Below are 139556 nucleotides of genomic sequence, written 5' to 3'. Positions count from 1 at the left end.
ACTGCAGGACATCTAGAGAGGGCAGCTGTCTTGTAACGTTTTCTGATGACACTGTATTATTGTCTCTTCTCCAGGGTTCAGTCAGATCATGGTTGTGCTCTTCCTGCCTTTGTTACGTGGTGTGATGAGAACTTTCTTGACCTTAATGTGTCAAAAACTAAGGAATTAATCATCGATTTCAGGCGAAATAAAAAGGAACCAAAAGCTAGTGTCATACATGGAAAAGACATGTGGACACACAAGTACTTAGGAACAGTATTTCTGCGAATTCAGAGCTGGTTGTTAAGAAGGGTCAACAAAGAGCTCATTTACTGTGTAGGCTGTACTCTTCATGTTTGTCATACGGTGTTGTATAGTTTTTATAAGACATATATTGAAAGTGTTATAACTTTTTTTGTTTATTTGTTGGTTCAGTGGGCTGTCAGTGAGGGACAAGAATAGCCTGAATGGCGTTGTAAAAATCTGTTCAAAGATAATTGGAGTCCAACAGGGAGACCTGGGCTCCCTGTGGGAGAAACAAGTGGCTCAGAAAGCAAAAGGAATTATCAATCTGATCATATTTTGTCCAGTGAATTCACTGTAATGTCGTCAGGTCGGCGTTATATGGCCCCCCCCCCCTCAGTAGAACAAATCACTATTCCAAGTCTTTTATTCCTTCTGCTATCAAGCTACTAAATGCAGGTAATAGTCTTTTTAAATGATTGTTATATTCGTTGTCAGTGCATTGACTCCTCATTTATTTATTTATTTACCTATGTATGTGGATTTGGTGTCTCTGACATATCTAAGGGGTTTTTTTTTATGTATGTATGTATGTATGTATGTATGTATAGTTGCGCGTATGGATGGGGAAAGCTGCAAATGAATTGCCCTTTTTGGGACTAATAAAGTACTCTGAACTGAACTGAACTGAAATCCTCTTCATCACCTCGGTAAGATATCTTGGTTAAACTGTCCCAGTTTGGTGCTATCAGTAATGAATTGTTAATCGATAGAACGAGTCCTCTCAAATTCTCCACTTGTAGTCCTGACGTTACTTTTTAAAGAACCTGTTTCACTCAATAGCAGCCGACATACGTCGGATAGTAAACACGTCAATCATGCCGGATGTTTTCCTAAGAAATTAAAAACTGCAGTTGTGACGCCGCTTTTAAAAAAGAAGAATATAGAAGCAACTCTGGTGAGTAATTACAGACCGATTTCAAATCTACCTTTCATTGGAAAAATTATTGAAAAAATTGTCTTGAAGCAACTTTATTGTTCTCTGTCCTAAAATCACTGTTTAGACAAATTTCAGTCAGGTTTTCGGCCTAATCATAGTACTGAGATGACTCTAACTAAAGTTATTAATGACATTTGTTTAAATACAAGCTCTGGAAAAAACATCTGTTCTACTACTGCTTGATCTCTGTCTTTGATACCATTGACCATAAAATTCTCAAATTTTAAGATCATAATAAAATAGATAGAATTGAACTGGGTTGGGCTCACAGGAACTCTCCTAAAATGGTTCAGTTCACACATGCAAGGAAGGGACTACTTTGTGGAAATAGAAAATAATGTTTCTTTAGTGAGTGCCAGTGACCTGTGACCTGTGGTGTCCCCCAGGGTTTAATTCTCGGGCCACTCTTTTATTTAAATTATATTTGGTACCTCTTCTTGGCCAAATACTACAAGACTATGGGATATCTTACCACAGCTATGTAGAGGATACTCAGATCTACCTGGCCCTCACCCCAAACAACTATGGTCCCCTTGACTCACTTAAAGAGAAACAGAGAAATCTAAGGAAATAGTACATAACAGTGTTTAATGGACACCGTTTTATCAGTTGTGTCAGTGCAGTCTCTAAATCAGCTTTTTCATTAACCTTAAGAATATCAAGAAGATCAGAGATGTTCTTACTAAAGCAGACCTGGAGAAACTCATCCACACCTTTATTTCTAGCAGGACTGATCACTGTAATGGTCTCCTAACTGGGCTCCCAAAAAAGACAATCAAACAGGTTCAGATGATTTCAGCTGCCAGAGTCTCACTAAGAATAAAAGAAGGAACACATCACCCCCCCCCCAAGTTCCTATTCCAGAGTGGTAGCCAGTTTATAGACCTATTACTGGTCTATAAATCACTCAATGGTGCACAACCAGCATATTTATTTCATATGTTCCAGCGATATAAGCCAAACTTAACTCTCAGATCATTAGGAACTGGTCAGTTAGTCCTGCCGAAAGTGAGGTCTAAACATGGTGAAGCAGCGTTTAGCTACTGTGCTGCTTTTAAATGGAACCAGTTAACAGAGAGCATTCGAAGAGGCCCGACACTGGACACTTTAAATCCAGAATCAAAACGTTACTATTTAAACAGCTTTCAGCTCAGTTCAAAACACTGTTAGCGGTTCTAGCCGTTCTTCTCTGTAACAGCATTTTCTTATTTATTTTTTTATTTTTAATGATTTTTCTTTTTTTAAAATCTATTGTTTTAATCGTGTTTTAATCAATCATATTTTTAATTTCTATTCTCCTTTACTTCTCTGTTTAAAATGCCTTTGTATTTTCTCAGTCATAAAGCAGTTTGAATGCCTGCAGTGTATGAAAGGTGCTATATAAATACAATTGCCTTGCCTTGCCTTGCCTTGCCTTGCCTAGTGAAAGGGAGTGTACACTCCCACTGTGCCACTGTGGTGATTCTTGAAAGGTGAGTCTTCTTTCTGATTAAAACATGCCTACAGACTTCACTGGTGTGTTTTGTCGTTGTTCCCTGAAATTGCTTTGACTGTAAACCGCAGCAACATCTGGCACTAAAAATAGCCACACATGTCTGCTCCCCTTTTTGTCTATCATAATTCTTTTAGTATATTTGACATAATTTCGTTAATGATGCAAAGGCTTTATGGTGAACTGATCACATAGCCAGGGTTGGGGCTTAAATCTGTTTTTGAACAGGAGCTGTGGCCTACACGTGGCCCGCTGAAAAAAAACCTACAATCAAGAGTGCGTTGTGGACCTGATGTGGCTCCACCTATAAAATTCATAGAATCAGCACTGAAACCGGGAACTTGACATAACAGCAACATTTAAATTCTTTCCTCTCACTGTAACTGTTGACGCCCTGCAACGCTGGCTTTGTCAAAGCAACAACATACACAAACAGCAACGACAGTGCCAATGCCTCTGTTTTGGTAATGACGAGTACACACGAAACCTGCCAGTTTATTAGGTAGCTTGCAGCTACACTCAGTGGTCATTTTATCAGATACAGGTGAAAAATCGATGATTCAGCCAGAACGTCAGAATTGAAATGATTAGAATTGTTGTACCAGCAAAGTATATACGAGGTTGCTTTTATAAACATTAGTTCTACCGTGACCAAGCAATTTTGAATGGAAAACGCTGTGGACCGTGATATTCTTAATTCTTTTTCTACTAACTTAATTTAAGATGAGGCACAACCACAAGGCTCCAGACCAGAGAGTGAGAGAGAGCATGCTGAGCATTAGGGGACGCAGACAGGTACATGTGAGGGTGGTACCGGCCGAGTGTGAGAGTTACTATAAAAAGGCCATGCCAGTAAGAGTGGGATAAAGAGAAAGATAAATGCTGTGGACAGTGGTATTCTTAAAAGGTACTAGATGGCAGAGGTGGAACAAGTCACTAAGTTGCAAGTAAGTCTCATGTTTTGACACTCAAGTCCCTGCTGCGCTCCCTTCATTGGCTTCCTGTAGCTGCACGCATCGGATTTAAAACCCTTATGCTTGCCTACAAAGCCAAAAATGGACCAGCTCCTCAGGCTTGATGGCAATGGTAAAATCTCGAACTGTACCACGAGCCTTTCGAGCTTCGAGTACAGCTCGGCTTGACCCGCCATCCTTCAAGGCGGGCGGAAGGCAAGCATCGACTGTTCTCTGTGCTGGCACTCAGGTGGTGGAACAAACCCATTGGCTGTCCGAACAGCAGAGTCTCCCGCTGTCTTCAAACGCAAACTGAAGACCGTCTCTTTATACAGCACTTAAATGAGCACTGAGTTAAGTTTTGATTGTAATGTATTGTACTGCACTTATTGTATTGTATTGTATTGTATTGTATTGTATTGTATTGCACTGCGCTGTGTTTAACTCTGTTCCTTTTTCTCTAGGTGTCAACAGTGACTTCCTGATTCTAGCAGTATCTGAGCTCAGGACTGGCTTTCTCTCTAACCTATTGGTAACTAGCGAAGATACTTTCTCTAGATAGACAAAGCACTTTTTGTAAGTCGGTCTGTATAAAAGCGTCTGCTAAATGCTGTAAATGTAAATGTAAGTCCCAAGTCAAGAGGGTCAAGTCTTGATTCAAGTCCCAAGTCAGTACAGGCGATTCTCAAGTTGAGTCCCAAGTCAATAGTCCTAATCTTTGAGTCCTCATCAAGTCAGTCTGCATTCTTCAGCTAATTTAAGGCCACAACACTGAATAATAGTAAAAGTACTACAGCCCTGTAATGAGAGCATGTTGGCTGTGTATGTCTGAATATTCTTTTACCTTTCCGACTAAAATACAAAATCCATAGATAACCACAATCATAACAAGGATGGTTCTTCAAGGGTTATTTAGTAAAGACAATGGTTCTTTCCATTATTAAAGGGTTCTTTGCATCATGAAGGGGTTCTTAAAAATGTGCTGTAGATGGTTCAGTGTTATATAGAACTTGTAGATGGTTTACTGCTATATAGAACCTTTGCTATATAGAACCTATATAACCAGTGCTATATAGAACCTTTTTTTTAAAAAAAAAAAAGGTTCTATGTAGCACTCAAAAGCGTTCTTCTATTGTAACAATAGGTGCTATATAGAACCCCTATTCAAAAAGGTTCTATATAGAACCATCTACAGCACATTCTCCATCAATCTGAAGAACCATTTAATGATGCAAAGAACCATGAACGCTTTGCATGGTTAAAGGGTTCTTTTGAGTGTTTGTGGTTCTTTTATAGAACCATTTTCTTTACTAAAGAACCCTTGAAGAAACATCCTTTTTAAGAACGTGTGACAGACATACTGGTAAACACAAACAGTAGTGCGCTACACGTGAAAATAATTTTAAAAGTACTATTGAACTTCTTCTTAAAAAAACCCTGATATTTAAAGATAAATTTTTCATGTTTTTTGGAAACATTGGGCACATAGGATTAAAATAAAAACTAGCTTGGCACTAAAATCAGCTCAGCCAACTAAAACAACTATTTTGAATTGAATTCAGATGAAAAAGAAACCAAAACGACCGAGCTGAACAATCTTTACAGAAAAGACAGCAAAGTGAAGGTGAATGTACGAAGCTGAAGTTGAGCTTTTCTCTGCAGCAGCTTTTTATTCAAATTTTCCGTTCCACCTTAAATGGTGCAGCAGTTGCGTTCCAGCCATTTAAGGCGGAACGACAAATTCCAATACGAAGTCAACTTCAGCTTCATGGTCCTAAGGCTGTAGTCACAGTCCAAGTCTTTGGTCTTAAAGTCAAAGTTGAGTCACAAGTCTTTCTCGATTCTCTCGAGTTTAAAATTGATTCATGGTCAGTTAAGTGACCATATTTTACACCATTCAGGTACCTGCTGATGGGCGACATCTAAAACTGGGGTGGGAGTGCCCTTTCTCAGGTTAAAGCAACAGCCCCTCAAAGTGCTTGTGCACACCAGGGTCCTAACATATGCATGAATGCATTAGGATGGTCACCATCAATCAATTAAACTTGACTACACATTTAAGTAATCAGGTTTAATTGATTGATGATGAAACACCTATTACATTTGTTTTTCACTTACTTCTTACATACAGTAAGAAACAGAGCCTGATGGACCCATTTATATGCATTTTTGCCACATTTTCATATATGTTTAATTAAATTTCCTAGTTTAGCTTTTTCCAAATAAAGTATTTTGAAATGCTTGAAAGGCCATGCATGGTTTGGTAATGTTGTGTACTTTTAATTGGCCTATTTTAAATACTCTGGTTACTCAATTAATCATTAAAACACTCAATAGCTTTATACTACACTCTCAGAAAAAAAGGTACTAAACTGTCACTGGGGCAGTCCCCCTCCTGTCACTGGGGTGGTCCCCTTAAGGGTACATCTCAGTACCTTTAGTCAGGGAACATAACTGAACCATAATCCACTGAAATGATATGTTCTAAGCTGTACTGACTCCACACACCCCGTCTCGTCTCCAGGCTTTTATTTTACTGTTCTGTTTTAAAACATTCGGTTATGAAAAGGTACAAATACGAACTTTTCACCTGGAAAAACTTCTTTAAGGTTCACAATCAGACCTTAAAACCACTGTTGTACCTTTAGTCAGGGAACATTTACACTGTTTGTACCTTGATGAACACAAACTGTACCTGCACAGAACCTTTATTTCGAACAGTGTAATAGTGATAGTGAGAGCTCTAAAATGCATCCATGTATACTTACCCAAGGCATCTGGCATCCCTGGTAACACACACTCACTGTATGCTTTGCATTTAAAGTAATCACAGCTGATTTGAAAAGCAAACTACTGACATTACTGAGTTCAGTAATTATCCATGTTCTCAAAACCCCTTTAAGTGAGAAGAAATTAAAATGAACACAGAGGCCGTATTTGAATTTCAAATACAGTTTTAAGGTTTTGGGAGAAACTGCCAGGTACCAACTTCATCACCCTGACTCACATTACTAACCACACCTTTTTTCAACAAGGCCTGTGTTTAAATTCCTACCCTGAAATAGACTCTGTTTACTATTAAGTGGAATTGTACACTCAAACAGTAAGTAAAGCATGATTTGTCGTTTGCTACATTTGATACTGCCAAAGTTAAAATCTAGTCCAAATGCATATATTTGAATGATATAAGGAAGTAACAGAACTTGTTGCTACTAGTGTTGCACAGATGGGACGGATTAATTAGTTAATTTTCGTTTTTCTTTGTATTTTACAGAAGGTCAAAGTTTAACGCAGTTGGATGTGATGATCTTCACTGGATCTGCGATTATTAATTTTTTTTTTTAATTTCTACCCAATTTTCTCCCCAATTTAATCGTCTCCAATTCCACCCGCTAGTTAGGACTCCCCCAATCACACGATGCTATCAGCGCTAGGAGGGTGAAGGCTAACACAGGCTTCCTCCGAGACCTGTGAAGCCAACCACCGCCTCTTTTCGAACTGCCGCTCACGCAACGTCACTGGACAGCCGAACGCGCTCGGAGGAAAGCGCCAACCGCCAGATTACGTCAGCTAACAGACGCCTGCGCTGACTAGCATCGCGTTGGGTGATGGGGGGAGAAGGAGGGGCCATCCTACCCACCCAGAGAGAGCGAGGCCAATTGTGCTCTCTTGGACTCCCGGCTACGGACGGCTGTAGCATCACCAGGGATCGAACTCGCGAATTAATTTTTAATGTGGTCATCTGTAAAGCTTGAGTGTTTTGCTTGGTTTCATTGCCAATGTGCCAGGCTGCATGCCAGCTGGTAAAAAATGGGTCTGTTTCCATAACGACTTCGTGAATGATGGACACTTCTTTGCATGGCTCTGTGCAGATCTCTCCTAGAATATGAGGGTGTTTTTCCGCTGGACAAAGCACCAAAGGTTTTGGCACCAGAAAACAGGAATGGTGCTTTTTCCATTGGTCATCAGTCCAGTACTGAAGGTTCCAGTTTTATGGTTTTTGGTACCTCTCAAGATTTACACCAACAGAACCTAACAGTAGTCAGGGGCGCCCTCTTATGTCCTTGTTAACACTTGCAGCTGAAGCCAAAAACACTGCAGTAACACTGATGTGGTGGTGGTGTGTTAGTGTGTGTTGCGCTGGTCTGAGTTGATCAGACACAGCAGTGCTGCTGGAGTTTTTAAACACCTCAGTGTCACTGCTGGACTGAGAATAGTCCAGCAACCAAAAATATCCAGCCAACAGCGCCCTGTGACCACTGATGAAGGACTAGAGGAAGACCAACACAAACTGTGCAGCAGCAGATGAGCTAGCGTGGGCTAGGTGGACTGACAAGGTAGGAGTGTCTAATAGAGTGGACAGTGAGTGGACACAGTGAGTGGACACAGTATTTAAAAATCTCCAGCAGCCCTGCTGTGTCTAATCCACTCGTACCAGCACAACACACCACCACCATGTCAGTGTTAGTGCATTGCTGAGAATGATCCACCACCCAAATAGTACCATATTCTGGAGTCTCTCATTAATCTTGGCCAAGCATTTCATCACGTTATCAGAGAAGGGTCTGACTGCAGAGCCTCAGATTTACACCCGCAGTTTCACTCCAGCGGTTTCAGGCCAGTGGAGATCATGCGCAGTAGGACCTGTGAGGGTCCATGGGGGTCCTGACCACTGAAGAACAGAGTAAAAGGGGGCTAACAAAGTATGCAGAGAAACAGATGGACTACAGTCTGTCTTTTAACACGCTCACAATCATCAGAGTCCAAACACAACCCATATTAAAGAATGTTCTTCTGTATGTTGTGTGCAGTTACACTTTTCCACCAGAGAGGTCTCCAAATCCCAAAAACTTACATAGCGCAGCTTCAATTATATGATGCAATCCAAAAATAATGGAAACTAATCACGTTACAATAAAATCATAATCTTTTGGATTAGGTTACATATTTTGAACCAGAAATCCCTACAACCCTGAGAGTATGTAAAATTCAGCTGCTGCAAATTTGCATGCATGCCTCCTGTACAGTGCTGTGATAAAGTATTTTCAGTTTCTTCTGTTTTTGCATAATTGTCACATTGAATGTTTCAGATCATCAAAATCACTTTTAATATTAGATTAGCTGCTCAATCAACCAGTTAACCAGGTTCAATTGAATACTGGGTTCAATTTCACTGGCCACACCCAGGCATGAATACTGCCAGACCTGTTGAATTTAAACATCACTTAACCAGGACCTGTCTGGCAATGTGAAGCAGCCTAGAAGGTTCCAAAAAGCAGCACGTGATTTACACGTTCTAAAGAGATTCAAATACAGATGTGAAACAAAGTCATTGAAATCTACCGTCTGGAAAGAGTTACAAAGCCATTGCTAAGGCTCAGCGAACCACAGTGAGAGCCATTAGCCAAAAATAGAAAAAAAAAACTTTAAACAGTGGAGTGGCCAGCCTACCAAAATTTCACCTAGAGTGCATCAACGACTCATCCAGAAGGTCACAAAAGAACCCAGACGAACATCCAAAGAATTGCAGGCCTCACTTGGCTCAGTTATGGTCAACGTATACAATTCCACAATAAGAGTCGCTGGGCAAAAATGGCACAAACAAAAAGACAAAGAACACAAAGGCTCGTCTTGCATTTGCCAAAAACATTTAGAAGACCCCCAAGATTTTTGGGATAATATTCTGTGGACTGATGAGTCAAAGGTGGAACTTTTTGGAAGACATGGGTCTCGTTACATCTGGCGTATTCCACCATAAAAACATCAAACCAACAGTGAAACATGGTGGTGGTAGTGTGATGGTCTGGGGCTGCTTTGCTTCCGCAGGACCTGGACGGCTTGTCATAATTGATGAAACCATGAATCCTGTTGTCTATTAAAGTCCTGGAGGAGAATGTCTGCCTGTCAGTTTGTGACCTAAAGCTCAAGCATAGTTGGGTTGTGCAGCAGGACAATGTTTCAAAGCACACAAGCAAGTTCACCTCTGAATGGCTCAAAAGAAACAAAATTAAGGTTTTGTTGTGGCCGAGTCAAAGTCCTGACCACTGAGATGCTGTGGCGAGACCTTAAATGGGCAGTTTGTGCTTGAAAACCCTCCAATGTAGCCCAATTAAAACAGTTCTGCAAAGAATAGTCGGACAAAATTCCTCCACAGCGATGCAAAAGTTATTGATTGCAGTTGCAGGGTGGCACAACCAGCTTTTAGGTTTAGGGGGCAATTACTGGGGTGATATAAGTTTATTAAGAATAAATCTTTATCTTTAATGATCATTTAAAACAGGCATGTCAAACCAGAGGCCTTCCGACCAAAATGCTGCGGAGATCAGCGTTTACCCTCATCTAACATTCTGAATTCAGTTCATGAAGGCCTTGCTAATTAGCTGATGAGCTGAATCAGGTGTGTTTAATGGGGCAGTGTGCTGAAGTTTGCAGTGTTTTGGTTTGACACATGATTTAAAAGCTACATTTTGTGTTTACACATCATTTTTATCTTATATTAAAATTAGTTGGATGATCCGACACATTTAAATATGACCAATTAGCGAAACTTGAAGAAATCGCATGGGGGCAAATACTTTTTCACAGCACTGTAGTGTCGTTTATGTGGAGGCTCCTCAGAGCACTGTAACTCACTTCTATGATGACATACAGTAATATGGCAAAACTGGTAAATTTCTGTCAATAGTTCAAAAAAAGAACCAGAAAATCTACATTAAGTTTGTTAGCGCTTTAATTAGTCTGCTGACTCTAAATACGACAAAATGCCAAAACCATTTTAAGCACCAGGTAACAGCAAACATTTCCATAACGTAGTTGTGTGTGCATAAACACTGTTTAAACAGGGTTTGCTTAAGCAAAACAGCTGATTTGATATTCTGAAAAGCTCATCAAGCACTTATGGAAATACTGAAGAAAACCCATGTGGCTTCGAATTCAAATCTACCTGATTTTCTTACTCACAGAGTCAGTCAGGCCAGCGTTATTAAAAGCAAGTACACAAGCTGTAAAAGAACTTGTGGTATGAGGAACAGAGCATGTATTACAAGGAAAACAAGAAGAATCTACTGTTGCTTAAAATTCCCCTGTAAGTGGAAAGTTTATTACTGCTGACCAGTTTCAGTGGGTAGTTCATACAGTTTTTCATATATTCTGGAGTCTCTCATTGATCTTGGCCAAGCATTTCATCACATTGTCAGAGAAGGGTCTGACTGCAGAGCCTCAGAGCCTCAGATTTACACCCACAGTTTCACTCCAGCGGTTTCTCATGCGCAGTAGGACAGCGCGGCTGTGCCATGTAAACAAAGTCCACATGGGAAAGTCGAGCATTACGAGGATCCCATTCATATTCAACCAGTGGCCGGTCTCCTCATTTATAGCGTGTCTGATGTAAACAGTGACTGGTTGTGCTGGTTGTATGTGTCTCCATGCATATTACCATTCAGGAAGGGAGACTGTTACCAATATATAAATCAACCATGGGTAACCGGTTAAACCATAAACCAAAACACATGACAAAACCATCAGAAACCAAAAACACTTAATGGTTTCTATGGATTTTTTCAGCTGGGATACACTCAAAAACAAAAGTTTGTTTAAGCCTGAAGCTTAATATCATACTCAGTTTAAACCTGATTAAAGCTAAGTTTTATTCCTGCACATGTAATGTAAGTGTACACATTAAAGCCCCTGTGTTAAAGGTAATGTAACTGATCTATATGTCTACATAACCCATTTGTTTACCCAGGCCACATCAGCTATAGACTGTGTTATATTTACTCTGTGAATGTCTATATGCATTCAAACTAAAGTTTGTTTTAGCCTAAAGCTTGAAATATAATGTTAGCCCAACGCAAATGTATCACAAATTTATTGGAAACCCACATAAAACGACTGGAATGTTGAGCCTAAAACTGGCTAAAACCAAAACAAGTGTCGGCGCATGTGCCGAATGCCACTGGCTCGAACCTGCTGGAGTGATCTCGTTGCATTATCACATGCACAGCAGATGTCTTTGGCAAAACATGCATGCACTATACAAATGCAGTAACCTGACACATGAAGTGGTCACAAGCATGTAGCAGTCAGTACTCACACGGTCAGTGAGATGTGAACAAGCCATGCAAACTGTTACTCCTCAGTGGCATTGCTGTCCCATCAGTTTACAAAACGAATGATTCATTGTATGTAATTATCCACCTCTTAAAGACTCAGATGGTTAGATGGTTCAGAGGTGGAAACTAATTTATTACATCTACAATTGTATGCAAAACTTTGGACAACCTTGATCAAATGATATATTTTGTTGGCCTTTGAGCTGAAAAGCAATGTTAAAGCACAGGTACTTCTTAAAAAAAAAGGAAAAAAACCCTCGAAATTTGGGCGTGTGCAAATGTCGGTACTTAGTAACACTCCTTTTAACAGATATCACTGCCTGCAAATGCCAGGAGTCTTTCTGTTCTTATTTTAGGAAGAGTTTCCTCTCTTTCCTTTCAGAACACTTCTAGTTCTGAGACTCCCTGATTCAGTGTCAGATCGTGAATTACTGAGAAAACTAGTTCAACCAGAAACCAACTTCAGCCTCAGGTTGCCACAGTGGAAGGTTTGTTTGCAACTATCTTAAGTATGAATTCAGGCAGTTAACCAGAAAAGCTTTGGTCAAACTTGAATATAAACTTGAATATAAGAAGTTAAAATTTAGTTCATCGTCTTGGTATCAGTATCACATGCACGCCACTGTTTAGGACATGCTAACCCCACTTAGCAGCTAACTAGCGTTAATTGACTGATGGACAAAAAAGTTCTCAGTTTCAACATTCAAAATGTTTTCCTTGTGCTATTTTTAATTGAATGTAAGTATTAAATGATTTGCACATCATTACGTTTCTGTTTTCTTTTACATTTTGCACAGCGTCCCAACTTTTTGGAAATAGTGCTGTACAAGTGAAGCGCTAGACATCCTAAATAAATACATAGATCATAAATCTCTTTACATGGTGTTCACGCCCACGGTTCTTTATTTTCTTCAGCTCTTTTATCACTTCAGACTTTTGTTTGCCTTGGGATACAGGCATTTATTTGCCAAGCTGAAGCCTGATTCATTGGTATCCATGTCATTTTTTTAACAAGACAAAGGAGCCTAGCCGCAGTGATTGAATGTGACGGTGGGTGTTCTTGTGTAACAGCCACTCAAATGTCAAAAAAATATATTATGTGTGGCTGAATATAATACACTCTTTAAAATAAAGGTGACAAATTGAACCACACAGCATTCTTTGGAGTGATAACATAAAAGAACCACTGTTGGTTCCATGAAGAACCCTTTAATGGGTGGTTGTTTAAAACATTCTTTATTTTCATTGCTCTCATTATGAGTAACGGGAGATGGCAGGATTAAACAAGCAAACATTGAAAAACTCTCTCTAAGCTTTAACCCTCTGGGGTCTAAGGACATTTTCTCAATTTGTGCATGACTTCTTAAATTCTCCTTTAAAGGCTCTTTAAAGGCATATAACACAATACCCATAAGAATCATATCAAAATGCTCCATCGTCTTTGTCACTACTTTCTAAAACCGCTTTAGCAATTTTAGCAACTGTAAATTCTTTGCACATCATTTCACGTTTCCACTGTGGACTGAATGAAGAACGATGGTCAGTCCTTAGTGATTTCCTTAGTGTCCGTTGGTCAGTTTCACACAAAATGTAGACGGACACATCCACCAGTTCCACACAGTGGGAGACAGATGACGTGTATCTCAGCCCCTCTTCATAGGCTCATAACTCCGATGTGAGTCACATACGTTCTCGTGATAGATGGAATGGAAACGGCGACTCTTTGAACCATATTTCTGGGCTGTATTAGCACAAAGAGAGAGAAACATATCCAGAAACATCGAATTTCACACACAGGCATGTTTGTGGACCCCAGAGGGTTAAAAAAAACTCAAGCATTAAATAATACAGTCAGTATTTACTTGCAGTCTTGATAAATCAGAGAAGGTGTGTATGTACTTTGTGGTTTGAGAAATAACTTTAATAAATGCATATATTAAATATTTTTATTCAAAAGAGTCAAACTGTATTCAAATATTGCACTTGTTAAGTTTTGAATTGAAAACTGGAAAACTGGCCAGTCAGGACTTGTTAGTCTCTGTGGTATCTGGGTAGGAAGAGCAAAGCAATCTCTGCTATTGCTTAGGACTTCAGGAGCTGAAGAGAAAGCCAAAGGCATTAGATTAACCCTCAGCATAGTTACATTGTGGCGAAGGAACCGACCAATTCCGCTTTCATTTCCAAGTGGCGGAGCTGATTTCATGAGACAAAACATCACTCTAAGCCTTATGGATACGTCACTAACTGTGAATACGAGCAGCGGCCTAATCAGTGGGTTGTTAGAAATAATAAACAGTGGCGGCAGCTCTAAACCAGAGCTCTCCACTAAATAAAGTCACTGTAAAACTACTACCAGGTAAAATATGAGCTAGTATGTCTGTCACAAGCTTCAAGTAAAACACTGAATGTCTTTTTAGAAGCTTTAAATGCAAGTGTTTAATCGAGAATGACCAAAAAATGTTCATGTGAAACAGCTTTAGTTTAGCGCTAACAAACTGCTATAATCCCTTATGGACACCACCAACGTTAGCATTGTTGCAGAGGTGAGATTTTTGCTTGTGTATTGATGGAGTTTTGACGTTTATGGCCCAATTTAAAGGCCTAGCTCTAATAGTCACGACTCATCGCTGCGTAAATGAAGGATGGTTATACAGAAAATAACCTCATCCTCGCTGGTGGAGGATCTGTGATGTTTTAAATCTGGCCTCCTCCAGCCGAAAAGCTAAAATGAGGTCATAGTTGGATCTTCCAGAAAGACAGTGATCCAAATCTACACAAAAATGGTTTAATGACCCCAGAATAAAGCTTTTGACTTGACCAGGTCAGTCCCCTAACCTCAAACTAATCAGGAGGATGTGGAGAGTCTGTCTTCAGAAGGGGTTTCAGATTCTATGCTCTGTATTCTCAAACCTTATCAAGCAATATAGGAGAAGACTGCTGTCGTGTTGGCAAAGGGAGGTTGTACTTAAGTACTTAATGTTGGGGTGGCAATAATTATGATATTTTAGAATTATATGATTTATAATATTTATAATTTTTTTTCTTAAAATTAGTCTTAGACCAAACTCACTTCAACTAAAGATTAGATTTAGATTTAAAGGTTAGAATTTTTCATATTTTCAGTCTGATGCTGGGCTAATTAACCGCTAACAAAATCTTTGTCAATAATCCTGAAGAAATGACTTTAAATGGAACTCACACCTCTAATACATACCGGATACAGTTGATTCAATCCAAACAGTTTGCACTGCATGTACTGTGTTTATTTTATTTTTGTCATCTAGAGCATGTCTGGTCAGACCGGTCTGTAGTATCTAAGATCTCTCAAACAACACTGAGGCCTTGACTGTTTTTTTCCTTCTTCAATTCTACAGCAAAAACATATTTGTTGTTTCATCCTTCATAATAGAACAAGCTGACATAAATAAGGAGACAGAAACATGATGGTTCACTGACTGCAAGAAAGGTTGGACAATATTTGCCCAATGAATGAAAGCCTCTTTTAAGGCAAAATGCTCCGTATCTTCTTTCCTAATACTGTATAAAGCAGTTCTTACTCTGCCACTTTTATCCTTTTCACTCTTAAAATAGTTTTTGATAAACAGAACACTGCCCTGGTTTCTGTAGTCTAGTCAAGTTGAAATAGAAATATGCTAAAATGATGTTTTATGTGTAAAAAATATGTAAAAAACATAATTAAAATTATATTTTAGCCTGTTCTTGACCAACTTAACCCTTGTGTGGTGTTGATGTGTGTGTTACTCAGTGGTCTGGTGGACCCACCACATTATTGTTTTTTAAATCAATACAGCCATAACAATTTATGTAAAAATACCAGATGTTTAAAATATCACAAGTGGCCTCCTTTAGAGAGTTTTATATTCCTTTATAGTTTTATATTGTTTGTATGTTTGTTTTGATGTTTGCCTTAGAAGTTTGCCATCATATCCTCCGAGATAGTGGCCGAGAGTGACTTTCCAGCTGTGGCTCAGGGGCTTATTGGACTGGCTGTTTGGGTGACACTACATCTCAGCTATTATGCAGCCTGGAAAAGCCGCTTGAGTGATGCTGCATCGCGGCTACGGGGCTTTCTGGACTGGGGACCTGATCGACGTGACAGCGCAGCTTGGGCTGGCTGCTTGGTTGACGTTGCACTGCAGCTATGAGGCTGCCTGGACTGGTGGTGTTCGGCTGCAGGAAAATGCTACCCCTTGGTGGCGAAGGACTTTTCCCTGCCACTAAGGACTCTTTCCGGGCTAGCTACGTGACTCTATACTGTGGTCAGTGAAATTCCCCTCACTAGCTGTGGGAATCGTGGAGTGTGTGTGTGTGTGTGTGTGTGTGTGTGTGTGTGTGTGTGTGTGTGTGTGTGTGTGTGTCCTGTGTTATGTATTGTTGATTATGTATTCATTGTAAAGCGTCCTTGAGCATGAGAAAGGCGCTATATAAATAAAAGTGATGATGATGATGATGATGATGCGCTCACAAGTGGACCTGCAAAGCAGCATAATAGAGCCACAAGATGCCCTCACTGTAGGGGTCAGGCATTCACATATGTGCTGTTCTTTTGTTGTAGCCGGGCCAACTCTGGCCTTTTAGCAATGTTTTTTTTGGGGGGACCCCATCTTGCTAACTGATGTACATAAAATTAGAGGCTAACTAATAATGACTGTCCTAACCTGTCTGAATCATATACATTTATAACTGGTCAATTTGTGTATTTCTGATGTTTAGATGCTCTGTAAGCTTAGTTTAATCTAACCCTGGTATCAGTGGTGACAGCACTGCTTTTTTACTGATATTAATGCTTTCTACATTTTTAGATATTATGATTTCTATTTCCTTCTTTGCCGACTTCTTCATGTGTTTCATGTTGGCTGTTTGTCATAAACATTACGCTTTCATATGCACACGCATGAGGATTAGTCACCACTGGAGTAGTTAAACTTGTTGTAAAAAGAGAAACCATGTCTGTGTTTGTCAGGTTTTGTGAAGCTGAAACAGTCAAAACGTTGGGTCTAAGTTTAATCTGTTTTGTTAGACAGACCCCAGACTGACTATGTCTTCTTGTCCAACTACAAGCCAAAAGAATGGCATGAAAAAAACAAACTTTTATCGTTAAGATTTTTCTCCTCATCTTCTTTTTTCTTTTGTTTTTCAGCTCCAGATGTGTACATTCTTTTTGAGGGCCAATTCTTTTTATTCAGGTTTTTCCTATTATTTATCATCCGTCTTTATGCCAGTCACCCTTCAGTAGAAATACAAAAGTTACCTTTTATCTGTTATCTGTAATCTGTTTGACTTTAGGATACTGTAGCAGGCATTATCACTGTTTTCTGATTGGTGGATTCACTATTCTGCTTTGTGGAACGGTTTTTGGCGATGTCTGGACGAGCTGAGTTACATCTATTTCCTACATTTCTGCTCTCGACAGAATCAGCTCAGTTCTCCGACACAAAAAGCAGGTGGTGGCGATTGATTCAGGGATGAGTTCTAGGGTCCATGTGGCCTGGCTGGACGACTCGCTCCCTGAATTTGCCCATTCTTTTGTTCAGTCTTGTAGTTCTGCCTTGCCACATTATCTTCGCTTTCTTATTCAGGTAACTGTGACGTAAACATAATGTAAAAGTCAAACTTCATGTCTTACCTTCCCTGCAACAAAAAGTCAACAAAAGTTAATGTCTGAAGTATGCAAAACAACATCTAGATAAACCAGAGGAAATTTGTAAATGAAATGTGAACTGATGAAGAAAAATTGAACTTTTTGGCCACAGTTACCAAAGGTATATTAGCAGAGAAAAAGCAGCAGCATTTGATGAAAAGAACACCTTGCCAACTGTTAAGCATTGGGATGTATCTAGTGTGCTTTGGGGTTGTGTGGCAGACAGTGGCACAAGAAACACTACAATAAATACCAGCAAATTCTGGCAAGAAATGTGACTCAGTCTGTCAGGATACAGAAGCGGAAAAAAGCTGGGACAATGATCCAAAACATCCTCAAAATCCAGCATAAACAACTCCACGAAACACAGGCTGAAGCTTTTGGTTGGTATTAAGAGTCCCCTGACTTCATCTTTGGAAATATAAACATGCTGGTCATTCAAGACGGCCCAAGAATGTTGCAGAACTAGAAGAGTCACTTAAGGACATGCATGAAAATGTGCTAGAAAACGGGACAATAGAAAAACTCTTAGCTGGCTACAAAAAGTGTTTGCAAGCTGTGATATCGGCCAAAGTATCTTAGTAGGGTAAGTAAGGTGACTTAGTACATTCCACACCATCAAGTAAAGATGAACAGACACAACCCCTCCCCAACACTACCCCCACCATGTTTCAATGTTGGTATGATGTTATGTTGAGCTGGACTGTCCATAGAACATTATCCTAAAAAGGTTTCTGCTGCTCTTTTATGAAAGCCTCATTTGCCCAGTCGATTTCTTACTGTGGAGTTGTGAACACTGACCTTAGCTGAGGCTAGACAGACCTGCAGTTTGCAGACTTTGCAAGTTCTTTTGGAACTTATTCTTTGTTTATTTTGCTCTTATGAAAAGGATGGGTTCCCTTTTTGAGTCTTAGTTCCTCTCAAGGTTTCTTCCTCTTGCTCTTAGGGAGTTTTTCCTTGCCACTGTCGCTCACGGGGGCTCGGACCAAGATCTTTTCTGTAAAGCTGCTTTGTGACGACACCTGTTGAAAAAGCGCTAAATAAATAAACTTGACTTTCTGAATAATTGGCCTCGGCTAAAGCTAAATTTGGTTAATTACCATGGGCGAAAAAGCTCTTTGAGTAAATTAAATAACAATAAAAATATCATTTTGTTTTTTTTTTTAACAAAACCTCAAAAACCCAAAGCCACTGATGTTTTAAGCTGGTGTTATCCCAGGTGCCTGTTCTGTCCACTGAATGTCCATATAATGTCCATGTTCTCGCACCGTGATTCGTGATCCGTGACACCTTCCACACGTTTAGTTTTCTTTTTTTTTAAGTTAATAAAATATAAAATATTTGTATACAGAGGTTGGATTTACTACTTTTCCCCTCAAAAATGAACAAAACGTCATTTGGAATGCAAATTTTTGCATACAATTGTAATAGTAAAATATCTTCACTGTATCTCTGATACAGTTGACTTATTAGCAGGATATAAGCTATTAATTTTTGTATTTGTGTTCTTGAGTATATTAATATGCTTGTAATGCCATATTTATAAAGTCCTGAATCTGTCTATAAGCTGTTTTGGAGTATTGCATGATAAATCAGTGAGAGTGAAACAGATCCAGAAATTAGCAGCTTTTAGCAGATGACTCAGAAAACGTGCCTTGACAAGTGAGGAAAGCTGTAAAACACATGAATATTGTTGAGGGAAGTTTTAGAGGTACAGCAAAGACACACACTTTTAAAGTGCAATGCTGCCCTCTGCTGTTTATGCACAGAAACTGTTTGAGTTATTTATAAAGAGCGTAACTGAAGCGATTCCATCTGTGGAAAAAAAAACCCAAAAACACCTGAATTATTGCATGAATGTGTTTAATTATGTTGTATCACACTGACCAGCCTTTGTGTACATAAAGTAATGACCACTGAAGGTCTGTCCATGGAAAGGATTGCAAGTTGAGCACATGTCCAGTTCTCCTATGGAGGGAATGACTGTAAGGTCTGTAGATAAAGTGGTGCAGCATCTCCTGGGCCCACAGTTTGCTGGAGAAGGAAGATGCGAGTCACATAACACAATCCAAAAAGAAAGAACCTCTGGAGCTCATTAGGGCCCGACTGATATATCAGTTGGCCAGTAATATTGGCCGATATTGATGTCCTGTGAAATTATCAGTACTGTTCAGAACTTGGCTGATGATGCACCAATATTTAGTGACCTGTTTTATACTGGTGCGTACAAACACCTCCGATGTGGAGGAAACCATTTACAATTATATCATATGACTATAGGGCTGTGAAAAAGTATTCGCACCCTTTCTGATTTTATCTGTTACTGCATCTGTCACAACGAATGCTTTTAGAGCTTTAAACAAGATGCAATATTAGACTAAGAGAATCTTATCAAGGACAAAAGATTTTAAATTATTTCATTTTTTACAGTTAGCCAACATGCAAATCACTCATGTGAAACAGATCCAGATGTTCGCAGCTGTTAGCGGATGTTGTTTCATGTAAATAAGCCCCCTTAAAACTTGTTTCCTGACCTTTAGCAGTAGTAACTGCAGTCATCGTTTCCTATACTTTGATATCAGCCTTGTACATTTGTTGTGGAGGAATTTGAGCCCACTCTTCTTTGCAGAACTGCCTTAATTCAGATATACTGGTAGGTTTTTGAGTATGAAGTGCTTGTTTGAAGCCCTGCTACAGCATCTCTGTTGGGTTCAAGCCATGGATCGTTGTCTTGCTGCAGAACCTGAGTACATTTCAGCTTCAGCTCAAGTAAAGATGAACAGACACAATCCCTCCCCAACACTACCACCACCATGTTTCGATGTTGGTATGATGTTACGTTGAGCTGGTCTGTCCATAGAACATTATCCTAAAAAGGTTTCTGCTGCTCTTTTATGAAAGCCTCATTTGCCCAGTCGATTTCTTACTGTGGAGTTGTGAACACTGACCTTACCTGAGGCTAGACAGACCTGCACTTTTGGAACTTATTCTTTGTTTATTTTGCTCTTATGTTATTCTTTGCTATCTGCTGTCAACCAGAGGAGGATGGGCTCCCCTTTTGAGTCTTAGTTCCTCTCAAGGTTTCTTCCTCTTGCTCTTAGGGAGTCTTGCCACTGTCGCTCACGGGGGGCTCGGACCAAGATTTTTTCTGTAAAGCTGCTTTGTGACAACACCTGTTGTAAAAAGCGCTAATAAACTTTGACTTGACTTTCTGAATAATTGGCCTCTGCTAAAGCTAAATTTGGTTAATTACCATGGGCGAAAAAACTCTTTGAGTAAATTAAATAACAGTAAAAATGTGTTTTGTGTTTGATGATGTTCTTTTTGGCTGATATTATATTTTATTTAAAGATCTAAAAAGCATTCACTGTGAGAAACACGCAGTATTAGGAGAAAATTAGTCTTAAATCAGTCACTATCGATCATTATTGGTCACAAACATTTCATATCAGTCAGGCACTGGTGCTCATCCCAAGGCCCAAAGAGGCTACTGCCACTGCTTTCTTGTGGCCCAAAGTCCAAAGCAGCAGCCAATTACATTCAAACAAAATAAGCATTATTGCAATATCATTTTGTTTTTTCTTAACAAAACCTCAAAAACCCAAAGCCACTGATGTTTTAAGCTGGTGATATCCCAAGTGCCTGTTCTGTCTACTGAATGTCCATATAATGTCCATGTTCTCGCACCATGATTCGGCAAACTAGATGGACAAGTGCTGTCTTTTTATCCCTTTGACATCTATGACACCCTCTGACATGGACAAACCCCCATCTGCAGACACATATATACAAAAAAATAAACAAAACATAGGGCCCCTTCATTAAGTGGCCAATAATCTGTGTATTTTACAGATATTCACACAAGTGTGCAACAGTTTGGTCAAACGCATTAGGTCCTATTTCTGGCTCTGCTTAACTGGAATGGATGTATGATATATAAGTTTTATAATGAATCCCATCTAGTACTTGCCTGTCTGACTCATTATCACCAGAAGTCTTTCTTTTCTGGCATAAAGGAATGATGTGAAAGATATGTTGACATTTCAGAAGTACTTTAATGGATCTACTTATTTAATGCAGAGCCACAATTATTATAGTTAACGTAATATAGGTCCCAACTAGACTTAATAGCTAGTTCATTTGTGCACTTTTTGCACATTAGTAAATGCATTTTGTAATGCAAACTAAATGTAATAACACACCTGTGCATCTTATATCGTCCATTCTATATCTTCTTCCATCTTCCAACCTACTGAGAATTTGTAGCTCGTAACGTAAAACACAAAAATTCTATTCATTTTGAATGTGTGAGGTCACACTATCAGAAGTAGTGCAGTATTTTAGACTGAAACCTCAATGTTATGTAGCTCCTTTAACAAAAGAGTGCTACAATTTTTCATTAGGTTGAATCTGATTTTTGCAGACATTCTGTAAAGCTTGTCCAACCCGGCAACAGTTGCTATGAAAGAACGCATTCGTGATCGAAGCCTGGATAGGTCAACTGAGCGCACTCCAGAGTCATATGCTCTATATTCTTTTGCCTCCAGAGAGGAGTAGCTACTAATTATGTTGATTGTTCAGCTCCCTGCCGAGAGGAAGCACAGTGTCTGTGAATCCAACAGCACGTGGTGTCCGTGGACAACACACCCGTGTACACTGGAACAGCCCAATCCCTTCATCTGCCAGCCTGTATGTCTGTAGCTATGTTTCCAGGCTCCGGACCAGAATCTCCATGCTGCAGAAAGAGATGACTGATAAAGTGCGTTAGCCACTAGGTGGCGCCAAAGTCAACGCCCACGATGCTGATATGCTCCTGTGAACTCCTATCAATGTGCTTCATGTTCAGATTGCTCCAAGAACACAGGGGAACAGTGTGGTCCATGGGCTGAATCCAGCAAGGTCAAGAAATGTTCAATGCTCATCAAGACTCCTCCGGAAATGGCACCTTCATCCTGTTCATAAGGAATCTCAAACACCTTTATTCTGCTCCTGTCCTAGACTCAAATAATGCAGTGAGCCTTAATGCCACTAGGGCACTGCTACTCCAGTTAAACAATTCTGCAGGTGTGAGTTTTCATCTGAAGTGTTTTAGAATGGCACGTAGTTTGGGTAATTAACATCGCTGATTACTGGGCCTGTTCAATTTGTAACTGTAGATCATGAAATGAGGTGTGGGTGCTACAGGGCTGATGCCAATAGATGATGAAAGCAGTTTGAGGGCAGGGCAGCGGGCTCGGGCAGGCATCACTGCTGGGCCAGCAGTGCACTCCGATTGGCCTTCATCTTCTCCAGTCTCTTGGACAGGTGGCTGTTGCTGGCCTCCAGTTCATCGATGCGGTCTAGAGCAGACCTCAGCTAGAAATGAAAAGAGGAAAAAGACTAGGGTTAGTTCCAACAACACAATCTGACTGAGTGAGAAGTGCCCTACTCACAGTTACACTATATGGACAAAGGTATTGGGACACCTACACATTACACTTACAAGAGCTTTTATAAATCCCATTCTAAATCCATGGGAATTAATATGGAGTTGGTCCCCCTTTGCAGCTCTAACAGCTTCCACTCTTCTGGGAAGCTTTTTACAAGATGTTGGAGAGAGTCTGTGGGAATTTCTGATCCTTCATCCAGAAGAGCATTTGTAAGGTCAGACACTGATGTTGGACGAGAGGGCCTGGCTCACAATCTCTGTTCTAGTTCATCCCAAAGGTGAATGATGGGGTTGAGGTCAGGACTCTGTGAGGGCCAGTCAAGCTCTTCCACACCAAACTCTCCCAGTCAGGCCTTTATGGACCTTGCTTTGTGCACTGGCAGTTCTTTTGCTGATGTTGCTTGCAGAGGCAATTTGGAACTCTCTATTGAGTGATTCAACAGAGAACAGACACTGTGTGCTTCAGCTCTGTGACCACTCTGTGAGTTTGCATGGTCTACTGCTTCATGGCTGAGCTGCTGTTGCTCATAGATGCTTCCATTTCACAATAATAGCACTTACAGTTGTCTGGGGCAGATCTAGCAGGAAAGACATTTCACAGACTGACTTGTGGCAGAGGTGGCTATGACAGTCCATGTTTAAAGCCACTGAGCTCGTCAGTATGACCCATTCTACTGCCAGTGTTTGTCAATCGAGACTGCAATGCTATGTGCTTAATTTTATCCACCTGTCAGCAATGGGTGTGGCAGAAACACCTCAACTCAATAATTACGAGGGGTGTCCAAATACTTTTGTCCACATAGTGTATTTGTGATAGTGGCATGTATTTTCACAAAAATGGCTGAACACCAGTTGCAAAGAAAGCTTTATGCTGTGTACTACGGTTCTCCTTTAGCACATACAAAAACAGAAAATAACTTCTATAAGATTATATTTGATCTGCAGCCCATTTGGTCTGATTTTGAAGAAGAGTGCAACAGCAGGACTGCATCAAATTCCAAACGGTCATTGCCTCTAAGCATGCTTTTCGGTGGGCAGCTATGACGGTGGCACAATTTAAGAAACTGGAATTAGCCAAAGACGAACAGACTACAGTTTGGCTAACAAGAAGGGAGGTGAAATGCTTTATGGAACAAAACGACGTTCAGGGTAATCTGAGCAGAACCTGATATTGCAATAGATTCATGGCTCTTTCTATAACACAAAAGGCTTCTACTTTTTGTGACAGAAGGAGCTACGAATATTTAAGCATGTTTGGTACAACGTGCTCTAACCTGTGACCCAATCACAGCCATGTTGTTCACAATAACACTCGTGTTCTATTGCTTAAATGTTTTTTTTCTTGTAATTATTTATCAGGGGTTGAGGAGAATGTTAATTTCAATTCTCTACACTTGCGCTCACAATATTTCTATCATATTAAATTGATTTTAATTGTGGTTATTTATTTATTTTTTTGGCCATTCCATCCTGTAATCTACAAGACTGAGATTAGGCAATTTCATAAATACTAAGCAAAGTAGCGAACCAATTATCAGACGTTTTGAAGCACTGTGGACATCACAAATCTGCCTACTCCAGTTCTGGTTAGTACTAAACTCCCTCTCTGTAGCAAAGCTGAATTAAAGTTATTTCAGGCCTGCTGTGATGCCAAACACATAGCATGCAGTTTATACGGTCCCCAGTGGGCCACTGTGTCTTCTCCACTTGATGAATAACGACTGAATGTGGACACCAGCGAAATACATCAAGCGAGGTCCAAGTACTTTAATTACAAGCCCAAAATGGATCTATAGATTGTTACCTCTCTCTGCAGTTTACGCTTCTCCACTTTCAACTCATCCTCCACTTTCTCTGCTGCTTCAGAGGCAGTTTTATAGCGGGTCACCTGACCCTCCAGCCGAATGATCTGGAAAACATTAAACATTAACAAAGTCATTAAAAAGAAATTAAGAGATCATTCTGCATTCCTGATTGCGGTTCTAAAATACCTTGAAACCACTTTTAAACCAAGTACACGATTGGCTGTACTTAGCAGTGAAGGATGAGATTCTCTTCTACTACCCATTTGATCACTGCTGTTACCCCACTTACGTTCTGCTCAAGAGCTGCGACCTCCTGCTCAGACTTCACCAGCTTAAATTTCAAGTCGCTGATTTGCCTGTTAGCATCTCCTGCATTGACAAAGACACAACAAGAAACAATACTGAGGAATCTCGACTGGCACTTCAGAAGTGTCATCGCATCTTTTGGATTCCAACATTGTATATTATATGGAAAGTCATAGCAATAATGGAAGTTTTTTGCAGTATCTGTTTACTCTAAATTGAAAAAGTTGATAGGTTTTATATGCACTCAATGTCCACTGTCCACTTAATCAGAAACTCCTACCTTGTACTCCCACTCACTGGCCACCTTATGCAGTTCCAACTATATTCAGCCCAAAATATGTGTATTGGTACTGTATGCACTTTGTTGTCATGCACAGAAGCTACTCTCTACCCAATTCATCTGTCAGTTTCTGACCCCAGGGCTGCTGCTGACTAGACATTATTTGTGTGTTGGCCCATTTTCAACAGAGCAGTAGCCACGTTTACATGCAGTGTAATAAACCGTTAATAATCAGACTAATAGCTCAATCAGAATATAATACGTTCATGTATGCTAGTCTAGTCTAAATGAGGCCATTCGAAATACAAGTTCTATTGAACTGAACGAGGTGGGTAATCCTGTAAATAATCCGTTAAATAGAAGAATAATATCCGTGTAAACGCCTGTATCTGATTACATTCCCTATCGGAAAGTTTAAGTCCGTTCTGATCATGTTCGTCGCGTCATAGTGAAAGTTTATACCGTTCAACATGGCGGAGCAGAAACTGGTCTGCAGAGGAGACGAAGTTTATGCTCTGATCTTTAAAAGACGGTGGTGGGACGGACGTCCAGCTTATGTGTCTCAGAACACGACGTCTTTCTCTCGGGCTTCTTTAATAAGGACATGTGAAGGACGTTTTCCTGAGTCTGACATCATTTTAAAGTGATTAAAAACACAAGCACTGCTCACTGCTGCTCATCTCACTCTGACTGGACTCACGTGATTCTGGTTGTCATGGTAACGTCTACACTAAGTGGTTCTTCACGCGTGTGTAATTTTGGATCTGATTGTTTGCGGTGAGCATGTAAACGAAGATTTACCATCAGATTGATGAGTAGAGTCAGAATAAACACCTCAGTCTTAATCTATAATCGGAATGTATTCAATCAGATTGGCAAGAAGAAACACAGCCAGTGACACTGACGTGGTAGTGCCATACCCAGGTACCCAGCAATCTTTGATTTTGTTCAATCGACATACATCTCTGATTATGGTCTTCTGCCCAATGAGGGCTGGGATAGCCCCTCAGCCCAGGAGGATAAGCCTGAGTAGATGATTGAACAGCAGTCGCTGATGGTTGAATAACTGTTGATCTAATGTCAGCACTCATGTTGATTCAATGTTGAAACAAGTGTCTACACAATTACTGGGCAGTGTTGATTCAACGTTGAATCAGTTCAGTATTAAAAGCATGCTTACATTTTCAGGCTTTTAGCAGAAACTCTAATCCAGAGAAACCTACAGTGGTAGGAGAGGGCAGCTTTGGGGGCCTACCTGAAGACTTTTTTCCCCTGGATGGGGATCAAATCTCCAATCTTCTACATGCAGTGCAATTGTTTACTCACAGTGCCGTTCTTCACACCTCTTCCACATGCTTACAAACTGGATGACATAAGTTGGTAGAACATGTGGCATGTAGCCATGTGAAAGCGGCGTAAAGAACAGTGCACTGGGTAATGCAATAGCCTGGAATACAGTAAATTCGGGATTGAATCCCCATCCAGGCAGCACTGCCATGCAGGAATGAATCCACTATAACTGTAACAGCTAAAAATGTGAGTAAGGTTTGTTACGTTTTGTAAATACCAAACTGAATTTTGTTTGCTTTTAATGCTAAATCAACACTGCATAAAGGATAAAGCACAGCATCAACAGTAAATCAACAAAATTAGATCAACTGCTACTCAACTATCAGTGGCTGATTTCCCAACACCGAATCAATGGTCAATACAATGAGAAATGGTATCAACAAAGTTGCCCAATATCAAAATTTCAATCAAAGTTTGTTGTCTGGGATAGTCGTGCGGTGCTGGTAAGAGTTGTGTTACTGGGATTATATACACGTCAGCATCACTGCTAAATTAACAGCAGTACAACATCCAACCATACCCAGCCAGAACTGGTCAGAAACTGACCACTAGTGAAGGAACAGAGGATTACTAACACACACTGAGCATCAACATATGAGCTACAGTCTGTAATTGTACACCAGCAAGGTGGAGCAACACGGTAGATGTTTCTAAGAGTTGTACTGAGCTTAGCACAAAACTATCTGCAGGGTCCGAAATGCATGTCTTACTCTGTAAATCCAGGATATGAGGGTCCAGGCCATTCTGGAGGTCATCTTCATCTGGGCTGACCGCCTCCTCTGTGCCATTCCTCTGCTTTTGCTCCACAACAGCTTTCAGCTTCCTGACCTACACACATAGGCACCATGTAAATCAGCAGTATGGCCTATGATGGACAAACAACAGCATGAGGTGAGGTGAGGTGAGGTGAGGTGATGAGATCTACCTGTTCAAGCAAACCCTCCCTCTCCTCAACCAGCTTCCTCAACCGGATCTCTAAAAGATACAACACACACAGACAAGCCTTAGTAAACCTGATGCACTATTAGAGGCATTAATGCATTGAATGTGCTGGATTAATTTCTGAGGATGGTATTTATTTAATTGTTTTTAGCAGCAGATATCGTATGTTGATGTAAAATTTCTGCACAGAAAAATCCCTCAGTAAAAAACATCTGAAGCTTATCTGAACTGGCACTTAGGGCTTAATGGTCTGGGGAAAACGTCTAAATGCAATTTTTCTGATCAATACTGCAAATGTGATTATCTTTATTATTTAAATTAAGGCCTTTCCACACAAGTTATCCACCAAAAACATAATACATAAATTATCATTACCATCATAAACAAAGCCCATGTGAGAGAACCTGTCGAGTCAATACTAGGAAAAAATACCTAACTGCGATTTTTCTGACTGATCTTGTGATTTAAATGCAATTCTTTTCTATGAAATTAAGCTCCCGTCCTTTTTTTCACCAAGAAGATTAGGCTCAAACGCTGAATGTAGTGTGCCAGACTCACAGTTCACCTGCTCTGCACTATTAGGTTAATTTTTTTTTTAAAAAATAAAGGCCATCTTGAATTATGATAATTAAAATTGCATTCTTTCAAACTGTGATTTCAATATAAAAGCGATTAATCGTTCAGCCTTATTTAGACCCCTTTCAATTCACATCAAATCTGATATGTTGTTATGACAGAAAGAATAATATTAAAAATAACCCATTCTGGTGTATTTCCTGCACTTGATTTGCACTGCTTTAGGCTATTTAATTAAAGTTTGAAAAAACTTTCCTGTAAAATATAATGAGCTTTATAACGAATCATATTAAAGGTCTTGTGGACTCAACCAAAACGATTCATACACTAATGTTCAAAGGTTTGGGATCACTTGTTATATTAATAATTTGTGTTATTTTGTATACAAAAATAACTTTTAACAATGTAGATTTAAATAAATAAACAAGATGCCAGAAAGCATTTTTAGATGTTTTATTATGTATGCCCTGCAATATACTTTGCACTATTGCAGTATAGTTTTGGACAAGTTATCTACCTCAAGATTTGACCACTTTTCATATGTATTTGAGTGTTAAATTTATTAAAACTTCATTTCCAAATGTACCATGACTTTGTCTGTCATTTTAGAATCATCTACAGTTATGTTCCTCATTCTGAAGCCATCTAAAATTTCTTTTTTTTTCCTTTATCTGAGCTTCCAGCTAATTATTTGAAAACTGTGAAGGTGCACAGGACTAACAGACTGAATTCATTTTACACATTTATCTGAAACCAAATTAGTTTTATATATAGCTGAAAACGCTGATTGTAAACTTTTGAACAGTAGTTTATATGCATAGTTTCCACATATACAGAGAACTGCAATTCTGGATGAGTTACATCTCGTGAGTGTACAATACTGTGCAAAAGTCAGAGACCACCCTTCATCCACATATTTAACAGAAAATTACACAGAAGCCTCAACAACCAAATACAATATCCCACTCCTCAGCATTTAGTATGTACACCCTTTGCTTTTATTATAGCCTCCATTTTTTCAGGACACTTGCTTTTCGTTTTTCAAAGAAATCTGCTGGGATATTTTTCCACACCTCCAAAGTTCAGTCTTAGAACTTAGTTGGTTGGATTTTCTGCATCTCACTATCCAAGTAATCCAAAACACATTCAGTGTTGCTGAGGTCTGGACTCTGGGGTGGTCAGTCATTGTTCACCAGCAGCTTCTGTGCTTGATTTGCAAATTTTGTTTTTTGTCTGTCTCCTTTTCTCAGAGAGGTTCTTCTTGACAGCTACACATCCTTTCAGACCCACAGCGCTGAGTCGTCTTCTCACAGTGGAAGGATGGACAGAAACACCTGTGGATGTTTTCAGATCTGAAGCAGCTTGATTTTCTCCTCTCTCTCAAAGATGAAAGCTTTAAGTGCTGTTTATCAGATGGGGACAGTTTCGGTGGTCTACCATGTCTTGCACGGTTAGGAGTTCCATTTTGTTTGCATCTTATTTTTATCTAATTTCTTTTGACGTCCCCCTTCCTCATGCAGGTGGATGATCTTCTGTCTAATCTCCTCAGAAATCAGGCCTGAAAAAATAACTTTCACACTGGAAATTAAATAAATGAAGAGTGGTCTTTTTTGCACAGTATTATACATATGTAGGTTCATCATTCTTTAAAGACAATGCGAAAACAAGTTCTTCCAGATATTTTGAAGACTATAGTAAAAAATATACAAGATGAGGAATAAATGAAAGAGCTGAAAGCCTGAACTAAACAGCCTCTTTCAGGCAGATGCATTTATGCATTTTAAATCATCTACATATCTAAAATTTTGCACTTTTAGAGGGAAGAGATTCACATCCACCTCAGGCTTCTGTTATACGTTTTGTAAGAATAAACCTTTTTAAACCCCTAAATTTAATGGATCCACCACTGGGTTCCATTCCTCACTCTTACTTTGTAATTTTGCAGTGTTTTCCATGCAGTATCTTTTATAATGATCCTTAAGATGTGGTCATACAAAGGGGCTAAGACAAATACATACACAGCCTTGAATATAGAATAAAGAGATCAAAGAATAGAGCTGATATAGAGAATGTCAGTGTTCAGAAGAAGCAAGCTGTTTGTTCATGTCACCCTGTTTAGAGTGTACTGAATAGAGCACACTCAGAAAGATCACGACTTTAATGATTCTGGTGTCAAATTCTCCACTGAGGTGTGTGTCTCACACAGAGCTACACAAACTGGACCACACATTTGATCCACTGGATGCAGTCGCAATATAAAAGTCAAGTTTTCCAGACTCTTTAAAACACTTACAATGTCATTTGATGCTTTCACAGTAAAATCTCCCAAATGAGGCAGTATAAGAACAATACAAGGGTCTGGACACAAGATTGGTATTACACATCTAAACATAACTACAATACTATTCTATAAAGAAATCAGTACTAAACAATCACTATTTTAAAAATTATGATAAGCTGCATTCATTTCTCTTCTTGGTCTTCTGCCTCATCTTCCTCGTTTGATCCCCAGCAGCAGTTTCCTCTTTCAGATGCTCAGTGCTGGATGTATATGATGGGTCTAATCTTAGAACTTCAAAGTCCAATAGTCCAGCTTCTTGGCAGCTGTCTAAAAACATGGCTATGCCTTTCTCCTCCACTGGCATGGGAAGTATGCAATCCTCTGTTTCAAGCTGAGACTCTGTCTCAGACTGTTCCTGCTCGCTGTTCAGTGAGTGGACTTCTCTTGAGGTGCTCATCATCTCCAAATCACCATGGTTCTGGGGCTTTGTGAGATCTTGACAGCTTTTGCTGGTTTCTGGCGTCTCTATGTTCCTCACGGTTTCATCATCACTTTGCCTTTTCTTTTGAATGGCTGCAGAATGACTCTGAGTATAAATACTCTGGGAATTGTTTTGTTGTGCTGAAAGTGCTTCTACATCTTTATTCAGCAGATCTGTGGTGTTCTCCGTTTGGTTTTCTGGAGGTTTGGTGGCATCTGCAGCTTCTTGCTCATTCGCTGGTTTGATTACATTGTCTGATGCTTTGCTCAATGCTTCGTCTTGACTTGGTCCTTCACCTGCACTTTCTTGGAGGGTTGCTGCCTGACTACAGTCTGCAACATGATGGCTCGCATGGCCATCTGCAGAAGCTGATTTGGGATACTGTGCTGTCAGTTGCTTAGTGATCTTCTCATCGTGATACTCTAACCTTTCACTGAAATCTTCACCTCTAATGGACTGCTCCACTGTTGCATATGCTTTAGGAACCTGAATGTCCTCCTGCATCTGCATTCTTGACATATCACTTGAGCTTCTGAACTTCAGTGCCCCCTTTGCAACCCTGCGAGGTGTCCCCAAGGTTCCTCTGAGCTTATCTTCAGATGCAGACCTCTTTTCTTCTTCTAGGTTGGTTGCACTTTCTGAACTAATTGTTCTCTTAAGGATCGGTAAATGGGATCGGGATCCCAAGCGTGGCCTTGAATGCCTCCTTGAAGTCCTGTCCTTTTTAGGGGCTTGATCTTCTGGAGCGCTCTCTGGAACATCATTGAGAAAATATGAAGGATCATATGAAACAACTTGCTTTTTTTAGACAAGTCAGACTGATTTGGTGCAGAGAAGGAATGAAGATAATGATCAGGAGGAGATCAACGAAGAAGGAAAAGCAGGAAACGTTCTTCATAAAATCAGTTTGGAAAAGTGAAAACAAGGCAATTTGAAAAGATGGAAGATTTCGAGGTAAGAAAAGCTGCAAGAGACACTGATCTGATTAATGAATTCCATTGGACAGACGTGGAGTAATTGGTTACACCCACTGCAAGATTTGGACACAACTGTAGACAAAAAAATCAGTTGACACAGAACCAAAAGACAATTAAATACAATCATATTACATTTAAGACTTGATTTATATAATAGGTGATTCCAGACAATATACTGTACAATCACTTATTAACTGAAATACCATAGTCTTACCCAAAATATTGTCACCACTCGTATTAGGCGTGTGGAGATCTTGAGCCAGTCTAGAGGCCGATTCCTCATCTTCTCGTGCGTCTAATGGGTTTCCTCCCACTTCCCCATTTGTTGTCACCTCAGATCCAAGAACTATGCCATGTTTCTGCGCAAGAAGGAAGATTTAAGTTTATTCATCCTTTATTTATACAGCCACGGATGCTGATCGAGAAAGTTCTGACTGCAGTCCCTGTATTCTGAATCGCTCTACCTTTAGAGCATCCCTGAGCCGGAAAACCTCATCCCTCAGTGCATCCCGCTCATCTCGGATAATATCCGAATATTCCTTCTGCCTCTCTAAGGCCTTCGCAAGACCAAAGGCAGCAGGGAGTAAGCAGGAAGAGAAAAAGAAAAGAGGGAAAAGTTGAAGCAGAAAGAGAAAATACTGAAGACACAGAATGTACACTCTTAAAAATAAAGGTATGTTTCGTAGTTTGAACGAGGGATGTGCAAACTTAGTTCTTGGTTAACCAATCAAGATGCAAGCATTCGAATACTGAAATCACTATCACGGTATTGCTTAGGTTTCATATTGGGAAGACAATGAAATTATACAGTCCAACAATTGAATGTTGATCTTCTGTTTTAACAGGACAGTGAAATGTTGGAATTTTAACGAGTGCACTGCCAAGGTCGTGTTGTCAGAAGTAGCACGGCTATGCTACTAACTAGATTAACTACTCTAGCTGATGTTAGTTTGGTCCAAGTACAGCTAAAGTATAATCCTCTGACAAACAAATAGGTTTGGATACATCGTCCACTGAAGACTAAACACCTGTGAAGGACAATGAGTCTCCATTAGCATCCAACATTGTACCAGTTTGCTGTTTGTTCATTAGCTCATCTGAAAAAGCAGCATCTGTTATTCAGCTGACACAAAAACCTACCAATCTTCCTGAGTTATTTTTGGATATGTTTTTTAATGTATCTCTCTATGTGCTGCTACACGTTTGTGCAACACCAGCGCTGTCACCTAAACAGGTGAACCTTCAGCCCTATACTAAGCTTAGTCCAAGTCTTTTTTTTGCCATTTTCCTTCCCTGCATTTACACAAACATTGACTCATTGACTCTTAAAACTATATTCGAATATCAAAATTTGTTGCCATGGTTCTTTAAATGTTCTTCACACTCACAAGTCTGACATACACAATGGTTCTTTAACCTTATTGCATTATTTTGGTTCCTTTAGCTCATTTAAATTTGTTGCCAGAGAAGTCACAGGCATAGAAAAAAAAGTATCAGCATGTAGAATCTGAGCTTTCTGCATGCTACTGTGTTTTCTATCACTATAAAAACATGAGGCTTCCTTTATTGTTGGATGTACGGAGATGAGGGCACGAACTCATTCAGGGCTCAAGGTGGATTGGTTAGAAATCAGAACCATATTAAAAAGGCATTATTTCACTTGTCTTGATTTTATTGTTGTTGTCAGGACAAAATCTTGTATCTCCATTTTTCAGTTTTTATTTATTTATTTATTTTTTACTGAATTTGAAAATGCTCGCCGCCCTTTATAATGTGGTCAAATTCCATGATGAATAGTGCAACAGAAATGTTCCAAAATTACTTTAAACAAAAAATCGGACAATGTCACATTTGTAAGCAGCTATAAATACATTCATAACATGTTATAATGCATTCATACAGCATTATAAACATGGTTATAAATATTTATAAAAATTAATTATACTGAATTACACTTTTTAACCATGTTTATTATTATACGTTATGAATTGCATTATACGTTATAATGCATTATAAATAGTGTTAATAACATGTTATACTGTCAGTGCCAAAGAAGTCAGCCTCTCCCCTGAACCCCCTCTGTCATCACACTGAGCGTGAAGTCACTGTGGAGTGAAGGCCTGGAGGGGAGAGGCGAAATAGTAGAGTGCTGTCATTGTAATTTGTTCCCTCACTGGTTCTAACGTCAAACGCTAGAACCCTTCACTCTAACATCCCTACACTACACTGCACTAGAGTACAGTAATGCTAATTCCTGCTAGAATTCTATTGGATATGCAGTGTTAAGTTAGTGCCAAGCTAACGGTGGTGTACATTACCTTTCCCACATTGGGTAAAACACTGATGGCAGCTCTAGTTTAAACTCTGACATTTGAAGCCTGTAATGTGCTTTACTGTGAATGTTTTAGTGTTTCAGTAAATCCTTCAGTAAATACTTCAACTTGAAGCCTCACTCTGAACACTGGAGGAGGCTTTAGTACAGTACGCTTCACTTTACTTAGAGCGGACAAATACAACTTATGAGCTCTTATAATTTGTTATGATCAGTACTTATAATGCATTATGTCAACAATTCATAATGCATAATAAGCATGGCTATAACATGTAATGCCTTTTTTTAAATATTTATAGCGATGTTTATAATGCCTTAATGTCTTTACATATTCAGAAACAGCCATTTTTAGCATCTACCATCCACTGAAACATTCATTAGGGAACCCAAAGTGGTTATTTTGCAGCATCGGGCCAAAGAACCCTTTTGCTACCTTTATTTTTAAGAGTGTACAAAGACTATTTCTACAGTGAGCTTAAAAAAAAGACAAACAACATACAATTCTACAAAGACCACTGGCTAGAAAGAAACACTCAAAGCTGCCCAGGTGGATTTCTGCCCACCAGCAGAGGAAGTTCTTCACTGAGCACTTGTGGGTGTAAATGGTTTCTCATCCAGCCTTAAGTACAGCTTTTAAAAATACATGAGACTCACTCAGTCTATGCTCACTTACACTAGCAGCTTAACAGAATCCCCGCTGGGCAGCTTTAATGTCAAAGGAAAGCTCTGTGGTCGTAAATTTTATGAGGGTGGGAGTACCCCGATTTTTTTCTCCTTCCATTCCAGCGTTTCCTGCAGGTCTGAAATCTCGCTAACATAGCTCTCCTGCTTCGCACGCAATTGTTGTGCGTCCTGAGCAGCGGCCAGGAAGGCAAGTACAGGAAAAGAGGAAAAAGAGAAAGACAAAAGAGACATAAAGGTGACCAAGAACAGAGCTGGAATAACAACTGTACATGCCAGTACTAATAAACAGATTTCTGACACTCTGGCAAAGAGCAGTCACAATAAAGGGAAGTGCTCCTCACCATGTGTGCAGGACAGCAAGTCAAATTCAGTCAAGATGAAAAAAAAGATACTTTAAGCGACTCATATGTGGGTCCGAACTTCAATGCCTTACTCTCTGAACTACAGATCTCATCAATTTCACTTTTAGTAAAAGGCCTGTGTGAGCAACAAAGTCATCTGGGTAATCATGTGAAAAATAACCATGGAAAATAGTAAAGTCAGGTTTGAGGGTACACTTTCTATTCCCTCCATGATTATTTTACACAAATAACAATGATAATATTGATAACATCAAGAACAGTTAAGGCACAACTTTTCCGTGTTGTACTTTTAAAGCAGTTCCTAAAACTAAAGCAGACAAGAGAGCAAACATAGTGATAACGTAAAGTTTAGCCTTCGTCAAATTGTTGCAGTCTTGGCTGGAGATTCCCCTCCCCGCCTGCAGAGGTCGCTCACACCTGCGTTTTAATGGCCAACTGCTCACCTGAAACTTGTTCTCTCATTACTGTCTCTTACAGATAGCTTGTGTTTGGCTTGGGGCTTTTGCAGATTTACTCTCTGCAATTCTAAGCCTTATTACTCTTGGTGTTTTTCATGTTCTATGACCTTTTGCTCGTCTCCTGGCTCATTCTGATTTTTGGATCTCGTCTTTGGTTTTTGGTCGCCTCCGATTTATTTTGTAATTTACTTGCTGCAATAAAGTCAGCTCGCGATTGGATCCTCTAGTCTTATTCTTGAAGAACATGATGAAAGAACATCATAAATCGCAGTTCATTACAAGCTGTAGTTGAAGTATAATGTCAAGGAAAAACAAATATAATATATTGTTAATTTTGCCACAAAACTGTAATTAATCTGGTACAAGGAACGACTTTCACATGTGTCATATGAACATTACAGTCTGAGCTGTCTAAAAACACATTACCCAACATACCTCCATCTCAGCTGACACAGAAGCCTCCATACGTGAAATAAAGGTAATTGCAATAAAAAATAAAATACTTGTTGCTGTCATATCTCCAAAATGGTAAGAAGGGAAAAAAATGATGCACAACTTAATTTATTTAGAAATATTAAAAAAATATATATATGTTGAAAAACTTGAAGAACCAAAGCCTGTGGTGTTCGTTTCTGAAGTTAAGGTCAGGCTAACTTTACACAGTGAAACTTTCACGCAACTTTTGTTGCTTGAAACTTACATGAAACTAAATTGTACTGCAGTAGCATAATGTAAATCATACTGCAACTCATTTGAAACTCAGTTGCAACAGTTGCAAGTGTCTCATTAAGTTTAATGGAACAGCCAATCAGAATTGCAATAACGAATCATATGATCACGTCAAACTTACTTTCAGATGACTGATGTCATCAGAACAACTGGCAAATCAATAAACCAGAAGATGTTTCACTGTGGAGTTAGAAAAGGAGTCACTTCGCTTTCCAAAGGAAAAATACCTTTTGATGAAGATGTTGTAAAATTGAATACCTAGTCTCTTGTTTGCCTACATGTTTAAAAGTCCAGTTATGATAATACCAGTGTCGAATAAATGAATTATATTTTTAACTGGCGATAAATGTGTTTTTACTCTCACTGGGGGCTGTTACTGTGGTAACACACAGGCCGATATAGTTAATAGTACTTTATAGCAGTACAGTTAAAAAATAACGTTAAAGCTGCACTATGTAAGATTAAGGGATTTGGAGACCTCTCTGGTGTAAATGTGTCATTGCATGCGACATGCAAAAGAGTATTTTGCAACATTAGTTGTGCTTTGAATCTGACGTTTGAAAGAGTATGCAAAGAAAACTAAGTAAAATTCGGTGAGAATTCAGTCTTCTGAGGAGCGAATTATGTATTATTGTCATTATTGACAGTTACGTTAATATAAAAGACATAAGGCACTGTCTGAAAAACTCCTGAAAAATCCTCCCCGACGCCTCTGACTTTTAAATTAATATTTCAGGCTTTACAGAGTCACTCACTAAAGACATATTTTAGTGTGTTTCCCCTCCTGACTCAGTAATGGTTCTTCTTTTAATTTTAGCATAGCACAGATTTAGTAACTGAATAATAAGTCTATGGTATGTTTTTTAAACCCTAAAGGAGTGGGGGTTTAAAAAACACTCAGATTTACCCCTTAGAGCCACAACAGAACAGCTCATGAGAACAGTCCACTGGCCAGAAGTCTACTCAGAATGCAAGATGACCAGGACAGGAAATCCTTACCGTTAGTAACTCCTCGCTCTGTTTTAACGTCTCCTTCATCTCACTGAACTGAAACTGTAGGATGCTGTGAGCATGTCGCTCTCGTTCATACTCCTAACAAAGAGATGCAGAGTAGAAAATCCATATATGTGTTAAATGTATTAAGGGAATACTCGTTTAGCGTTTTGAAGCCATTTATAATAATATAATATAATAATGATACAATATCATGCACTCAAAACAAGACGGGCTCCTGGCATCAGTTTAACAAGCACAGGTTTGTACTTGCTGTCAGACTTTTCTCACTCACCTTGGTTCTCTCCTCACACTCTCTGCGTGTCTCATACAGCAGCTCCTCCAGCTCCATCAGAGTGTCTCGCAGCGTGTCTACCTGGTACATCAGGTTGGACTTCTCATTGTCCAGCTGAGCGTTGGACACCATGGCCTTGCGATACTTCTCCTCTACCTCTGCCAGAGAATCCTGCAAGATTACCATATGAAGATAATTTTCTTCATTTATCCTTATGAATACATGCGAACACTAACATTTTTAGTCATTTTTGGTGGACAAACAAGAGACTAGGTATCCAATTTTACAACATCCCTATCAAAAGGTATTTTTCTTTGGAAAGAGAAGTGACTCCCTTTCTAACTTCACAATAAAGCATGTTCTGGTTTACTAATTCGCCGATTTGTTCTGATGAAATCAGTCATCTGAAAGTATGTCGTTTGACGTGATCACATAATCCGTTATCGCCATTTTGAGTGGCTGTTCCATTAAAATGGCTTCATGAGACACTTGCAACTGTTGCAACTGAGTTTCAAATGAGTTGCAGTACGCTTTACATTATGCTACTGAAGTACAATTTAGTTTCATGTAGGTTTCGAGCAACAAAAGTTGCATAAAAGTTCCACTGTGTAAAGTTAGCCTGACCTTAACTTCTGAACCTAAAACATCAGGCTTTGGTTCTTCAAGTTTTTCAACATATTTTTTTTTTTTTAATATTTCAAAATAAACTAAGTTTATTTTCCTTCTCACCATTTTGGAGATATGACAGCAACGAATATTTTATTTTTGATTGCACTTACCTTTATCTCACGTATGGAGGCTTCCGTGTCAGCTGAGATTGAGGTATCACAGCTGCCTCTCCGAGATAAGCCCCCACCCAGTGAGGCCAGAGTGGCAGCAGAGAGAGTGGAAGCTGTTCTGGACCCCTAAACAAAGATCCCAAAGACACATAGTCAGTCAGTGTAGAGACTTATTTCAACAAATCTGTTTCAAAATGTATCTATGTATTTACATACAGAATAGAATAGAATAGAATAGAATAGAATAGAATAGGTTACTGCATGATTGCACAGTATTTCCAGGTTTGGATGAACTATACACACTGAAAACAGCTCATAACAACAACTGACCTTTTCCAGGAAGTCTGACCGCTCTTCCACCTAAAGGGAAAATCAGAGTGTAAGACTATGGGTTTCTATGCTGTTTTGCTGTTGGTCCGCAACAGAAAATGCCCACACACTTTAATTACTCATGCATTTGATAACCTCATGGAGGTGTCAAGCTCAGGGCCCAGTTTCAGCTTCATATATAACCACAGGACTCCAGTGGAATGGGATCTGACCACTAGAGGGTGCAAGGTTGCTGTGGCTGCTCTGCTTGTTTTTAGGCCAGGCCACATACAGAAGTCAGCGTTCAGGTCTGTGACTGCAGAAGCTGAGTCACTAACCAAAGTACTGGCATGGTATGTCTTGTATTATCCAATGAGAGAAAGCCTAAAGGCTACCGCACACTGGACGATAAAGCAATATTTCAAATTCACACAATTTCTCCTCATGTTTGGTGTCTGAAGTTGACCCCTTTAATTTTGCACTAGAGCTTTAAGATTCATGTAATTTAACAAAATAAGAAAATCAAACAAAGAAGCTGCTGGTGTTCTCAGAACAGTGGACAGAGACTGTAGAGTTCAGACCTCAACATCATTGAATACGTTTGGGATAACCTGAATTTTGAGAATCAGAAAATGTCTGAACTTTGTAGGTTTGTAAAAAATATCCCTGCAAAGTCTCCTGAAAAGAAAGGAAGCTGTAATAAAGGCAGAGTGGACACACTAAATACTGAATACTGTGTTATTATATTTAGTTGTTGAGACATTTGTGTTGTTTTCCGTAAAATATTTGTTTTCTTCTTTTATTTAGGCAAGCCATTTCCATTCTGCTAATTGGTGGCTATAAGCTTCTGTGACTTGTTAGCTACGTTATCCTCACAGCTCCAGTGTAAAACAATAGAAGCAAACTACAGACATCAAACACATCTTGACTGATCATTTAGGGCAAGGAGAATTTTTTTGTTTTTGTTTTTTTTGCCAAATTATCTGTTTAAGAAGGGACAGTGCTTTGGGCCTGAAGCCTCAGCTGCAGAGTGACCATAAAGGGGCGCTCACCACTGGGCTGGCACGGGCTGAGCTGGCCCTAGACGAGGCCCTGGAACTGGACCCCAGAAAACCACTGTAGTCCGAGGGCTGGACAGAACATGCAAGCAGAGAAGAGAAAACAGACAGAAACAGAAAGTAGATGTTACCAGAAAGGAAGTGAGAAATGTTAGAACTGAGATTTACAGAGAAAGGAAGATTTACATAAAATGTTGGAAATATACCATATATACCATAACGAAACACACAAAATATACATACATTTCATGCCAAGGGCAGAACCTAACGCAGACCATAACTGCTGGACCACCACCAATATGACCAAAACACCACAGTTTACAAAAAGAAAATACATCCATCGAAAATGACTCACAATTAGACACATGCCTAAACATTCTGTACACCATCTGCACTTTTCCACAGTGATCATCGCCACTCAGACTCCTTATAAAGGAGGGAGAGGGTAAAACAGGCTCACTATCAAAAATGTTTCTGCCTCAAACTTTTCAGGCAAACAGAGTGGACGTAAAAAAAATGGTTTAAAATCTAATTTAGACAATATTCCACTTACCCCAGATGTCACTGACCAGCCAAGATGTGTTTAGAGTCCAAATGTTCCTTCTTTACTTTAGAACTGGAGCGGCTAAGCTAACACTGCTAACTCAATAGTCACCCAAATAACCAACATTGTCTCGGTAATAATACATCACCAAACTGCTCAAACCACATCCAAGTCACACAGACTTGTTAATGTAAGTAAAGAAAACTGCCAGCAGCCACTTTTAGACTTTAGAGTCTGTATTCACAAACCACCTCAGGAGTAGGAGTGCTGATCTAGAACCAGTATTTGTGGCAATGACTGTAAAAGGTATAGAATCTGATCAAAGATCAGTCCTGCCTTGTGAATACCGGCTCAGGTGCTGTCTGAAACAGTGCTGTTTGGTTTATTCTTATAGCTCACAGTAAGTTATACTTTGTCCAAAAACACATCAGCAAATCTGTGCACCATTATTAAAGACTGAGAATGAATGTGGTTTGAACAGCTAGATACGATGCCCTGCTGGTGACATCCGGTATAAATAAAAATAATGCCTGGTCACGCTGTATTAACGTGTGGGAATGAGATCCTAATGCGTGGCCACAAATTAGGAAGGAGTGGGGATGAGATAATTAAGTCGTGGCCACAACTTAGTAAAGCTTGGGAACAAGATCATGCCTTATTAAGCTGTGGCCACGTATATGGGATGTCACCAGCAGGGCTAAGATTTTTACAGAAAAGATTTGGGCTATTTGGGTGACCACTGAGCTCCATGTTTTGTTAGCAATGTTAGCCTTATAGTTCCAGTTCTACTGAGATCTATTCAGATCGATTACTGTTTTGGTAAAGGGAAAATTGGGCAAATTAGATTTTTCGCCAAACTCTTCTCTAAGAGGAGTAATTCACTGAAAAATCCAAGCTACACAATTTTCCACTTACTCTGTTTAGTGTTTAAATGTGTTTCTTTAGTTTCTACTCAAGATACAAGGCTAATGTAGCTAACAAGAACTGGAAACCTAAGTCATCTCCAACAAACTAGCTCATGTGCTTTCTGTATGACACAGTTTAATCTCTAAAAATGGACAAAAGCATGTTGCATAGCTAAAAAGCTAAAAGGTATTAGCAGCTATCCTTAAGCTAAGTTTTATGTCTGTTTGTCCATTTTATCGATAACGGTGTCAAACAGTGTCAGAAAACCACTTAAGCATGTCTATTTGATATTAGTGAGAACTCAACACAGTTTGAGCCAAGTGTGTGTTGATTTAGACAGGCAATTAGCACAACGCTAACTGCTGAGGTAAAAGCTTGGCTCCACTAGCCTTGTATCTCCAGTGCTAACTTAAAGAAGTGAACTTCAGGCTGAAAGGACGAGGGGAAAACTCTGAATTCATTTTTTTTTTTGCATAGGTTTCCTTCAAAACATGAAGACAGACAACATAAACAGCAAGTCAAGCTGGTCAACAGGAACTCGAAGTGGTCTGACAGCAGGTCCATGCAGAAAGAGACCACGAGGGGGTGCTAGTGCTAGTCAGAGTCAGGCCATGCTCCTGAGAAGAGGAATTATAAGGGCCTTACGCCACGGGTGCTGGAGCCACTGAACCGCCTAGCACCGGACGCATTCTCCTCATACAACGAGCCCTGCGGATAGAACACAACCATTCGCTGTGCACCTACTGCTTCACCTCAGAGGTCCCCCATACATACACACACACACACACACACACACACACACACACACTGTCGCTATCTGTCAGCCACCGACACTCACAGCACACAGCTGAACCAACTGCACCACCAATAATGACTCTCAAGACCCACTGACCACAACAGGAATTCCACCGAATTTTCAAAATTTCTTCATAATTCAATGGTTGAGATGTAAACAAAATCATTCAGAGTGGTTTAATGTGAATTATACAACAGTTAGTTCCGGCCACGCAAGCTGATTGGTTGAGAAGCGTCTCTAACTGTGCTGTTATTTCACCATAACATTACAGGTTTTTCACAAACACTGTATCACTCCGCTGAGATGCTGTTGCTAAGCAACGACTTTGACAGCTGTATGAGATGCTCAAGCCATTTGAACGTTCTTACTTCTTACTTTGCCACAAACTGAAAATGGATACCTTTAACATTTGACCGACAGCCGATTTGGTCAGACTCTGAAGATGAGACGACACTAAATTCCCAAACTGTCAGTCGGTCTGTGTGGAGCTGGAGAACGAACTGCTGGCTGTTCAGCGAGTGGGCGGAGCTCGTTACTCTGACGTAGCAACAAGCTGCTTGTTAAGGAACTATAATTTGGTGAAGGAACTGCGAACATTAAAACATATTAAACGCCGCGTTCACGGCCCAGTTTATTAATTTATTACTGTATTTATTTAACTGTTGTATAAAAGCAATAGAACGCTGGGGGAGTGTGTTATCGCCAATATGATCTACGGCGACCAAATCACAGCCATGATGTTGTTTCGCGATAACACACTTGAGTGTTCTATGGCTTAAATGGTGCATTGTGGATATACTTCAAAGGTGGTGATGGAAACCAGGGGTTTTCTACAAAGCTGCTTTATTTACAGATCTGGGCAAATATAGCCACATTTTTGCTAACAAAATGACCACTGAACCGACTCACATCTTCTGAGTTTTCATATCCAATGTTGACAATGATAAAACAGAGGTAAAGCTAAAACCTGCATGTACCTCTCCACCATGAATGGATGTAAAAATACAGATTTCCAGCCAAAATCTACCGTAAAACAAAGTCACAGGCATCAGTGACTTTCATATAGTAGCTTTCTGTGATGTCCCTTTTAGGGGCATTAAACACTTTGGATGTCTGGTTTTTATCACCACCACTGAGAGCAACTGTGACTTGGTAAGTTTCCCCAGAACACTGCACTTCACACTACACCACTCAGACTCTGTGTACATCTTAACCATTTAATTATATAGAATTTCTGAAAAATCGATAAAATCCCACTGTAATGATATTCCAGGCTCAGTTTCCCAAAAGTGTTGAGATAAAATCATGTCTACTATAAGAGAGCTTTGACTTTCAGTCATCTTTCTTTGTTGTGCTTTTGGAAAACTAACCCCTTAAATGAACTATATCACTCCAACAGGCAAAGACAAGGGAGTTAAACTACTCTGCATTGCTTATATATCTGTACATGCAATACAGAAAGCCAGTCTTTTCTTCTATTTCTTCATTTTTCTTATTGGTGAAATGACAATGATGAAATAAGGGAACAGTTCAGGTGACGTGAGCAGCCACGGCTCAAACGCTGCATCCGGTTAATGGACAAACGCTGACCAGTCTCCTGGGTGCCAGACTTTGCAGTGGAGTATCTGATGGGTCACACGCTGGACGCATGCAAATACGGACACACCAAAAAAAAACAAAGGAAAAAGCTTTCAAACAAGATGCATGCAGATAATGCTGCCCAGGTCATGGGACACTGTTAGGAGCGTTAGAAACGAACCCTGTGACTTCTCGAGCGGGGTGCATCGCTAAAGAGAGCAGAGGGCTATGGACAGAGAGAGAGAGGAAGGGGAACATATGTACACACTGAGTTTCCAGTTCATTAGGCACCCTTCACCCTTTCAACATTCACTGGTCATTTTATCAGGTTCATTTATCAAGCAGTAGCTCATCCTTTGCAGCACAGTTTGTCAGCCACCCTTTACTCTGTCCATCAGTAGAAATGGACCACCCTAAGACCACCGCTCACAAGTGGGTGGACCAATTTCAGCACCGAAGGCAGTGATAAGGTTTTTACTGGTTGTATCACATGGTAACTTGGTAACACTTTCCTTGAGTGCTACAAAAATAACATTGACATTACTGTGCCATAAACATGTCATAGCAGATGTTATATGCTGTCATGAGTTAATATAACAGTGTTATGTCCCCATTACCAATGATTATCATGATAGATGCTAGTGTTTGAAGTCATGACAGTTTATGTCACATGCTAATATGAAGTCATAACATAGTGACCGGTAATGGTAACATGACACTGTTATATTAAAGGACGAATGTACCAAGACACGTTTATGACATGGTTATTTCAGTGTTATGTAGAAGTTAAAATATTCATTTATTAATTTTTTTTAACACCTTTAATGCATTTTCCTACTTTGACCCTTCTACTCATCCTCAGTTCCAGGCTGAAGCCCAGCTGCTCACACATTGTTACTATGACTCTGCAACTTTAGCCGTCTCATTCGGCTTTTGAATGGCACTTTTTATATATCAAGTGGCTGCCTTGATAAAAGCCATTTCCAGCTACTGCAATGCCTTGAATTAGTTTATAACCAAATATATCAAGTCTGAAGTATCATTTACAAGCAAAGCACAGTGATAATGAAAAAGAGTCAAAAGAGTGATGTTAGCAATGTAGGGCGTTTTCATAACAGTGGATAAATGAACAAGCAGCTAACAAATGCAGTTTACTTTGAAACGAGACACAAAAATCGCTGTGTAACCCTACGTTCACACCGGCAGCGACTTTCATCGTCCAAGTCGCCGATCGCTCATCACCTATGGGCATTTCTGAACTTGAGCGGACCGTTGGTTGCCATGGTTTCACTGACGCCAAGCACAAATCTGATGCATTCCCGCTAGAAATAAAAATCCTGGTGAGAAATCGCTTGTGTGCTTATTTTTATTTAATCCCCGTATCTGTGCAGTCAGTTTGTGAGGAAAACGCTATTTGGTCTTTGTGATTACTGTCTATATATATACCACCGCCATTATTCCACCTGTAGCAGAAACAAATTATCTAGGAACCAAAAACTCCACACAGGTGGAGATAGAGTGCGTACTACGCTGCTGAATGCTCAGTTCCTATTGGTAATTGCCATGTCGCTTCGCTCCTTATTTGCACTAAGTTAAACTCCGCTGAACTTTGTCGCGTTACTGACTCCGCGCACTTCACGTCGCCAACGTTCACGCCGCCTCCTGAAATCGCCAACTCTCATTGAAAATGAATGACCTTGGGGTGCTTTGTCGCATCGCGTCACTGCTGGTGTGAACGCAGGGTAAGAGCGAGAGGCTACAGTCACAAAGGAATTGGAACATGCAGCCACTGTTGCTCTCACTGCACGTTTGTGATGAAAATAAGGTAAATGCAGTTTCCTATGATTGCGCTCACATGATTGAAGGTAATAAATACATTCTGCTGAAGCTTATTTTACCCTCTCATATAGCACTGAGAACATCTTTCTTCACTGTCAAATTACAGCAATGAAGACACGTGAATAATCGTGATAAACTACACCAAATAATGCAATTAATCACAATCGCGCACAAATTGTTCAGGACTGGAAAACATGAGCTACATTCTGTACACCTGATATATTCATACCAGTGCAAAGCACACTAACATGCTACTACAATGTTGGTGTGTGTCACCACCCAAAAAACATCATCACATGGTCAGTGGTGGTATATGCTGGTACCTTTCTATTGATGAATGGGGTGGAGGGGGGCTGAAAAAAGTGTGCAGTAAAAGATGTGCTTCAATCGCTAACTGTGTATCTGTAAAGCACATGTATGTGGTAAGTATCTGATTAAATGGCCAACGAGTGCAGCTACAATGTAGATGTACCTAATAAGCTGGTAACTGGTATATACACTCACCCAGCACTTTATTAGGAACACATCTTTGTTTCTACGCTCATTGTCCATTTTATCAGCTCCACTTACTATATAGGTGCACTTTGTAGTTCTACAGTTACAGACTGTAGTCCATCTGTTTCTCTGATACTTTGTTAGCCCCCTTTTACCCTGTTCTTCAGTGGTCAGGACCCCCATGGACCCTCACAGAGCAGGTACTATTTGGGTGGTGGATCATTCTCAGCACTGCAGTAACACTGACGTGGTGGTGGTGTGTTAGTGTGTGTTGCGCTGGTCTGAGTGGATCAGACACAGCAGTGCTGCTGGAGTTTTCAAACACTTCAGTGTCACTGCTGGACTGAGAATAGTCCACTAACCAAAAATATCCAGCCAACAGCGTCCTGGGACCACTGATGAAGGACTAGAGGATGACCAACACAAACTGTGCAGCAACACATGAGCTACTGCCTCTGAATTATACCTACAAAGCGGATTAACAGCGTAGGAGTGTCTAATAGAGTGGACAGTGAGTGGGCACAGTGTTTAAAATCTCCAGCAGCACTGCTGTGCCTGATCCACTCATACCAGCGCAACACACACTAACACACCACCACCACGTCAGTGTTCCTGCAGTGCTGAGAATGATCCACCACCCAAATAGTACCTGCTCTGTAGTGGTCCTGTGGGATCCTGGCCGTGTTCCTAATAAGGTGCTTAGTGAGTGTTTACACATAAACAAATGTGCTGAAATACGAGTGCTTTGGCTGAAATCACATTTCTCCTCAAATCCTATGAATTCAATGAATATTATGGAAGATTTGATAGTGAAACAGTTGAAAATATAACATTAAACACACAAGCCTGCAGTTTGTCTTCCTGAACCAAGCGTTGTGAGATGACTCAAGCAAGATGTAAGTAATCAAACGAAAGAGAGAGCAATATAATTAGGATGATCGCTGAGGGCAGAAAGGAAGGAAGGGACAAAGCGGAAGGGACAGAGAGAGAGAGAGAGAGACAGATAAAGCGTGTGTGGTAAAGAGATATTAAATACAACGAGAGAGACAGACCCGGCCATTTTGAAGTCTGGATGAAGGCAGGCTGCCGGTGCTGCTACACAGGTCCGAGTAGTTTCCCTACGGCGAGCAACAGGGGACAAGATAAGACGGCGCGGAAAAGAGAAACAGGTGGAAAAAGTGGGCAAGATACAACTGTGTATAATGATGCTATAGGAGAGGTCGAACATGAGTGTGAGTTACTGTGATGGAGGCAGTAGCAGCTTTGCAAAAAATTCAGTGAAATATACGCACACACACTCGTCTACACGCAAACGTTTGATTTTACATAATAATAAAATTAATACAAGTTATGAGGTCACACGCGTCCCATGTATTAGATGTAATTACTATATATAATAAGCAATTTCTATGTACAACCATAATCCTAACCCTCAGCAAAACAAATGTTTTTATGCTTTCAGTAAAAACAGAAAATATATCTTTTGTTGAAAAATAGTTTTTCCTCTGGTTTTTTAGGATGTCTGTCCTGAAAATGTTTGGGAACAAGCATAAATCTACACAGTCAAGAACAGAAGCATAACATACACTCACTGAGCACTTTATTAGGAACACCTGTACACCTACTCATTCATGAAATAATCTAATCAGCCTATCACGTGCCGGCAGTGCAGTGCATGAAATTATGCAGATACGGGCCAGCAGCTTTGGCAGTGTTCAAACATCAGAATGGGGAAAAGTGCTATCTCAGTGATTTTGACCGTGGCATGGTTGTTGGTGCCAGATGGGCTGGTTTGAGTATTTCTATAACTGTTGATGTCCTGGGATTTTCCCTCAAAACAATTTCTAGAGTTTACTCAGAATGGTTCAACAAAGAAAAAAGGTCCAGTGAGTGGTAGCTCAGCAAACGGAAATGCCTTGTTGATAAAAGGGGTCAATAAAGAATGACCAGACTGTTTTTAGCTGACAGAAAGGCTGTAGTAACACAGATAACCACTCTGTTGAGCTGAAGAGCACCTCAGAATGCACAACACGTCAAACCTTGAGGTGGATGGGCTACAACAGCAGAAGATGACAGCAGGTTCCACTTCTGTCAGCCAACAACAGAGAGTTAAAGCTGCAGTAGGCAAAGGTTCCCCAAAACTGGACAGCTGAAGACTGCAAAAATGTGGCCTGGTCTGATAAATCTGGATTTCTGCTGAGGCCCACAGATGGTACAGTCAGAATTTGGTACTAACCTTGGACCCAACCTGCCTTATGTCAACAGTCCAGGCTGGTGGAGGTGGTGTAACAATGTGGGGAGTATTTTCTTTGCACACTTAAGTCTGTTTATACCAGTCAGTCATCACTTGAATGCCACAGCCTATTTGAGTGTTGCTGATCATGCGCATCCCTTCATGGCCACAATTAGCCATCTTTTAATGGCTACTTCCAGCATGGTAATGTCCCATGCCACAAGGCAAAAGTCATGTCAAACTCGGTGAGTTCAGTGTTTTTCAGTGGCCTTACAAGTCGCGTGATCTGAATTTGCAGCATGAAAGTGCCTGAAAAATGTGCAGGAACTGCATGATGTACTCATGTGAACACGGACCAGAACCTCAAAGGAATGTTTCCAATATCTTGTGGAATCCATGCCACGAAGAATTAAGGCTGTTTTGAGAGCAAAGGGAGGCCCTACCAGTGTTAGAATGATGTTTCTAACAGTGCTCAGTGAGTGTTTGTCTAACGTACACTACTGTTCATATTTCTGGAGTCACTGTTTTTAGCAATTTAAAGCCAATTTGGCTGCAGACAAGTGTATAAAATGATTCTAATATGCTAGACCTGTGCAGCTTTGCAGGTTCTGTTTAAAAATGTTGGACAAGGTCACATTTCTCAAAAATATCTTAGCACAAAGATGAATCATAAACAGCAGAGCGAGCATCACCCTGAACACTCTCTCTACCAGGCAAGATGATCTGAACACTAAGATGCTTTGGGGAAACTGGGCTATGATTCTAAAATGACTGAGAAAGTGGAATACAGGGTCGTGATGTAACGGCATATGGAAGTATTGGGAATATGTATTCAGAATACAGAAATTAAGTATCTATATACATTGTTACATTTTGTAAAAGGTAGTATTCAGAATACGGTTACTGAGCTCTTTTGAAGAATGATCAAACTAATAATCCACTCAGTAATGTATGAGTTTTAAGCTTAGTATTGGAGTTTTGCTGGATTCCAGTTCAGGGGATTACAGGAGCGGCAGTGGACTGAGGTAGGTGATGAGAGAGAAAAAAAAATGTTGAGAATTTTTTTTCTTTTAAATGACAAGTGAATGTTTCATAAAACATATTAACAAAAGGATTACATTAAAAACTGCCCTCTATTAACAGTGAGGAACAATGTGAATTAAGTAAAAAATGTCTTTCCTTGCCTTTTTAATATATATTCAAAATGTATTATTAATGTATTTTGAAAATCTTTTTTTATGCATAGTGCTACACATTACTGAACACACATTTAAATATTTAAATATATTCTGCCCATTCTGGCTGTATAGCAGGGGTTCCCAACCTTTTGCAACTTGCGGTCCACACAAACGACCACAAAAACAAAAGCTAAGCAAATATAACACAATAATTAATGTAGCCTAACACATTTTAAACAGTAAATCCTACACTGTTCTGTTTGTAGACATTTATCAATAATACAATAGATGAAATCCATATGACCAAAAACATGTTACACATAACAATAACTGAGTGCAACCTAAATATTTAGGCATTATAGTTTTGCAAATAATAATCACAACAATATCTGTCATATTCAGAATTATTGGTTTGGTTAAACATCAATACATTGTTATAAACTTCTGCATTTATATAAAAAAACCCTAATAGAACAACCATGGCCCACTAGGGGCCCGTGACCCACAGGCTGGAAACCACTGCTGTACAGCATCCAGAAATAAGTTATAATAAATTTAATACTCCGAATAACATAATAATATGATATACTAGCACATGGCTACACTGCATATGTTATTGTATATAAGATATTACTGTACATAAAACAATAAAGGTTGTTAACATGGCAAGTGACTCCACACTTTCATGAATGGTAGTGTAGTTGTTCTAAAGGGTGGAGCGACAGCCTTTTCTCGATTACCCCATTCTACAGGCTACAGTGAGAGCCACTGTCACCAAAGCCAGCTCCCTCACTTTAACACACTGACATTGACTGGACTGACCTTCCAATGGAGGCCAGTCTTAAAAAAGTTTGTTTTTGTTTACTAACAAATGAGAAGCCAGCCAATAAAAACTGAAGATTGTTTTTGATTAGACTGAAGTATTCTTTCCTAAAAAAATACTTACACCACCATACGAAGAATTCTGTTCAGAACTGAAGCGTAAAACAAGCCTTAAGAATATATATTGAACTGAAATCTTTCAAAACATTCACAGCCTCAGTTTATTCCTATATACCAGCTCTTTTTGCACTCTGGTCATGATGCTGATGTTATGACGACCGGTCGGAAGCATTTTAACCCCCTGAACACTAGGCGTGTTGTTCAGTTATTAGTCCTAAGACTCATTATTCCGTAACTACTTCAGAGTCATTCATTCACAGGCATACGGGTGCTGAAGTAAACACTATGGCTCTTATACCTACATGCTGAAAGACAGAATCTAGCAGTGTTTTCTTAAGCAGAAAAATAAATACATTTTCTCCTGTCTCAGCCGAAGTGGTTTCTGCGGACTAACGTCAACAGGCTACATGCTAAGCTTACGTTTTCACAGTCCCTCACATGACCTGAGGTCTTAGACGCTGCCTCAAAGTCTACAAATCCATACGATGGCTTTATCAGTTAGCCCTGAAACTGGCTATAATCATATTGTGAAGATAGGAGATGTTTATACTGATGAACTGCAGACATACTGACCCTCAAACTGCCCCGACTCCCAACAGACATCCGCTCCTCATCATCTGAAATCTAAGAGAGGGAGACAAACACACAAAGCAATGATGGTTCTTTAGTGCGCTGTGTGTTAAACTGTCTAAAAGCAGGACCGAATATGCACCTCTATGGATGTCTATGGAGTTCTGATAGAGTGGGCTAAAAGGGACCCTACAAAGGACACGATGAAAGGCCAAAAAGACCACCAAAATGAAGGCAGATTGGGAAAGAGAGCGCAGGTCGTAAAGGGAGAAAAGAAAAGAATTTGTAGTATCGACTACATTCCTCCTGAGAAACGTACTCTTTAATCTAAAGAAGATACAATCTGTTTCTTACATACTTAAACTTCTGGGAATTTCAAACTGAAGATTTCTGTGCTTCGTTTGAGACATGCAGGAAAATGACCACTTCTGACTGAACGTATTAGTTTATGTTCCTTATTTACAGGTTTGTATAGAGTATCTTCTCTTTATTTCTATGTAACTTTGATATAACAATGAAAGCTTCATAAACATAATCCATATTTGCATAAACTGCAAGCGATAAAACAATCTTTTTTTAATTATTTTTACTGTTTAGCAGACTTTAACAATAAAAATGCTTTACGTGTTGACATTTCCTGCCAAGAGTTTAGGTTTGACATGTTTCCATTTCTCTTTTTCTCTTGATTTATCTCTCTGCAAGAGCCGAAACGTTCCAGCATTCTTTTTAAAAGTGCTCTCGTCTCCTTCTCAGTGCAGCTACATCTCTCTACCATGCTGTTTGAGTTTGTTTGTGTTTGTTCTAAGAGCCTTATGAGGGAAATCTGTCACATGACACTACATTTATGCGTAATTGGGCTCTTTTTCTCAAAAGAAAAAAATTCCAGTGAGATTTTTTTGCAACATTTGAAGTAATGATGAACAATTCTTTTCGCTAAAGTTGAACAAAAAGTAGTTCTGTGGACATTTGTAAAATATTATCATCAATTTCTGTTTCAGTTGCCTACATCTGCAAACTTTTTGAAGCGTTTTCGAAAAAAAAATCTTTGATGTAGGTTTGTGCCCAGTGAATGTAAACTGAGTTACTCAACAGTCCCAGTCATGGTAGAAATCCATTTACTGCTTTTTAAAAAAAATACTGTTCATTTATTGATTTACTTTGTCCAAAACACAGCAAGACACTAGTATTTCAATATATAAATATAACTTTGGATCAATTTGCAAGTATTTTAGGAAATCCTCAGCTCACGTGCTCAGATTTCAGACGGAAAAATGTCATGTGTTGGGAAAACATTGCAAGACCGGACAAAAAATCATGTCTCAGCTCTCGTGCATCAGGTGAACTGAGGCAAATGGCTGAGCAAAGTGACCAGAAACTCTCCGACGGTAAAGTCTGTGAGACATTTGCAGTTCCGTTCTCACTAGATTATTTACAGTTTTGTGACAAAAAAACGACCGTATACTACAAATACAGGTTTTACTGAACTGCGCTTTATTATAATCTTATATTTGACTAAGCTTGTTATCACTGTGCTCCCCCATACGCTTCAGTTACGGGGGCAAAGGTAAAGAAAAAAAAATCCCTCCCCCAACTCGGTTTAACTGTTTACTGCAGTTACTTACGGAGCCCCGGAGGGGACGGAGGTAAAAAAAAAAAAAAAAATTAATTCGAGCGAACGTTTTGCAGTTCGTACGCACATTTTCCTTTATTCGTGGTCATGATTTCTTAAATCGTTCTCTCATTTTCTTTTAAACGTGCGCACATTTTCTTTACTTTGTGAGACCGTCTGTCGGGTTTTGATGAGTTAGATTAATGAGATAATGAACAGAGATGCTCATCAGGTCTGATTCTGATTTGGGGGTTATGAGGAAACTGCAGCTTCTCTTCACAGCAAACGGCCCTCAGATTCATCAGCTGCAGTTTGGTGGAGAAATGAAGAAAGACAATACACTACAACCACAATCTTCACTAAACTGCACTGTCTAATCATATTTAACAGAGATAGAGACACTTAGTGCTGTTTCTGCTCCCGCGACAAGCTGCGGTGTTAGAGATCATCACACAATTACAGGAAGAAATGATCAGCGTCAACGTTTCAACAAACTCAAATTAAACACACACAGAAACATTCATGTAGGATGAGGTCAAATGGCGAGAAAGTTTAATAGATCTATGGATTAGATGTTGATATATTAATGTGAGGATGTTGAAACGCTGATCATTTCGTCCTGTAATTGTGTGATGGTCCCTAACACCGCAGCTTGAACACCGTGGGCTGTTCGCTGTGAAGAGGAGCTGCAGCTTCCTCATAACCCCCAAATCAGAATCAGACCTGATGAGCATCTCTGTCCATGATCTCATCACTCTAACTCATCAAAACCCGTCAGACGGTCTCAGGGAGCTGTTATCAAAACACAAACAACGAGCGTTCAGTTAAAAATAAAACATGACCACGGTTAAAAGAAAACGAGGGAACGAATTAGAAAATCGTGATCATGAATTTAAAAAAAAGAACCCACAAAGTAAAGAAAACGTGCGCACGATTAAAAGAAAACGAGGGAACGATTTAAGAAAACGTGCGTACGAACTACAAAACGTTCGCTCGAATTATTTTTTTTTTATCTCCGTCCCCTCCGGGGCTCCGTAGTTACTTTCCACACAGTTTCCCAAATAAAAGCTCTCTATTACCAGCACTGGCCTATTTGGACAGATATGTGGCTACACTCTAAAGGTTAGTGGCCAAACAAAACAGTCAGAACATCAGTAGTGAGGGGGGGTGTTTGGAATGGGTGGACGAAGCAAAGGACAATAGGACTTAGGGCAGAAATACAGACCGAGGCGTGTCTCCGCGAGTGGCGAGAGTACCGCTCACTGTCCTCCTGAAAAGTGGCAGCAGGAAAAGAGGAAAGAGGACAGGAAGTTACAGGTCAGATGGCAAAAGAGTGAAAGCACTGAAAACCACCACAGCACACAAAGACCACACAGCACTGCCAACAAGCATGCTTTGAGCCATTCCATTATCATATCACTGCCGGTCACATCACGGTTTAGAGCATGTTTAGGTCTGAGAGAGGGCTTAAGTGGAGCCGGAGAGTCTAGCAGGCTATAATGGCTATAAGCTGCGGGTCACGCCACAGCACTATAATCCTGCAGTATGTTATAAGCATCTCTGCTAAAGCCCACGTCAGATGGCCTCCCACCCCCCACTGCTTTACAGAGACCGGGGGAATGGAGATCAGTCTGGGTAGGGCTGCACGATATGGAGAGAAGACCAACATTGTGATTATTCTACTAATATTACATTTGCAATATGCCTTGCAATGCGTTAAAAACACTTTGGTAAATCAATAATGCATTTATTTCATTTAAATAAGGGTGAAATGGGCGGAAAATTTGGCCTCCTTTAAATAGGACGACAATCAAGTGTCAAAATCTAACACTTTAATCATTTGAATGATTATGAAAATGAGATAGTGATTAAATATGCTGTTTCCTTTGCTGTCTTGCACTGGTCAGCACAGACACATTCAAACAGTTTGAGCAGCAGCAGATCAACAGTGGAGTAAAAAGTCAGCTGTGTGGAGCTATTTCACTGTTTCTATTAGGCATGTTAGACAAGCGATTCATAGGAATAATGAATAATTTCTCCACTACAGGTTTGAAAACATGACATTCTGCTTGATACATGCAGAATACAGCAACACTTAAGGACTAAATGCTGAATGTTGTGCATCACACTGCCACTTTATAAGCTCTGCTTATTGGTTAAATTATTAGGTCAACTTTCCACAATTAAAAATTGTAACAATGTAGGATAAAAATAAAATCACAGCTTTTGTAAATTGAAAATTGTACATTTTCAAAGTGTTTTTCGATCTTAAAACATACATCGTTCAGCCCTACTGTAGCCTACATACTGTAATAATTTTACTAAATTTATTTTATGTAATTTTTTTTTAAATATCAGCTCAGTTTTGTCTCATTAAAAGCAGATTTCATCAACAGTAAAAGGGGATTTTCCTTATTTTTGCTTTTTTAAGTGCATTTATTCAGAAGCAGAAATTAAAAAGGCAAATTGAAAATTAAAAATTAAAAGCACTTTCTTTCAGTTTCGGTTTCGGGTCAGGTGTGTCTTGAATTTTGGGTTTGTTTTCGGCCAAGAGCTTTCATTTTGGTGCACCACTAATTAAAGCATCCATAGAAACTCGTGTGGGAGTGTGATTGGTCGGGATGCTGACAGCACACATTGGTTAGAGATACGTTTTTTGCAAAGGCCAATATCGCAATAACAATTAACAAGCAATTTATTGTGCAGCCCTAATCTGGGGCCGTCTCTTCAACACTAAACACAAAGGGGGGGAAAAAAGCATCAGCAAAATAATAAAATAACACATTTCTAGCCTAAATACATCATAATTATGCAGAGTGGTCCACTATTAGTGAAACCTACTGTACACTTCACATTTCTAATATTTCTCTCTCTATTGCCACTGATTCTATCATGACGTTGTGCCACACACTGCATGCAGCTTTGTGGTTTTACATGGCATACCATCCACTGCTCAATATGGCCCCATTTGCTGTCCAGCCCATAATATTTCTGGGGGGGGGGCGGGCACAAAGGAAGAAGGCAAGAAGAGAAAATGGGGAAGAATGAAGACAAGAAGGTGAACGACAGGAAGATAAAGTGACGAACTAAAGGGGAGGCAAAGTTTAGGACACACATACATAAGCATACATAGTATAACAAGCCAAAAAACTTCCTTTGAAAGTGATCATTTTTTTATTATATGTCAAAATGCTACAGTACTGTTTTAAAGTCAGACATCACCCCTTCAGTAATTTAACTCCTAGTCAAAACTGTCATTAAGTACAAGTTATTCATTTTTCAGTGTCAGAAAAAAAGCAGGAATCATATAAACCTCCAACACTAAGTTTCCAAAACTGAAGTTTAAAAAAATGAATAAAAGGTATTTTAAAAAAATTCTCTGCCTGACTCTTAACAACCGTCCAAGACCTGGCAGACCACCAACATCGTCACGTCAGATAATAATACTTGGACAATACCTCAACCTTCACGTTTGAAAGAGAGTAAACAAGCAAATAAATAAAGAAGTGCTGGTGTTCTCTGAACAATGGACTGGCCACCCCTGAGGCCAGACCTCAACATCACTGAATGTGTTTGGGATTAGTTAGATTGTGAGCAAAATATGCAACCAACTTCTAAGACTGAACTTTGGAGGTGTGGAAATTTCCCTAAAAATTTCTTTGAAAAACGTTAAGCAAGTCTCCCAAAAAGAACAGAAGCTTTAATAAAGGAAAACAAATACATGTTTTCTGCTTTTCTTAATTATATTAAAAATGATTTACATGCACTTTATCGCCATTTCAACCAGACATAAACTAAAAAGAGTGTGGCGTCTGACTTTTGCATTGTATGTGCGGTCGTATGCGAAAGTTTGGGCACCCCTGGTCAAATCACGTTTTGTTTGTTTGTTTTTCTATGCTAAAATACGTAAACACAGCCTCTACAGAGAACAAACCTCTGCACATTTTAATGCACAATTCCTGTTTATTTGCTGAATTTATCATATCAGGGGGAAAAATAAATAAATGTGAAAAATCACATAAATGTGACCTGTGCAAAACCTATGGCACAATTTATATTTAATTTTTTCTTTTCTAATATGTTAAACTCCGCAAACAAAATGAAAATTATGCACTAAAACTCACAGACAAAATCTCATGTTTAAGTTTTTTCCCTGTAGAGGATGTGTTAACTTATTTTCAACAACATAAGTTGAGTGGCAGCCTATGTTCATATGGCTGTATGTTCCCCCCGGTTTTGTAGTTCTTTCATTGTCCAGGTGTGTAATCAATTTTCCATTATTTTAGAATGTTAGAATTAATTACACTCAACATATTCAACAATATATGTGCTCTGGCTATATATTAAACATAAAAAACGCTTTTTGTGTTGTCATAGTCTGTATTCCCCTACAGCGTAAACAGTCCCCCCAGTCATTAGTCCAATAGTTCCTCTCTTAAATCATTCCAATAAATAGTAAATAAATCGTTAAAAAAAATTATTAAATAGAATCATGGTGTACCTTAAGATTTTATGATGCACTAAATAGTTTCTTTAAGAATCTTTGTGAGGGCAGAGACTTACACCCCTAACAGATTAACACTTCGAACCCACAATATTTCAAAATGCACCAGTGAATATTACATATTACAGTCATATTACAGTAGACGGTCAACATTTGCAATGGGTACAGGAGGCAGAGAGATAGAGAGGAGAAGAAACTGCAGTTTGTGGGACACAGCTTACCTTCTGAGCCTGATATATCTAAAAGAGCAGCAGGAAGACCAGGATGGAGAAGCAGAAAGGGTCATGGAGAATGAAAGAGAAGATGACATGCAATTGTATTAGGACAGGCCAGTGTAAAGCAGGGTTCATCAGTGGGAAAAAAACAGTACTGCAACCTTTACAGAACGTTTGCCTTCATTCCTTTTATAAACTCACCTCTATTCCTGTATAAAACTGCAAAAATATTGTCTTTTTGTCCATTCAAAAGCTTGTCAACACTATGAAAAGTTTAGGTAAACTCTAAACAGGAGCTGACAAGAGCAGAATTATGTAACCCAGCCTCATGTGTACGTGTAACTATGTACTTTGGGCCAAATTAAAATCCCAAGCTTTGTTCGTGTACTTTACCCAGTTTAAACTAGGTCATTTTCAAAACTGTGGGCCAGTTGCTGAATGCTAAATCCAGACAAACGCTAGGCATTAGCAAGCTCACATCTAAACGACTCTCTTTTCCACTCGACAGTTCAGAGACTTCACAGACTAAACAGAGTTTACACTGTTAAATCCTAAATCTAGAGCCATTCTCCAACTTACCTTCCAAATTAGACGAGGCGTTGCACACATAGCCTACTGTTCAGTTTAGTTTAGCTTTCTTCAACAGCCTGAAACTTTGGAAGGTTACTCCTGTCCCGCATTCAGAGTGCCCTATTCACAGTCCATCTCATCTGAAATGCTAACTCTAGAAAGTTCACGCCAACTTCCCCCCAGTGCTTCGACCCACTAATCCACTTTAGAGCCTTTAAAAGAGCTTTAACCCTTACAAGGCTGTACCTGGATCAGTTCTGAGATGTAATCTGTAATCCTGAGGCTTTTTGTGAGAGCACGCCAGGTCTAAACATGTCTAGCTACGGTTACCAGGTAAGTAAGATGTACATTATATACATTGATCAGGCATAACATTATGACCACCTCCTTGTTTCTACGCTCATTGTCCATTTTATCAGCTCCACTTACTATATAGGAGCACTTTGTAGTTCTACAGTTACAGACTGTAGTCCATCTGTTTCTCTGATCCTTTGTTAGCCCCCTTTTACCCTGTTCTTCAGTGGTCAGGACCCCCCCCCGGACCCTCACAGAGCAGGTACAGCGTCCTGTGACCACTGAAGAAGGACTAGAGGATGACCAACACAAACTGTGCAGCAGCAGATGAGCTATCGTCTCTGACTTTACATCTACAAGGTGGACTGACAAGGTAGGAGTGTCTAAGTGAGTGGACAGTGAGTGGACACAGTGTTTAAAAACTGCTGTGTCTGACCCACTCATACCAGCGCAACACACACTAACACACCACCACCACGTCAGTGTTCCTGCAGTGCTGAGAATGATCCACCACCCAAATAGTACTTGCTCTGTGAGGGTCCATGGGGGTCCTGACCACTGAAGAACAGAGTAAAAGGGGGCTAACAAAGTATGCAGAGAAACAGATGGACTACAGTCTGTAACTGTAGAACTACAAAGTGCACCTATATAGTAAGTGGAGCTGACAAAATGGACAATGAGCGTAGAAACAAGGAGGTGGTCATAATGTTATGCCTGATCGGCGTCTGTATGCCCTACACATATGATGTCCAAACACAGACAAAATACCATATTGGGATTACTGTGCTACATCTTGTGATTTCTCTATTGCTTGTAATATGCTAAAAACACACTGGTGAACCGTCAACATAATCAAAAACTGGCCTGCATTGTTTTAGCCCAAATCTTTGTGTGCTGAATCAGATGAATGCCTTGTTTGATCAAAAACACCCACAGAAACTCATCTGGATCATCTGAAGTTGGTTAAGATGATCACAGCACAATAAAAATGACTAAAATTGACAAATGATACACTGTGCAGCCCAAGCTCTAGTCACGAAATGCATTCTCGAGTGAGCTACTACTATAACTACAGTGTTACGTTCCCTTACAGATAGTGGAAGCCATACTGGTGGTCTCACCTCTTTCTGCTGCCTCTCCAACTCCTTCATGCGGATCTCCCGAGCTTCTGCCCGAGCCGCCCGTTTAGCCGCCAATCTTGCCTCCGCCTAGCAAAGAAACATAAAGAGAAACATGATAAATCAGTCAAATCTCCCAAAATCAGAATACATGGCTTACAAAGTATCCTCAGAGTTATCAAAGCAGACTCCCGTCAAGAACAATACAAAAAACCCTACATTAGGTAAACATTTCAAACGTTTACTATTGACTTGTTACCTAGATAACAGTACCAAACAGATATTTACCATCGTATATGAGAGAGGTAAGGCTGGACAAGACTAGTCTGTAGCTAGTCTGCTCTGATTTGTTACACCTCACAAGTAACCGCTGAATTTCCTTCAAGAAGCTGCTTTTTATACTGTAATGTCATTAGACTATTCACACATCCTCCATGATTAACCATGCCATTAGCTTAATCTCGTCATGAAGCCCATTGTTTCGTATAAATGCCAGTTTCATAGTGATTCAAACTGATAACAGCCATAATGGACTCAGAAACCCTGAACAAACTAGCGCACTCAGACACCACATTGCCTAATCATGCCCAGAAACCTCAGCGAAACTGATACCATGAAAGTTCTGGATTCGTTATAAAAGCCTATCCATGATGAATCCATTCAAGACAGATAGCATTCTCAGCTTTGATTTAGCAATCAAGATGCATTCGCCAAGCTGAAGTCATTTCCTAGCCTCATTAACACACAGATAAAGGTTCCGTCCACTGCTGTCTGCAGGATATGACCGCTGAGTGAGCTAAAGACAAAGGCTGCAAGCTGTTTGCAGATGATATACTGTTCTTCATAACCTACAGATTAAGGATTAGATAAATGCCATATGCAGTAGAAGAAGCACTACGAAGACTTTAAGAACTGTTATTATTGTAGACTTTACTGAAACCTGAACACCGGGTTACTGATAATTATATATATGGGTCATTGACATGACATGCATCTTTTATTTTCCCCAAAATAATATAATAAATACATGACATTTATCAAAATTTTCAAACAAAAATGTACAAATGCAGTGAAACAATTTTCACCGCATTTAAACAAAATTAATTTTAGCTTCTTTTTGCCTCCATACGTTTAAAAATATCAGGTGGTACAATCGTCCAACCATGCATGTTGATTAACTAAACTATCAAAAAAGTTAGTTTTGTTATATAAAATTCTAAATAAAATAGTTTGGCCTGATTTCATGTTTGAAGACTTTAAAATAAAATCCATGTTGCAAAATAAGGCCAATTCAGAAGGACATTTGTCTGCAAGTTCTTATTTTTTTGAATGTCAGGCAGCACAACCAAAAACAAAGAGCTTTTATTTTGATATGCTTTTATGAAAGAGGAGTCAGGGTATTACATTATAAAGAGGTGTCCTTTTTGCGTCATGGTTAGAACGGTCAAATTTACCATGTCAGCTGGTCTGACCACCATGAAAATGTGTAATTATTATTATAATTATTTACTTGCAGGAAATGTGAGTGCAAATTCAAGTTCAAAGACCACATTTTCTACAGGTGTCTAAATAGACATCTGTTTAATCTGAAATTAGTCTGATAAATCAGGTGGCACAACCAGATAGGTCAAATGGTGCAACCAGACCAGCACAGTTTTAATGACTGAAACGGGCAATTTAAGACTTTGATAACACTCTATTTAAGATATAAAATGCACATCATGTCCTTATAAATAAGATTTTTAAAAATTGTAATTTTTGAAAAACCTATTTGACCCATATGTGCTTCTACACATCCTAATGCACAATTACCGTTTATTTGCTGAATTTATTTGACATATAGGTAAAAAATTAAGCATAAAATGTGGCTTGTGTAAAGGTTAAGGCTCATTTTCTAATTATTTTTTTTCAAATATGTTAAACTCAATGCAAATAAATAGTGCACTTTGTAAACTAATATTTACAGAAAAATGCCATATTTCAGTTTGTTCCTCATAGAGGACATATTTTCTCAGAAAAATCAATAAAATATAGAATTTGGCCAGTCTTGTTCAAATTTCTGCATAAGTCTTTATATAAATAATCATTGGTATTGAAAAGAATAGTGAACATTGTTCTTCCAGTCAAATAGATGGAATATTTGTATAGCACTGGCAACAAGTCTGAATACTGTACTGTGAACATTACAACTAAAACAGGACCTATAATTTATATAAATAAAACAAAATAATATATTTTAAATAAAAAAAATACCTAATTCTAAAAATTACCTTGAAATTAAACTTTCATTTTTATTTATTTTCAATTAGATTGGGAATACTTATTGTTTATAATTTCCTCTATTTGATATCGCGCTGTTATATATTATTAGTTGGAAGACTTTTTATATCAAAAAATATATATATTTAAATATTATACTAATCATTACATGCAAAACTGAAAACGCTCATGTTTGTACCACTGTAATTTTCCACTGTCTTTCTCCTTTTAATGAACTGCAGTTACTCTTGTGAAAGTGTTCTTCACTCCAAAATACACCAACACGATATAGTCCCCCCACCACCACCCCCCTCACACACACACACACACACACACACACAGGAAGGAACAGCTCCCTCATTGCTCACATGCTGCCATTTCCTTTGAAGATCTGAAGCTAATAACGCTACACTTTTATGTGTGGTGTTTTGACAGTAGCTGCTATCAAATAAAAACAAGACCATTCCTATAGTTTTCGTGCTTCTTGCCTCAAAGTTTAGGAGTGAAACCCAACACTGTGAGTTAATTTGATATAAATCTGTTACTTTACAGATATCAGGCTCCTCAAACAAATCCATATTATTAACACCTTCAGTGTCACTATCTCTGAGTACACAGAGTCAAGAAGGTATGATTATGCCCACTAACTCTGGTCAACCATCCTCTAGTTTCCAAGACCTTGAGTAAACTCTGAAACATACATGCAAAACTCAGAAACATTCAGCTTACCTTTATGGCTAAGCCCCGAAAACCTACTGAACTATTTATCAGCAGGGGGCAGTGTTTTCCATCTCTTTGTCCACTAGGCAAACATATGAATGACCAAGCAATTCTTCAAACTGGACAAACAACACAATCAGTCTGAATAGCCTTAGCAACACTGAGAATCTAAATGCTGTTCAGTAGCATACTGTATATCTATGGTAGTAATACAGAGTGCTACTTTTTCACATTCTCACCGATAGTTTGAGTAAAGTTGACAAATAACATAGGGGTGGTGTGGGGGGGGGTTACCTAGTGTGTTGTGGTTAACAAAACACATTAATCATATATCAGATTAATCTCATTTTCTCATCTGTTAGTCTGAGTAAACTGGACACATGGGGCTGGGGGGATAACATGGGGCTGGGGGGAATAACATGGGGCTGGGGGAATAACATGGGGCTGGGGGGATAACATGGGGCTGGGGGGGTGGTTACCTAATGAAGTCTCTGCATTCAGCCTTTGCTAAAAGCTCCCTTTGATTGCAAGCAAAAGAAAACCTTGTGCTAAAAGGCTGCCATTGATTCTGTCGTACATAAGGTTCTCCACAGGGGTGGAAAACACTTGAGTGATTGTACTTCATTACTATGTTTAAAAGGGCGCTGTGACCTAAAACTAGAGTTTAATATGTTATTTGCTGTGTTAATAAATGTTCTGCACTGCATCCTTCAGCATTGGGTTTTTTTTCACAGTACCCAGCATGCATTGTGCAAATGCATCATACAACCAAAGCCGGTTTATGAGGAGCCTGGCCACTTCCTATTTCCCCGTTATATCAAAAACAGTACTGCAAAACAGCAGAGGGCGCCCGCGAGCGAGTCCTCAATGAATGGGAGTAAATGGAGCTAAACGGCTAAAAACGAAAAGTTAAAATAGTCTAATAATTTTAGAAAGCAGAAGGATGTATTTACCTAAATAAGCAAAGAAAACTCACCTGTAAGTTTCCTTTTTTCTACAGGAAACGGGTTTTGGGCAGCAGAATGCTGGCATCACTGCTACTGAGTGCTGATTGGTTGGCGAGCGGAGCAGCTCATTGGCTGTTTGCGCTCACTGACGTCATGGCTATACATGAGGCGCCGTTTTAAACTCCTATAACTCGAGTTTAAAAGCTCTTAAAAATATAACAGCAGTGTTAAAATGTTTAATGCTGTTCTGTGTTCAGGAAATTATTGTATTCTTTTACATTTAAACTGTTTAAGCATTTATAAACTATGATTTTGCTCAAACACTCCATCTTAACCCATTCATTTTGAGAGCGCCCTCTAGCGTTTGAGAATCCTAGAAGACATTGCGGAGTGGTAATTATCTCTACAAGTTCTCTGATACAATCATTATGAATCCCAGACATGTCGAACAATCCTGACTGCTGGCCTAGCCACAGAGCTCCTGGCTAATAAATACAAGTGAGCTCTTATCTCAGTCGTCAAACAAAGTCAATAAACAGTGATCTCTCTCTATTCGGCACCAAATGAATGCCAGACACAGCCAGACCCCTTCAGCCAGAGAAAATAAGCCAAATGGAGTGAAGATATCTGGACAGCCAGATAGCTGTCTTTTCTTATCTTAGCTTGTAGCTGTTGTCCTCCACCTGACAGTCATTTCTGTCCTTTGAGTTTTCCATTCTCTCCATGACAATTTGAAGAGAGTTCCTACAGTTATTTAGCTGCAGTATTCGGGTTCCAAGAAGTAACATTAGCTTTGTGCTTCACTTTGCATTTGTCAGCTAACAGGGAAAAAAATACAAACAGCCTGCTCTTAAAAATCCACTCTAAAGAGTCAAAGAAGTTTAAGCTTTTTTTTTTCAATACTTCCATCTTCAAGATACATCAATCATCATTTTCCTATTCTTAAAACCAGAATATCTCTCTTAAGAGACTACAGCAGCACCACTGGAGGACGCAAATAGGCCTGTTTTCAACAGAAGTAGCAACGGTAAAATTTTTCGTTCAATTTTTCAGGGTTCCTGAAAACTTTTTGAAAGTATTTTGAAAATGTGTGCCTTTCCTGAGTATTACTGAAAGTGAATACTTTTCTTTTACAAGAGAAAAAAAATCAGGAGAATTTTCTACTTTTCTTTTGCCAGTCAGTTGAGTTCCAATTCACTTTTGTTTTTAACCAAATTCAACCAAATTAAGACCATTGTAAAGTGAAACTGTCCACGAGTATGCGAATGGGTCTTTATGCGAGAACCAGTACCACCTATCAGTTGCCGTACCACACACCACCAAACAAAGTAAACTCTAAATTTAATCTGTTAACATGTTTGGTTTTTACATTTATATACTTGATTATGTTCAAACACCTTTTTTGCTTCCACTCAAGCACATTTTTGGCTTCATACAACCACTTTTAACTGAGTAGGATTTTGATAAAATAGCAAGCAGCAATCATGGTGAAGGTGCAGGAATGGAAAAAGAATGGAAACAGGTACAGAGCCATAGCAAAGATCTTAAGCCACCCTGTCAGTACAAATATGGAATTGGAAAGTTCACAGAACCACAACTAATCGTACCCAGAGAGATACATAATGCAAGATTTCTCTCAGACCAATGATAAGGAAGGTAAAAGAGGAGGAGTCACTTGAAAAGAGCTGCAGGATGACCTCAAAGCCGCAGTAACAACAACTACACAGAGAACAATAAGCAATTACACGCATTACAGTCTCGTCCTACACCCTACACAAAACTCCCCTGCTACACAAGAAGCACAGAGATGTGGGTCTAAATGTTGCACACGAGCAATTAGACACATCAGAACTGTTTTGGAGCAATGTACTCTGGTCAGATGGAACAGTTTGGCAGTAATTCAGTTCATCATGTATGGAGAAAGGAAGGCTGCGCTTATGATCCCCATAATGTCACATCCACAGTGAAGCACGGAGGATCATGATAGTGGGCTGCTCCTCTGCAAGGAGTGCTGGGGCACTGCACATAATTGAAGGAAATAAGAATGGAGTGGTGTTCTGGGACATCTTAGAGGAGTATTTAATCTCATTGGCCAAGAAAAGAACCTGGATATTTCAACAAGACAATGACCCCAAACATACAAACAAACCAACTCGACAAGTTTTTTTAAAAGGTGACAGTGCTTGCATGGCCTAGTCAATCTCCTGACTTGAATTCCACTGAAATCTTCTGAAGAACTTTGAAATTGCGAGTTCAACAGAAGGATTATCTTAACCTCAAAGAACTGAAGACTGTTTATCAAGACGAAAGCGCCAAAATCGAACCACAATGCCGCAAAAAGCCGATTACTTCTCACTGTAGTCGTCTTGAAGTTGTAACTACCAAAAGTTATGCATTTGCAGTGCCTGAATACTTTTCTTCTATTAATTACGTTTTTAAACATGTCTTTGTTTATGCCTGTGAACGCATACTTTTTTGTTCAGATTTATAAGTACAAAGTCAAAATACACTACGTGTGTAAATTGATGTGGATATATACAATGGAATATACTGAATAACAAAAACAAAAGTGCCTGAAAGCTCATTTTCCTCACTGTATGTGATCGGACTGATTCTTTAAGACTTTTGGTGAGGCTAACAAGCTTGCAGTGTGAAGCACGCACATGCTTTTCGAAGACCACTCCGGCTCTTTTGTCTCGGCCAGTCACAACTCATTCCAGAGAGGGCCAGAGACAGGCCTGTGGCCTAGATTCTGTCAGGCAGGCTCACATCCACTGACCAGCCTGTCAACAGCGTGGCAGCCGAGGGAGCGCTCATTTGCAATCACACAGCACAGGCAGTTTCCCATGCAGCAGGAGCTTTGTGCTTGTAAGGCCAAAAAAGAGAAAAATGACTACAGAAGCAGGAAAGCAGCCTATAAATCATAACACAAAAAGCATGTGAACGCCAGCAGCGCCTATTTATGGCTTAAAGGCACAAACCCATATTTTTACACGGAAAGCCTGCCTGCTTCACTATTTCGGCTCAACACTGCAACAATGCAAAGCCTTGAAATTCAGTTTTATGAACCGTGCTGGTTCATATGTATGTGTTAACCCTTAGAACTATCCTCAGAGTAATTCATTCATTTTTCTATACTATTCAAAATGATATAGGACTTATATACAATTATGTCTGATTTCAATCAAAAAGTTCTGCTGAAAGTTTAGAATCTGCAATTTCAACAGAGTTTCTCTCTTTTCTCCGGTGAGAAATAAGTAATACCGAACTACACCATGTTTTTGTTACCAGCAGCAATAGCAACTTCTAAAGGTTAAAACCCGTATTAGGCCAAAGATGCTTACAGATAACTGGAGCAAAAGGGTAAACAAGGTGAAGACCTAATCACAGGACAGGAAAATGTGATAATCGGCAAGAGTCTCCATGTGGATACGGCTGCTGAAAACCTGCATTAGTGAAGCCCCATTATGGCCTAAACGCAACCACATGAGCGCAGTGTTCCAGCCAGGGGCAAAAGAACCAGATCACAAACATGGGATAAGTCTGGAGCACGGCTTGTATTACAGCTCAAAAATATATAACTCATAACTCAAAAATCTGCCAGACACAATAAATAAGGCTCTCTTAGAAAACACCACGCATTTTCACGAGTGGCCATATGGTTACCTTGATATATGTTTGGTTGGATCATCCATCCCTAAGTGACCTAACATGTGTGACTAAACATGCTTAATAAACCCACCAAAACAAAGGTCACTACTAGATATGGGACTGATCCAAGACCCATTACTGCTGGATCAGATATCAGAGGAAAACAAAGAACAAATCTGATCAGATTCTGTAACAAATCTAGCCTGAAATGTAAAAGAATTCGCTGGTTTTGCATAAATCATGTTTTAGGCTAGCAGAGGGTTTGTTTGAACACTGAGTATTGTACATCTAGATGGCTGTTGTACATGAAGTTCAGTTAAGAGCAGGTCATTAGCTAGGTTTCCAGACATGCTTTTGTGTGTATTTTGTACTTTCATTTTCAAATATTCCATTAAATATTATCTCAAATATTCAAATTTTCCATAAAAATAGAAACAAGATAGAAACACATATAAAATAGATAGAAATAGAAAAAGATATGTTTTATTTTAATATTAATATTGCACTATGGCATGAGTTGTATTTATGTATTTAGCTTTTTAAGAAAACTCGATTCCAAGAACCAAAAAAAAACGTGGACTGCTTATGGACTTTTCTTAATTAACAAAAAACTGCAAATGAAGTGAATGATAAATGATACAAAAATGATAATAGGACATTAGAGTCATAATTAATCTTTTAGTACTTTTACTTTCAATACTTAAGTACATTCGAAGGCAAATACTTTTGTACTTTTACTCAAGTGGAGGTCTAAAGGGAGGAACTTCTACTTTTCCTGGAGTAATATTTTACCTTGGGTGTCTCTACTTTAACTCAAGTACATGGTTTGTGTACTTCGTCCACACAGTACACACAGTGTACACTGTCAGATTGGTATCAGTGTCAGTCGATATTGAATGTTTCTATTTTGAAATCAGAACAAAGTGGTACTGTGCCATCACTAGCCACTGCTCCAACTGAGAGGTTATATATTCACACTAATAACTGGGTTTAGACTACACAGCTGTCAAGCGTCGATCGCTGCTCTGTCCAACGACAGAGCCACGTCAGATATGCTAAAAAAAAGAAGAGAGAGAAAAAAAATTCCAGCATCTGTGTGTTTTCTTCGATGGCTGGTTGCCTTTGCTGGGACAGCTATATTTTGGGCTTTATTGTTGCCTTTCTGGTTTTCTTAAAGACCGCCCTGTAAAAACAGGCCATCGCTCAGTGCCGTTAGAGGGACAGGAGATGTTCAGGGTTTCTGGGAGATGATAGAGAGAGCCTGGCTAAAAGCAGGCATCAGCAGCTTCTGCACATAAAACAGTCCAGGCCAGCCAGCCAGATGTTCCTGCGCTCCTTGGCAAGGGCAGGACACAGAGCTCGTGGGCCTCCCTGTGGAACCAGCGGGAACTCACAGCCTCAGCTAGTGCCAGGAAAGAGATCAGGCTTTTGCGACTTGGATTTAAGAAGCAGGGAGAAGAAGTGGTGCTAAAAGTAGAGTATGTCAGCTCTGTAAGGTCACTGGTAGAGACACAAGGCGCATTTTCCTTAACTGAATGACGTTTAGATTATAGATAGGAATTCTTTACGTATTCTCTATATTTTCTCTACATACACTAAGTTGCCTTTATACAGATGAGTGACAAATGAAAGGAAAACCAATGTAAAGTGATTCAGTGAGGTGCTCGGCCAACACGAGCCATCAGAACAGCTTCAGTGCACCTTGGCATGGATTCTACAAGTCTTTGGAACAGTGCTGGAGGGATGGATCACTGTTCTTCCATTCCCTCAGTTGGTGTTTTAATGATGGTGGTGGAGAGCGCAGTCTAACATGTTCCAAAATCTCCACTAGGTGTTCAACTGGGACCCTGACTGTGAAGGCCACAGTACATAATTGAAAACATTTTCATACTCATCCAACCATTCATTGTCACCCTGGAAGAGACCCCTTCCATCAAGACAGAAATATTTCATCCTAGGATAGAGCTGATCAATCTTAATAACTCTGTACTGATTTGCAGGCAAAGGTCTTCAAAGTGGTCCTCACGGCCTCCCAGATGATGGTCCATGTTTTTGCTCTGAACTAACTCACAATGTAAAGGGATAGAGTGAAAAATCTGGAGCGTCTGGGGGGCCCTGAGGACCAGTTTGAAGACCTTTACTCTAAAGAGACTAGCAGACCCGAATCATGCCAGCAAACGACCCCCTAAAGCATTCATGACTGTACCATTGGTGTACGCCACACACGCACTCGCCCACTTGTGTTATACATGGTGAATGATGACTCAACTGACCGTATCACTTTCTGTGCCTGTGTTTTTTGCAACACTGAACTCACAAAGGTTCATTCTTCTTTGTAATGAGGGATCCGTCCCTACTATAGTATCCCTCTCTGTGTAGCTGTGGATGGACTGTACTTGCTCACAGTCTGGCCACTGACAGTCACAGTGACCTGAGGATCAGCTGCTCTTCTATTGCTTTAATGCAGATGTGACTTCAGTCGCTGTTCCTATTTAAACACTAGCCAGTCAAGGAGTCTTCATGACGGAAGCTCCTCCTATCCATGACCCTCTTTCAAAGTCACTTAGATCTTTTCCTCATGCCAACAAGAAAGGTGTGTCCAGTAAGCGTACACGGTGTTTAAAACATTCCAGCAACGCTGCAGCGTCTAATACACCACACACACTGTCACGCCGCTACCATGATGATGTCGCTGCTGTAGCTGGGAACAGTCTGCAAATAATATCTGGTCAGTGGTGGTCTTAAGGTGGTCTCTTTCCAATGATGGCTGGGGTAGAGGATGACGCATTGTGCCCCCTTTTACCCCCTTTACCCTGTTCTTCAGTGGTTAGGACCCCCATGGACCCTCACAGAGCAGGTACTATTTGGGTGGTGGATCATTCTCAGCACTGCAGTAACACTGACTGGTGGTGTGTTAGTGTGTGTTATGTGTTGTACCTGCTCTGTGAGGGTCCATGGGGGTCCTGACCACTGAAGAACAGGGTAAAAGGGGGCTAACAAAGTATGCAGAGAAACAGATGGACTACAGTCTGTAACTGTAGAACTACAAAGTGCACCTATATAGTAAGTGGAGCTGATAAAATGGACAGTGAGCGTAGAAACAAGGAGGAGGTCATAATGATACGCCTGATCAGTGTATATGGTATGTGTATCTGGAAAAAATGGTCAATGTGTTAGACTACAAGTTATAAACTGGCAGCTCAGTATACACTACAGGGCAAAAGGTGGAAAGCTGAAATAACTCTGCATTTTCCTTTAAAAATAGAAAACAGACAGTAATGTATTTATCAACACAGACCAAAAGGCTTTGACTAAATGCAGCAATAACATTCAAATAATTCTTCATTTGTTTTGTTCCTGATGATTCTCCTTCAGAGTTTTATTGCACCTTTAATCATGTCCAACTCATTCTTACATTCAGAAGCTCCCGAATGCTTGACTAACTCAGTCAGATGTGCAAAATTAGGAGTTTTTAAATATTTAAAAACTGGTCAGTGTAAGAGACTTGGATGAGTAAAGAACATGAAGGAATGTACTGTGCTTCACTACATTCAACTGAACCACTTAAGGTCTCCTGAACTGCTGGCATCGTCCAGATTCAAAATCATTATCTCCTGAAAACAGGGGGAAATCGTAGCACCACAGCGACATACAGTTTGCCCATTATCTGCTGTGAGCTGTGCAAATGTACAGTAGAAAAACAAGCATTCAGAAACTTTTGCTTTGGTTATTTAATATACTTCCAGTGCATATATGCAAACTTCAAATTTACACTTAGAATATTTTTGGATATAATCAAGAAGTCTACGCTAAGAGGTATTCAGCTTTTTGCAGTGTTGTGGTTCAATATTCATTCTTCTTGGCACACTGCCAATTCCACAAGGCTTCGAAGGCCCCTCTGATGGACTCGCAATGTCAGATCCTCCATAACCTTTCAACAATATGAAAGATTGGCTATGTCGTCTATGCACCTTCATCTCCTTTTCTAGAATTACTTCATGAGTTACTCTGTCTGTATTAGGGCTGCCGTCTTGTTGAAATGTCCATATTACATATTACTCTACAATGAGTGTCTTCACTGCATAGACGGTACTGATCTCCTGCTGTCTGAACTGTGCTAAACCACTATATATACTTATATATATATATATATATATATATGTATATATATATATATATATATATATATATCACTATATCACCTCTCCTGTTAATACACGCTGTGCAATATATCATAACCTGCTGCTGTAATGACTCTCACTGCACACTTTACACTGTAATATCGATGCAACTCCTTGTTATGATATGTAATCATTGTGCGTTTACCTCATACCACTCAGTGCATGCTATCATGTAAATACAAACAAATCTGCCTCATATGCTATGTAAATATGCAAATAGATATACTTTATTTCTACTCTTATACTTAACTTATTTCTATTTTTATTTCTATTTTTTATTTTCTGCATAGTATGTGTGAGTTTATGTGAAATTATATGTCCTACTACTGAAACACTGCAATTTCCCTTCGGGATCAATAAAGTTCTATCTATCTACCTATCTGTCTGTCTGTCTGTCTGTCTCTCTATCTATCTATCTATCTATCTATATTATTTTCCGACAAGATATAATTATAGACATGCTTCTGTTTTGTGTAGGACAGGGGTGTTTAGTTCTGGTCCTGGAGATTTTGAGTCCAACTCAAATCTAGCACACCTGATTCAGATAATAATGGCCTTCAGGGGCAGCTAAATATTAGAGCCAGGTGTGCTGGATCTGAACTTTCCAGGGTGGTAGATTTTCAGGACCAGGCTGGGCACGCACCCCTGATGTAAGGGGTTGATGATTGAGGTGCAGTTCATTGCTTATTGTTCCCTGTGTAACTTTTATTATTTATTTACATTATGAATATACTTTTTTCATATTTATAAGTACCCAGAAGGATAAGCGGTTCAGATGATGTATGTATATTTATAAGTACAAAGTAAGAAAAAAAAAAGTGAATTATTTACAAAAACAAAATGAAATAACAAAATTAAAAGTATCTGCAAACTTCTTTTGTCTCCCTGCCAACGCTTTGATTGGCAGACTGAACCACTTAGTTTTTAATCTTCTCAGAACAAGTAGTAATGATTAAACCACTTACGGAAAAACTCTCAACCAGGAGTGCGGGGAGGAATTGGCTTGGGTGTGTCTGTGCGTGTGTGTGTGTGTGTGTGTGTGTGTGTGTGTGTGTGTGTGTGTGTGTGTATGAAAATCTTTCCACCATTAGCCAAAGTCTCAGGAAATATATCAGAGACAACACACTGTTTGGCTTTGGAGCAACATGTGAATGATCTTCATTTCCCAACGTGTTCTTCTCAGGCCTTCGCTGCAGCTTAAAATACTCTCCTCTCAATCAGGGAATTCAATAACCAGGCCACAATTCTGCCTTCGGATAACCCTGCCATCGACTCAGTGAGAGAACTCCTACCATGGAAACATTTGGTAAGCCTCATACTCCTTATTGCACAGGGAGAAATGGAAGTAAGGGCGGTGAGTCAGTTGTGGCTGCAGCCCAGCAAGTGCTCTTTTTTTAGGAGCCCTCAGTGCTCTGGCCGGTTGTGGAGACGGTGAGCTCAAGTTGAGAACGTGCTGAAGGTCCAAAGCAAACAAGGCTGCGGTCCACAGCCACAGTTTAGACTGAGAGTGTGGCTGGGAGCTTGTTTAGATGTTCTCTTTGAAATGCAAGAGGCCTGGGCAATAATAGCAAGATGACGATGATAATAAAAATCAGTCCTTTTTTAAATATCATTGATATGTATATGTATGTATATGATATCATAGATAAAACTGAAAAACAGCTACGTTGGCACACTACAACTACTTTGGTGACAACAGAACCTTCTACTCATTCGATGGGGCAGGAGAAGAAGTCTAGCCATTTACTCACAACTGCACAAAACAGCAGGACAGACAGCAGAGCAAGCTCTGCATTTAAGCAGTAGAACATGAGAGGGAGTGTGTTATTGAGTATAACATCACAGCTGTGATTTCGACACAAATCTTCACACGCGATAACACACGATAACACGACCTCCAGCGTTCTATTGCTTTTATACAACAGTTAAATAAATAAAGTAATAAATTAATAAACTGGGCCGTGAACGCGGCGTTTAATATGTTTTAATGTTCGCAGTTCCTTCACCAAATTATAGTTCCTTAACGAGCAGCTTGTTGCTACGTCAGAGTAACGAGCTCCGCCCACTTGCTGCACAGCCAGCAATTCGTTCTCCAGCTCCACACACTAAATTCCCAAACTGTCATCACCACTGAGCAGCTTTTTGTTTTTTTATTGTGTCAGTTTTATGGCTCAGTCTGATTTGGTCAGACTCTGAAGATCAGACTACACGTTTGGCGAATGGTATTTGGTCATTTCTGGCTGATTCCAGGTTGTTCAGCTGTTCTTCTGTCACAGCTGCCGACTGAAAAGCTGCTCAGTGGTGATGACAGTTTGGGAATTTAGTGTCGTCTCATCTTCAGAGTCTGACCAAATCGGCTGTCGGTCAAATGTGATCTTAAAAGTGTCCATTTTCTGTTTGTGGCAAAGTAAGAAGTAAAAATGTTCAGATGTCTTGAGCGGCTCCTACAGCTGTCAGAGTCGTTGCTTAGCAACGGCATCTCAGCAGAGTGATACAGTGTTTGTGAAAAATCTGTGATGTTATGGTGAAATAACAGCACAGTTAGAACACTTCTCAACCAATCAGCTTGCATAGCCGGAACTAACTGCTGTATAATAAGACATAATGAATATCAAGTGGTAAAAATATCATTTAATATTTCTAATCATACAAAAACATACTGTGAAAGCTTTTGCTGACAAGGACCAACAAGCTCAAGCTCCTACACCATCCCCACTGTGAAGTACAGTGGTGGATCCGTGATACTGTGGGGCTGTTTTTCTTCCAAAGTCCCTGGACAATTTATTTGGATTTTGACTCCATCAAGTACCAGCAGAAATAAAATCACACCCTGACTGCCTCAGCCAGGAAGCTCAACCTGGGCCATAGATTGGATCTTCCAGCAGGACAATGATCCAAACCACACCTCAAAATTATCACATAAAATGGTTCACTGACCACAGTGTCAAGGTTTTGCCATGGCCACTCCAGTCCCCTGACCTATACCCCACAGAAAACCTGTGGGATGAGCTGAAGAGGAGAGTCCACAGTGTGAATCTGAAGGATCTAGAGAGGTTCTTTAAGGAGGAACGGTCTTGCCACGTGTTCTCCAGTCTCATTATGTATTATAGGAAAAGACTCAGAGCTGTCATCTTTGCAAATGGAGGCTGCACAAAGTATTAAATAACAGGGTGCCAACAATTGTGGCACACACAGATTTAAGAAAAATATTTATTTACGATTACATTTTTTGCAATATTACACTTAAAGGTTAGATTTCTGTTGATATTTTGAATGAAAAATCAAAAAGATCAGCCATAAAGAATATTTTTATAGCCTGCTTTTATCATATTTAGTTGCTGATATTTGTGGAGGGCACTGTAGAATGCTTTGAAGAAAAGCCTTCAGAAGCAACAACTCAAGTTCATTTTACATTCTGCTTGAACAGATAATTGAATAAAACTTTCAACATTATTTAGTGAATTTACCTCGTTTCATATCAGACAACTAACTTTTCACAAACTCACTGGTTTTAGGCAAAAACTTACAGAATTACATAAGTTTTGTTATAATTAGGCAAGAAAGTTAACACCAGCTAGTGTTAACAGAAGCTTAGCATTTGTCTATGTTTGTCTTTGTTTATCTTAAAGATTTGGCTGCTGGTATAAATTCGAAGCCACATTACTAACTATGGATCTGTGGGCTGGGTCTGGGTTTAACATAGTATAGGATGATGTTGAGTGACGTTTTTGTTTTTTGGAAGCTGTGTGTTGTCCACCTGATGCAACCAGCACTCAGTAGCTTAAGAGTCCTTTTAGGCCTGTGTTGCTTTGATCAAAATTATTTAAATTTGCTGGATCACAGAAAATATAATTAATCAAAACACTCACAGATTAATTAGTGAATGGTGCAAAGTGGTCAGAATGTTCAGAGCAATAAAACATTTAATAATTAGTTTGAGGGCTTATTTACATTGGAAGTCATGTCGATATCAATACTGTAAATGTTATTACTGCAATAAACATTATATGTCCCAATGAAATGCAAAATTGTTTTGACTGTCATTACAGTCTAAATGCAGCACGCAAAGAGCGCTGAAGGTTTCTGCTGTCTGCTCAGTTGGTGGGGGGGTTGGGGATTAGGAGTACATAGGGAGCATGCATGCACACACACAAACACAAAGCACAAACACACTACCCCCCCACTTGAGAGCTCTAGACTAATCCGCTCTAAACACAGCGAAGCCCCATGATGCATCACTTCCTCCCTCCTCGGCACCTCAGTCTACCCAGCAACTTAATCTCAGTCTTACTGTCACCACCCCCCAAGCCCCTGACCACAAGCGCATGCATACACACTGGTCTATTAACACTGCTGACCCTGCATGTCTAGCAAGAAAGTGACGTTCTGAAATGCTTCCTGGTGCTACTTGAAGGGGTGGGAGGTAAACCAGTGGAATAAGCGAATACCAGTGTGTTGTCGTTCCATGATATAGATTTTTACCACACTCTGGATACAGTTATGCAGGTTAAGTGTGTAGCTAAAGGTAGAAAACACCAGCATTTGCGCAATAAAGGAACGCAAGTAATTCAGTTGTAAACGCTGCCTTGTTTAGTTCTAAGATAAAAAAAAAAACCTTATAACATTTGTTTACTTTGAAAGGCTCATGATATAAATATATTATCCAGATAGTGGAAAATATCACGATATAAATTTCAGTTAGTATCACCCACCCCTATTCTCACTAACAATCTAAACCTGTGATGAGCTTTTGGAAACATTGCATGCGTCCAAGGAGCTAAACTGAGGAATGGGTGGCCTGCCAAAGAGATGTACGTTACGTTGTTTCCTGGACTGGCGATTAGCGCAGGATGTTGTTGACGCTGGCTAGAGGCTTAACAGATGCAGGTCAGTGGGTAGAGGCTGGCCAATCCTCCACAGCAACTGTGGGGCAGGGGCTAAACATGTTCTCTCGCTCTCTCTCTGACAGCTGTTCCCCCTCCCCAGTAGGTCAGTCCGATCCCCTCCCGTTTGCCAGCCGAAACTGCGCCTCTTCCTGTGCGAGCCTCACCCTGTGTAAAACAACACCTATCATACAAGGCCTCGTTCTCACACAAAACCCTAATGGCCGGCTACTTCCTGCCACGGGAGTCACCAGTCGGAAAATTAGGGAGCCAACAGAGCCAAAAAAAAAAAATGTGAATTTAGTCAAATGTTCCACTGAGCTCCACATGTGGTGACTTTAGACCAAGACATGATGCAATTTCTGCTTCTGTATGGCAACAAAGAACAATCCAGTCTTAAGAGAAGGAGTTCCCACAGCTCCCGATTAACGATATTACCACATTGGCAGAGATGGCAAATACTGTGCTGTTATTCACACGCACAGTTTTACTAGCTGTTTCCTATTGGCGATGGCTGTTTTTCTACTACGGCAAGGCATGAGCTAAAAGGGATGATTTCATGTCTTCGTGGTCTGTTGAATTAAAAAGCTATTTCCACTACATAACAATCGTATTTCTGCAAGAAGTTTAGTGCATTATTTTCAAAAACTTGTTAATGTAGTTATTTTTTTCCATTTTCCTGAACATATCAGTAACCGTATTAAATTATCTCACGATATTGGCAAATAATGTTACAATCTGAAGATCACATATATGTTTGAAATGTACAGATGTTTCAGAACAGATTATTCAACATTAGCATGTACAGTGTATCGAATCTGTAATTTCATGGGGCCCTTGGGACACTAGGTGGCTGCTTAACTTTACCTAGTGCAAAGACTGACAGGTTTATATCTATATTTAGTTTATAGTTTATATCTATATTTATATTCTTAACAATTTTCAGAGTGTGCCCCTTTTTCTAGGGTTGTGTATACACACACACGCACACACGCACACACACACACAATATATATATATATATATATATATATATATATATATATATATATATATAATGTGTATCAGTGCTGTCTGAACGGAGAAGGAAAAAATACTTTACTTTTAATGTAAGTCAATGGAAGCAGATGTTTTACCAAGTAATTTTGAGCCATTTCTTTTAACACACAATCTAAATGACAGCAGCGTCTACACATATTGCATGAAATTTAACACTAAACAAATTAATTTTTCATTTTTTGTGTTCTCACATCCTTTTCCACTCAAGGGAATTGGCTTTTTCACCAGGCAGATTTTACACAGGTTCAGACTTGGCTGTAGCCTGTCTTCAGTGGCCTGTAGGTGGAGCTATTCAGCAGAGCTTGCATGCAGTCATCAAAATTATGGGTATGTGTCTTTGTTCACCACACCAGGACCCCCAAGGACCCCAATGATGGCAGACAGACAATGGCAATGTAGATATTTCATGTGGATGAATGGAGTAGCTATGGACAGTTCTGCCAGCGCTAACTGCTAGCAGCACAGCGTACCACTGCTCACAGGTGTGCCCATTCATGTCCACCAAGACTAAACTTCAACAAAAACATACCATTTGAAACATTAGCATGTATTCAAAACACTACACACTTGCAGCTTTGCAATATATTAGTGACCCAGGCTGGACTGGACGATTGATGGTGCAGTTAGCAAGTTAGCTAACTCAGTAACTATAAATAATAGCAACACGAAAGTAAACAAATTTTTTTAGTCAAAAGAGTGTATGCTACACACTGTCTGTGTTTACATGCGAAGATTTTTACCGATCCGATTGAATACATTCCGATTATAGATTATAGATTAAGACTGAGGTGTCTATTCTCACTCTACTCAACAATCTGATGGAAAATCTCTGTTTACATGCTCACTATAAGTAATCAGATCCAAAATGACACGCATGCATAGAGAACCACTTAGTGTAGATGTTACCATGACAGCGAGCATCACATGAGGTCCAGTCAGCGTGAGACAAGTTTTCAGTGAGCAGCGCTTGTGTTGGTAATTGCTTTAAAAATATGTCTGACTCAGAAAAACATACTTCACGTGTCCTTATTAAAGAAGGCCGAGAGGAGGACGTCGTGTTCTGAGACACATAAGCTGGACGTCCGTCCCACCACCGTCTTTTAAAGATCAGAGCATAAACTTCGTCTCCTCTGCAGACCAGTTTCTGCTCCGCCATGTTGAACGGTATAAACTTTCACTGTGACGCGACGAACATGATCAGAACGGACTTAAACTTTCCGATAGGGAATGTAATCAGATACAGGCGTTTACACGGATATTATTCTTCTATTTAACGGATTATTTACAGGATTACCCACCTCGATCAATCGGATAGAAATTGTATTCCGAATGACCTCAATCAGACTAGACTATTCTGACTGAGGTGTTTACATGGACGTGTTCTATTCCAATTGAGCTATTAGTCTGATCATTAACGGATTATTAGGCCGCATGTAAACGTGGCTACTGATCTATAGCAAATAATGTAGGCAAGTTGGTGGCAGTCATGTGCTTGTGTGCAGCTATGGTTAGCCAGGAAGCTAACATAGCAGCTAGCAAGCTGGCTAACTCACCTACCACAAACATTAAAAACACAAAAGTGAACATAATTATTACAGATAAATCTTCTCACCACAGCTTTAAACTGTTATGCAGGAGAAAATGTAGATGACTGGTTGGCAGCAGTGAGGTGCCTTGTGTGCAGCTGCGGTTTGCCAACAAGCTAACATGACAATTAGTAAGCTGGCTGACTCATCCACCACAAACAGTAAAACCTCAACTAAATAAATACAATCATACATCCTTCCAACTGACTGTGTATCATGCAGTCTCTCTTTCATGTGTCAGTGCCAGTGGGGAAGAAAGGCTTGTGCTTAAACTGCAAAAATAGTGTTTCTTCCATTTTGGAGGTTTGGGCTGAATATGAAAGGCCGTCCATTCAGAGGTCAACGCAGCCAAAGCATAAGTGCTACTGGTCTAAGATACAGATTCATGTGTCAAAAATCACACCTGCACTTGACACAAAATTTTGCACACAAAATGTATTCGCCCTGGATTTTTTTGATAATTGTTGGTGGTATCTAAGTCTGACTCATGGGCACCATCACCATTTCAACACCAAAATCTTATCATTGGTCAAGACTGCTGACCATATGATGACAATACTGACAAATCACCCAAGCCTAGCTGTTATGCTTTGAGGAGAAATGGTTACTGGCTCATAATCAGAGAATAAGATTTAACACAGTGTCTGTTTCCAGCATCCAGCATTCCTCACTATTCTGCTGAATTTCTAATATAATTATCATACTAATAAATCATGCGCTCTTCCATTTTGTACGAGACCTAAAACATCTATTGCTTATTAGAAAAGTACTGTGTCTGACAGCTACCAGAATATATTATTACATTGAAGATTAGACTATTTTTTATAAAAAAAACAAAACAAACAGCTTCATACAGTACATCTCAACAGATTCTAAAGAAGTTATTCACATGATGTACATGGAGAGACTCAAGCATCTCATACGGCTTACGCTTTACGACTCTGAAGAACAAATAAAAAGCTGTGTCTTAAACGTTCATCTACAATACAATTTATAGCACAGCACCTTGGATTCATCAGCACACTGAGTACACTTCAATGTGATTTATCATCCCTTTTTCCATCTTTCTGTGACACATCTAAACTTTACACTATATTAACTACATTAGCTGCGTGTCTAACGTTCCTCTGTAAGAACAAGTAAATAGCCAGGCCTAATAGGTCAGTCTGTGTACAATTTATAGCACAAAAGCCTTGGACTCATCAAAATACCGAGCACACTTGAGCGTGATTTGTCATCCCCCTGAGCCTGTTTTCTACCCTTTCGTGACTCATATAAACTTTGGTTCTAAATGAACTTCAGGCTAGCGACGACTGTTGTCAGCCTACCGCTGGAAAACAAGGTTTATTTTTGTTCTTCATAAAGGCAGAACCCATAATAATGATCACTCACACAGACTGTGGATATTCAGACTGTGGCCGCTGAAAGCCTGTTACTTCTTTAAAACATGCATGTAGCTCCTATAAGAGCTACATGTAAACAAATCAATGAATAGTCCTCTGTACATTCACTCCATATCCATATATCAACAACATAAAAGGTTAGGTACATGTAAACTGTTCATTCTCTGCTTTCTCCCCTCTTCTCCTTCATTCTGAGGACAAACATTTGGAAGGAATCCTGCAGGCAGCCCCATCCGTCTGCAATGCAGTAAACATGGCTGAAGGGGGTTATAAACTACAGCAGTCTCTTCGAAACCAACTCCAGCCGTTCTTCACTTCGGCCTCAGCTGCGTAAGCCAAGGACCCAACTTTGGTATAAACACAAGAGAGGGACAGTCTCTGTGTTTATACTTCAGACCATTTCTGAACATTTTGACCACACTGTGGCAAAGCGGCCTCGCCATTCCAAGACAAAAGAACAGGCTATAACGGAGTGAGAGCGCACCACAACGTTGGAGGGGATCAGGACGATTCTCCAACAGTTGCAGGATTCTAAACAAGTTATGTATCTAGGATAAACAAATGGCAATTCTCTCATTTGAAATGAAAATGATGCAGATTTACAGTAACAAAAGAAACAAAAATGACAGAAAACTAAATATTGGCCAAAAGTGTGGAGGTTTTCAGTGGAGGTCCAAAAAACTGCAGGGGTGATTCCCGATATGAACTGTGATTGAACTCATCAGCTGCTAACTAAACACTTTATCAGTTGAATATGTTAGGACTGTGGCTTTTGGGTTGGGATGCACCGATACCACTTATCCCTCCTTGATACCGATATCTGATCCTTAAGTATCAGCCGATACTGAGTCCCAATACTAACTCTATTTAATGTACATATGATTTGTTTACTTATAACATATAATTAGTATTTACTATTATTTAATGTCAGTGAACAGTACCCTACAGTAAAGTGTTAGCCTAGTTTTTAAGGCTCTAAATAATTTAGCACCACTTACCTCACAGAATGTCTGTCTGTTTATGTTCCAATACGTGATCTTAGATCTGCAGATACTGACCTTCTGCACTACCTTATGTAAAATACAGAAAACGTGGAGAGACTCTTTCTGTTATTATACTTCTAAACTGTGGAACTCAGTTCACCTTTTATTAGACAGTCAAGCTCAGTGCTCACTTTTAACAAACACCTGAAAACATCTCTCTTTAACTCAGCATTTAATGAGAGATCTGTGTCTTTTTAATTTGATATGTGTCATTGCCTTATAAGATTTGACTTTAATACTCATTGTTTATTTTTATTACGGTTCAGCTTTAGGGCGGCACAGTGGCGCAGTGGGTAGCACTGTTGCCTCACAGCAAGAATGGCCTGGGTTCGATTCCCGGCCGGACGAGCAGGGCCGTTTCTGTGTGGAGTTTGCCTGTTCTCCCCGTGTCTGCGTGGGTTTCCTCCCACAGTCCAAAGACATGCAGTCAGGCCGATTGGACATGCTGAATTGCCCCTAGGTGTGAATGTATATGTCTGTCTGTCTGTCTGCCCTGCGATGGACTGACAGCTGGGATAGGCTCCAGCACCCCACCGCGACCCAGAAGGATAAGCGGTTTAGATGATGTATGTATGTTCAGCTTTATCATCTGTCTGTAAAGCACTCTGAGTTGCCATCCAGTATAAAAAGTGCTCTATCAAAGGAATTATATCCTTGCTGTTCAAAGAAACACAAGTATCTGCGTAACAGTAACTTTACAGCAGAGGGCAAAAACGGCCTTAACTAATAATGTAAGTTAATGTAGAAAGATTTTACTCTAATTGATTTTGGGGCATTTCTATTGGTCCAATCATCATGACATTGAACTGCTGTGTTCAAATGACATTAAAAAATAATCAACAAAAATGGAAATACATGTTTTTCTTTGGACAGCGACGATACGTGAACTGGCAAGGATATTCCTTTCATGTAATGTAGGGTTGGCAATATGAAGATATCATTATGGTGATTAATTACATTACGATTTGCTTTTTTAGTATTTCGTAGGTATTGTTGATACCTCTCACACTCAACAACTGCATATCATTAAAAAGAGATTATACAACAGTTAGTTCCGGCCACGCAAGCTGATTGGTTGAAAAGCGCTCTAACGAAATATGGCGAAATAACATCACAGTTTTTTTCACAAGCGCTGTATCACTCCGCTGAGACGCCGCTGCTAAGCAACGACTTTGACAGCTGTAGGAGACGCTCAAGCCATCTGAACGTTTTCACTTCTTACTTTGCCACAAACAGAAAATGGACACTTTTAAGATCACATTTGACCGACAGCCGATTTGGTCAGACTCTGAAGATGAGACGACACTAAATTCCCAAACTGTCATCACCACTGAGCAGCTTTTCAGTCGGCAGCTGTGACAGAAGAACAGCTAAACAACCTGGAATCAGCCAGAAATGAACCCAACACCATTCGCCAAACTAAATGGGCTGTAAGATGCTTTACAGACTGGCTGGAACAAAACAACATTAATACTGATCTGGCAAAAACTGACAAAACTGAGCTGAACTTGATATTGATGCAGTTTTATGGCTCAGTCCGATGTGGTCAAACTCTGAAGATCAGACTACACGTTTGGCGAATGTGATCTGCAACTGAATCACAGCCGTGATGTTATTTCACAAAAACACACTCCCTCTCATGTTCTATTGCTTAATTATAGAATGGCTGTAAACAACAACTCTATAACTCTCATAGTAACTGATTCGAGCTCATTATGCCTAATTTTTACCAACTATTTGATTTCTTTTCTCCGGTTACTTCTTAAAACTTTCATTGCTGCAAATGTTGAATTAAACATGTAGTATCTGTAGTCATAGTTCTTTAGCTTTTTTATGAGGCACTGATGTTTTGCTGGTGCATTCTGTCCACTCAGATCAGACTTATTTGCAAAGCTTAGATCCTGATGAAGCACATTGTGCATCATAATAATGTCTTCAAGTATTCATGTTCTACTGTTGCCATATCACTATTCCTAATACTATAACTTTCTATAATATTGCTCAAGTAATCAAAGCCTGGTTTATAAGGTTGGGAAAAGCATTTTAAGGACATTCACATGACTTCCATTGTAAGGACAAGCACCCACCACCCTGTCGTCAGCCTGAAACAAAGTCTAAGACTCACTACCGTTGTAAACAAACTGAGGAAATAAAAGTGGTCATGTTTCAGCAAGGCGAAAAGCACTCCCGGCAAATCAGCTGTGGGCTGGAATTTCCTAAAGCTCGTTCTGGGGCCTCCACGGTTCGGCACATATAGAGTAGCGAGAGTCGCTCTGGTGGGTCATGTCTGTTATTCGAGTTATAGCAAATACTTAAATCTATGGCCTGAAGACAGAAAGATGAAGCAGCGTGACTGGGCTAGCACAGCTTTCTGCACAGCCCTTGCTGAGTCCCTCAAAATGTGACTAGAGTTAGACTGAATGGACTTCGCTGACCTAATAAATCTCAGCGTAATCGCTGGCTCTGTCCATTTCGCTACAGTCCCCCTTTATGACAGGCTTTCAGGGCAGTCCAGGAATCCCAACACCCACTGCATTTTTAACTACATAGTGCTACCAGAGATGGGCCTTCCAGATCCTTCGGCTCAGCCTGATGTAAAGACATTAATGTAGCCACTCTTTTGAGCACTTTTACAGTTAGACTGCTGGTGCAAACCTTTCAAACCACTGAAAGACAGATTGCAGTGTTTACAGTAAGCTTTCTGCCAAGGAACACAAACTTAAAGGTGCTGTGTGTAAGATTTAGGGGGATCTATAAGCAGAATAGCCATTTTGTGAGAAGTTTGAGAACCCAAATTAAGACAAATGGAGGACCATACTTATTAATTAGCACAAGAAAAAGCAAATGAGAGTGAATCCTCATCCCAACAGAAGTAAAAACATGAAGAAGCAAAACGAAATCGGGACAGGCGATGGCAGAAGTCTTGATGGCCACTGTAGGTTTACTACATGCTTGGAAAGGGAGGGGTGAGGGAGGGTATTCAGTTAGTTGCAATCTACAACTTCAACTAGATGCCAATAAATATTACATACTGCACATTTAATACGAACCTTTTTATTCCCTTTTTATTCAGCAATCACACTTGTCCTATCTTGTCAAAGCCCTTAAGGACTACCAGAACATTAGAAGCTATCATTTTCGGTCATTCAGTATTTACTATGTTCTTTTCTTGAAGTTTCTTTCATTTTATTCAGGTCAGTTCTTGTCTTTTATTTAATTAACACAAAGTATGTCTTTGTACCAGCAGGTCTTATGAGTTTGGCCTGCAAGTCTGTTTACTGGAAAGCCAGCTCTTAGTAGTTTCACATTTATTGTAATAGTATTTTATAATACAACATAATTTTTGTTCATTTTTGTCAATTAAAATGGAAATTAAGATTTGTTCAACAAAAAACAATGGAAGAGTTGTTTTGGAGCTCAAAGCATCTGCTCTTAATGGTCTGATCTGACTCATTCAAAAAAGCCAGAATGCCCATCGTTAGTTGTGGGCGCAGCTACTTTCTACTGCATTTTCATTTCGAAAAGCCCTGAAGCCACAATCTTTACAGCACACCTACAAACTATACAAACTGTATAGTTTTCTCCTAGTTTTAACTTCTCGGTGCAATCAAATGAAACACTTCACTTGGAAGATTCTTCTGTTGTATAAACAGAAACGCAAACTTTCAAACGCCATTATATCCTCCTTGTGGACTGAGTAGCCTGTTTAAATGCCAGCGCATGAAATCAACACTTGGCTTTAATCTGATTGGGCCAAATTGGGCAATACAACTAAGCAGTGCACTGCAAATATGTAGCTGAACTCAGTATTGGCTGCTTCAGGTTCGCCACTGTGCAACTCTTTAACCAGAGACTCTCATTCACTGAAATTAGAACACAGCAAAGGCAAATGATATGAGTCTTGCAGTAAATCAGCAGTTCTTAACTAAACCTAGAGACTTGAATGCCATGCAACAGGTTAATATTCATATCATGCCCTGTAAATATGGTAGCATCTGAGGCCATTGGCTAAAAATGCATAATGAAAACTTATAATGAAGTTGGTCAAAATCTGTTCTTGTATTGGTGCTTCTAGCCCAAAATTCTGGTTGCATTTTTAATTTTTTTTTAAATGATCTTGTTCATTTTGCTCACACTGTAGACTATTGATTATGATTTTTTTGTCCATTTGGAAATAATTAATAAAAAAAACGGTATTAAAAAAGTACCCAAAAAATACATATAATAAAAGGTATGAATAGAAAAAAATGAAAGCACCAAATGGGGTTCTTTGGAGTGATGCCAGGGTAGAACCATATTTGTTTACTTAAACAACCTTTGAAAGGATGACTGCCTAAAGAGACATTATTTTAAATCAGATGTGCATAAACTAAGGACCTTTTTAAAGCTGAAAGACCCTCTACATAAATGAAGGGCTCTATAGCAATTAAAGGTTCCTAGAACCATATGTCCAAACCCATAACCATTTTTTAAAGAGTATCCACATCTGAATCAACAAAACTCAACGCATCACTTTTTCAGTGATCTGGTTCATCCTTTGCTTGAAATATTACCTGTTTAAGCTACAATAACAGCTTTAGGGAGGGAGTGGAAAAAGTTAGTTGAGAATTTCTAACAGATCCTCCTCCTGACTCTGACTCATTCTCTGAGAGGGACACACAAGGCGGTTTTATGAGGACACTAAAGACCAGAGGGCACATGATGTACAAGCCACTGTAACTTCTTCCTTCCTCATAATGTACTAGTGCTCCAGAGTATCCGCAATTCCTCAAACGTTTCCATGTAGGATTTAAGGAGACCAGTAGTTCAGTAGCTAATTGATGTAAGATGAAGGTCAGCTAGGGGAGAACTTAAGCATGAGTTGCGCAACTGCAGAGTTTAACGAGAGAAATTCATGTGCAGATTCAGCACTAAGGAAACGCTTTCCAGATGTGGCTAACAGACCTTAGAGGTCAGGGAGCGTCGGGGCATAGCTGGCCATATCAGGGTTATTCTCACGAACAAGACAAACACTGCAGCCCAAGTCGAAAAAAATACAATGACTAAAACTTAATGCTCACTTTGGACACACGAACAATGATGAATAATAAAAACGATGAAAATCTAAAAGGTTTAATAATACAAAATAAACTTGAATGGTTTAATTGACTTTAAATCTTAATTTTAGTAACTATTACATTAAATTTTAGCAAAATTTTCATTTTCAAATTAAGAAATCAAACTTTTGGTTAGTGCATTAGCTTGGGGCTAACATATTAGCTTATGGAGTGCTAAACTGAAAGGCTATAAATCACAGCTTGTTTCAAACAGTGACTTTCATATAAATGTAAAGCTAATTTTCAGAAAATAATCAACTACTTACATTAAGTAGATGTACTGTTATTACATTACTTCCATTACGCAAAGCCTAACCTTACCAACCTCACCCAAAACCTAACCCTCACCCTGGCCCTAATTCTAATCCTAACCTTAACATCAACCCAAAACCTAATTCTAACACTCACCCTGGCCCTAATCCTAACTTTAACCTCAACCCAAAACCTAATCCTAATCCTAACCTTAACCTCAACCCAAAACCTAATTCTAACCCTCAACCTGGCCCTAATCCTAACCTTAACCTCAACCCAAAACCTAGTCCTAACCCTCACCCTGGCCCTAAACCTAAGCCTAACCTTAACCTCAACCCAAAACCTAATCCTAATCCTAACCTTAACCTCAACCCAAAACCTAATTCTAACCCTCAACCTGGCCCTAATCCTAACTTTAACCTCAACCCAAAACCTAGTCCTAACCCTCACCCTGGCCCTAAACCTAATCCTAACCTTAACCTCAACCCAAAACCTAATTCTAACCCTCAACCTGGCCCTAATCCTAACTTTAACCTCAGCCCAAAACCTAGTCCTAACCTTAACCTCAACCCAAAACCTAATTCTAACCCTCACCCTGGCCCTAATCCTAACCCTAACCTTAACCTCAACTCAAAACCTAATCCTAATCCTAACCTTAACCTCAACCCAAAACCTAGTCCTAACCCTCATATGTTTTTGACATGTTACTGAGAGTCTGTTGAGTGTTTGTTTTATCTAAAAGGACCACAAAGTGTCACCGTTAAAAGTGGTGAAAACCTTTTTTCCTAAGCAGAAAAAGCAAAAAAAAATAAAAAAATAAAACCATAGCTAATGAGCAGCAGATATGTGGAGACGTTGCAGTAAGGAGAATTAGGGTACAAGACAAAAGAAAAATACATGAATACTGTTTATCTGCATGACTGACACTCAGATATGAAGATGGTTTGAGAAGGCCCCATTAGCCTGTTGCTAAAGCAAGCTAGACGGAACAAAAACAGTGTCCCAGGCTTTAAAACGACATCGATAGCCAATCATTTGAAATAGCATTGCACTCATATTATGAACATTTGTGATTAATTATTTCACTTGTGCTTATTTTAAACAGCACAAACTCCCTGACAGCAAGAGGACAGTGGACCACCGATGGCCCACTGATGGCAAAGCTGGTGGTCCACTGGTGTTTTGCTCAGCATTTTCTGCACGACCCACCGGTTAGCTGAGTAATGGACAAAATTCCATTTCCCACTCACAGTCCAATCTACTGATTTTTCCTTCTTAAATTATACTTTGTATATTAGTTCAGTAAATAATTTCAATCCAGCACAGAGTCAGCAACAACATATTCTATAAAATCATTTCATATCAGGCATTAGTCATTATTTTTTTCTTTCAGTTATTTGTAATATTTGTCTATGTTTATTTTCCAAAATAAAAGGCTCTGTGCATTTAAAATCTGTTTGGGGGGGATTGAAAACTAGTAAATCCTTGTATGCAGCGCAATAATCTGGGTGGTCCGAGGGGGGACCAGCAGTGGCAAAAACAGTCAGTGGGGTGCTGACCTTATCAACCCAGCGGACCGATATATACTTGCTATCCGGGCTGTCTGTGGTGGGGGTGCAGCCATGCTTTTAGGAGAAGAAGCCATGGACACATAAAGGTTTCTCTGCAGGTCAGCAGAGGATGTCAACACTGCCCACAGAGGTGGCTGATACGGTGAAATGGAATATCACAATATTTCAGGACGTTTTAATTAATACACAAATGTCAGAAGAGACAAAGTAATGCCACATATTAAAAATACAATCAAAAACTGTGAATCTAGTTACTAGTATTCAACACTGTGCTGCACTAAATCTGAATAAACAGGAATACCTGTGCTCTAATTTTAATCAGACATGCAGGTAGTAAGTGTTTTCTAAGTACTGATGATATCCACGATATGCTCAGGAAAGCATACGGTGATATAATTAATCGCGATAATACGGTCATATTGCCCAGCTCTAACGTTAATTGCCAATGCAAGTCATCACTGCTAACGCGAACCAGCCACTGCGCTCAATAGCTGGGCTGCTGAAGTCGTTGACTGGGTGTGATGTGGAGGATCTGACGTCAGCAGTCTGGGGAGCTTTTCGTTCTCCTGCTCCCCAAAACGCGTCACTGAGCTTTGCAGGTACCTCTGTGAGACCTTCTGACAGTCTGCGCACATGACCGTTTAGCGGTGCAGTCATTGGAGCCTATAGAACCGGCCCGGTTTCGACGTGGCCACACATGTAGGTCACCGCTAAATAACAATGTCCCTTGATTCACGTTGGGAATGATAATGAGTCTTTGTCGTTTGGCAGGCGAAGGTTCCCACAACCCACTATAGCCTCCTCATTATGAGCCAGCAAGGAAGGCTGCACAGCAGCAGCGTCATCTATTAAAATCGGGTCAGTCTTTCATGCCATTCAAACTCCACTCTGTCCTCTGAAACGCCGACAGGCATCAAACCAGCCCAAAGCGCCACCACGAATTTTCCCGTTCCACCTTAAATAGAGCGGCGGTTACATTCCTTCCTCGGGCGCCAGAGCGTAGCTGCTGCTCCATTTAAGGTGGAACGGGAAAATTCGAATTGCAAAGCCAACTTCAGCCTCGTAGCGCCGGCTGCTTACAAGGGTTTTGGCGCAGTGTGACGCTGCTGAACATCACGGCTCGGCTCACCAGGCTACACAGACTTACTATTTCCATCACTCCTAATCCCACCGACTTACCTCTCGGGCTATTTGACTCAGAGCATCATCCTCCGCCGTCAGTTTCTCCCTGTTGGGAATCCTCTTCCTCCCCGTGACCTGAGTGCCCATTTTAATATTAGCTACAGCTTCCCAGTCTGCTACAAAAACAAAGCCTGGGCAGTTTACAGTCCAGCAAAGTAGCACAAAAATGTACGTTAAAAATGGGTGGAGCTATTCAGAAGAGTCCAGGTATATGCTAGTCCGCTGCGAGAAGAGGGGGGGGCAGTTTTCTGGAGCGTCCCTTCGATGCCACATAGCAGCGTCTCACTTAAAAAGCCCCTCGGTGTCTCCACACATCACGCTGGAAACATAATGACAGTCTGTGGATATTCCGGTAAACGCTACGGCTCATCCTTTCAAACGCCCTCTCTGGCTGGACGTCTGGCTCGGTGTCGTGGGGAGGCAGGACGGCTGAGCGGCGGACGCGCCTGTGGGAAAGTTGTGTTTTGCCTGTGGGGCACCGCGCAGGCCGGATGAGGAGCTCGAGCTGAGGACGCGTTCCGGGCTGCAGCCCAATGGCCTCTCAGCAGCGCTGCTGTGTGGATGCGGCTGGAGAGGGGGCGGGGCTCCGGGAGTCAGTCAGTCAGTCAGTCAGTCTCTCTCTCTCTCTCTCTCTCTCTCTCTCCTCTGCCTTTTAATAGCTCGCTCTGCCTCTGATCTCATCAACGAGCCAGAGGTAGAGAGCACTTCAGCAAGGTCAATGAATCTCATTCAGACTGTTTCACTTACATCTATCTGCTTCTCTGCGTGCCTGTCTGTCTGTCTGCCTATCTGTCTATCTGACCAGACTGACTATCTACACTTACTGAATCTGCACTCAGTGTCCATTGTATCAGGTCCACTTAGATGGTTCTACACTTTCAATTTGTAGTCTGTCTGTTTCCCTGTATTTGTTAGTCTTTCTTTACCACATTCATCAGTGGTCAGGACCCTCACATGACCATCACTGAGCAGGTGGTGGAACATTCTCAGCACTGCAGTGACACTGTTTTGGTAGTATGTGTTGCACTGCGTGTGTTTTTGAACACTGTGTCCACTCACTGACCACTCTGTTAGACATACCTACTTTGTTGGTAAAGTTAAAGATGATTGCTCATCTGTTGCTACCCAGTTTGTGTTGGTCATCTTCTAGTCCTTCATTAGTGGTTAGTTTCTGGCCGCAGGACGCTGTTGGCTGGATGTTTTTGGTTGGTGGACTATTCTCAGTCCAGCAGTGACACTGAGTTGTTTAAAAATGTCAGCAACACTGCGGTTTGTGATACACTGTCCTGTCAGTGTTACTGCTGTGCTAAAAATGGCCTACCAAATAATATGTGCTTATAGGGGTGGTCCTGTGGGGGACCTGGTCATTGGTGAATGGCTGGCTAACAAATGATGCAGATGGACTACAATCTGTAATTGTAGAACAATAAATCGCAGTTACATGGTTAGTAGAATCCATCTGTCTGTCTATATATGTACATACACTACATGGCCAAAAGTATACGGCCAACCTTTCTAATTAGCGGGTTCGGCTATTTCTGTGGCTGAGCAGCAGCACACGTGAGATCACTTCTAAGATCACTATGCACAATGCCAAGTGTTGGCTAGAGTGGTGTAAAGTATACTGCGACCGGATATGTGTGCTCTGAAGTGCTGAATCTACCTACCAAAATGCATAGTGCCAGTTTTCAGGGTTTGGGTTGGGCGCCTTAGTTCCAGTGAAAGAAAATCTTAATCCTACATCAAACAGTCTCTTTCTGGAGGATTTGGTGCTTCCAACTTTGTGGCAACACTTTGGGGAAGACCCTTTCTTCAGTAGTGGGGTGAGGTCCATACAGAAATGGTTTGGTAAGAGCCTTGACCTCAACCCCATCCAGCACCTTTCTGATAAGTTGGAATGCTGATTGTAAGCCAGGCCTTAAGGCCTTACTGCCCAACATCAGAGCCTGACTTCACTAATGCTTATTGAATATTGTTGGGTGTCCACATATCTATCCATCTGTCTGTCTGTCTGTCTATCTGTCTATCTACCCAACACCTACCAATAAACTAGAGTTTACCTTGTAGAATTCAGCATTTATTGCTTTTTAATCTCCTTTTTCTCTGCCATATTGGATGCTCACCCACACCAGTTCCTCGGTTAGAGCAGTGAACACAGGAAAGCCTGGTGCACTGGCTCCCTCTTCAGTCTTCGCTGCGTAACTACAACAATTTAAACAGCACCTACACTAAAATGAAATCACAGCGTTCATAATTTAGTCATTACGACGTGACAAAGTACTTAAGTGGTTAGATGTGAAATGTGTGCTAGAGAATCTTACTGGATCAGAATTGCTCACAGTGGTGATAGTAACCAGGCATCCAAAGAGTTTAATGCCTCTAAAAACTACATTGTAATAAAAAATATGAAATTAAATGGTTATGAATACCTGCTCGATGCTCGAGACATTGTTTTACAGAAGTCTTAAGATAAAGTTTTGGTCTAAAACTCTTTTTAATCCATTTATGGTGGAGAGGTGCATGCCGGGCACTGTGATTTCCTGCAATTGAGTAAGGTTACTATGTGTCCTGTTGTACAGTAGCTATTATAACTGTATTATTACGCTAAATGAACGCATGCATGCTGAACTACCTTCACTGTATCTGCGTTAGCGTATAATGCCTCGCCTCTGAGCACCACTCGAAAATTCGGCTTGATCAACAATCATTGGAGGCCAGATAAATAAACTCTTTTAATATCACACCTGGTAATTGCTAAATATTCATAATCCCTCTCAGGTTTCATGACTATTATGACGTTAAGAATAGGTCAATCAGTTATCCTGTGCAGTGATTTAAATGCGCTGAGATCGAATTCTACAGATGTCCACAAGGGGGCACCCTTACTTAGACTTCTCCTCACTGAGACTGATACCCTGTAGAAGGCATGTGTTGGGCGCAGAAGGAGAGGACAAACAAATAATTTAATGACTATATTTCAAAGGCACAGCTGAACAGCATACATTTGGAATACATCACATGTACTTCTATTTTCAGCCATGTAGCATGAAGTTGAGTAGCTTTAGTGGAGTGAATAATATCTATCTATCTATCTATCTATCTATCTATCTATATATTCATCAATCTGTGAATCTGTGGGTTATTTCACTAAGCAGAGTCTCTAAGTTACCCAGATAACTTAAGCCAAAAGTCTGGCGTATTTGGTGAAGGACAATTGGGCAATATTCACTTTGGCAATTCTCACTTTTGGCTTAAATTAGGCAGTTTACTGAGAAATGCTGCTTTGTGAAATACCCCCCGGTGTCATTTATACAGCATACACAGCGTGTTTATGTAGGCCAGAGCTTTCAACAAGAAGTTGGCAGCATCAGCTCGAAGCAATGACAGATGAAGGACCATCTGAGGGAGATCTGTTTACAGTAAATCATATTTTCATTCCAAATGAGGCATGCATTAATCTACCTTCTGAAAATGGACAGACTGCTGGACAGGGAATTAGAAGATCAGTAAAAAGTAGAACAACATATTTTACAGATGTTCCCGTACATTGCAGGAAATGCATGGATCAAAAATCATGAACGTCTCACTGGATTACAGTAGAGACTAAAGCAGAGGGGCAAGTAAGACTCATCAGTAATGGCTTTAGCTAAAAAACAATATAGCATAGTTTTTTAAATGTTATCCTTCTGACATTCAGAAATGCGCTCGGTTTGTGGCGATGTCTTGGGAAAATTTTCTTCTTTGTTGTATGCTTGATGCCTGCAAACCAAAAAAAAACACATTTTAGAAAAGAATTGATCAAAAATGTTTAAAGAAGAAATATGATTCCACAAAAATTGCTTCATCAAAAAATAAAAATAATAATAAGTCTTCACCAGCCAAACAAACTAGGCCTGTCACAAGTATTTGATCTGACCAGAATTATGAAAACAACTTCTGACTGGTGCTGTAAAACCTTTAGAGGGCAGCAGTGAGTAATGTTTGTTTATTTAGCTTGTACTGTGTTTGTGGTCAGTTGGAAGCTACTAAGAGTTGACAGCTAGAAAGCAAGACAGCTAATCAGATTAATCTGATTTTACAATGAACAAAAAAACAAGATGGTGAAATTGCTAATCGCAATTATATGGCAATTAATCGTCAGTTAAAGGTGCAGTGTATAAAATTTAGTGGTATCTAGTTGAAGTGAATACCCTCCCTCACCCCTCCCTTTCTAAGCGTGTAGTACAACCTACAGTATCTGTCAGGTTTTCTGCTGTTGCCTGTCATGATTTCGTTCTGCTTCTTCATGTTTTCGTTTCCTTGAAGATGACGATTTACTCTCGTTTGCTTTTTCTAGTGCTAAATAATCAATGTGATCCTCCATTTGTCGAAATTTGGATTCTCAAACTTCTCACAACACAAAATAGTAAGCCAGCACCAGCAGCAACTACTGATTCTTCATCTTTCTTCGTTGTCCAACCGGTGCTGTAGCACCACCAAATTTCAGCTGCCACCTCATTGTAAAAAAACATGAAAGGCACTCTCCAAAGCCAGTGATTGGTTTGTCCACTTTGGGCTACTGTAGAAACATGGAAGAGGACCTGCTCGCTATGCAGATATGAAGGGCTCATTCTAAGCTAACAGAAACACAGTTCATAGTTACAGGTGATTATACACCAATGAAAATATGCTTTTGTGTACTATATTACATTTCTGCTGATAGATCCCCCTAAATCCTACACACTGCACCTTTATAAATTCATGATTGTGACAGGCGTACATAACAGCTCCCTGGCGTATGACATGTAACCCGTTAAGGCCGGAACATAAGCCCACACTTCAGTTCCTCACTCTCATAGCTTATTAGTTTAATAGTAATTGCTGAATAAATTATAGTAGTTACTGAAAAACAGGCCTTCAGCTTAAGGGGTTAATTCTTATTCTAAATACTTTATGGAAATGTTAATTGAAATGAAATGATCAGTTTGGTTATGACTGTTATATTAAGGGAACATCAGCTCACCTTTTTCTTGGCCTTATCTATTGACAGTCCCGACGCACTGAGAGCAGCAATCTTACTCTCAATATCCGACACCTGGGAAGAAAAAATGTACTTGGCTTTAGTAAAATAAGATAGATAAAGAGTAATCACTGACCACTGACAAGAAACCAACTATGTACATTCATAAGACTCCATATAATGCTCAGTATGTACTGTAAATATACAGTGTATACCGTTATTGGCAGAATAGTACTGTAAATATACTGTGTTGTACCATAAGTTGTTTACTGTTTTTCTACGGCCTTAATATCACAGAAACTGCTGTCGGAATAAAACCTCACATCTCCATTTTAGTATTTTTGTACTTTTTTCTTAAAATGACGACATGCTAAATTTCCATGATGAATAGACCAATAGAAATCCTCCAAAATTACTAGGACAAAAGTCGAGTTCTATTAAATTCACAGATATGGAAAGTTACTATTTTGAAGGTATGTTGTTTTGTTCCGACAGTGACGTTATGTACCTGTATATCTACAGTAATTATTTCTGACAGAAATGTTTCTGAAGCTGAAGAGTACAGAAAGTGTACAACTACACTAAACTAGAACTAGAATTGCTGTGAAGGTCAGTTCAGTTTCCAGTACTTTACTGCCCAACTCTAGCTGTCTGGCTACTATGAGGCAACTGGTGCACTCACATAAGGATCTGTTACCCAGAGAGCTCAGGCAATGCTGACCCAAATTCATCGGGGGCTACACTGGATCTAGAGCACTGCCCCCTGATTCACTGACTCCACCTTTTATACAGTTGTATGCGAAGGTTTATGCAGCCCTGGTCAAATTACACGTTTTGTTTATTTTTGCATTGGAAATAAGTGAACATATTGTTTATAGAAAACACATATCTGCACATTTCAATGCAGTTAGAGTTCATTTGCTGAATTTAACTTGGACACTGGACACTGGAATACAATAAAACATAAGATACAGCGATAACAAAAAATATGGAATAATTTTATTTTTTATGTCAATTTTTTCCACTATGTTAAACTCAGCACATAACTAGAAATTGTGCACTACAATAAGCAGAAGATTACCATATTTAAGTTCTTTCTCTGTAGAGGCTGTGTTATTTTAACTTGAATTAACAAAACATGTATTTTGACTGTTCAAACTTCTGCATTTGACTATATATAGACCATCAAAGCCAATCTAATCATTGTCAGTATCTCACTTTTCTATTATATCTCATGTTTACATAGACTGTATTTGAAATCTTCTTCTCATAAAATCTGGCATGTTTTGCGCTAATGTTGTAAAATTTGAAACATGGTCCTAATTTTCAGAGAATTTTAGCATCAGCTCTGAGAATTAATAGGAAAATACAATAACATACCGTAATTTAGGAAAACAGTATGTTATTGTGAATTGTATTGTACATTACCGTAAAAGTACAGCAAAGTTTTTAGATTTAGTCTTTTATTACTGATTTCAGTCAGAATGGCTCTTACCTCACTCTCCGTGCTCTGGACCTTTGCAGCGGCTACTGCAAGCTGGTCCTCCAGTTCAGACAGTTCAGAGTCGGTTACTGGGCCAATGTAATTGTTCTTAGCGTTTTGTTCGATCTTCCTTAACCTCCGCTCCATTTCAAAGGACTTCCCCGCTGTCAGATACACCTGCAAGAGAGCGGATAGCGTCATGAGAAGAGGCTGATCAGCTATTCTGTAAAAGGTACAAAATGATGCATATTCCTTTGATCTCCTTAGCAATTTTATCCAATTTTACTCCCTCTAGTTTATGGATATATTACACTAAGACTTATGTATGTGTTAAATATTAAAAGTATCTGCGATCTTACATTTTCCTCAAGCTCCCTGTACGCATCATCAGCTTTCTTTACATCTGTGCCCGCTAACTGAGGTCTGTCATTAGGGTTTGAGGGGGCCAACTCGGTCATAGCGCTTTCAGTGGCATTAAGGGTTCTTAGAACCTCAGTTGTGATGTCGCAAAGCGCCGCCGCAGTGGATCTCTGAAAGCCATGTAAAGGGAACAGCAATTAGCTGAGAGGAGAGGAGGCTTACTAACATAGCAAGGCTATATTGGGGTGCCTTAGTCTTCTTCATGCTTTAGTTACAGTACATGAGCTGCCAGTTTTGGAAAGGAAGACCCGTTAATTACTGCTACTGATATAGCTTTAAAGGGTCTGGCACTCACTGCTCTCACAGCTCTCATAATGAAGAGGTAGGCTGGTAACAGTGCATTAAAAGCTGAACACCAATAAATAATAAAAAGTACTTGCAGCATAAAAGGTTAAACATATCCAACAACATCATGATGAAAACCACAAAACCGCTAAGCCTGTTTAGCTGGAGTTAGTACTGGCGATAACAAAAGAAGGTTGTACTTTTAGATGAATTATTTCTCATTCATAGCTTTTTGAAACAAGCTGGGAAATTCAGTGCAGATTCTAGACCTTCAATCAAAACCTTATTTGTGTTCCTAAGTAGAAAAGGAGATATTTTATATTTCATATTTATTTGAACTAGATAAAAACTTTTATTGCATGCAATCTTGGTATGCGGAAAAGAAAAAACATCTTTTTTGCTATTTCTTCACATAGAAACAAACAGAAAAAGGAAGAAAAGCTGACTCGAATATTTAGGTGCAGAATGTAAAGTGAGGCTGAAGCCCAGCTGCTCGCACATGGTGTGTTGCTATGATAGAAAGCATGATTGTAGCCCTCTCATTCAAATAAAGCTTTTTACATCACTTTTTAGCTGGACACTTGCGTCAGACTACGCTGGACAGTGATAGCGAGAGACCTATGGATAAATCAACAAGCAGCAAACTGACAATAGCAGCAGCAAAGTGGAAAGCAGCAGTTCCTTTAAGAACCTCTGCTGTAACAAGAATCCACAAGCTGGATGAACATGAGTAAGAAGCTACAATCACTGTGGTGTTGGAATCATTTGCTGTATATATGATACATATCATATGTAATTTAAATATGTATGATAGAACATGCAGTGACTATTGCTCTCACTGGACGTCGGCGATGAAAATCAGAAATGGCATTCGCTCTATGGAAATCAATTGATTTGAATCCTGCATTCACATGATGAAAATAATGTTATTGAATTATTGAAAGTAATATGGATGCATATCATCCACTAAAGTAACTATAACAATATTCACTGCTTTTTAAGTGGGTAATTATTTGTGTGGGGTCCCAATTTAGGCTAAATAAATGATGATTAAAATAATAATGTAATTAATCACAATTAATTATTTTTATTGTTTGACATCTCTAAATTATTTACATAACAAAATGTGTCATATATCAACATAATTACTTTTAAACAACAATACTGACATTAGACCTCTAGAAAAATGCCACTTTTAAGTTTCTTCCGCAGAGGATGTGTTAACTTATTTTCACTTGACCAGAAAATTGACCAGGGATGTTCAAAATATTGTAATGACTGTATAGTGAGGAGTTCTTACCTTTTGTGCTTCGGTGGGCATCTCATCACTGGAAGAGCTCAGTTCTGCTTCCTGTGCCAGAGGAGCCGGTGGGCCCTGTTCACCGTAGAGACCACCTCTCACACCAGAGCCCTTGTACTGGGATAGCTTCTTGGGCTCGTCCTCATCAGAAGACAGAGCCTTGTCACTCATCAGCTCATCCAACTTCTTCTTCAGCTTCTCCTCCTCCAGCTGGCTTGCGGAGGGCTGGGCTGGCTGTGTGTGTGTGTGGGGGGGGGAGTATGGAGATAAACACACGATTGATAGGTTAAGCAGAAGAATAACCAGCATCAGGTGTTTCAATATTGCTAAATAGCTAAGTTAACATAGCCTACACCACTAGCTCCTCAACCCTGATTACTCTAAAGGACTTGCTGTCAACTTTTTCCCTGTTGTACTTGCCATACAGTACTGTGCAAAAGTCTTGGGCATCTGGGCAGGAAGCATGTATTTGTAAAAAAAAATGGAAAGAAACAACAATAAATGAACAAATAATACAGTGTGATTGTATGTCTGCCACTTTTTACAGTTACCATTCAACACCTGCTTTAGCTAATCAATCCCTTAAATTAAATCAGAAGTGCTTCTGTTGGATTTTCACAAATCCATACAGTGGCTGGAGTCAGCACGAAGCCAGAAAGCAAACCTGTGTTCTTCTGACTGTATTTAAAAACAATAGATGTTTTGTTACATTTTACTATATTAATATTCATTTGTATTTATTGTCATATAATAACAGTGTTTTTACTGGTGTGAAGACCTGAGCGACTTTCACCACAGCCAGATCGTTATGGCCAGACGACTGTGTCGGAGCATCTCCGAGATGGCAAGGCATGTGGGGTGCTCACGGTCAATACTGGTCAGTATCTAATGACAGTGGCCCGAGGAGGGACAAACCATGAACCAGCAACAGGGTGTTGGGTGCCCAAGGCTCATCATTGTGCAAGGGCAACAAAGACTACATCAATCAGGCACAACATTATGACCACCTCCTTGTTTCTACACTCATTGTCCATTTTATCAGCTCCACTTACTATATAGGTGCACTTTGTAGTTCTACAGTTACAGACTGTAGTCCATCTGTTTCTCTGCATACTTTGTTAGCCCCCTTTTACCCTGTTCTTCAGTGGTCAGGACCCCCATGGACCCTCACAGAGCAGGTACTATTTGGGTGGTGGATCATTCTCAGCACTGCAGTAACACTGATGTGGTGGTGGTGTGTTAGTGTGTGTTACGCTGGTCTGAGTGGATCAGACACAGCAGTGCTGCTGGAGTTTTTAAACACCTCAGTGTCACTGCTGGACTGAGAATAGTCCACCAACCAAACCTATCCAGCCAACAGCGTCCTGTGGGCAGCGTCCTGTGAAGGACTAGAGGATGACCAACACAAACTGTGCAGCAGCAGATGAGCTATCATCTCTGACTTTATATCTAAAAGGTGGACTGACAAGGTAGGAGTGTCTAATAGAGTGGACAGTGAGTGGACACAGTGTTTAAAAACTCCAGCAGCACTGCTGATCCACTCAGACCAGCGCAACACACACTAACACACCACCACCACCAGTGCTGCAGTGCTGAAAATGATCCACCACCCAAATAGTACCTGCTCTGTGAGGGTCCCTGGGGGTCCTGACCACTAAAGAACAGGGTAACAAAGTATGCAGAGAAACAGATGGACTACAGTCTGTAACTGTAGAACTACAAAGTGCACCTATACAGTAAGTGGAGCTGATAAAATGGACAATGAGCGTAGAAACAAGGAGGTGGTCATAATGTTATGCCTGACCGGTGTATATTGCCTGAGCTACTGTGGCACAAGTCACAGAATTTTTTAATGATGACTGTGTGTCACAACAAACAGTTTGGAGCAATGGACGAAGGTCGCCTGGTCCAACAAGTCACATTGTTTAGTTTACATCACGTGGCAACCAGGTATGTGTGAACCATTTACCTGGGGAAGTGATTCATACACTGTGGATAGAAGACAAGCTGATGGAGGGACAGTGATGCTCTGGACAATGTTCAGCTGGAAAACTCTGGGTCCAGACGTTTATGTGTCTGTCAATTTGACATGTGCCTCCTACTTAAATAACACTGCAGACTATCTACACTCCTTCATGGTAATGGTATTCACCCTGCCACGCTGCACTCATTGCTCATGGTTTGAGGAACATGACAAACAGTTCAAGCTGTTGCCCTGGCCTCCAAATTCCTCAGATGTCAATCCAATCAAGCATCTGTGGGACGTGCTGGAACAAGAAGTCTGATCTGCGACGGCTCCACCTCAAAACTTACAGGACTTAAAAGATCTACTGCTAATGCCAGAGACCACACGGCACCTTCAGAGGTCTTGTAGAGTTCATGCCTCAGCAGGTCGGAGCTGTTTTGGCAGCAAGTGGAGGAACAACAGCATATTAGGATGGTGGTCGTGATGTTTTGGCTCATTGGTGTATATCAACAAGTCAAGCTAATCGGTGACAACAATGGAGAGAAACAAATAGTGGTTGTAATCTTATATCCCAGTTGAATATGTCAGACAATCTTTTTACACATTTAAAAGTGATCTTTTAAATGGAAATGTACATATTTTGATTATTTTGTCCAATCTTGCAGAACCCATCAGTGGACAAAGCATGAACAGGTCAATTGGAGTCAGTTAGTATCTGTAGCTCCAAATTGCTCAAGGATATCTTTCTGGATGTGTTACAATGTTGTATTGGAGCTGTGTGGAGTGAATCTAAAGCTTCAAATGACTAAAGAACTAAACAAAATTGAACTACTGCTGAACACGCTGGCGTAAGCGTACTTAAAAAGAACTCGGTTCACGCCGTTCTGACATTCCACACATCCACCGTGCAGTATGTCCATCCATACATCATCTAAACCGCTTATCCTTCTGGGTCGCGGTGGGGTGCTGGAGCCTATCCCAGCTGTCATTGGGCGGAAGGCAGGATACACCTTGGACAGGCCGCCAGTCCATCGCAGGGCAGGGCAGACAGACAGACACATTCACACCTAGGGGCAGTTTAGCACATCCAATCAGCCTGACTGCATGTTTTTGGACTGTGGGAGGAAACCAGAGTACCCAGAGGAAACCCACGCAGACATGGGGAGAACAGGCAAACTCCACACAGAAACGACCCTGGTCGCCCGGCCGGGAATCAAACACACACCATTCTTGCTGTGAGGCGACAGCGCTACCCACTGTGCCACCGTGCCGCCCTCCACCGTGCAGTGATCCAGGTAAAGATATGGAGGCCTTAAAGCAAATAATGTGGCGATTTGAAGTTCTGTTTAGCAGACAGCACACGCTGTATCATACAGACTCAGACCAACTTGCTGTTTCGGCCAAAAAGTCACTGTTTTGCTTGAAAGCACTGTTTTAATTTAAAGTATACTGCCAGGTGTTCTAACACTTAGGCTGTTAATGAAGTAATGTTTTTTTTTTTATTTGAGGATCCCATTTCGTAGTGCAAAATTTCAACCACTACCCTGTAACTCAGTTCCAAGGGGTTAGGGTGACACTCGAAAACAAGGCGTAGGGGTAAAAAGAAGAAATTGGATTGGGCTTTTGTCTTAACCATCAATCAGTCCCACCAAACATGCGTAACTCATTGGTATAGTGTAGCAACTTATTATTTCTAACATTTTAATGTTTTTTAACGTTAATTCTGCCTTAATTTAAGCATATTATACACACTTAGCTTAATAACACTACTTACCCTTGATTAAGTGATTCAGGCTATTAAAATATCCTGCCTGTAGTTTCAATACTGGCAGCATTTTCTGTCAAATTCTCCTACATATAGTTTTATGTAGGGACCTACCTGTGCACTGCGGCAGGACATTCCGACAAGGCAGGACAATTTGTCAGAACACTGGTTTAACTTGTGACTTCAACCGAGCATCTTTCTGAGAGGTCTGTGGTTTTTATGATAAGTGCTTGCAGCAAATGACTCCCACTTTAATTATTTGGTTCCTACCCCAAAATGATGAGGTAGATCAGAGTTCAACTCCAGTCAAACTGCCTGAATTTCAAGAAGTATATATGCCTTGTTGAATGACTTTACCTGATCATGAGGTATGGTCATCTTCTCCTCCAGACGATTCAGGAGACTCTCAATGGCAGACATTCTCTTGTTTAGCTCATTAATCTGCATTCAAGCAGAGAGAGAGAGAGAGAGAGAGAGAGAGAGGGACACAGAGTAGTGACAAACAAAATGACTCTTGTTACTGCGGAAACCCAATTAGCTTCAGATTCAGCAAATATTTCACACTTAACCCATCGAGCCCTGTTAAAATTAAAACATGCACGCCATCGCTGGGCCTTGGCTTGAAACCCTCTACAGTGTTCAGAGAAAGTTCCACATCGACATTCATGCCCTGGTACACTGATTCATGAATGCAATTGCTTTTTCACGCATGCCAGTGGCTATTTTCCCTGGAAGCATACCGGAGGAGCATTCTGGTGGATGTTCTCCTGGGATGAGGCACGGCTGCGGCGGCGTGAGGGGAGCTGATAGACGGGGAAGCGATACCCGTCCTCCTCCTCAGAGGTGTCCAGGTAGTGAGAGCGCTGAGGCAAGGTGGAGTTGATCTTCGACAGAGAGCGAGCACGCACCATCCTGTGCTCTGAGTAAAGGCCATCATCTAAACGAGAAGAGAAAAGAATGATCTCAGCATCTATTATAGATAGACGGGTGATAAATTAAAGGGAAAACCTGAATGAATGAGGGTAGAACATAACAAGTGCCCTCTAGATGGGTGTACTGCAAGATGCAATTAGGCACCTAACATCCTACACACTTAAAAAGATGGTTCTTCAAGGGTTCTTTAGGTTCTATTTAGAATTATGAGTTCTATATAGAGCTATTGCATGATGAAATAGTTCTTTCCATGGTGAAATGCTTCTTCAGACTGATGGAGAATGTGTTGTATATCACTGTTGTCGGAAGAAAACCTTGTATCTCCAAAATGGTAACTTTACAGGAGAAGGAAAAAACTTACTTTACTTTTAATGTAAGTCAATGGAACCAGACCTTTTTTCAAGTCATTTTGGGCCGTTTCTTTTGGTCAGTTCATCATGAAATTTACATCCAATGTAAAGAGCAACAGGCATTTTCAAATTATGTCAAAAACTAAAAAAAATCAAGGTAACACTTTACTGCAGGGTGCTGTTTATAAGGCTACATGACATTTACATAAGCTTGTCATGACAACTGACATAACCCTAACCAGTATGCTTATTTCAATAGGTGTCATCTGTCATAAAGACTACTTTAGCAAATTTTGATCAAAACTGGCAAATGTAACCTTTATAGCAAATGACGCCTATTGGAATAAGCACTAATAAACATTTATGTAGGGTTATGTCAGTTGTCATGACAAGCTTATGTAGGTGTCATAAAGCCTTATGACAGCACCCTACAGTAAAATGTTACCAAAATCAATTCAAAAATGGAGATACAAGGTTTTGTTCCGACAGCAGCGATATGGTTCTATATGTCACAGAAGCGTTCTTCTATTGTTACAAGCTTGACATCAGAACCCCAAAACAGCTCTATACTAAACCATATACAACATTGCCTTTACTAAAAACCCCTGAAGGACCATCCTTTTAAGTGTATACTTTGGTCTGTGACATGAATAAAAATGCTCAGCAGGCCCAGTTGACCTAGGCATTGAATGGCGAGAGGAAAAGATCTAGCTAACTTCAAAAGAAGGTTCATTATTGTGGAATGGCAGGAGCTTCAGTTACAAGGACTGTGCACCCAGCGAGTGCTTCAATAAGAAATGAAAGCAAGTGAAAACATCAAAATATAGCTAATATTTCTCATTATGAGAATGGTGTAAGAATAATATACGATTATTTAACTTATTTCTAGACTTTTTTTTACTTGTTTTACATTTTATCATATGAAAGTGTTTTATTTAACTGGCAGATAAGTTCACTTGTTTCAAGCATTCTTCCTTGAAACAAGCAAAATGATCTGCATTATGTTATAAAACAAGTAATAGAATCTGCCAACAGAATAAAACACTATAGCTGGATAAAATGACTTAAAACAAGTCAAGATGCATAGAAATTCAGATCACTGAAGGCTAGCTATGCAATTCTGGGCTTATTGGAAAGGGCATGTCACGCTCTACTGACCTGTGGAATTTGGCTTCGTCATGGATTCAGCATTTTTAAAGTCGCTTTTTACAAAGCTTTCCCTTCTCCTGTAATTTTGTTCATGACGTCATCAGCGATTAGTCAATAAGTCATGCAACCCCTACCACTCGGAAGAGCGTCACACCTACGTTTTAGAAGTGGCCACTCGCAGTGCAGGGGAGGAGGGGATAGAGAACAGTGGATTATTTAACTGAAACCCATTGACCCTCGGCTAGGTTAGCTTCAGCGTGTGAATCGGTTAACCATGCATTTTTTTAACATAACTACATACATTTTGTGAATAGCTGCTTTGTCGGCTTTAAACTTTGCTTTGGAATTATGGTGTATTCTTGTTTTTGTTGCTAGCTGTGTAGCATTTAGCTTGCTAACCAGAAAGCCATTAGAATAAAATAATAAAGTTGAATCAGCAGCCATGTATAACACATGGAGTAGTTTGCAATGTAAAGCCCAGCAAATCAAATGTTACAGTTAGGAAATAAGCATTCATGCTATGTAAACAGCTTTGTCCATTTTTTGGGGCTTGAAAAGGGAAATGAATCAGGTTACACTGATTTCTGCACAGAAGGATCTACACCAGAGGTCACTAATAGGCGGACCGCGGTCTGAGTCCGGACCCAGACGCTGTCCTATGCGGACTTGGACCTATAACTGATAAACAATGGATAATTATTTAATTTCAACGGGGTGGTCCTGTTTTAATCAGCGTAACTTTTCTAGCCTTTATGGTAGCTTTAGCAGCCTGGGAGACTCACAGACCAATCGCATGCGTTGCAAATATCACACATGATGCTACTCAGCCAATCAGATCTGTGTATTATGATGAGCACTGAGACTCCAGTGAGTGACACACACACAGGGGAGGGACGAGGCGAGAAACAGCAGTCAGAGAGGAAAGTGAGTCAGAGGGAAGTTATTTCACATGGCGTGATCTAAAAAGAGAGAAAACTGACAATAAATATTGTTGAAATATGACTGAATTGCACTTTATTTGATTTGACATTCAGTTGTTGACTGTATAAGATACTGATATACCTACTAGGCTACTTCAGTAAACAGTCTATGGCACTGAATCATGATGCAAGTTAGACATTATGATGTTTCGGACCTTTGCTTGAGGGAACTGAGTAGCACCTCTGCCTTCTATGCTGTAGACTGGGGTTCAATCCCTGCCTGGATGAGCACCCTACACTATACCTATACGAGTCCTTGGGTGAGACTCCTATAGTACAGTAAATAGTAAGTCGGTCTGGATAAGAGTGTCTGCTAAATGCTGTAAATGTAAGGCACACTGAATCTGTTCTGATGATTCTTGAAGGCCTTAATAAGATGCTTCATGTTGACCTCTCCTTTGTCACCTGTCTGTAGGGAGAAGTTATTATTTAATAAAATAACAAAAAATGAGTCACTTAAGTGGTTCAGTCTTTGAACAGCAGTGTTAGCAGTGTGTAAACAGCTTCATTAACCTGGGCGTGAGAAGCGGTCAAGACTCTTCCTGCGATTCATGCGATGATGATGTTGATGGTGATGGTACATGTCGGGGGTGTATTCGAAATCATTGCGCACCAGTCCGCGCTCATCCTGGATATACTGAGAGAGTAAAGCAATTAAAAAACGAATGTAATGACTGTTTTAAGTGAATTTGATTTAAATGAATTAAAGCACTCTTGCCTGCATAGACTGCCGCCGGGAGTGGCTACCGTATTCGTCCATGTCCAGGTCCATTGGGTGGACGGAGAGCAGACGCTTTGTTTTTCGTATCTCAAGAGGACAAAGCATGTAGGATTTTAGGATATAAGACACATATTGTGCGAACAGATAGGAGGTGAGATTTGATTTCTACCTGTTTATAGCGTTGGGCTTCTGTTGCATCCATATGGTCGTCATCATGGCCATTGTACGCATCTAAAAGGTGGGTAATGTGGCAACACATATTCTTTATTGTGATAAACTGTGTACATTTTCCTGAGCTCATTGCAAATATTGACTGTTTTTCTAAAACTGGCCAACTGTGTAGTGAACAGTCTGATCGGCTGTTTGGCCACTATTCACATTTTTTATTCAATTTTTTTCCTCTGGTCCCTTATTTTGTTGAATAAAAACAAGATTTAATGTACTTATGGTGCAGTTTTTTGGCATTTTTTAAAAAATGTGTTTTGTTTTCTCTGTGTATTGCTTCAGTTACAAACTGTTAGCAAACCTCCTAAGAACTAAGGGAGCACGGGGAGCAACCTAATGCAGGGCACAAATTAACACAGACTTTTTACGTTGTTAAAGAAGGTCAAGCAGCGTGAGTTTCTGGCCACATCACCACATTTTCTAGCCGCGGTCTCCCACCAAAATTCAGAGAGATTCATTAGGGTTTTAAAGAGATCTGTGCCAAAGAGTGTTTTCAGGGCATGTAAGTCATTTTTTTCAACACAAGTTTTTTTCGGTTACTAAGCTGTTTGTGTAAATCACAAAATCCAACCTTGTATTACTGTAATCACCATCTTGTTGCCTGCAATGTAGCATCATTGTGAAGCATGTGACAAGCAACAGCGAGCGCTAGTTAGGCTTAAGTACAGCCTCCGTGCTGCGGGGTTAGCTGTAACACAGCATTACAGCTAAGCCACCTTTAGTAAACGAAGACAAATAAAGTACATTTTCTCTTTTTGTTTTATATGTTTACACAGATTTTAAAATACAAACGAGAAACCATCAGAAAACAGGGATTGTCTTCTACTTTATTAGTGTCAGATGTTTATATTTTGGTTTTAAATACGTTTATTAATGAAATTGCCGTTATCAGTCGGTAAAGCTGTAGTTATTCAGAAACAATGTTCATATTTTACTGATGTGTGTTTTTATTTGTTGTCCTTAACTGGACAAACAATAAATCTGTCATTGTTTGACACACAGTCTCATATCAGTTTTCATATATAATTTAATGTGTGTGTATCAGTCGATCTGTCTTATATAGATGATATAATGCAGTTTGATGTGAAAATATATTTGTTTCTTGCAACACAGAATTATCTAAAACTAACTTTGTTTGCATTAATTCAACAGACTTTTCTAGCAGGTGTTAAACTGACCCTCTGTCTGTTACAGTGAACACCACCTATGGGGTAAATTGTAACATTGCGCTTCCCATCATTTTGGGTGGAACTGTACATGAACGATAGGCACTAGAAACAAAGTTCAAGTGTTGGTTTGTAGCAGAGATGTTTATGTTACTTGTATAAAAATATGATTATTCCAGCTTAAATATTTTTAAAGTTATTCAACAAAAGCCAAAATGTGTAAGGTTGTGTCCCGCTCTCCCCTACATATCGTATCATGAAGATGTCTTTATTGCCATATAGACACTGGACTGCATGTTACAAAGAGTCAATAGAATTTGACTTAGCAAACAACTGCTCTTAGATTTGCAACACAAGTCATCTGTTTGTCAACTCACTGCGGACGTCTGGCATGCTTTGTGTGTCATCGTCACGGCGACCTGGACAAACAAAGCAGAATAATGTGAACGCTAATCCTGCGCCTTCTGGGAACCCCCAGTGTTTCATTCCAGTAGGCTTTTCACAGAGCCAGCCAGGCAGAACCCATAAGAGAACAGTCATATTATTCAGCTTCAGGCTAGAACATTAGCACTCATATTAGTTTTACTGTATTTATATGGCTTTATTGTAGTTACATGGCTGAAAGAGTAGCAACTTAATAGCAAACGTTATGCACATGCAGATACCATAGATGAGTAACAGCAAGGAACCAGACAGAACCAGAGCCAAAGTAAATAAGCCCCCTTTAGAGTTGAGAATGGGATGGTTATTGGTTTCAAATTCTTGATGGAATTCAATTGAAATACTAGAGTCTCCATGCAAAGCACATGCTGGGATAATGCATATTTACATAGATATAATCTAAACAAAAACAGCAGCAGTGCTGGGCATTTTATTTTATTCGTAATAGAGATGTGTTATATCTTATATCTTATATCTATTGCTCAATGTTGCCTCAGGGCAACAAACCCATTTCCCTTCATTTACAATGACAGATATTTAATGTCTGTGAAAAGGTGGATCATAAAGGAAAGAGTTTGAATAAACCAATAAAAAAATCTTCTGCTGGCTCACACTGTCTTATGGTGGGCAGTTTCAAACCTCTTTCTAGCTGCTCATGTGTGACACGCATTGCTCCAGACAGTTTACCTTTTTTGCCATTTTTTTATCTATCCAAAAATATGATGCACATCTGTTAGATTCTAAAGGTATATATATATATATATATTTATGTTTTTTTGTGTTATAAGAAATTTCTTAAATAGTTATGTTGCCCAGAAGCAACATGCGACAGTGGACTCGACAGAGCAAGTAAATGAAGTGTCGCTTATATAGCTACTTGACAGTACACTGCACAAAAACTCAAAAATTATAAATGATAAACAGCTATTTTTCATTTAGAATCATTTTTGAGTGTTTGTTTATATAGGAAATATTACCAATTTAACAATATGACAAGCTACAAGCCCATTCTGGTAAATTCTGTCATAGAGCAGTCAGCATGCAGTACACCGTATCAATCCATCTTTCAATATTTTAAATAAGTTTTAGTATTTAAATATCAATAAACTGTGTAGTTACCCAGTTATCCTGTTTTTTATTGTGACACTCTGTATCATTTCTTTCCATTGTCGCACAATGTTGCCTAAAGGCAACATAGTCCAAAAGGACCTCCACACACATTTTTTTAAGACAACAAATGTGGGTTTTGATCATTTTAATAATTGATCTTGATTTAATATTTATATCATTATAAAAAAATAAAACTATTTAATTGTCCTTATTATGTGTACAATAGAGAGATGAAGAAATATACGAGGTTCTATAAAACATATATCAGTGTAGTTCCTGTGGAGAATTAGTTTTGATGTATTTCACTGCTTTTAAATGTTTTCTGTATATTTTACTTTAATAATACTTTAATAAAACTGAAATCTGTGATAACTGTGGTCACTGATATCATGATAGGATATTCTCAGTGCTGTGCAGTGCTATGTGGTGCTATGCATTGTAAACATGTTTTCCATTTCTCTATAACATGTCTCATCATGCAAGTCACAGCAGTAATAAACATCCTCAACAGACCCTGTTCAGACCCCAGAACAGCATGTGATCTGCTATTACGTCAGGGTTATGGGTACAGCCCTCCAGCTCTACCAGATCAGCAAGTCACTGGCCTAATATCCTGCTTTGTGGCAGGAGCAATGCAGGCTTAGCTTTAACTGACCAGTGCTGTCAAGCTTGTCTGGTAGCCCCTCATGTGAGAACCAGACTCTCATATGACTTTCACTAGTGATTTATGGTGAATGGATGGTTTAAAGTATTTACTGTAGGGCAGATAAGAAAACAACTCAGCCCTCTTCTTATAAATCGTCTGTTTCTGGTGTTCTTGTACAGTCAGATACCAGTAAAATGGACAAATTCGGCAACAAATTGGCCAAACAAATTGTTAGTGAATTGTGCAAAGAAACAAAGAAGTGCCTCTTCAGGCTCCTCAGTGTAAAAGCGTATCAGGTTTGCTTGGCAGATCCATGGAAAATGATAATAACACGGTGTGATGATGCGAAAGGTCATTCTGACACATTGCGGGCTATCAGCATGTTTTTTATAGCACTCACCCTCTTCATTTAATCTCTTGTAGAGTGACCTCATCACCTTGGCACTGCCGAAGCGCTTGAAGCGAGAGCGCACGTTGTCATGGTACCACCCGAGGGTTCCGATTTTCAGGACCCTGTGCAAACAAGAAGTTGTTTCAAGGTTAAAAGAGCTTAAACTACTACTTGATTGATTTTATACATATTGCTGCTGTTGAGCAAAAACACTGCATCTACATTTTTGTCATATATTTACTTTTTTGCATAATTCGAAAACTCCAGTTATCCTTTGTTTGCATTGTGTTAAAATTTCAAGAAAAACAGACCAACAGAAATGGACCAAGATTACTTGGAAAACAATCTTTTTACATTAACTTCCATTTTAAGTTAGGAATGTTTTTCCTCCTCCTGTAAAGCTGCCATTTGGAGAGAGGATATTTTGTTCTGACAATGACGATATGATATTAAATCAGATCCCAACATACAGCATGGATTCAGTCAGTGTGTGGCAGTGGCGAGCTGGTTTGGACCAAAGGAGCAGCGTAGTCTTCTAGCATTTAGTCACACAAGGCTTTAATCACAGAATTTAATTTTTTTTTCCTGCAATCTGATCTAGTAGTTTGTAGTGGTTTTAGTTTTACTGAAATCTGTGTTATACTCCTGAAAGAGAATGATTAAAGACATGAAACTAAAACATAATGTTTTACTTTTGCTGTTTTATTGACAAGCAAAACTAGGGAAACTTCCCTTGCTGGATGTTTGCAACTTCCTACAAGATTCTTCATGCAGTCTTATAACCAAATGCAGATCTTTTTGGGATTTCTAATAGTTCAGAAATGTATGCAAATAATTATTTGACCTATTATGAACTGTGAAGCATAAATGAACTGAAATAAACTTCTACAATCACATAAATGAACTCCTATAATGAATCACAATTACATTTCTTAAGAACATATATGCAAAGAATGTATAATGTAATATATTTACATGTATAGTGTACTTTAAAAATAACTGCGATGATACTACACTGACTCCCGTACTTTTGATGATACCACGTACGAACAACAACACCGGTAGCTGTGAAAAGCTGTGAGAATATTCTACAGATACCAATACTGTATTGACGTGCCAGAATCTGAATTAAAGTGCTGATACTGTTACTGGTACTGATATCAGTGTAACACTATTACTAACAATACTCACTATTATATACTGCAGTGTCAATATTGGAGCTGATGCAGATATTAGTATCTGGTATAAACAGAGTGCAGGTACTACGGTAAGTGTACCTTATAAAATGAGTGTAGGTACAAGGGAGGTGTCCCTAATAAACTGACAACTCTTTGTATATAAGCTCCCCAAAGGACTCACCTGGACATTCGACAGGGGTCACAAACCCAGCCACATTCTTTCTTGCTGTAGCGGCTGCAGCTCTTACAGGTGTACAGGTGGCAGTCCAGGCACTGGCGTCTGCTGTTGACCAGGAACTTGAAGGGCTGCAAGCAGTGGATGCAGTGGGAATCAGCCAGGTTAGACTGAGAGCCCAGCAACTCCCGCTTTGTATCCTCCTTCTCGATCTTAGTCCTCAACGTCCTGAAAGACCCAAGATCATGTTTGGATGTCTTACCAATGCAATTTTTGATACCACTGCTTGAAGCATGCATGAGGCGAAAAGCAGGGGCTTGAGCATTCAACATGCCGGGTTTAGTTAATCCAGTATACAGCGATGTTAAATACACACTGTAACATTATCGTGAGCAATTTTTCTTTCAACTTTCTGCAGACCCCCTAGTGGCCACTGGTGGAATGTAATTAATACAATGAAAAAGTGACTGTGTGTTGAGCTGCTAGTGAGCAATGAGGGGGGAATCTGAGAACCTCCTGCAATCCTCTCCACAAAGACTATGTGCTGAGATAAAATGGACAACATAACTGAGACTTTCATATCAAACAATTGTGTACACCCCTAAAAAAGATGGTGCTTCAAGGGTTCTTTAGCAAAGAAAATGGATTATATAGAACCAGGAACACTCAAAGAACCCTTCGTATGATTAAAGGATTCTTTGCATCACGAAAGGGTTTTTCAGACTGATGGACAATGTGTAGATGGTTCTATATATAACATTTTTGAAAATGCTGTCAAGCTTGTAACAATAGAGGAACCCTTTGGGTGCTATATAGAACCCATTTCAAAAAGACTCTATATAGAACAATCTACAGCACATTCATGCACATTTTCCATCAATCTGAAGAACTTTCATGATGCAATGAACCCTTTAATCATGCAAAGGGTTCTTTCGGTGTTCATGGTTCTATACGGTCTTTGAAGAACTATTTTCTTCACTTTAGAACCCTTGAAGAACCATCTTTGTGTACCACCAAAAAATTGATCACAAAATACGTTTCTTTGTAAATGTTGACTTGCTTGCTCACCAGTTCAGTTGTTTTTTGTAAATCACACACATTTAAATATAAAATCTAAATATGTTCCATCAATGTTCTAAAGAAAAACGAAGATTGTTTATAAACTTAGCTCCTTCAGAACAGGTGGAAAAAAGGGGTTGAAATCCCATCACTGCAGACCAGTAACTGCAGTTTCACCAGAGATTATTTTAGATGTACAGATCAGCTCTGCTTTCACAGGCTGCTTCTACACTGTCATGCTCTGATCACCTGATACAGGCTTTCCTCTGAGACAGGTCAACAGAAACAGCACAGCAAAGAAAGGAAAGGTCACAGCTTTTACCTCCATCAAAACAGATGAGTCCATGAAAACTAAGAAGTGCTAATAAGTATTTTTACTTAAATCAGAATTCATCTTTAACACAGTGTAAGTCAAAAAAGCAAGTTTTTTTATTTTTCATTTTTTAACACAGGCATTTTGCATGTCTGTACAGACAGCCATTGAAGTTCCATCTCAAATACAGGAGTTAATATGTACTAAATGAAGGTTTATTAATATCAAACTCTCGCCATGCTCAGATGTATATCTGTTACCACATTAACACCAAATATAATCGCGCACAATATGTTGAACTCCCCAGGCTGAACTACATATTTTGTTAATTTTCTAAGTGAAAAGTTAACACATCCTCTACAACCATACTAACAGGGCTGTTACTACAATTACAGTTTAGTGAACAAACTAACTGCCGAATTCCTTTCATTTGTGACTTCCCCATCTCCCCAATCTTCTATAACCTACTATTACTTTAACTGATTTAACTCCAGTTGCCCTGTTTAAGTTTATTTAATTAATCATTTAACTATTTATCTGTCTGTCTGTCTGTCTGTCTGTCTATCTATCTATCTATCTATCTATCTATCTATTAGGTGTGCGGGGAAAACTCGATTCGGATGCGAACGATTCTGAATCGATTCATAAATGTCAAAAATCGATTTTCTAAATATTTATTTTGTAACGTAATGTTGACGGAACGCAAAAGGCGGAACTGGAAGTGGGTAAGTGCGGCGCCCGGACAGTCTGTGGCGGCACATAACAAAAACACTACTGGATGAGCGAGAAATCCGACTGACACCCTCTGCGTTAAAGCCAGGTTAGGGGTCGCAACCCAAATGTTAAGAAGGGACATTTTGTCCTTTCAACAAAGTCAAACCACCTTAGGAGCCACAACATTTAATGTCCAGTATGTCTCAGTATGTGTTAATGTCCTAATATGGGCTAAAATATAAACGAGAGCGCAGATTTACTTCGCGCTGCTTTAAGCTTTAGCTTTAGCCGCTTTCCTCCCATCTCCGCCAGAAAACCTTTCCTCAAAACTAGAAGAGTCTCTTGTAAAATGTCTCAGCGTCCGGCTGTTTTATGAGGCTGAAGTCGCTTCTCATTCGCCAGTTTCTCGTTTTAATTTTCCCGTTCCATCTTAAATTCTGCCTTAGGCGTCGAATGTAACTGCTGCACCATTTAAGGTGGAACAGGAAAATTCGAAAGAGAAGCGAGTTCATTTTCGCATCTTTTTAGAGAAAGACAGTCTCTCAGCAGATTTAACCAACCGCTGCTTATAAATGCGAATAAGTCTCCAAATGTCCGTCTTAATCTGTTTTTTCGTTCGCTACTGGCGAGGCCAGACCTCGGGGCTGTGTGACCTGCTGTCTGCTGTCTGTTCTCAGTTGTTGAGAACCAGGGCTTTCGCGCTATGCTGCACACTTTGGAGCCGAGATTCAGCGTCCAGTCTTGAAAATACACCTCCCCCAACACACACACACGCACGCACACTCACACACACACACACACTCACTCACACACACGCACACTCACACACACACACACACACACGCACACTCTACAACGAGACCAAAACTGAAGTTATAAGATCACTAAAGAAAACGGGAAGGACGGCTGTAACGCGCTGCGTGGACACCCATCACCACTGGATCTTATTTCAGGGCAGCAGCGCATTTTATCGCAGATGAGTGGCAGCAGCGTCTCTGAATGAGAGCCTTCTAGTTCACTTGCCACATCACTTCCATTTGATTTATTGATAAAAGATATTTTAGATATTTAAAGCAAAGTATTTGTAATGATCCATAATGTGAATGCATTATGGATCATTACAAATACTTTGCTTTAAAACTACCAAGTCCTCAGACAGTAGGAATCTATCTATCTATCTATCTATCTATCTATCTATCTATCTATCTATCTATCTATCTCTCTGTCTGTCTGTGTGTCTCTCTGTCTGTCTATCTGTCTGGCTATCTATCTATCTATCTATCTGTGTGTCTCTCTATCTGTCTGGCTATCTATCTATCTGTGTGTCTCTATCTGTCTGGCTATCTATCTGTCTGTCTATCTATCTATCTATCTATCTATCTATCTATCTATCTATCTATCTATCTATCTCTCTGTCTGTCTGTGTGTCTCTCTATCTGTCTATCTATCTATCTATCTATCTATCTATCTATCTATCTATCTATCTATCTGTCTGTCTGTCTATCTGTCTGTCTGTCTGTCTATCTGTCTCTCTGTCCTCACTGATTACTGTAAAAGCACACATTAAACATACATTATAAAAGGCTGTTTGTACTAAACCTCATACATCTGTACTAAAACTCATGCAGCTCCTCATAATAAGACAAAAGTCTGATACCTGCTGATTTCTTAATAAAGTTAGCTACATGGTACTATACCTTCAATATGCCGGTTAACAGTGAACTTCCTCATGCTGGCTGTGGTTTGTTATGAGCAGGTAACACAATATAACTTTAATTTCACATCTGATCACTAATATAGCCAACAACGGAGCCTGTAGCCTAAACTGAGCAGCTACTGGAGTTGGACTAAAGCAGGCTGATTTAGCCAGCAATGAGCAGTCCAAACAAAAAAATGAAATACAAGGTTTGCATTTTACAGTCTTAAAATGTTCATTGCACTCATAAACTCTCAGCTAGCTACACTTTTATCATTGCATTGTTAGTCTTTTAAATATCATTTCCTATTTTATTTATGCATTTGAATGAATGTGATAAATTTAACAATGGAATACATAAAGCACTTAGCCTGGATGTGGCTTTGGAACTCCCACCTAGCAGTCTGAAGGTTCTCCAGCAGGGGGCACTATTAGCTTTAATGTTTGTCATCTAATGAGCATACATGTTTGCGGTGACAACTTCCAAAATGAGAAGTAAGAAGGTTTACTGTCTTACCGACTTGTTTTAGCCTTCCGCCTGCATGAAAATGCCTTTTGAGGTCGTGAAAAACAAACGTGGAAAATGTTCTCCAGAATGGAGATTTTAAAAACTCTGTTTCTGTGTTTTCTTATGTGTTTCTTGTTTTTTTTCTGTGTTTTGCGTATTTTTGAAAATGTTGACATCACACATGCTTGTTTACTGCTCTTTGACAAGGGGTAAACATGCTTTAAGGCCCTGCATGTCTGACCGGGCTGATTCTGTGTGCTCGGTAATATCAGGTTTGACTACATGATATTACTGACCACACAAACTATTTAATTGCTTCATGAATTGAGGAGAAATAAGTTCAATAGCAATGCAAACTTCTTATAGAATCAAACTACTATCTATAGCACGTGCACTTCCTTGTTAGATTTGTTTGTGTCATTTCTTTCATACTTCTACATCTTTCACACTAAGTAAAAGAGCGTTTCTGAAGGCAATGGAGAAGTCAGCTTCAGGCCTTATTGACCTTGATAACAGTATGACTTAGATGATAGTGTTGGTGTTTTATGTTTGAAAGAGTATAGTGCAAAAGGAGGAGTAGGTTTCACTTTATCCATCTGCACATATGAACACCTTACTGTACATATTGTACTTTCTGTAACCACTATCGCGCATCTTGCACATCTGGACACTCCATACCTAGACACTTTATTTTGGTACCAACATCTGCACATATTTATTCAATATTGTCATTATATGCCGTACAGTCATTATTGCACTGCCACGTTCATCTCAGGTTATAGATATTATAGATCTATCTATCTATCTATCTATCTATCTATCTATCTATCTATCTACCTACCTACCTACCTACCTACCTAATCCATGTATTGTTGAAACATTATGTATGATGTGAATTCTTTAGTTATTGACAAACCACTGGCTGCACTTTTTCTTTCCCTGATTAATCGACTAATCTAAACCACAAATGAACCGATTGATCGATTAGCGAAATCACTGTTTGTTGCAGCCCTAGTGCTGGCAAATGATATACTGGTCAAAGCTTATGACGTTATACTTTTTACTAGGCCTCTCTGGGCCTACACTAAATCTAGATACAGAAAGCTGTCCCCAGCTTCAGTGAGCAATACCTCAACACTAAAACTTGATGGCTGCCATTCTCTCTGGCAGCAGACATGACATAAGCTGACACTGACAAACCTGGTTCATGGGACGGGGGAAAAAGGCATATTTTTCAGACATAAGCAAGTGAAAAAGCAGTACCCAACAGAGAGGTCTTTGTGCAAAGGGAAAGAATAGTTCTCACAGCATCTTGTTTTCCCAGGCAGAGCCATGGAGCGATCTGGCCTTGTGACTTTGCCATGATCGTCATAATGGGAACTGCCTCACAACATGAGGCTTTTCACCCTTACATTCCGCTGCCCCTGACATATTCTATAGAAAGAACAAGGCGAGAGCGGTCATGATACTGCCTGCACATGCCCTTCAGGGTTGACAGTCACTAATTATAGAACGTGTGCACAATCCAGCCAGTCATTACAGCTGAGGTACCTGAACACATTCAGAGGAGCGAATGTGTGAATTAACTGGTGTTTCTAAACAGGCTCCCAAAGTAACGTCTTTAAGGCTCACCCGAGTCTTTCCTCTTCTTTCTTCCTCAGATCAAAATCCCTTTGGATGACCTCCCATACATGCTTGGCCTCCTCGTCCGTGAGCCTGGAGAGGTCCAGTTTCTTATCCATGCTAGATCTTTGTGTGGCCAGACAAAAAAAGGTGGGACAGGAAATGTATTGATGCCTTTGAACTTTGGTGTTGGTAAAGAGAGTGTACCCTAGACAACAAAGAAAAAAAAGGACTCTCAAACAAACCAAGCCTCACTTCTCACTCAAAGCTCTCTTACCAGCAGAAACTAGCATGATTGTCTTATAAATTATTTATGAATAAACCTTTATAAATGTATATGAATGTTTGAGCCAAAATACCTCCCACCACTTATCAAAGTCAAGTGTGCATAAGGAATAACTTATCAACTGTTGATGAAATTACTGATTGCATTATAACTGCAGGCTGTAAATGACTAAATAATTGTGCATGCATTACATTTAAAGATGAATGATGCCGTAACGGCAAAAGAAACCCACACTCTGCAAATATGTTAATGCTCTAATCCATAGTATTGATCTGCTGTTGCTCTTTAGAACTACGCATATTGCAACCATTTAATGATTACTGCAGCGTGCTAGAAGTAACTGGACCCAGCCAAATGAATCAACCCTGACAGGCACCTAATGCACTTAAGCAGCCATTAGAAACATTAGCCAAGCCCTTGATCTGTGTAACACTAAGCACATGAAATTTTTTCCGCTCTGGTGCTTCTCACTCAATAGAAAATCAGCTTTTAAGAGATAAAAATACAAAGAATTTCAGCAGCTATAGTGTCAGTGTGGATGTGAGAGGCAGTTGTTTTGGATAGTTACCCGTGTCCTTGTGGAAAACAGCTGCTGCTGTTGCCGAGTCCCTCGAAGCAGGAGCAATGAAATGCACAAATAGGCTGAAATAGTGCGGCTGTGTTAATCACATGCTTATATTTTCAAGCAAAAAAAGGAGGAGAGGACAACCGCCAACCTTCCTGCCTCCGGGAAATTGTCGTTCCTCCACAGCCTAGAGAAGAAAAAATCCATTGTGGTGAATATCACAGGCCTGTGTCTACATTTGTGAAAGAAACTTTCATACCGTCACTTATTTAAGGTGGTCTAACAGTAGCCCACTCTGTACCAGACTACAGCTTATTTTAGACCCTTTGTTTCTACTTTGTACTCCATTATGTTCTTAAATTACATATGTAAACTGGTTCCCATGCTACTTTATGAGCAAAGAACTGATAATGCTAAGAATGTGAACAAAACCCTACAGTAGTCTCTATGCTGCTAGACTTTACATTTGTACAGTGTATTGCTATCCATTGTTTGGCAAGCCCAGCGGTCGGCAACATATGGCTCCAGAGCGGCATGTGGCTCTGTTACTGCCCTGTTGTGGCTCCACAGCTGAATTAGATTTGTAGGTAAAAAATAAAATAATCCTCCTTTACAGTAAAATAAAGCTCTGCTGATCGTTCAACACAGTTTAACAATAAATGGTCTTAAACTCTGGAGTTAATGTAGAACTGCTAATTCATGCTTTAACCCTGAAGGTTGGCACACAGACTGCTGGTCACCATAGCAACGCAGATAACAGTCTCGCCTAGCTAGCAGCTAACGAAAAAACATAGAGAGAGATTTAAGACAAACATCGATAATTTGGTGACAAACCGACTTTGTAAGCACTTTTATAATCACTCCAGCTGGTTTCCTGATACGTTTAATCTCCAACAAGAAACTGTCAAACGCTAAAAAGTCACAAGGCTGAAGTCAGTTTCTTATTCACCAGCTTCCCATTTGAATTTTTCATTTTCCACCTTAAATGGTACAGCAGTTATATTCTGGTGCCTCAGGCTCCATTTAAGGTGGAACAGGAAATTCTAACAAAAAGCTGGAGAATAAGAGGCTGACGTCAGCCTTGTACAAAGCCGAATGCTGAGAGACGTGAAACTATTCTACTTTTGCAAAAAAAGTTTCCTGCTGGAGATGCGAGAAAAGCGGCTATAGCTGAGCTAAAGATTAAAGCAGAGCAAAGTAAGTCTGCGTTTTCATTTATATTATATTTTTTAGCCTGTAATAAGACTTATTTACTGCCAAGATGGTAAAATGGACATAAAGTGTTGTGGCTCCCAAAGTGGTTTGGTTTTTAATTGAAAGGACAAAATGGCTCTTCTTAACATTTGGGTTCTCGAGCCCTGGGCTAGCCTAACATTCAACCCAGAGTCCTTTCTGATTTCTGTCTGTCATTTGCTAATGGGTGGAACTAAGAACAGAAACAGACTACAGCCATATATTTTACATTATTTTCTCACTTTTGTATTCCTAATTATCATTTGGCTAAGTTAGCATTGAAACCCATTAATTCATTCCGTTCATTCTGATTTAGGACTAGACTAGCCAAGATAAGTTTGCTCATACTAGGAAGAGGAACAAAAGCCTTTAAACGATTAAAAACTGTTAAACCGCACACTTTAGATTAGCATAAATTGACCTAGATAAATAGTAAATACTGTTAAATACTGGTAATTACTATTTAGCTAACTTTATTTAACCCAGAGAACGTTTTGAATTTCATTTGTGTTGGCTACTGTAGCCAAGACTGATGTACTAAAACTTTACACAGTACAGTTGGTGGAGATTTGGCATCGATTAAAAGCTTTAACTGGTGAATCAGACCCTAAAGCGGGTGAAACTGTGCACATTTTTAAAAAACATTTTTATTTATTTTTTACATATGCATTGTGAGATCGTTTACACTGATAATTGTCAATGACGTTCATTAATCTGTGCCCCAAGTCCGTTTAACCTTCTGATTGAAAATGTATAGAATAATTTTTTATCTCTCTGCTAGAAGCATAGAGACCAGAAAAACCAGCATGTGTTTTTGATGCTGGTCTGCTGGTCAGCAGTAATGAAAGTTGATATACTGATCACCATCAAAATCAGCATCTGTTTTGATGCTGGTATGCTGGTCAACCAGCAAGACCATGCTGGGGCGGCCAGCTAAACCAGCTTAGACCAGCTTAGACCAACATGAAATGCTTGCTGGTCTGTGCTGTTTTTTTCAGCTGGGCTAATTAATGTTACATATTTTAAATGCAAAACATTTTCCTCTTTTGCTGTGAAAAACTGACATTAACAGTAGTATTTGAAAATATATATATACATCCCCCCAAATCCTAAATCAGCCCTGTTACCAAAAGCATGTCTGTTTACACAGTTATACAATTAGAATGGCTCACAGGAAATGATATAATTTCATCTGACAAAGAAGTAAAATAAGCTGTGTGCCATATTTTTGTCCATTTGAATTGTTTTCCTCATAACAATGATTCTTTAATTTAATATGCAGGCAGCATTTTGTTTTTGCACTTCCATGCAAAAATGATAAAAGATCTTATACTCATGACTACATGGTACCATGGCTTTCAACATAAGTGCAATAATTAATTTCGCCAGCTTTCTTTATTAATAATGTAATAAATAATTAGGCCAACATAAACCCTGTTACTATCAGCCTTGTTGCCAAACTGTACATAACAGGCCTGATAATCTTTTTTCACAAAGTTTAGAAACACCAACTGTCCACAGGCACAAACTGTGTAGCTTTCAAAGGTTTGCGTTTCACATCTGAGGAGATTTTCCAATTTCCTTACACTGCAGACATGTGAATCGACTGTGGGTAGACCTGATTGTACTTTATAGGCCAGGGAGGCACATGGCAAGGTGACAGAGAGAAAGATTCTATTTACTGTACGACCATCTACAGGCAGTGACCGCTGTGTCTAAAAATGAACTGTGGATATTTTTACACACACCAAGACTCTTGAATGCGTACACTGCAGAATCTCAGGTCATGGTTTTTGAGTTACATCTTTCACTAGGTGTGGAAGTTGGAGGACAATTTAGAATAATAGGGTCAGAATGTAGTTTACTATTCCCTCTGTCCACATTTTTCCCATTTTTTTTGCATTAATAGCTAAATGTAGCTTATAATAAATAATAGTCTTTGTTAATATAATCTTGTACAAGTGCAGTGGATCTTCTTAGGATGATTAGTTATCAGATTATATACAGTCTGTTTTAAAAGCTCTGGTCAAATTACATCTTTTGTTGATTTTTTAAGTGAAAATAAGTTAACACACCCTACAGAGAACAGTAATTAATCCATCTCATTTGACCACACACACACACACATCTTCTAAGCCGCTTATCCTTCTGGGTCGTGGGGGGAGCTGGAGCCTATCCCAGCAGTCATTGGGTGGAAGGCTGTATACACCCTGGACAGGTCACCAGTCCATCACATCATTTGACCAGGGCTTTCAAACTTTTGCATAAGACTGTAGTTATATACTAAATTACATTTGAATTTTATTCATGTTTTTGTTTCTATATCAGGACAAATGACAAAAAACAGGCAGGATCCTCGCAGTGGTTTTATGTGTGTGTGCCCAGGGGTCCAAGCAACTATTCTGAGCAATTCTGACAAAATTTAAACAGCTTCCTTGACTTGCTACAGGAATTTTACCAGAGAATGTGTAGTGAGGAGAATACCGCTGACTTTTGGGTTTGTCAGACACTAGAGGGCGCTCCCAAGTGAATCCAAAACAAATGGAGCGCTGTGGAGTTTTTGTGTAGTTAATTTTTATACAGAAAAACACCGGCATTTTCTAAACAGTACAGCACATAATAGTTTAACACTGCTGTTATATTTTAATATTTGGATTTTATGAGCACCTTCAACCTCCAGTTATATACATTTCTAGCAGTGCTTCATGTAAGTCCATGATGTCAATGCAAGTGAATCATTTCACTCATTGAGCTGAACAGCTCACCAGCCAATCAGCACTTGGTAGCAGTAATGCTAGCATCCTACTGCCCATAACCCATTTGCTCTAGAAAACTGGAAAGATATTGGCAAATTGTCTTTGATGTTTTAGTGAAATACATCTCTCCACCTTTCAAAACTAAACAAAGGTCTTGTACAAATGGTCAGGGAGATAAGTATATATTTTTTTCATTATTAGCCATTTAGCTCCATTCACATCATTCACTGAGGACTGAGGACCATTCGCTAAAGACCATTCATTTCGCAGTCTAATGTAACGGGAGGAGAAGGAAGTGGCCAGGCTCCCCTTAAACTGAATCTGATTTTACAAGCAGTACAGCAAAAAAAATAAAATAATAATAATAATAATTTTAACCTTGTCATTGTATTACTGCCAATCATAATCCTGATGCTCTGCATGTCTTTCATGAACATTTACTTAATTTTTTCCTTCAGTTGCTGCTCAGCAACAGACATTTTTCAATCAGCACACCGGCAATATTAAAAATAAAATACTTAAAGGAAAAATACTATACAGAAGCTGTGCCTAGGGGACCTATAAACATGAGCCGTGCTACCCCAACAAAGTAGAGTTAACCCATTTTCCATGCCAAACAAGTTGCGCTGTTGTCATCAGCGATATGCAAACTATCTATTTCCAAAAAAGCCATCAAAGGTAAGATATAAATGGCCCATAAACATTTAGTGGTAGAACCACTTAGATTACCTGATTTTAGTTTTGCATACTTCAAGCCCCAGAGTATGCAGCATGGTGAGAACATTTAAATATGTTATAAAAAAAATCACAGACCACCATTAACATGTAGCCAGCTAGGAGCCCACCACACATTTGTCCCCAAACTTGATTATCTATGCCTGACAAAACATGGCAAAAATGTAAAGGATGTGTTTTCTTTCTGTAGAAAAAGTAACTTTGTGCACAAAATGAACTTTTCATCAAAGTCAAATCAGAATAAAACATCTCTTCTACTTAGGAATGCAAACACACTATCAATTGAAAGTGTAGCATCTTAACTTCCAACAGAAACTGGCTGCTTTACTGAGCTATTAGTGATATCGAATTACACCATGCTTTTGTAAACTCTGGCAATACCTGCATTTTCTAAGGATTGGACGCATGGAAGCTATTGCCTCATTTAGCTGAAAGACACTTGTAGCAGCATGACCTTTTGCATTCCCTGTTGCAGAGGTACTAGCATTTGTGACCGTTGCACAAGCCCATCTCTGAGGTCATGGCTGGACCTAGAGCTCTGGTCTTGTTCCTGGTGAAGGGGTGGGAGCTGACTGAGAGATTGTCCTTCAGTGCAGTGCTCCAGGGGCTAAGGGCAGGCTGATTCACAACTCTAAATTTAGCTGCAGTATACCGCCTCAACCCTGTTGGTCAGCCAGGGGAAGTCCTGCTCTTATTTAGAGAAGCAGTTTTGAGCTGCTAGCTGCTCTACTTCAATGTGCCAGACGTGGATGTATCAGTCCAGACATTCTGGTTAAATGTTTTTTTCTGCTGAGTAGTACAGGAGAGAGCTAGACAGAACTAAGCAGCTTCCTCAAGAGAGCATGGAGATGAAACCAGGGCACATAGAGTACAATGCGGTCTGTGCGTGAGGTTGATCCTCAGAGAATAGTTGCAGCAAGATCCAGAAATAAAACTGGCACAAAAAGACCAATACTTGATTTGTACGTGTGTGAGGTATCTAGTTATATAACTGATGATCATGAAAGCAAATATTCAGAGGGGTCATTACCATACTGAATGCATCTTGATGGGGAGCATATAAACATTATATATATATATATATATATATATATATATATATGCACTGTACAGTGCCTTGATTAGGCCTGTCATGATAATGAAATTTTATCTGCCATTTATACAACAGTTAGTTCCGGCCACACAAGCTGATTGGTTGAGAAGTGTCTCTAACTATGCTGTTATTTCACCATAACATCACAGGTTTTTCACAAACACTATCACTCCACTGAGACGCTGTTGCTAAGCAACGACTTTGACAGCTGTAGGAGACGCTCAAGCCATTTGAACGTTTTTACTTCTTACTTTGCCACAAACAGAAAATGGATACTTTTAAGATCACATTTGACCACGCCTTTGGCTCACGCCTGTGACCAAATCACAGACGTGATGTTATTTGGCGATAACACGTTCCCTTGTGTGTTCTATTGCTTAAGTATAAACCTAGTTTCAAAAAAGTTCAGACAGTTGGAGAAATGTCAATAAAAAGAGACCACAATGATTTATCAATGCTTTTTGACCTGTATTTTAAAAACAGTACAAAGTGTGTTAAGTGTGCAACACAACACTGCGTTACATCACCTTTCCTTTTAATAACATTCAGGAATCGTTTGAGAACTGAGGATTCCAAATGTTGTATTTGTGAAAGTAGATTTTTTTTTTTCATTCTCACTTGACATTCTCACAGCACTTCAGCTGTTCAACAGTGTCTGGCCAGTGTCTCCATTGTCATATATGTGCTTCATAAAGTGCCACATGTTTTCAATGGGAGACAGGTCTGGACTGCAGGCAGGCCAGTCTAGCACCTGCTCTCTCTTCCTCCAAAGCCACGCTGTTGTAACACATGTAGAATGTGGCCTGGCGTTGTCTTGGCGAAACAAGCAGGGACGTCCCCGACAAAGACGTCATGTAAATGGCAGCGTATGTTGCCCCACAATGCATAATTGGCGCCTTCACAGATATGCAAGTTGCACATGTCATTTGGCACAGCCCTAAAACATCAGTAACAACTGAGATGCTCCATCTCCTCTTTAGCCCTGAGAACACAATGTTATTATTACCAAAAACAATTTGAAAAGTGGATCTGTCAGACCACGGCACACATTTCCAGTTTGCATCAGTCCATCTCAGATGAGCTTTAGCCCAGAGAAGTCAGCGGCGTTTCTGGACGTTGCTGTTATATGGCTTCTGCTTTGCTTTGTAGACAAACTGTCTCAATAAATGTGTTTACGCAAAGGTTTTTCAACACAACAAAAATGCACCTAATTCATATACTGTGAAAGAAAAGAAAATATGCGGCCAACTCAAGCATCAGCTGGAAAAATTACAATCAGCCAATTATGTCATTAGTGTGGGGCCGGCCTAGCCCAGAGAAGTTGGCGGCATTTCTGGATGTTGCTGACATATGGCTGCCGCTTTGTTTAGTTATGTCTCAGCTTGCATTTGTAGATGAACTTTCTCAAGAAATGTGTTTTTTTACGCATATTTGCATCAACACAATAAAAATGCACCCAATTCAGAAATTGTGAAAGACAAGAACTGTGGAAAATCATTTTGGCCAGCTTAAGCATCAGCTGAAATAATTACATTCAGCCAATTATGTCATTATTGCAGCAGGCCTAGCTGTGATATGACAAGACAGAAAGTCAGCTGTCACTATGACACAGAGACCTGTGGGTCAAGGAATGCAGTAAAGTTCAGTGCAACCATAATCATAGGTTCTAGGTTCAAGGTCCAGGACCTGCGGGGATATCCGGATGTCCTTGGCCATCCAATAAATTCTGTCATTGCATTCCTATATAAGGCACCTCTAAAAGTTCTGTTGTAAACATCCCAATGGAATTCATTGCTTAAGATTTGCTCTTTGATGGCTCAGGAGACTCAGGGTATGAGATACAGGAGAGACAATGAAGAGATAAGAATTCAGTTGCAGATAAACATGAGCATTATTACCTCTGCAAATCTGATCACACCATGTGACCTTACTGAGATCTGTACTAAAACTCAAGAAGAGACACGTGAAAGATTGCAGCCATCTTCTCCTCAGGAGAAACATCTGAGCAAAAGTCTCCTTTTTCTTTTCATCTGATTTCACTGTTGTCTAGGAGAAATTACAGTGATATTAAGGAGATTTTTTTTCCTGACACAAAGATTCCAAGAATGAGGTTTAGGGAAATCTTTGGCCGTGAAGAGTCACTCTTTGGTGGTTTTTGACTTTGGTTTCAGGATTCTGCCTGAAACCACAGAAAGCATATTTTACCCAGTATGTAATGTAATTGTTGGACTCTCGTCAGTTGAGTCAAAAACACAGTGACGGTAGCATGAATAGAGTTGTTTAATGGAGCTGAATGGTTCTCCAGTCAGTGATAATAAAAAAAATGATATGTACAGTGGGGGAAAACTTGAAGGAGGCCTCTGGAAGCTCATGAGATGTGGCTATACTGATGGCCTACCAGGAGGCTTATGGGGCTGGGCACGCCCTCCGGAAAAGGGGCTTAAACATTGTTTATTTTGTTGTTTGTCAGTTAAAGGTATGTGGTATGTGTTATTGTGCTCTGTTTTGGGGACTGGGTTTAGTCAGTGTGGGTTGTTGGTTACTGAGGGTGAAGTATATGGCTAGTGATGACCTCCACCACGAGTTCAGTGCTTTGTGTGTCCCTTTATGCCCTGATGTGTAATAAAGACCCTTTCTCGTGGTGGAATCATGGCCTCCCCTTTGTCTTACTCCACACCAGTGGAACTTTGGAATGGAACACTTTACAGTATGTAGAGCTTCTGTGTACTTTAAAAAGGCTCCTAAGATCTCATTTTTAAAAACGCTTTTTTGAAGAACCATCCTTTAGGACAAATTCTTTAAGGAAACAAAAGTGGTTGTTCTGTGAGTATATTTTGTTTAGCTGCTCAGTCCTTAATAGAGATCTGGGTGTATGTATAACGGCAGCAGGCCCGGGAAGTAACAGCCTACATCTTTCCAAAGCTGGTTAAACGGTGTAATTTCTTTGAGGACTAATGGCAGATCTGCCATGCCAGTGCATAATCACTGCTTGCAACATTATTTGGTTTAGTTTGCTTGTTGCAGACTCAGCTCCACTGTTGCCAGTGTTGTGGTATCATGTGCCAGAGCATCCTCCGGCATGTCGGGAATATGAGAGCTCTTCTTCGTGCCATACAGTATACATATACAGTGGGAATAGAGAAGCTGGGCCCCACATAGGTGGAACATTTCAGATCAACAAGTCAGCCAGCAAGCAGCTGTAGAAGTGGTACTAGACAAAGACCTACTTGGCTTGTATGGACTTGCATTGAGTTCGCATTCTCCCTGATAGCCTCTGCTTCCTTCTTGAGCTGTTACTGATAGTCTGACAGTCTGATATCTTAGTCCTTCTAGCTGTAGTGTTGTCACAAAGACCTAGATGATTATGAGCCCCAGGATTTGGTCCACAGGGCACTGAGTTCATGGTTGAGTCTTGGCCCTCCACACGTGAAAGGTTGATGAGTAAGGGTCAGCTGTCACAAAGAGGCCAAAGGGGGTACTGGTGTATTCTTACCCACTGCACTTACACAAGGAATTGAAATTTGATTAAAGAGAAATCTCAGTATAGGAAGACTGTTTTCCTGAAAGGGACACAATTTTTTGCTGTTTCTTTTTGCAATTTACAAAGATGAAATTCCTCTGATGTCTCAAAATGTCTGCATAATTAAGTAACTAAGATGTAAACAAAGTCATTCAGAGTGGTTTGATGTAAATTGTTCCATTCTAGAGAAATCAACTAAGAATTGTCCACAGTAGTGGTGATAGGAACCAGACGGCTAAAGAGCCTCTAAAAGCTTAATTACAGAAAGTTATTAAATGAACTAGTGCAAATACAATTTCTGATACCTGAGACCTCATCAAACAATAATTTGGAGAATTTTTTAAATGTTCACTGTGGAGGGGTACATACAAGGCATTCTAAGGCAAAATAGTCCCCAAAAGAAAACTTATTTCCTCCTCATTTACCACTATTTAAAGCTTATTTCTTCCTCATTTACCACTATTTAAAGCTTATTTCTTCCTCATATACCACTATTTAAAACTTATTTTTTTCCTCTTTTACCACTATTATTGTCAAAATTGCATGTAAACACTCAAAAGACGTGTACGTTCAAATTTGGTTGTTTTGGATAGTACATAAAATGGCTATTTAAGCCAGTAAATTTCTCTACGATAAAGTGTTCAATCCCTCTAAAACTCCCTCAGAGAAAGCAATTACTTGAAGTGGTTATGAATACACTGCATTTTTGGAATTCACTCATGGTGGAAAGATACATGCAGGTCACTGTAAGGCAAAGTAGCACCTAAAGAAAATTAGTTTTTTTGAATTTACGATTTTTTTTACCATCATTAATATTACAGAAGATATATGTAGGTTCACTGGTGGTTTTGGACAGTAAGTAAAATGGCTATATTTGAGTTGTAGACATTATGACCCCTGGTTCCCATCACCACCACTGTAAAGATCAGAGTCTGTAAGTTTTATTTCACATCACTCTGAAGACTTCGTTTATGTCTCAACAACTTCATTATGTAGAAATGCTTCTCACAGCCATTGGTTTAGGATTACTTTAGTTAGTAACATGATATAGTTTATTTTTATTAGTGTTTAGGAAGAACTTTTCTTTCTAAAACATGGCTGATTTAGTGTTATTAGGTTCTGCCTTTTTGGTGCTTTGAGTTTATTAATCGCTCTACGGCATGATTCTATTTCTGAATGGACATTGACCCCATTCTTATTGTTTTCCCTCCGTACTACAGCATTTTGGATGTAAAATTAAACAGTGAGTCTGAATGTGAAGCTAATGTACAGGAATGTCAGGTTTAATTTCAAGGTAACTGTATGAGAATCAGAGTTGAAAGCCCCCAAAATGGTCATTGTCCCATTATTTATTGCACACTACCATTTAAAAGCTTGGAATCACCTGCCATGTTGACAATATATGTATGATTCTAACTGGGATAATGTGAATTAAAATAGTACAAACTATTGACCACAAAATCTGTTTTGTTCAATATCTGGATTATTAAATCATAAATAATACAGCATAAATAATTACTTATTTACATTAATCTTTCAAATGGTCATGATTCTGGGCCCATAAAAAAAAATCTTCAATTTTATTTACATTTTACTGGCGTCCTACTAAACCTTTGAACATTAGCATATCGCCAATTTTTATGCATCATTTGAGAACAGTAGCTGCACTTTAGGTTGTGTAAAAAATTCTTGATAAGTGAACAAATAGAAATGTTTCACAATCGCTTGGAATAAAATCTTTTTTGTGATTTTTTTTTACATTAAAAGTAAAAAATGTTTTACCTTTTCCTGCAAAGTTGCCTTTTCTTTGCTTAATGAAACCCTTTTAATAGACGTTGTTCAAATCTGAACCACACAGTTTGTGTGGGGTCCTAGCAACTATCTGGAACTGCGGTAGAATCAGAGTTGACCTCTGGCCCATAGCCCTGGCTGGCATTTCTGCTGGCAGCTGTAATTGTCAAGGATGGAAACATGAGGTCCGCTGAACACTGTGTGCTATTCCTGGAGCTCCATGGCTTCTCTCATTCTCACCTAGCAGAAATAGTCGGCCTCTTGAACGGCAAAAAGCAAAACGGGACAGGATGAAGTTGGTTAAACGTGCTTACACGGAAGGACTGAGGAGGTGTGTGAGGATTCGAGTGACTGATTTTGAACAGAAGTTGAATCTTTTTTTTTTTGTAAACTCTTTATTCCCACTGAATTATCCAATGAAAATAAAATTTTACAGTAATTGATGAGTGCACAAAGTAGCATTTCAAGTATTCAAACATTTTGAGAGACACTCTAAAACCTAACTAGTGCAGCTGTATTCTACAGCAAGCCAGTTATCAAACAAATCTAATACAGAATATTCAAGTGTAAACCTTGTCATCTGTGGGAAAACTAGCAGATATCAAAAAATAATAAAACATGAACATCCGTACAAATACAAAAGTATAAAAGTCAAGTGGAAATGTGGAAATGATGCAGTTTGTCTTTATACAAAAAACTGCTGAGATTGCACACGCTTGTCACAGTTTCCAAAAGCAGCTAGAGCATGTTCCCGATTGATTATGTATCAATGGGTGTGTCAAATCACTTTTTCTAACCTTTTCTCACAAAACATCTTAGTCTTTGCCTCCAGTGTAAAAGTTTATCACTGCTTACTCCTCCTCTTCCTCTTCTGCCTCTTCAAAGTCCTCCTCCTCCTCCTCATCACCTGCTCCGAAGTCCATTTTTGCAAGCGTGGCCTCTACATCATCAGTGAACAATGTGAAGTGGTCCATTTTCTCAAAACCAGGTTCTGGCCTCTGGATTTGGGAATTCTTGGCTGTGTCCTTGGCCTCTGTGATGAACTTCTTTGCGGAGATGAGGAACTCAGCTATGTTGCTGTTGTCCATGCTCTGGGAGGCTCTGTCCATCAGCTTAGTGCTGGCCTGCAGCTGCTCATTGTACTGCTGAACTAGCGATCGCACCACCGCCACCTTCTCGTCCTGCTCCTGGGCGATGTGATCCAGCAGTTGGGCCTTGCGCTCTTCCAGGATGGCGTAGAGTAGATCGAACTTCTCTCCCAGCCTCTGCTTCTGCAGCTGACTGTTCTCCTCCACGGTCTTGCAGGTGTCCTCCAGCTGGGCTATCATTGCTTGCATGCAGTTGTTGCTAGCTGCTAGCATGTCCACTGAGTTTTTGAGCTCAGCCTTCTGGACTTCATAGACGCTCTTCAGGGGGGACACTTCGCAGTCCTTGTGTTGGCCGAACACCTTGCACATTGAGCACGTGGGGACCTGGCAGGTGACACAGTAGATGTTGATGCGCTCATCCTCGTGCTCCTGGCACATTAGCTCTTTGGTGTCTTTGTCTTTCAGGGGGGGCTCAAGACCACCACCACCACCGTTTTCCAATTGTTGCTTGTAGATGTCAATAATGTTCTCCACAAGGAGATTCCTCTGCAGCCCATAGACGCCGTGGCGGTCCAGCACCACCTCGAATCGGCAGGTAGGGCAACGGAAGATGCCTCCTGAGAAGTGGTAGGGGTTGCGGGAGTCATAGAGGTCGTTGGCGCAGCTGCGGCAAAGGTTGTGCTGGCAGGGCAGGATGACCACAGGCTTGGTGAACATGTCCAAGCAGATGGGGCAGCTCAGCTGCTTCTCCAGGCTCTCCAGAGTACTCGGGGTACTCACTATTTGGCCCGTCTGGATGTCCATGTCTTTTCTTTAAGGTAGCGGTATCCCAGTCCGTTTCTTGTCGCTGGTTTGCTGTGTTCTTGAAGCTCGTGGCACTTCCCTGGTTGCTTCTGTCTCTGGCCAAGTTTATTTTAATCTAGCAGCCCAGTGGGCCGCCCTCAGCTTATATACCAGCCGGCTGCTTGTGACATTTGATCCATGGGGTGGCTGTGGCAAGATTCCATCCTCCTTGTTTGTGAGGCTTGATTCGGAGAAAACATACCACCTCTTAACCCAGCCCACCGCGTCTAGTCACATGCCAAACTTAGCAACAAACCCCCCCCATCCAAGCACTCCATCTGTGGAATGGGAGGATCAAATGGGCAAGCCAAACAAGCCCCATGTGACCTCAAAGACACTCATAGAAAGGTCCGTCGCTTGTTGAACAACATTTCAGGTGAAGTGGTACATAACTCATGGTTGTTTACTGCTTTTTTGTTTTGGTTTCTAATTTGGTTTATTATGTTTAGATTAGGCCAGAACTTAGGCAAGGTAGGGCAAGTTTTGCAATGGCAAATACAGAGGTCACTAATAGGCGGACCGAGGTCAGAGTCCAGACCCAGACGCTGTCCTATGCGGACCTGAACCTATAACTGATAAACTATGGATAATTATTTAATTTCGACCAGGTGGTCCTATTTTAATCGGCACAACTTCTCTAGCCTTTATGGTAGCTTTAGCAGCTGGGAAACTCAGAGACCAATCGCATGTGTTGAAAATATCACACGTGACGCTACTCAGCCAATCAGATCTGTGCTTTACAATGAGCACTGAGACTTGAGTGAGTGACGCATGCACAGGGGAAGGACGAGGCGAGACACAGCAGTCGGAGGAGAAAGTGAGTCAGAGGGAAGTTATTTCACATGTCGTGCTCTAAAAAGGGAAAACTTACAATAAATGTTGTTGAAATATGACTGAATTGCACTTTATTTGATTTGACATTCAGTTGTCGACTGTATAAGTTGATATACCTACTAGGCTACTTCAGTAAACAGTATATGGCACCGAGTCATAATGCAAGTCAGACATTATGATGTTCCGGACCTTTGCTTGAGGAAATTTTCTCTAACTGGACCTTACTGAATTTTAATCAAATACCCCTGGGCAAACATGTTCCTTTCCTTGCCCACCAGTGTTCCCAAACAACTCCCGAAATTCTCACAGTTGTTTCCCAGTACCTTTCCTTGAAGATCTAGAAAAGTACAGGGTTATGGCTGGGCCATAGTGAAAGCAGACCCACTCCTCTCTGGAAATCTGTTCCTGTTGTGACTGCGCTGTTGCTCAACGTGCTCCTGTAAACAGACAGTCATGTGTCCAACATCCATGCGCCTCGCCACCCCTCGAAAGCAGCTTGTGCAACTTTCCTCTGAAAGTGAAGCACTCATTATCCAGTATATATAGTGCTCCAGCGTTTCAAAATAAGCCGTGCCAAACAGGATGCTTCCATGCTGATGGATTGGAACGTGGTCAGATCTTTTGCAGTATGGTGGTGCACGTGGACGTAAACTCAGTTTGAACCTGATTGTTTTTGGGATGAGGCATCATTTTTTTTTGCAATGAGGTGGATATTTTATCACACGGCAAACAAATAAATAACCACCGGTTAAAATTATGATTTTCATTTTCAAAGTTTCACGATTATGACAATGTTTTTGAAAATAGTACATGAAAGAGCACTGTGCTATATTTCTATTATGAATGTCTAAAATTTATTTGAGAGTATGTATAATCATATTAGCTGAATTCTGTAGAAATGATATGGCTTTTGATACGCAGTCCTCCCATTTTAGGAGATAGTCGTTCACAGTTCAGTCGCTTCTTGGTCAGCTATGTGTTACTGCATCATTAGTTTATGCCCAGGAGAGTTAAAGGAGCACTCCAACCTGAAACTACCATTTAAAATATTATTGTCATGTTGTGTTATGTGCTGCAGCGCAATATTACATCTTTCAGCCTCATTGTTTTTGGAAGATTTCATGATTTTGTGTCACTTTTGTGTTTAAGTCCATCACTGTTCTCTCACCTAGCATGCATTACGCAAATAGGTTCTACAACTGCTGGGAATCTTCATGACGTTAAAGATATTATGACTTTTAGCGCAAGTTATCTAGAGTCTACCTTCAAGATACCTCATCAGAAGGGGCTTTTCTCACTCTAGAGACTGTTGTAGCATCACTGTAGCAGGTGAGGAGGCATGTTTACAGATCAACTTTTCATTCTGGATTCTGGATGCTTGCATTGACATCTGGAGTTTGGTCTTGCTCTCTTGACAGTAAACCTGGTGATGTCTGCTGGTCTCAGATGTCCGGTGTTTATCAATGTTAAAAGGTATTTGCAAGCAAGGACTAAACACGACATTTTACTTTAAGATTCTGTCACATGACTGCTGGTCCTTTGAAATGGGGTGACTATATTACAGTGTATATCCATAAATACCTTCTGATCTGACATTCTGGATTTTAGCCTTATAGTATTTGTTTTATTTCAAATCTAATGTGCTGGAATAAATTGCCAAAACCAGACTAGAAGCCAGTGATGTTCATAACGTACCACCTTTCTGATCACAACCTAAAAAGCTACTTGTTCACACCCATTTTTGCCATTTGAATGTCATATCAGTTCCAGTTGTGGTCGGTTTTTGATTCATTTCAGTTTTAGAATTTTTCTGTTTTTCAATTTTGGTTCTTTAAAGGGAAACTTCACTGAGTTTTTAAATTTGGTGCACAGCTAAATCGTTAAGATGAAAACAAAAACAATTAGAGTGGTTTAATGTGAAAAGCGACATTGAAGAGAAATATAATGTGTCCGAATTGTTCACAGTGGTGGTGATGGGAACCAGACGTCTGAAGAGTTGAAGGCCTCTAAAAGGTGTCTCACATTTAAATGAAATTGTTATAAATGCAGCCTGATGCCTGAGACATTATTTCAAATAGTTTTGAGAAGGTTTTGGCCTAAAACACTTTTTTTGAAGTCCATTCATGGCAGAGAGTTACATGCTAAGTGGTATAAAGAATAAAAAAGTAGCCAAAGAAAACACAGTTCTTCGTATTTTTCACTATTTCATCATTTAAAACTCACAAGATGCGTTTTGGATGGTAAACAAAATGGCTATATTTGTGTTGTAGACATTGCATTCTCTGGTTTCTATGGAGCCCTGCTGGTGACATCCTGAGTGAGAACGATCCTAATGCATGGCCATGACTTAGTAAAGCATTATCTCAATCCCACACCTTCTAAGTGTTGGCCACAACTTAATTATCTCATTCCCAAGCCTTACTAAGTTGTGGCCATACATTAGGATCTCATTCCCATGTATTAATAAGGCATGGCCATGCATTATTTTCATTTATATGGGATGTTGCCAGCAGGGCTCCATAGGTTCCCATCACCACTACTGTAAAAAAATTAAAGTCAGTAAATTTCTCCAGAATACACCATTTCACATTAAACCACTCTGATTTACCACTCTGAAATTTTGATAAATCGGTGAACTTCCCCTCCAACAGTTGTAGATTCCTGTTTTAGTATGAAAACCGTGCAGCCCTTCATTACCTGCTGCCTCCGGTGTGTTAGGGGTGATACAGGACTGCATGAGGGCGCTTTGGCTCACACCAGTGTGCTTTCCTAAAATACACATCAAGGTTCTCCAGTGACCGTTATTAAAAGTCAGCTGTAGCGTCTTTCTGATTACAGAGTGGAAATGTCCAGACATTTAACAATCCGTCCACTCACCCCCGCCGCCTCGCCCATGTAAATATAAACAAGCGTGTGACCCAGCTGCTAACTGACACTCCTACACTTAGGTTATGAAACACCTTCTAAACCTGATGGCAGTCGGTGTCCTCCAGTTGGGTGGACGGAGCACCGTGAACTTAAGAGAACTTTGTTCCATTTATGATGAATTGTACTTTCCTGAGTATTTTTGAGCTTTATTTATATTTCTCAGGTACATTTGTGTGGAAAGGAATCTATCTTTCACCCAATCACATTTTAGTTATTAACATTTAGATCCTAATCCCTTCTTTGGGAGTAAGTTTATTCTGTTGTGCTCATCTCCTAGAAGCTGTTGCTGTAGCTCACAACTCTCACTTTAAAGGTTTATTACTGTCTTTAAAGTCCAGCTTTCTTGTACTTATATATGCTTGGTGTACGTTTCATTTCAGTTCTAGCAGCAACTCAGTACTTAAAGGGAAATTCATTTTTCCAAAATTTTTATTTTATTTTTCAAAATTTCTACACAATTAAATGGTTAATATGGAAGCGAAGTCATTTGGAGTGGTTTAATGTGAAATGCTCTGTTGTGGTGATGGGAACCAGACATCTAAAGAGTTTAATGCCTCTTAAAGCTACCTCACAAAGTTATTAACTGAAGTGGGGACACATTTCCTGACGCCTGAGACCGTGTTTTATGATACTCTGGAGAATTTTAAAAAATGTTCATGGTGGAGGGATACATGCAGGAGCTAAAAAAAAAAATAGTCCCCAAAGAAATTACACTATTACACTATTTTATTATTATCAATATTGCATGTAAAAATGTTAGTTGTAAGTTTAAATTTGGTGCTTTGGGACAGTAAATAATGGCTGTATTTGTGTTGTAGACATTGTGACTCCTGGTTCCCATCACCACCACTGTAAAGAAGTCTAAGGCAGTGACTTTGTGTACATCTTAATAAATTAAATATATGCAAAAATTAACTAAATTGTATATATATAAATATCTCTTTCGTCAGTCCCTTATGTTTCTCCCTTAAAGGGGAATTCCAGTGATTTCTCAAAATTTCTGCATGAATTAACTGTTGTAACTAAAGTGATTCAGAGTGGTTTAATGTGAAATGATGTGTTGTATAAAACTTTGCTGACTGATTTCTTTGCAGTGGTGCTGATAGGAACCAGGGATCATGAGATCTACAACACAAATATAGCCATTTTATTTACTATCCAAAACCAGTAAACCTACATGCTTTATCTCATATGATTCTTATGGTTCTCATATGATTATAATGTTCTGCAGGTTTCAAACAGTAACTGCACAAAGCTGTAAAAAATACAATTTTGATAATTAGCTGAGCTGTAAATGATTCCATAATAACTAAGAAAGCTGTATAGCATTGAGAATGAACTTCTAATGAAATTAGTATTCAGAATGCCTCATATTTGAAAAGTGGTAACCAAATCATGCTTATCAAATAGCTTTTCATAGTAATTTAATGACAAGAAATGAATATAAATAGATCTTTACAGTTTTATTAACTTTTTTTAACATCTTGTTTCTAAAATACTTTTTGGTTGACATTATGATGTCATATTTATAACATTTCAATATATAAGTTACTATAAAGTAGTTTATTTATTCTACTTCAATGTCATATTCAATGATGAAGACTAATGGTGGGATTTGTGAAGTGTAATTGTGGACACACACCACTAGATGGTGCACAGTACTTTCTTTTCCAAGCTTTGACTCCAGTTGTCAGAGTTGGAGTCCAAAAGTCAGTCTTCCTTCTTCATACACAGTGGACAGAGTTCAGTAAATACTATGAGTCAAGTCAAGTCAAGTCAAATTTATTTATATAGCGCTTTTACAACAGATGTTGTCACAATCAGCTTTACAGAGAATCCGGGTCCACGCCCCCAGTGAGCAAGCCTTGGCAACAGTGGCAAGGAAAAACTCCCTCAACAGGAGGAAGAAACCTTGAGAGGAACCAAGACGATAACAGCACAGACACAAAACAGTATAAGTGGATACAGTTTAACACCACTGTGCAGTGCGCCGGCCGCATCAGATCACCCTGGGATGTGATTGAGTGGTGTTCACATCAGACCCTCTTAGGACGGGCAGCCACTCAGCTCAGGGAAAGAGAGGGGGACAGATAATTAGTTCAGCACCAACTTTCCCAGATTACCATAGGACTGTCCCAGATCTGCGCCTTATTCTAACAGGAAAACTAATTAACCAAAGGCTCGACTAAACAGGTAAGTTTTTAGCCTAGACTTAAAGATGGAGGCTGTGTCTGAGTCCCGAACACAGACTGGTGGGCTATTCCAAAGCTGGGGGGCTTTGTATGAAAGGTCTCCTCCCCCTGACGTACCTTTATTTATTCTGGGTACTAATAATGAGCAGCACCTTGTGATCTAAGTGGGCGTGTCGGTTGATAGTAGGAAATAAGGTCACTGAGGTACTGAGGATCAAGGCCATTCAGAGCTTTATACGTCAGTAGAAGAATTTTGTACTCAATGCGGAATTTAACTGGCAACCAATGTAAGGTACACAAAATTGGGCTAATGTGGTCAAATTTCCTGGTTTTGGTGAGAACTCTGGCTGCAGCGTTCTGGACTAACTGAAGCTTGTTAAGGTTTTGGCTGGAACTACCAGAGCGTTACAGTAATCTAACCTGGACGTGATAAAGGCGTGGACTAACGTTTCTGCATCCTGTAGCGACAGTGCATTTCTAAATTTAGCGATGACGCAGGTGGAGGAAAGCTGTTCTTCATTACCTTCACAGTGCTGGACGGCACAGCAGCAACAATCTTAAGGAGAATTACAACAAGTCTTTAACATGTAAACAAAGTCTTTCAGAGTGGTTTGATGAAAATGCACCATTCTAGATAAACTTGCAGATCCAGATGTCTGAAGAGCTTAATGCCCCTAAAAGCCATGTTTAACATACATTCATGGCAGAAAGGTACAGGGCAGTAACTTATTTTTTCAGATATGTCACTATTTTACCATCATCAGATTTTCACATACAGGTTCACTGGTCATTATGGACAGTAAATAAAATGTCTGCATTTGTGTTCATCGTGACCCCGGGTTCCTATTAAAACCAGTGTAAAAACAAATCAGTAGGCCTCTCTACAATCAACCATTTCACATCAAACCAGTCTGAATGTTATGAGGAAATTTTGCAAAATGGTTGGAACTCTCCTTTAATCACAAAAATAAGTTCTGGATGGAAACAAAAGGATTAAATACTTTAAATGCGCAGTGGAAAGTTGGCCAACTGAGTATTTAGGCAGATATAGCTAAGCGAGCTCTCCTATAGTTTAGCACTTAAGGAGCTGAAGAGAAGGCCTAACACGCTATGGACCTATCAGCATTATATTGACGTGACAGAGCAATCAGCCAGTCATGTTTTGCTTTCCAATAGATGGGACTTCTGGGAGTCCTGGATGTGTCGCTGACTGTGAATACAGGCAGAAGCCTTTTAAGTGTGTATAGATCAGCAGCAGCTTTACAGCAGGCCTCTCTGTGAAACTGCTACAAGGTAAAATACATGCTAATATTCTGCCACGACATTCAAATGTCTGTGTTTAATCTAGAACGGCTAAAAATGTTCATGCAAATCGACGTCAACTGAGTGCTAACAAACAACTAGAATCCCACATTGATGCAAGCAGAACATTTTTGCAGAGGTGTTTTTTTCCTCATGGTTTGACTCGACATGAGACTCGACATTACATTTGACTCGACATCACATTTATTCACATTTTTAAGCTCTAATAGTCATGATTTGCCAAAGCAATGAATTCATGCCAAGTTTATTTTAGCATTTGTGTTTTAATTTTGCAAATATTTAAGGTTTAAAGGTTTGAAGATAAGACAGACTGATTTATGTAGAGTGTAATCAGCTCTCCCCAGCATCAAAAGCCTCATATCCTACTTTTACCTTTATTTGTTTTTTTTCTGAGGTCCACTTATAACAGTTGTGAGGATTTATGTATCAAATCTGGTCATAAGTCATTTCTACATAACCATTTTCCAACCTCTCTTATTCTCATGACTTGAAGACTAATACACATTATTCTGTCCTCAATCGTGCCTCGTTCAAAAAGCTGTCCAGGCTGAAACACTCCTTATACCTTCTGAGGACATGAGTGGAGCTAAACTGTTTGAGCCTGAATAGATAAATATACACTACATGCCTGAAAGTATTCAGACACCTGCACATCACATCTACAGTAGCTTTTATGGATCCCATTCTAAATCCATAGGCATTAATATGGAGTTGGTCCCCCTTTACAGCTATAACAGCTTCCACTCTTCTGGGAAGCTTCTACAAGATGTTGGAGAGAGTCTGTGGGAATTTTTGCCCATTTATCCAGAAGACCATTTGTAAGGTCAGACACTGATGTTGGACGAGAGGGCCTGGCTCACAATCTCCGTTCTAGACCTCATCAAATCCCAAAGGTGTTTGATGAGGTTGAGGTCAGGGCTCTGTGAGGGCCAGTCAAGTTCTTCCACACCAAACTCACCCAGTCAGGCCTTTATGGAGCTGCTTTGTGCACTGGGGCTCAGTCATGCTGGAACAAAAAAGGTTCTTCCCCAAACTGTTCACACAAAATTAGAAGCGTACAATTGTCCAAAATGTCTTGTTCCGCTGAAGCATTAAGATTTCCCTTCACTGGAACTAAGGGTTCTAGACCAACCCCTGAAAAACAGCCCCATATCATCATCCCTCCTCCACCAAACTTTACAGCTGGCACAGTGCAGTCAGACTCGTCCATCAGACTGACAGATAGGGAAGTGTGATTCATCACTCCACAGAATATGTTTCCACTGCCTGGCATTGTGCTTGGTGATGTAAGGTTTGTGTGCAGCTGCTCAGCCATGGAAACTCATGCCATAAAGCTCATGAGGCACTCAGTTGATGCCAGAGGAGGTTTGAACTCTGCAGTTATTGATCAGCAGAGCCTTGGCAGCTTTTATGCTCTATGCTCCTCGGCACTCGGCGACCCGCCCTGTAACTTTGTGGTCTGACACTTCATGGCTGAGTTGATGTGGTTCTTAACCACTTCCACTTTTCAATAATACCACTCACTGTTAATTACAGAATATATAGGAGGGAAGAAATTTCACAAACTGATTTGTTGCAAGGGTGGCATGCTATTACAGCACCACGCCGGATTTCAGTGAGCTCTTTAGACCCATTCTTTCACAAATGTTTTTTAAAAGCTTACTGCATGGCTAGGTGCTTGATT

The 139556-nt window shown here is 39.8% G+C and overlaps 3 protein-coding genes across 8 annotated transcripts; all 3 read right to left on the bottom strand.

The window, feature by feature from the left end:
* Window positions 1-19286: 19286 nt before the first annotated feature.
* On the bottom strand, window positions 19287-89605 carry lrrfip1b (leucine rich repeat (in FLII) interacting protein 1b). 4 transcript variants are annotated; one of them, XM_036569802.1, is made up of 21 exons: window positions 89087-89605; window positions 59260-59346; window positions 57281-57298; window positions 55499-55546; window positions 53781-53825; window positions 50950-51000; window positions 47076-47141; window positions 41961-42023; window positions 39860-39937; window positions 38829-38858; window positions 38499-38624; window positions 37720-37890; window positions 37431-37523; window positions 34958-35050; window positions 32331-32423; window positions 32081-32225; window positions 27535-27584; window positions 27320-27437; window positions 24963-25042; window positions 24673-24777; window positions 19287-22795 (listed from the first exon to the last, which is right to left on the bottom strand). In XM_036569802.1, exons 1-21 carry the CDS (start codon window positions 89174-89176, stop codon window positions 22685-22687), a joined length of 1761 nt encoding a protein of 586 aa, XP_036425695.1. In that variant the 5' UTR covers window positions 89177-89605; the 3' UTR covers window positions 19287-22684. The 4 variants fall into 4 exon arrangements, with proteins under 4 accessions (XP_036425695.1, XP_036425696.1, XP_036425697.1 ...); XM_036569803.1 differs by lacking the exons at window positions 39860-39937; window positions 41961-42023; XM_036569804.1 differs by lacking the exons at window positions 39860-39937; window positions 41961-42023; window positions 47076-47141.
* Window positions 89606-92172: 2567 nt separating this feature from the next.
* Window positions 92173-117705, bottom strand: mlpha (melanophilin a). 3 transcript variants are annotated; one of them, XM_036569798.1, is made up of 15 exons: window positions 117540-117705; window positions 116695-116893; window positions 110779-111000; window positions 109429-109541; window positions 107209-107250; window positions 105610-105671; window positions 105438-105527; window positions 105233-105356; window positions 102048-102244; window positions 101665-101748; window positions 97577-97810; window positions 95931-96101; window positions 95584-95748; window positions 94092-94163; window positions 92173-92848 (listed from the first exon to the last, which is right to left on the bottom strand). In XM_036569798.1, the coding sequence occupies exons 2-15, from the start codon at window positions 116802-116804 to the stop codon at window positions 92783-92785; spliced, it is 1752 nt and encodes a 583-aa protein (XP_036425691.1). In that variant the 5' UTR covers window positions 116805-116893; window positions 117540-117705; the 3' UTR covers window positions 92173-92782. The 3 variants fall into 3 exon arrangements, with proteins under 3 accessions (XP_036425691.1, XP_036425692.1, XP_036425693.1); XM_036569799.1 differs by having other exon boundaries at window positions 116695-116811; XM_036569800.1 differs by lacking the exon at window positions 95931-96101.
* An 11334-nt stretch (window positions 117706-129039) lies between these two features.
* Window positions 129040-130697, bottom strand: trim63a (tripartite motif containing 63a). The gene has a single exon (XM_036569797.1). The coding sequence runs from the start codon at window positions 130554-130556 to the stop codon at window positions 129516-129518; it is 1041 nt and encodes a 346-aa protein (XP_036425690.1). The 5' UTR covers window positions 130557-130697; the 3' UTR covers window positions 129040-129515.
* Window positions 130698-139556: the final 8859 nt, after the last annotated feature.

This window comes from Colossoma macropomum, unplaced genomic scaffold (assembly GCF_904425465.1).
Source record: "Colossoma macropomum unplaced genomic scaffold, Colossoma_macropomum, whole genome shotgun sequence".
Taxonomy (NCBI): Eukaryota; Metazoa; Chordata; class Actinopteri; order Characiformes; family Serrasalmidae; genus Colossoma; species Colossoma macropomum.
Note: the sequence above shows the minus strand (reverse complement) of the source record. Positions and strands in the feature narration are given on the sequence as shown.

Excerpts from the sequence above, each read along its gene's own strand:
- lrrfip1b (XM_036569802.1), bottom strand. The coding sequence starts at position 89,176 with ATGGGCACTCAGGTCACGGGGAGGAAGAGGATTCCCAACAGGGAGAAA. Across the intron at positions 59,347-89,086 it reads TGAGTCAAATAGCCCGAGAG|GCGGAGGCAAGATTGGCGGC; the intron begins GTAAGTCGGTGG and ends TTTCTTTGCTAG. Across the intron at positions 32,424-34,957 it reads GGAAGGAGAAAAAAATCGGG|GCCTTAGAGAGGCAGAAGGA; the intron begins GTACTCCCACCC and ends GGTCTTGCGAAG.
- mlpha (XM_036569798.1), bottom strand. The coding sequence starts at position 116,804 with ATGGATAAGAAACTGGACCTCTCCAGGCTCACGGACGAGGAGGCCAAG. Across the intron at positions 101,749-102,047 it reads TCCACCAGAATGCTCCTCCG|ATTAATGAGCTAAACAAGAG; the intron begins GTATGCTTCCAG and ends GCTTGAATGCAG. Across the intron at positions 95,749-95,930 it reads ACAGGGAGCTTGAGGAAAAT|GTGTATCTGACAGCGGGGAA; the intron begins GTAAGATCGCAG and ends GCTCTCTTGCAG.
- trim63a (XM_036569797.1), bottom strand. The coding sequence starts at position 130,556 with ATGGACATCCAGACGGGCCAAATAGTGAGTACCCCGAGTACTCTGGAG.